Source organism: Bos grunniens, chromosome 24 (genome assembly GCF_055505025.1).
Source record: "Bos grunniens cultivar Pamir isolate PY7600 chromosome 24, Bosgru_T2T1.0, whole genome shotgun sequence".
Taxonomy (NCBI): Eukaryota; Metazoa; Chordata; class Mammalia; order Artiodactyla; family Bovidae; genus Bos; species Bos grunniens.
The window spans coordinates 58,224,443-58,367,886 of record NC_141188.1 but is presented as its reverse complement, the minus strand read 5'-3'; the positions used below and the strand labels follow the sequence as shown (position 1 = coordinate 58,367,886).

At 46.5% G+C, this 143,444-nt stretch overlaps 2 protein-coding genes and 1 non-coding gene across 7 annotated transcripts in view; 1 reads left to right on the top strand and 2 right to left on the bottom strand.

The window, feature by feature from the left end:
- Positions 1-35,652: 35,652 nt before the first annotated feature.
- Positions 35,653-93,425, bottom strand: ONECUT2 (one cut homeobox 2). 5 transcript variants are annotated; one of them, XR_015153561.1, is made up of 3 exons: positions 91,447-93,417; positions 45,392-47,854; positions 35,653-40,405 (listed from the first exon to the last, which is right to left on the bottom strand). XR_015153561.1 is itself a non-coding variant. In XM_086372462.1 (2 exons), exons 1-2 carry the CDS (start codon positions 92,699-92,701, stop codon positions 47,571-47,573), a joined length of 1,539 nt encoding a protein of 512 aa, XP_086228588.1. In that variant the 5' UTR covers positions 92,702-93,417; the 3' UTR covers positions 35,653-47,570. The 5 variants fall into 5 exon arrangements, 2 of the variants coding, with proteins under 2 accessions (XP_086228588.1, XP_086228589.1); XR_015153562.1 differs by having other exon boundaries at positions 45,568-47,854; XR_015153563.1 differs by lacking the exon at positions 35,653-40,405 and adding an exon at positions 84,575-84,655 and having other exon boundaries at positions 47,722-47,854; positions 91,447-93,425.
- A 15,389-nt stretch (positions 93,426-108,814) lies between these two features.
- On the top strand, positions 108,815-108,921 carry LOC147346338 (U6 spliceosomal RNA). Its single transcript, XR_015154196.1, has one exon. It is a non-coding gene; the product is annotated as a U6 spliceosomal RNA (small nuclear RNA).
- Positions 108,922-142,374: 33,453 nt separating this feature from the next.
- The window catches only part of ST8SIA3 (ST8 alpha-N-acetyl-neuraminide alpha-2,8-sialyltransferase 3), an 18,339-nt gene continuing 17,269 nt past the window's right edge, over positions 142,375-143,444 (bottom strand). The window contains exon 4 of the mRNA XM_086372461.1: positions 142,375-143,444. This exon is cut by the window's right edge and continues 9,275 nt beyond it. The gene's annotated coding sequence lies outside the window, so the exon portion shown is untranslated.

Genomic DNA, 143,444 nt, shown 5'->3' with positions numbered 1-143,444 from the left:
CAAGGTTTGTGTCTGATGATTGGGACTATTCTTTTTTTAATTGTGTTTATTAAATATTAAATAGGTACTAAAAATAATTGTAAGACAGAACTTCCTGACTCTTGTGCTCAGGCAGGTTTCTCAGTGGTCTGGCTGCCTACTGGCCCTGCCGCCCTTGGGATGGACAGAGGTGACCTACACTGGCCTGACTTCCCAGGACATTCATCTCTGGCCATCAGAACAGCACTGTTCCAGGATTCTTTAAACTGCCTACATTTGGGGCAGATGGTCCTTCTGATTTATAGATGAGAAGAGTAGGAACAGGGAATGATGATTCAATCCATCAGCCCTACCTGCTGGTTTGCCGGTCCCAGATCCATCTTAGAAGGACATCCAGTTCCTTTCATCTTATAACCCCAGGGTTCCTTGTGAATAAACCCGCAATCTGTGCCATGGATCATAATTTATGTAAAAGTGTGTTCCTAAATATCTCTATGGAGGTGGGTTTTGTAAATCTAATTACATTTAACATGTATTTGAAAGGTAAAAGAAAATAAAGGAAACCATCGACGAAGTAAAGAATCTTTCTCTAACACACTCGAGCCTTGGCTAATTTGTAAATCTAGATTTTGGACTCAGGCTAGAACATGTCTGGGGTCTGTTGCCAAGTTTTACTGGGAAAGAAACTGGCCCTCATTAGGCAAAAATGGATGGAATAATAGTACCAAAAAACCCATCATTAGAAGCTTTGTAATGGTAAAGGGCTTGAGGAGGGCGGGTTGGAGTCTGGACTGGGAGGTGGTGTGAATTTACCAGATGGCCTTTCAGCTCCCAGCCCTCCCATGAGAATGGAGATTTCAGTTTGACAGGACCAGGTTGTTGGCCTTAGAAGCCTAAGTAACTAATCTGGCTTCATGAGAAGGACTAGGATGCTGCAGACAGATGGGATCTGGATCCACATCCCCTAAAAAGGCACACAACTCTTCTGAGAGGAAATCTTTATTCTGTCTCATTCTCCAGGGCTACTGTAGCAATGTACCTCAAACTCCGTGGCATGAAAAGCCCAGAAATTTATTCTGTCCCGGTTTGGAAAGCAAGTCCAAAATGAAGGTGTTTGCAGAGCTGTTTTCCCTCTGAAGGCTCTAGGGAAAGCCCTTCCTTGCCTTTTCCAGCTTCTGGGAGCACCAGGCATTCCTCACTTGGGGAGGCCTCACTGCGATCTCTGCCTCCACTTTCCCACAGCTTCTCCTCTGCGTCTGCATCTTCTCTTCCATCTCTGAGAAGGAGGTGTGTCATTGGATTGAGAGCCCAGCAGGATAATCCGGGGTAATCTCAATTTAAGATCCTTAATTATATCTGCAGAGACCCTTTTTCCAAAATAGATCACATCCCAGGTTCTGCGGTTTAAGCCATATACATGTTTTAGGAGGATACCTTTCAACCCCCTGCTTCCCTGGTGGCTCAGATGGTAAAGAATCCGCCTGCAATGCGGGAGACCCAGGTTTGATCCCTGGCTTGGGAAGATCCCCTGAAGAAGGGAAAGGCTACCCACTCTAGGACTCTGGGCTGGAGAATCCCATGGACAGAGGAGCCTGGCAGGCTACAGTCCATGGGGTCGCAGAGGCGGACATGACTCGGCAACTTTGACTTTACTTTCACTTTCAACCCCCTGCACCTGCTCGGCTTGCCTTTCCCCGAAACCACTCCCACTCATGCCTGAGGATCTGAGATGCTGCCATCTGCTTATAAGGCAGCATGGTAGGGTCAGAGCATAGAAATGCAGTCTCAGGACTGGGGTGGGTGGTTACGAGCATGACCAGGAACCCAGCCCTGGCTCCCCATGTATCAGATATGAGACCTGAGTAATCAAACCTCTCAAAACGCTGCCTCCTCACCTCTCAGATGAGAGTAATACCTACCAGCTGCCTGTTGCAGAGATGAACTGAGATGACACATAAAACACAAATGCTCTGGACCAGACTGACCACTCACCACGGTAACCATTATTATGGGCGGGGTTGGAGAAACCTGAGCTTCCATCCTGCCTGGTCCCAGCTAGCCACGCAACCTCTGGTGGTCCTGCCCTGAGTGTCTACGAAGCAGATAAAGATGGGGTGCTCTGACCAAGTGAAGCCCAGCCTTTTCCAGTTACAGCAGCCTTGAACCCTCAACCCAGCAGAAACTGCCCCACCAGAGCACTCCAGGGCTTTGGTAACTCTCAATTTTGACCAGCTTTAGTAGAGTTCCTATATAATCTTAAACTAGGCTTCTAAAAGAGCATGGAAAATTTGGCGGCCCATTAAAAAAAATAATGTTTGATGCTCAGTTATCCTTTGGAAAATGGTTTGAGTGGGCTGTACTTCACTTTCCCTGAGAAGGAAACAGCTCATGGGATTCCTGAGTTAAAGAATAGGATTAGAGGACTTCCCAGGTCATCCAGTGGTTAAGAGTTCGCCTGCCAATGCAGGGGACACAGTTCAGTCCCTGGTCTGGAAGATCCCACATGCATGGGGCGACTAAGCCCTGAAAACTGAGCACCTAGAGCCTGTGCTCCGCAGCAAGAGAAGCCACCACAGTGAGAAGCCTGCGTGCTCAGAGAGGAGCCCCCGCTCTCCACAACTAGAGAAAGCGTGTACGGAGCAGCAAAGACCCAACACAGCCAAAGATAAATAAATAAATTTACTTTTCAAAAAGAGTAGGGTTAGAGAGCCAGCTCTTTAGTCCATCCTCCTATGTTGGGGTAAGATTGTCCAGGAACAGAGGAATTATGACAGTTTTGAGGTTGTCCTGGGCCCTGGACAGAGCCTGTGCTCAGCAGGCCCTTGGGAGGCACAAATGCGATTGCAAATTTACAGATGAAGAAATCCAAGCTCAGAGAGATGAGGTAGCCTGGGCAAGGTCACACAGCGCTGGTCTTCCAACTCACAGGCCAGGACTCTTTCTTTCTAGGGTTCTTATTCCATCTGAAATTGCTTTTGGGGACTGCTCTGGTGGTCCAGATGCCAAAGCCTTTGACTGTGTGGATCACAATAACCTGTGGAAAATTCTGAAAGAGATGGGAATACCAGAACACCTGACCTGCCTCTTGAGAAATCTGTATGCAGATCAGGAAGCAACAGCTAGAACTGGACGTGGAACAGACTGGTTCCAAATAGGAAAAGGAGTATGTCAAGGCTGTATATTGTCACCGTGTTTATTAAACTTATATGAAGAGTACATCATGAGAAACACTGGACTGGAAGAAACACAAGCTGGAATCAAGATTGCTGGGAGAAATAGCAATAACCTCAGATATGTAGATGACACCACCCTTATGGCAGAAAGTGAAGAGGAACTAAAAAGCCTCTTGATGAAGGTGAAAGAGGAGAGTGAAAAAGTAGGCTTACAGCTCAACATTCAGAAAACGAAGATCATGGCATCTGGTCCCATCACTTCATGGGAAATAGATGGGGAAACAGTGGAAACAGTGTCAGACTTTATTTTTCTGGGCTCCAAAATCACTGCAGATGGTGACTACAGCCATGAAATTAAAAGACGCATACTCCTTGGAAGGAAAGTTATGTCCAACCTAGATAGCATATTCAAAAGCAGAGACATTACTTTGCCAACAAAGGTCCGTCTGGTCAAGGCTATTGTTTTTCCTGTGGTCATGTATGGATGTGAGAATTGGACTGTGAAGAAGGCTGAGTGCCGAAGAATTGATGCTTTTGAACTGTGATGTTGGAGAAGACTCTTGAGAGTCCCTTGGACTGCAAGGAGATCCAACCAGTCCATTCTGAAGGAGATCAGCCCTGGGATTTCTTTGGAGGGAATGATGCTGAAGCTGAAACTCCAGTACTTTGGCCACCTCATGTGAAGAGTTGACTCATTGGAAAAGACTCTGATACTGGGAGGGATTGGGGGCAGGAGGAGAAGGGGACGACAGAGGATGAGATGGCTGGATGGCATCACTGACTCGATGGATGTGAGTCTGAGTGAACTCCGGGAGTTGGTGATGGACAGGGAGGCCTGGCGTGCTGCGATTCATGGCGTTGCGAAGAGTCGGACACGACTGAGCAACTGAACTGAACTAACTGAACTGGAGGTCCAGAGGGCTTCCCAGGTGGCACAGTGGTAAAGAACCCACCTGCCAATGCAGGAGACACAAGAGACACGAGTTCAACCCCTGGGTTGGGAAGATCCCCTGGAACAGGAGATGGCAACCCCCTCCAGTATTCTTGCCTGAAAAATCCTGGAGACAGAGGAACCTGGTGGGCTACAGTCCATGGTGTCATAGAGAGTCAGACACAACTGAGCGACTGAGCACACACATACTGGTGGTCCAGAGACTAAGACGCGCTTATCCCAATGCAGGGGGCCAGGTTCAATCCCTGGTCGGGGAACTAGATCCCACACGCTGCAACCAAGACCTGGCACAGCCAAACAATTAAGAAAAAAAAAGAAATTGCTTTTGGGTCCAATTGTTCAGAACACATTTTTATTCAATACAATTGTGCTCCTGTTCAGATATAATTAAAAACATAGTCACACCTCCCGGGGCATTGACTGTTGGATGAGAAGTTGAAAGAGAAGGAGGAGACTGGATGAGATACAGTGGAGAGGAAATTTCTTCCAAATGGAGAGTATGCAATGAGGACCTACATGATCCTATATAATGTTTCTGTGTCACTACAGAGGAGAACATGTGTTCTATTTGCAAACCGAATCTTCATTTAAAAGGATAAGGCACATCTATTGCCCCCACCCCACGGTCTGGCCTCCCAACAGAACTTTTACTGGGCAACGTGCTCAAGATCTGTTTTGCAGCACCAGTGTCTGCTCTGGCTATGCTAGATACACATACTTAGATGTTTATTTTTTTAAAGAAATTAAGCTTCTTTGGTAATGAATGATGGGAGCAACTCCTATTCAGCTCCTGAACTATTCGAATTGTATTTCTCATCGGTTCAGAAATTAGTCTGACCTTTGCCCGGGGGCATGTGTACCAGGTATTAAGGGCTGATGAGGGACAATCTGTGGTATGGGAGGTGACATCTGTTCGGCAGAACACGACCTGCTTTGCGGGGCAGCCTCTCACCTATCTGACAAGTCCTCGTCGTCTTGTGGGCTGTCTGCTTCACTGCCTCTCAGCCGTCTCTGAGGGTGGTTCTAGTGGCCGAGGAGAAAACCCTTGGCCTCTGATGGGCCTCACACATCTGTCCATGGTGGGCTTTGCCACTGGGCAAACCATCAGAAAGGGAAATGCTTGATTTTCAAGTGGCGGACGAGTACTGACCAGCGTGTGTGTGTGTGTGTGTGCACATGTGCATGCATCTGATGGGGGCAGGAGGAGGGGAGGTAACCAATTTCTAAATGACATCTTGCAAATCCACGCATTCTGGGCCCGTCGTAAACTCCTTTTTTTGCTCTTCTCAAGCTTTGATTTATGTGTTCGGATCAGGGGATTTGTGTCCCTTCTTGTGATTCTAAGTTTGGATTTAGCAAGACGCCCCCGTGAAAATGTCCGGTGATTTGCACGCTCTGGGCTGATTGAGTTGCATTCTTCAGATGACCATTTTTAGATGGATTGTCTCTGTGGGCCTGTGTCCTTTTGTTTTCTGGGGTTCAGAGGTTACATCAAAAACCTCCCTGCCTGCTGCCTGATGTGACCTTTGAACTGCGAAGGGCACAAGATCACAAGGCCATAAAATCAGGCACAGACACGAAAGGTGCCATGCCAAGCGTCCTGCGAGAACGTGGAGTTTGGGGCCAGACCCCACGATTCCGGGTGGAGCCGTACGGAGACCGCAAAAGGGCAGGGGGCACCGCACATCTGAATCTCAGTCCAAAGCCAGGAAGGATGAGAGCGCCCTGGGGGATGGACATTATGCAAATTGCTGGAAATGTCAGCTGCATCTTTCTCAGCCATTTCTGGAAGGACAGCCCCAAGAGCATGCACCGGGCTCCGTCTGCAGCCTGCTGGGTGTGAGATGTTATTTTTTTAACTGTGTCACCTTAGTCAGGGTTCACTTTTCTGTGTGACTGCCCTGGGCAGCAGGAAGGGGACAGGAAGCTATCAGGAGAGGGTCTCTATGCTGGCACTCAGTGTTCATAGTCTTAGGAAGGACCTCGAAGTGAGGCTGAAATCTGAGAACCGCAGCCTGCCCGGAGTGGAAGGAAGAAGTCTATATTAGCTGTTGGTTTTTTTGTTGTTGTTGTGTCTTTTTTTAAAGGGGAAGAAGCATTGGCTCAGTGTCCAACCTTCCCAGGAGTCTGTCATTATGAAGGGGAAAAAATCCATTTGGAATAATGATAAAGGTCTCCATGTGGCTGGCTAGCATTTCAGGGCAAACCAAAACAAACATGCAAGGGAAATGCAGTGCAGCCCTTCATGGGCCCAGATGGAGAGGGAGGGCTCAGGTTCCCTGACATCAAATAAATTATCCAGATATTCTAAAACCATAAATGGGCTGCTGATACTGATTTCTGCCGAGCTTTCCAAGGTCTTTCAAAAACGCACGTGAGGAGTGCTTCCACTCTGGAGTGGTGTAAGGAAATGGAGCAGAGCAGAAGGAAGGACCTGAGTGCAGCCTGGTTTAAAGCTGACAGCTGCAGATAAGCTGCTGTAGCGGGGAAGCCTGTAAACAGGGTCAGAAGGTGGGGCTGCCTTTAGAGAGAGGTCACAGTCCACTCCGGGTTGTACAGAGGGGAACACTGAGCCCCATGACCAGGGGGACCCTGAGACATCAGTTCCCAGATGTTCCCAGAGGTTGCTCTCACACCCAAACCCAGTGGAAGAAAAGGATTGGTTTTTTAAAAACTTTTTATTTTGTATTGGGGTATAGCCGATTAACAATGTTGTGATAGTTTCAGGTGGACAGCAAAGGACTCAGCTGTACACGTACATGCCTCCATTCTCCCCCAGAACCTCCTCCCCATCCAGGCTGCCACATAACGCTGAGCAGAGTTCCACGTGCTATGCAGTAGGTGTCTGTTGGTTACCCATGTTAAACACAGCCGTGTGTGCCTGTCCATCCCCAACTCCCTATCTCAGGAAAAGGACATCTTTAAAGGCACAGAATGGACATGAGTCTGAGCAAACTCCGGGAGATGGTGATGGACAGGGAAGCTTGGCATGCTGCAGTCCATGGGGTCTCAGAGAGTCGGCCACGACTGAGCGACTGACGAGCAATAACAAAGGAGCAGAAATGAGTGGAAATCTGAGCTCCCCCCAGCCTCGGGGGCGCAGAAAGGGACTCTCCTGGCCTGAAACTCTGCATGGGGGCTGTGGGTTTGAAGGCGGCAGAGGGCCAGGCAGACATTTGAGAATTTTAGACTAAATACTTGCGAGTCAGCTGCAGCTGAGGGAGGAGGGGCCCAGGAAGGGAGACGAGGAGGAGGATAGGGGGCCTGGGGGCCGCCAGGGGGCACCGGAGGGGCTCAGAGGGGAGACGGCTGAAGCTAGGGCAGCGGGTTCTTCTCAAGCTGGACAGGGACTTGCTGTGGGCACAGAACACAGGAAGGACGTTTTCTCTGGAACAACAAGGTGTTACACTTACTGCAGGGCCTGGGTGTTTAGGGATTAGCTCCTGGGCAGAGCCCAGCCACTGGACCAAAAACTCTCATCTGTCTCTGTCCCTTAGAGCAGCTGTTCTGAGATGACTGTGTTTGGGGTATTTGATGCCCCAAGGCTTTTCCGGTGACTCAGTGGTAAAGAGTTCACCTGCCAATGCGGGAGATGCAGGTTCAATCTCCGAGTTGGGAAGATTTCCCTGGAGAAGGAAATGGCAACCCCCTCCAGTATTCTTGCCTGGGAAATCCCACGGACAGAGGCGCCTGGTGGGCTCCTCTGACAGCCCAAGGGGTCGCAAAAGAGTCGGACACAACTTAGGGACTAAACCACAACCACCAACGATGCTTAGGTGTCTTTGAAGGGTGGTGTCTGCCCAGGGATGAGACCAGATCTCCTGACATGGGGTCTATGGGAGGTTCCCTGTGCTTTCTTGGATTTAGACCAGGGGCAGTTCAAGTGCCCGAGTGTCCCTGTTTGCCTGAGACAGAAAGAAGTCACCCTGGCGGGGAGGGGGATCAACCCCAAGGCTGTCGGAGGGGAATGAAGGGAGGACGATTTCCCCTGAGGAGAGCGACGGGAGGCGGGTGGGGAGACTCGGGGAACAGTCTCCTCTTCCACCACGCGGCGGGGAAGGTGCTCCTTCAAGTTCCCGCACAGCTGGTCACCGTGGTCTGGGAGCTTTGCCGTGCGTGGCCTGCCTTCTCCACTGTTTGAAGCCCACCTTTCCTCAAAAGACCCGGTTAAACTGCCCCACCTGCCGGAAGTCTTCCTGGACCAGCCAGCCCATAGTGATCGTTCATTTCCGATCACGTGGGGCACCGTTCATTCAACGTGCATCGTGCTTGGATTCCTACCATCAGTTAAATAGACCGCATGCGGGCACAGGTATATCTGTGTGTGTTTATCTACTTTGACATTTAAGCTCCTTCTGCGACCTAATTAAAGGCTCCTCCAGAGCAGGACATTCATCTTTCCTCTCATTCACCCTGCTCTCTAAAAATACTTCTTGGTTAATTGACATGTTGACATCTTAGGTGCACCATACATCTTCCTTGGATGGACAGTCGTTTTATTAGAAGCTCAGCAAGAGAGCAGTGACTAGAAGCCCTCTCTAGCTTCCCCACTGCAGTGCTCCACGAGCCGGGGGATGTGAGGAGCAGTACAGTCCCATGGCATTCCCACACAGTGGAGCTCTCGGAGGGTCTGTAGGAGCGTTTTGATGGGGGTACAGGGTGAATCAGACTGTAAATGGGGGCTCTGACACCTGGCCCCACTCTCAGGGATTCTGATGTAAGTGATCTGAGTTGGGACTGACCTTGTTACATTTCTCACAAGTTCCCCAAAGGACTCTCATGTGCAGTTGGGGTTGGGTATTGCCGGTTTGTATGGGGAAGGAAGACTGTCTCCTCAGTCCTGTGTATGTTTACCTGTTATAGTTTGTACCCACACAGGTCTGCTGTCTCTGAGTCATAATTTCGAGCTGGTAGAAAAGGACATTTGACTGGCTCAGCTTGGTGATTGGGGTCCACCTTGGTCCAGTTAGCCACGATGAGGGTGGCACTGGTCGTGATAACGTCATGAATCACCAGCCAGGCTCCTGCTGCTCCTTTCAATTCAGTCTGTTTCCCGAGAGTTTGAGGTTGTGAGCTGGGCAGACACCCCCAGAGATGACTGGTACACCCTGTGCCATCGTGGAATTGAGCTTCCCTGCAGTTATTTTGAGGTCTGAGAGCTCTTCAAGGGTAGAGCCTGTCATTTTGGGAAGTCCAGTGTCCTGATCATCTTTTTTCTTTTCTATATAGTATGATGCTTTGACATCTTGGGACCTTGCAGATTGGGAAAAACTGCCCCTCCCGTGTTCATTCCTAGAGCTAGCGAATAATGGTCTGCAAGCCCACCCTGGATGTGCAAACCACCAACCCCAAGTTCATGCACCCCACCCGCTTGCTTTCATCAGGCTCTGCTGCAAATCGGGGACATTCTCCTCCTGTCCAAATCACCCCAAGGCTGGGTACCAGAGAACAGGGGACCGCCTTTGTAGCCCAAAGCCTGGGGAAGCTCTGCAGACTGTCTAATGCCAAGCTTCCTCAACCTCACCCATCCCTCCCCGTGAAAACCGTCAATAAGATGTTGGTCCTTGCTTGCCCCTCACTCCTGCCTCCTGACTGACCCCAGTGCTTCTCCGTGAGGCCTGTACCCCGTGGCACGGTGCACCCTCCTCCTGGGAGCTGTAAGTATCAAGCCATCTTTTCGTTTTCATGTTTGCGTTCAGCCGTATAACACCCGTGCAGAGCCTCGTACGGAGCATGTTTAGCTTCCAGAAAGTTCCTGTGTCCTCTGTGTGCCTTCAAAGTCACCACCCGCCCACCCACCCCTATTCTGACCTCTGTAAGTTTTAGATGTTCTTGAACCTCATATAAATGGACCTCTTTTTGCATCTGGCATTTTAAAAAACTTTTATTTAATTGCAGGATAATTGCAATATTGTGTTGGTTTCTGCCATACATCTTGAATGAGCCATAGGCATACACATGTCCCCTCCGTCTTGAGCCTACCCCTCCACCTCCCGCCCCATCCCACCCCTCTATGTTGTCGTGGAGCCCCCGTTTGAGTTCCCTGAGTCATACAGCAAACTCCCTTTTATCTATTTTACATGTTAGTGTGTGTTTCCATGCGACTCTCTCCATTTATCTCCCCCTCTCCTTCCTATCCACCACCCCCACGTGTCCATAAAAGTCTGTTCTCTAAGTCTCCATCCCCCATTGCTGCTCTGCAAGTAGGTTCATCAGTACGATCTTTCCAGGTTCCATATACACGCGTTAATATATGCTATTTGTTTTTGCATCTGGCTTCTTGTACTCATCATTATTCTCCGAGGTTCATCCATGTCATTGCATGGGTTTTCAGCTTTTTCTCTTTTTACGAGGGAATCTATCTGGCTGATGAAGGTCGGGAACTGTCTTTGCAGCAGCAGCCATCTCCTGATCTGCTGGCTTCACTGAACCTGAATTCAAACCAAAATTCTTGGTACATTTTTAGACACCGCTGGCACCTGGCAGAGTGCCTGTCGCACAGAAAGTGACTGATAAATATTTGTTGAATGGTTTGACTTGGACGGATGGCATGGATGGGCGAGCAGACCCTTGAGAATTTAGCGGGCGCATGGTGTTTGGTGCCCTGTCCAGGCCTGGGTGAGGATGCCTGCGCCCCTTCTCTTGTGTTCCTTCCACTGTCATAAGAGCCAGAGGTGATTATAGAGGAAGAACAGAGTGGAGGGACCAAGGGACTGCTCCAAAAACAGCAATCAGACTGAAGACTCGGAGCAGAAGGAAAGGTTCAAGTTTAGCATCCGTGATCTGGTGGCAGATCTTCTTGGTGTTTGCGAGCAGAAATGATGAATCAACATGTTCAGACATCTATATCACCATGCCGGGCCCTCTGTCCCCTTCTCCTTACATTCCTTCTGCAGAATACAAGACGCTTGGCACCAGAGAACTGGTTTCCCTTCCGGTCAAAGCTAAGGGAAACTGACAAACTCAAGCCTGCTTCATTAAAGCCCTCGGTGAGTTACAGAAAGTGGAGGCCAGTTGTGAATGGAGGACGGTTAATGAGCCCTGGGCCTCCAGTGATGGACGGATGGATGGAAATGAATGTTAATCTACTCTCACTTGCTCCCATAATGTCATTGTGAACAACTGTGAGCATTACCCAGAAACCAACCTGGAGCCAGAACAGTAATAATGGGAGGCGGGGTTGCCGAGGAGAATGGTTAACTGGGTTTCAGGATCCTCACAGTCAGTCCCACCACAAGTTCATTTAAATGCTCCGTTTAGCTCTTGAATTAAAAAACAAGACAGGCTAAAACTTTAATCAATCCAATTCAGCTGCCACACTGAGGCACGAGCAGAGAAGAAGACGAAGGTCACAGAAGTCTGGGAGAGAGGATTTGACAGTCTGTGAGATGAATGGGGTGGTGCCACATGGCCTTTGAGATGAAAAGGAGGCCCAGGTGGGCACTTCATTTAGAGCAGCAGTGCCAGTCTGTCGATAGCTGGGGCCTGATTCCTGATCCTTGTTTTTCCAGAGCTTGCGTGTGTTTCACCTGCCCAAGTAGAAAAATCAGTAAGAAGCTGCTGAAAAAAACAAAACTCCTCTTTCATCACATTCACCTAATCAAGAGGCTTATTTATGTCAGTTAGCAACCAATTTCCAGGGAAGGTTAATTCATATTTTGATGTTGCTGGTACTTCTTCACATAATCTGACTGCTTTAGTCTATACTCCCGAACTCAGGGCTTCCCAGGTGGCTCAGTGGTGAAGAATCTGCCTGCCGATGCAGGAGACTCAGGTTTGATCCCCAAGTTGGGAAGATCCCCTGGAGGAGGAAATAGCAACCCATTCCAATATTCTTGCCTGGAAAATCACATGGACAGAGGAGCCTGGTGGGCTACAGTCCATAGGGTTGCAGAGTTGGACATAGACTGAGCGACTGAGCACACACACACCTATTTGTTTGTTTAGTGTCTCTATCCCCTTGCTAGGACGTCAGCTCCATGAAAGCAAGGCTCTGTCTATTTGCATCCACAGTGCTCAAAGCAGTGCCTTCCTGAACGGATGGGTGAATCCGTACCCTCCCCACTGCTTGGCACATGTGGGGACCCTCCCCACTGCGCGGCACACGTGGGGAACTGGCCTTCAAGCTGCCCCTCAGGGCTTCTGTCACAGACCTCTGCCCTTCGGGACCCACCAGTTAAGCCCTCTCTTCCTTCTACACTTCTCAGCTCCCTCAGCCCAGAGAAACTTTATCTAGCCCGGGGCAGAGCTGTCTGACTCTGACTGATCACCTATTCTTCCAAATCTATTATTTATGCCTCCACCGTAGGCCCTGAGTCCTTCAGGCCTGAGGCTTCTCAGGCTCAAAAGCCAGGCTTTGAAACCCAGAAAGCTTTCTTCCTCCCCCTTAAAACTCCAGTCTCTGCTGTGAGCTTCCAAAAGCCTCTTTTGTAAAACAGAAGTGAAAGCTTGATTCCTGTTACTGCATTTTGCAATGCCATCACTTTTCTAACGCAGGACCTGTGAATGTCCCTGTGGCTGCATGCATCAGAGGGCAGGCCAAAGGGTAGGGAATGTGCTAGGGCTGGAAGAACCAAATTTTATCTGCCACGTACTCTAGGGTAGAGGAACTCCCTCAACGTGTTAAGACTGTAAAGGACTTCAGTAACATCCATGTTTCTCATGGGTGCGAAGGAATTAACAACATAACTGAAAACATTAAAATCCAGTGCCGCTAAGGCTATGGGAAACACGAAACATTGCTGATGCTGCACTCTTTTGCACCAGGATTTCTAGAGAGCCATTTGATAATAGTGTAACAAACAAGAGCTATGAAATAATTAAAACCCTGTTGATGAGTTGGTAGGGCCCCTGGTCATCCCAACTGGGGGATGGGGAAATATACTGGGGAAATATACTCAATGAGTATAAACCAGAAGGAACAAATGAAACAGCATACTTTGTTCAAAGATAATCATGGCATTATAGCAACAATAAAAACACCCAAGACAGGAGCAGGGTTAATCAGACTATGACCTGTTAAGATGATGGGATAGGACTTCCTTGGCGGTCCAGTGGTCAGGACTCCACACTTCCACTGGAGAGTCATGGGTTCGATTCCTGGTTGGGGAACTAAGATCCCACATGCCTGTGGGTTGCGGCCAAATTTTTTTTTTTTAATGTAGAAAGATGATGGAATAGTTAGCTATGTCTTCGGGGTCAGAGTAGGATAACTGCTCTAACACACAGAATTTTATTTCTTGCCCATGTCACAATCCAAAAGGGGTTGGCTGGGGGAGGTTCTCAGCTCCACTCAGTCATTCAGGGACCCAGGTTCCTGCCATTCTGTGGCTCCACCGCTTCCTCTCTGCATCACACAGGTGGATTCGGGAACAAGGGTGACAGGATGGCAGGGGTAAGTTCATGAACAGGAACCGGAGGCAACCTTACTTCGATCCACATTCGCGTGGCCAGAAGTCAATCCACTGTGCTTAATTGCATGGAAGCCTGGGGAACGTATCACTATCTGCCCAGGCTGGAAGGGCGACGGGGTTCGGCAAACACAGCAGTGACTGCCACATCTTAGAAACGATGTACATATTGACTATACTGATGTGGGGATTTAAATATTAAATAATGTTCAACAGGAAAAGCAGAACCCAGAAGTGCCAATGAGGACTAATGACTAGTAACTATATAATTAGGACTTTGCAGAGCCACCGACCTTTAAGTGATTTTACTTTTTTATTTGAAAATTTTGGCCATGCCTCACAGCTTGTGGGATCTCAGTTCTCTTACCAGGGATCGAGCCCCGGCCGTCAGCAGTGAAAAGTGCGCAGAGTCCTAACCCCTGAGCCACCAGGAAATTCCCAGAAGTGATTTTAGGGTATTGTGAGCTTTTTAGCTGTTAAGAGTCCTTTTCCTCATCTGTGAAATGAAGAAGTGTGATAAGGCAGAAGGAATAGGGGATGTGGAAATGTGTGACTGGAAGTTGAGTTCCATTATGTGTGTGTGCTAATAAAGTTGCTTTAGTCGTGTCCGACTCTTTGTGACCCCGTGGACTGTAGCCCACCAGGCTTCTCTGTCCATGGGATTTCCAAGGCAAGAATATTGGAGTGGGTTGCCGTTCCCTTCTTCAGGGAATCCTCCTGACCCATGTTCTGAACCTGAGTCTCTTGCATTGCGGGCTGATTCTTTACCCCTGAGCCACCAGGGGTGTCCTGAGTCCTTCTTTAAAGAGGAATTACCACGTCAGAGAACATGATTATTTTCAAGGTTCTTGATACACATGGCCAAGCTGCCTTTCAGAAAGGTCATATAATTTTTATTTCTCTCAATTCACCTCTGTAGCACCTGGTACTATCAATCTTTCCATATTTTACTAATTTGATAAGCAAGAAGCTGTATTTGGTGATTCTTTATTTTTTTGATTACTTTTTCTGGCTGAATAGCTTATCTTCTGTGTATTAGGTGGACTTGTGTATTTTCTCTTTTGTAAATTGTCTATAACTTTTACCCATTTTTCCATTTATTTTCCTTATCAATTTGTAGATTTCTTATATAGTAAGGGTAGTAGCCTTTGCCTGTCATGTACGTGGCTAATATTTTTCCAATTTATTGTTTGCTTTTAATTTTTTAAAACTAGACCTCCAGATCTTCATGTGGTATAATCTGTTAGTCTGTTCCTGTGTGGTTTCCCACACTGTTTGATGTTTGGAGAGTTCTTCCAATCAGGGACCAGATATTTACCCATATTTTTTTTATAGCTTTTTACAATTGTGGAAGTAATATAATTTTTTAACACATCTTCAATTGGTTTTATGAAAGGAATATTTAGATGTTTCCTGCCACCAAGAAAGCCAATTTTTCTAAAAATCACTTTTGAATAATTTATTCCTTTTTCACTGATTAGTAACACCTCCTTTATTAGCCACGAGGCTCTTATCAAATTGCACATTTCAGAATCCGTAAAGTGGAAATAATAATCCATTACTCAGCACCCAGAGTTGTCATGAAAATAGAATAAGATAAATCTGTGTGACATGGTTTCTCAAATTCTGAAACATTCCGCAAATGCTTCAGTGGCTAATAAAACTTAAAGAGAAAGGAAAGAGAACATAGATGCTAAAGTGTTTACCATTTTCCTAAAGAAGACACATGTGATGACATCCGGTCAACTGTTGATTACTTTGGGTTTGAACCACCATGAGCGTTACAGGCCTTTTATACCTTTCTTTTTCATAATTATGTCTCTCGTTACTTGTAATCCCATTTCGCAAAGTTAGGAGAGAAGAAAAGATGGACTGTTTTCCAGCCAAGTCTATGAAGATGGGAAGGACATTTTGGGGAGCGGGAGGTTACAAGAAAAATGAACAGAAATGACATTTAGGCATTGTTTAGAGATGTCCGTTTATTGTTATCCTTATTCCCCAGGCCTCCAGATGAGCCCTGGCTGGATTCAACAGTTCAGTCAACCGAACAAGGGTTCGTTGAGTTCTGCCGTGAGCACTGCCCTGGGTCTTGGTGAGAAAGACAATGAAATGGAATGGACTATTGTGTGCTGAAGCAGAGAGGATTGTAACCCATGAAAAAGCCAATCACCTGAAGTCATACATGGCCAAGGGCCAAAGAGATCACAGAAGAGCCAGTGACTCGTGAGCGCCCTTGGTGATGGGGAACAGAAAAAAAAAACCAAAAACCAAAAAACGAACAACAACCAATAAATATAAATATATGCCTCTTGGTGTGTGTGAACAGTTCAGAAGAGAGGAGGAAATGACAGCAGTAGGCCAGTTCGGAATACAAACAAAGACGACTTGAAAGCAAGCTTAGGTCTGATCCCTTGTGGAGTCGACCTCAGTGAAATTCTTCCTCGGATGGAGAAGAGGGGTCGGGGGAGACTGGTGCTGGTGTGAAGGGTGTGATGGTCGGATAGGCTTGTCCTTCCCTAGGAAGCTATTTCCCGTAGGAGAAACTTAGGAATGGCAGACTTCCCTGTGGTCCCGGGGTTAAGACTCTGCTCCCAATGCAGGGGGCTGGGGCTGGCGGCCTACATGCCCCAGCTAAGACTGGGAGCAGTCAAATAAATAAATATTAAAAATAAAGAAACTTACGGATGGGAATGGGTTTGAGAGGAGAAGGTTGAGGGAAGAAAAAAGAGTAACAGAGAAATAGTTGAATGTTTTAGTGGCATTTTATTTCATTGTACAGACTATTAGACGAAAGTGGTTTTCTGAAGATTTCCTCCTCCAAGTACTGAGTCAGCTGGGGGCTGGTATGCTCCTGATAAACCTGACCTGTGATTTTTGCTGGAACTGTGTCTCTCCGGGTTTTGACAGCGCCTGATGAATGAAAGAAGACTTGCACTCTTACAGTTCTGTGGATCTGACCGTGTCCATCCCCGTCATGCAGATCCCAGGGTTCTGGTGCTCACAGCCTTCCCGCATTCCCGACTTTTCTCCTCCTATTTTCAAAACAAGAAGTCATACTGTTCCATATGCAGAAAGCTGCATGTCTCAACAGGGGACTATTAAGTGGGTTTTTTTTTTTTTTTCCATGGAGGACAATGGTGCAAGATCTGACATCCATTCCACACGGCCTTGGGTAATTTTTTTCTGTCATCTTTAAGGATGATGCACAACGTGTGAATACGGCCCACAACTGAGGCCTAATTATGATTCTCCAGCGAGCGTGCTGCATTTTCGAGGAAGTCTTAAACGAGCACTTAAGCGGTAATGCCTCTGCGTACACCACTGTGGATCTGGAGGGGCGCTCTGACTCCTGCACCAGGAGCAGACGGCTCCCACGCTGCTCCCACAAGCGCTTTTATCACCAAGTTACGAGACCATTACGGTCTACGGTTGTCTTTTACCGCCTTTGCTTTTTTTTTATCCTGTTGTCAGACATGAGGAGAGTGATGTGTAATAGGATCCAAAATGCTCTTGTTTGTTTTAATCCGCTGTTTTAATATATTATGGGCTTCCTGCCATTACCCTCCTCCGGCCAGGCCCTGGGGCCCCTTGGAGACAGAGGGAGCCTGCAGTGTGCCAGGCACTTTGGGGCAAAATGTGGGCACGCGTACTGCTGCCGGGTGGGGACTCAGGTCACCAGGAAGGGGGACAGCCTGAAAACTGGGCAAAGGGAGATGTCCCCCCACCGAGAGGTCTCTCACAAGCTGTGAGTTCCAGCAGGTGCTGGTACAGATTTGGGGTCCAAAGCCTTCCTGGGCTTGAAGTTCAGGTCACTGTCCCAAGACCCAGGTTAGCAATGTTAAAGAAGCCCGTCTCCAGGAAGTGCTTCACAATGAGGCTTCGTGTTGGGGAGAAGTCACATGTGACCGTCACACACGAGCCTGAGCACCTCTAGAGTCTTGCTCCGCCACTAACTGGGGAAGCCCCTTTCCCACTTAGGCTCACTTGGGCCCTCATCTCTAAACGGAGGGTGTGAGTCTAAGTGACCACAGGTCCTTTCACAGTTCCCAGCCTCCTGTAGGCCCCCGTCATCTCCCTAGCCTTCCCAGGGGATTAACGAGTATCTGCTACATAGGTTGTGGTTCCTCCCCCGCAGGAGAAACTGCTGGCTTGGGAAGGTCAGTGGCCAGTGAACCAGGGGAGGTCATGACCACAGCTAGCTTCTGTTGCCTTTGGGGGTGATACCTGGGGTCATTCTGGAAAGTCCTCTGGGAGAGAGGGCAGAGCCTGGGCCAGTCTGCCTGCCCTGCTGAACACTGGCAGGGAGGCTGATCAGCTCTGTTGGCCTTTAGCTGCAGAGCAGCAGGCCCTTAAAATGAGACACGTGCCTTAAACTCTTCATTGGATCAGCCAACAAAATTTGAGTGACTATGTGTCGATACATTAGCTCTTCTCCTCCTTATATGGCCCCATGAGAAATGCAGGAAGAGTGTTTATGCCCTCCTTACAGCTGAGGCTGAGAAGTGTCAGGAAATCATCACCAGAACTGAGAGTGGCTACGTCGAGACTAGAATCCATGTCACCTCACCATTAGGCCAGCGTTTCCCCTGTACTGTAGACGACAAAGCACAGGCAAACCCTCAATTCCAAATCACTCATTTGTTAGGGGAGAAAGGGAGGGAAAGGGTTGGGAGCATCTCTGTACATCCTTAAAAATGTTTCAACTTAGGATCTTGGAGAGGAAAATTGGACTCTGTTTAAACTTCCATGGAGACATATCACTAGTTAACAACATAAAAAAAAAAAAGACTATGCCTTGGCCAATAGAAGTTCTACCATGAAAATCAAGTTTCAAAGTCAAACACGTGTTTGTTAGTTTATGGGGAACAATGGCTTTAGGAGAGGAGAAATACTTTCTTTGAAGATAAGTGGTCTTTTGGTTTAGATGGCAGCTGAACGCAAAATCCTAGTGAAGTGTGAGAGTGACAGTCACTCAGTCGTGTCCGACTCTTTGCAACCCCACGGACCATACAGGCCATGGAATTCCCCAGGTCTGAATAAGCAGTGAGTGGGGTCTTCTCAACCCAGGGATCGAACCCAGGTCTTACTGCACTGCAGGCAGACTCTCTACCAGCTGAGCCACAAGGGAAGCCCAGGGAAGTGACAGTGAAGAATAAATCTCTCAGAGCAAGAAAGGAAGTGGGGAGGGGCTCCACAGCCCAGAGATTCTAAACACTGTAAGAGATTCTGTTAATGAGCCCAAGCAGAGCTATCTACAGGGAGGAAGTCAGCTGTCTGGAGAAGGCTGGGCTCCTCCTGTGAGTGCTGGTAAAACTCTTTTAAACTTTTGGCATTAGGGAAGGGGTCTAAGGAGGTGCCAGCTCTCAAGAACTGAGATCCCCATCAGCCACCACTACTGCCCTGATTCAGGCAGGAGGTCAGATGATGTGTAGGAACGCACATCTTCCCAGAGAAAGCCCATCGTGGCTTCTTATGCTAGTCAACTGAGCATTTCATTCATAAGCACGAATGGGCAGTCCAAGATCAGCAGACAACAAACAAGCATTACACAGGTAATGCTTGTTTTAGAAGACTAACATAAAACCCAAAGGAAAAAGGGCACACCAATTTCTGAGCAGGAAAGAGAAAAAAAAGACTCATGTCTTGAGGTAAAGTAATATATCACAAAATAAGGAGGCAGTCACACCCCTGCACTGCCCAGAGCCAGTTGTCACATGGCTGTTGAGATCATGAGATGTAGCTGGCCCAGACTGAGATGTGCTGCAAGTATAAAATAGACACTAGATTCCAAAGATTCAGCGTGAGAAAAATAACGGGCAGGATCTAAACAATGACATGTGAAACACTGACTACATGCTGAAGTTCTATTTTGGATATATTGGATTAAGTGAAAATAGACCGTCAAATTAATTTCACCGTTTCTTTTTACTTCTAAGTGTCTGCTAGAAAAATTTTACATTACACGTATGACTCACGTTATATTTCTCTTGAGAAATGGAGAGGGAAAGAGAGAAAGAGGGAGGGGTTACTAATAAAAGAATAAGCATATCACAGGCACAAGACTTCTTGTCAAAACACTGGAGGACATAAATGATGGTCTTTAAATTTCTGAGGGGGGAAAATCTTAAGTTTAATATAAGAATATTATAGATCTATCAATTAAATATGAAGGTAAAAGAAACACTTTTCCAGCTATGCGGGATTCAGAATGAAACCAGAATCTTTATCTCCTAAGCAACCTTTGTTTTTTTTCAATGCTGAATCACATGTGGGGTGTTTTTTCCCCAACCAGGGATCAAATCCATGCCCCCTGTGTTGGCAGGACAGAGTCTTAATCACTGGACCATCAGGAAAGTCCCAATCAACCTTTCTTTTAAAAATTTGTATTTGAGAGTGTCCTCTATCAAAAGTTGAAGAAGGAAATGGCAACCCACTCCAGTATTCTTGCCTGAGATGTCCCATGGATAGAAGAGCCTGGCCAACTACAGTCCATTGGATTGCAAAGAGTCGGACACGACTGAGCGACTAAGCGTGCGTGCACGCTATCGAGAGAAACAGCTCCCTGTCCAGGAAACAGAGGTGGAAACCAGGTGTGAAACAGGAGGGATGATACCTCTACCGCAGCAGCAAAGGCCCAGTGCAAAGCACCAGGCCAAAAGAGCCTAAAAGGAATTCCTCTTAGAAAGAGGATTAACAGGCAGGACAATTAACAAGCTCAGAGCTCTTAACCCAGTGGGGAAGAAGACAAGTTCTTTTTCCCCTCTCAACAAGAAAACAGTCTGAGAAATAAGAAATGCCAAGAAAACAATTGAAAAATTAGAGAAGAAAGTTTTGATTTAAATACAAAATGAGCAAAACTGTGTGTGGCCTGATTACTGGATGGAATATAGGAGAGTTCATTTGACTTTAACCTTGGGGACTTCCTCCTTTGAGAGAGTCAGCGACAAATCATGGTATTTTCAGTGCATGTAATCACACTGCTGCTGCTGCTGCTAAGTCACTTCAGTCGTGTCCGACTGTGCAACCCCATAGATGGCAGCCCACCAGGCTCCCCCGTCCCTGGGATTCTCTAGGCAAGAACACTAGAGTGGGTTGCCATTTCCTTCTCCAATGCGTGAAAGTGAAGTTGCTCAGTTGTGTCCGACTCTTAGCGACCCCATGGACTGCAGCCTACCAGGCTCCTCCGTCCATGGGATTTTCCAGGCAAGAGTACTGGAGTGGGGTGCCATCGCCTTCTCCTCTAATCACACTACTTCTGTACTAATAGTTAAATGATCATATGGCTCAGAGGTTAAAGCGTCTGCCTCCAATGCAGGAGACCCAGGTTCAATCCCTGGGTTGGAAATGGCACCCCACTCCAGTACTATTGCCTGGAGAATCCCATGGACAGAGGAGCCTGGTAGGCTGCAGTCTATGGGGTCACAAAGAGTCGGACACGACTGAGTGACTTCACTTTCACATAATTATAGTTAGATGGTTGCTAGTTTCAGTTTTTATGATCAAAACATAAGACCTAATTTTAGCTGTAGGACAGAGTGTGCATGTAATACAAGACGTTGTAAAGGTGACGCTCCAGCTGGCAGAAGTCAAGAGCAGGAGGCGAGAAGGGTTGAGTGTAGGGGTGCAACTCATCTCATTTTACTTTGGGATGAGACGAGAGATAGTATATAAAGAAGACAGAACCAAAAAGAACAAAGCAAGATTATGCACATGACTTCAACGTATAACGGAACTAATAGAAAACCACACACGTGAATATAACTAGTAACACTCAGAGATGTGAGCTGAATTCCTTCTCCATCAGATAATGGAAATGACTCTATTTCTACTGCTAGTAAATTAAGAAACTGAGATCTAAGCATGTTATTTAGAATTCATGGTGGTAATGTGGAGAACTGAAAACGAAAGCTTAAAAGGGGTTTCCTCTGATGCATTGGGTAGGGGAGGTGATACGTAGTTTTTATTTAATAACAGCACAGTAAATAGCCTGTTTGAATTCTGAAACTGTGCATACATTTTAAAATGTTTTTGAAAATATACTTATAAAAATTGATGTTAATAGGCATATAGGAAGCCCTAATTACAGAGTCATTCTTCCCTGCTGGTGACATTTGCTAGCTTCGGTCTTTAGCTAATGATGCATCTCCTTGTCCTTTGGGGGGTCGCTACTCTGCGGCTGAGTTCCTGTTCTCTGTGTTGACACACTCCATCATTCTAAATCAACGTGTGCACTTAACGGTGCTATTTAAGCCTTAATAAATATTGTATCAACATTGGCAGGAGATGGTATGAAGAGAGATGGGAGCTTGTCAGACGGGGATTTTTCTCATCAGGGCCACTGTGCATTTATCTGTCAGAGATACACACAAATAGGAAACACATTTGCACTGAGACTTCCAAAACTGGATGAGAAATGTAAGTGAACTTAAACATTTCCTTGGGAATAGGAGAAAAGTCAAGGGCTTTCTGGACTGCTCAGGGCTCATCTCCTGACCCCAGGTAAACCTGTCTTAATCTGTTTCTTTCATTTGGTTTGCAGCCCCAGTACGTTCTCAGCCAAGTGGTCACCCAGAGACCACAGTGTCCGGGTGCTTCTCAGAGCCTTCCCACAGGAAGTAAAGCCCCCGCCCTCCCCTCCAGCTGACTCCAGGACTTGCCCTCGCCTGGGAATGTTTCCTCCACCAGAAGCCAGCTTTCCTTAGCTCCAACCTGGGCTCAGGGCCCTTCTTCCCAACGGAGCTCTGCTCACCCCGGCTCTCTGCTTGTCAATTCTCTGCTGAGGCATGGGCTAGCATGTGGCTAGCTCCTGACCTTACTTCTCTTGCCTTGTCGAGTGGCTCCTGACTCCTCTTCCCTCGGGCTGGACCCTTTCCATTTTCATTGTATCCCACTTTGTGAAGACAAGAGGCCGGTGATGCAAAAATGAGTAAGACTCAGCCCTGCTTCTAAGCAACTCACTGGGCAGTGGGGGAAACAGAGAATCCAAGGTGGGTGGGTCTCAGGCTGGTAGTCTCAGGACTACAGGGACCTCTAATCCAGACACGAGTCTTTAAAGGTAAGCAGGAGTCCATCAGACAAAAAAAGGATGTTCCAGAAAGAGGGAAGAGAGAGCAACGGGGGAAAAAGTAGACAGAGCTTTTAGGTATTAGTACTTGTGACTAGCAATTTAGGGTTAGGCTTTAAAGTGGGAGGCTGGATGGTAATGCTACCTGACCAGGGTCTTTTGGCCTGATGCACAACAAGCCCAAACGCTGAGGTTTGCAGCAAAGAGAAGGCTTAACTCGCAAGATAGCTGAGCAAAGAGATGGAAAAACAAGCCTTAAGTCTGCCTCCCCAGGGCAAGGGGCTGGGGTTATTTATAGGAAAATGAATAAAGCAACAGAGGGGTCTGAGGCATGGGGAAGGTGGAGAAAGGCGATTGGGAAAAGGGGTGATAATTATTGTTCTGCACAGGTGTAACGAAGCTACAGACCTCCGCACCTTCTGAAGGTCACCAAGGGGACACCCGTGCATGTCCAGTTGAAGGATCAGTGGTCCTAACCTATCTCTACCAGCCTAGCTCCAACTAGACACAGCTGACTCCAAGTGCCAGAAAATAACTCTTATTTGTTAAGGCTATTTGTGTCTTGGAGGATACGCAAGTCTTAAAATGACCTTGATTAGTGAAGGCAGATGACATCGATATCCACATTTTCAGTAACAATTAACAGGTGGGGCTGGAGATGTGGGCCAGTTTCACATGGAGAAAAGCCATGAGAGTCACGCTAAAGATTTTGGATTTTATCCTAGAACACGGAGAAGACCACTGAAATTGTTTAAGGAAGGGACAAAATCAGATTCACGGTTTAGAAACAGTGAGCTGGCTGTGGTGTAGAGGATGAGCTGGAGGGAAGACAATCTTGGAGGCAAGATTAGTCAAGACCCTTTTTAAAGATCCAATAATGAAATGAGGGATGTGAGGCACTGAATCAGGGCAGTGAAGTCAGTAACTGTGGCCATGATATGTAATTAGATATATTTCTACAAAGCCCAGGAAAAAGTTGGGGCTGTAAATAAAGTTTTCATCAGCATATGGGTGAGATCAGTCAGGAAGACGATTTAGAGAAGATAGAACACCAGGGGCTTTTCATGGTTGGTCTGAGGAAGAGGAGCACTGGGAAAGAGACTGAGCCGGAGTGGTCAGAGGGGCAGGACGATGGTGTTTGGGGAGCCAAAGAAGAGTGTTTCTAAAAGGAAGGAGTGGTTAGCGGTGCTACGTGTTGCATAAAGGAACTGTCAGATGCAAATTGAAAGGGTCCACTGGGCTTACAAAGCAGGAAGGCCTTAGATTTCTTGACGAAGCGTTTCTTCAGGAGGGTGGCCCAGATGGACATCAGATCACGAAGGGTTAAGGACTGAATGCGTCTTGAAGCAACAGTGATGGTGAGAGTCAAGTATTGTTTCAATGTCTTGCTGTGTAGAGAAGGAGAGGAAGAGGGTGATCATTAGAAGGAGATACAGGGTAGACAGTTGGATTTAAAATTTTTCATTTAGTTGGTAGGAAAGGAGATTAGAGAGAGACATGTCGAGAACAAAGCAAAAAACAGGGGCCAGTTGATAGAGGCAGGAGCCAGTTGATAGAGGCAGGAGCCAGACAAGGAAGGAGTGATGTCTAAACCTCAAGGGGGTGGTTTAGGCTTAGACAGGATGGGTAGCTCTTTCCTGAGATGAATTAGTAGAATGTGAGAAGGGAGGCTGGCAACTGGTTGAGAGAGTTCTTAGAGCTATGGGTGAAATTGAGAGTGAGGGTAGGTGGGGGAGTACAGCAAGCTGGAGAGGAGTGAAAACCATTTGTAAAACCTGGGCCACAGTGCAGGCCGTGGAGCCGACCCAAAGATAGAGGAGGAGAGGGCTACTGATTTTGGAAACCCTGTATGTGTGGTGGTACCAGATTCACTGGGATTTTCTCCTTCGGCCGAAGTGTGGAGTCGAGGCAGCAGAGTAGGGTAACTCTCAGGCTGGGCTGTTTCATGGTATGTGGAATGCAAGCCAGCAGAGGTGAAGGAATTGAAGGGCTTGGCAACAGCATCGCTAGAGCTTGTTCAGCGCTCTAGACTGGATAAGAAAGGAAATCAAGATGGCAAGAGCCTAATTAACTGACAGAACAGAGCAGGTTGAGAAAATCTCCTCTGAGAATAGATATAATAGATATTATTTGTGATAATGGTTTCAAGTCATTCCTAGTCAAATCTGCTGAAGGTGTGTGATCAAATAGGAAGCTGTAAGATTAAAAACAACCATAAAAACCAAGCTCGCATGTGGAAGTAGAGAAGCTGGGTTTTCTTTTGTGATCATTAAACTGGCATTGGAATGAGCCCTACAGAAGCTCCAAACATACATGAGCCACGGGAGTGCTTTTGGTATGGGAGGCTTGTCCCTCAAGTTAGATATGTACATGCGCTATTGCGATTTAGAATAAATATATTTGTCTTCATCCCGTTTCTAGCAAAGCTCCTAAATCCTTTGAAATGTCCTAAGTGATGAGAGCTTGAAGGTGTCTCTTAGGTTAATTAGGTGACTTTTGGAAGGCTCCTGAGATCAGGGGTTAGTAGTCAGGAGAACCACACGACTGAGTGCCTTGAGCACAGCAAAGTCCTGAGAATCAACCCTGTGACCAGAGAACTGGAGCTTCCAGCCCCACTGCCAGACCTTCTGGGAGAGGACAGAGGCTGGAGACTGAGTTCAGTCACCAATGGTCAGTGACATAATCAATCACACTCATGTGATGAAGCCTCCTTTATCACCCCAAAGGAAAGTGTTCTGAGAGCTTCCTGGCTGGTGAACACGTGGAGATTCTGGGAGAGGGGTGGCTTAGAGACGGCATGGGAGCTCTGCACCCCTTTCCCATCCCTTGCCCTGTGCATCTCGTCCATCTGCCTGTTTCTGAGTCCAGTAAGGAAACCGTTTCTCTGAGTTCTGTGAGCCCCTCTGGCAAATTAATCAAACCTAAGGAGGGGGTCTTGGAAACCTGAAATCAATATCTGGTTGATAAGCAGAGGTGTCTGAAGTGGGGGTGAGGGGCAGTTTTATAGGGCTGAGCCCTTCACCTGTGGAATCCGATGCCAGGAGTGGTGGTAGTGTCTGCCTTGTGTTCACTGAAGGATGAACAGCTGGTGCCTGACGACTGCTTGCTCCTTGGATATGTGGGGAACACCCACATCAGAATTTAGGTGTAGAACCCCATTCACACATCTAGAGTAGTTGTTTAAACACACTCACGTTACTTTACACTGTTATTTAAGCATGTTAGGTATGCACCTTGACCCTCAACTGGATTATGAGCTCCTGAAGGAATGTGGATTATTCTATATTTTTTGTGTGCTTTTGGTTGCTTAATGTAGATGCTGGACCCCAAAGAAAGTGCTCCTAATTGCGAAAGGAATTCGAAGGAAACGTATTGTCTTCAGAATAGACAGCAAAGGCTGGATGGTCTGAACTCTTACCGACATAGAAGCCCTGGGAGTGGGCTTCTCTGATACTCAGCTGTTGAGAATCATTGAAATTCAGCTGCAGTGCTGGCACATTCGAAAGAGGCCTCATCAAAATGCAAAGTTTGTGCTGTCTCCAGTGACTTCAGCCAAGTCAAAATAAGGCTAGAGGGGAAAATAAACTTTTTTTTCCCCCTAAAACTTCACACAAGGAGAAAGCAAAAAGTTTCTCAAGCTTCTGAGAAATGACTAGTATTTCCAAAATGGGGTTTGATTAGGAATGTGAGAGACCAAAGTGGTAGAAAGTTAATGAGGCAAGTGGGAAGCGCGGGTTACCTTCCTCGGGCTTGGAGGGAGCGATAGAAATGCAAATTTAAAGCCCAGGCTGGGTAGAAACACCTAGAGGCCGAATCAATTTTACTGTTGGAGGACGACTGCCTTTTCTATAGGTTGAAAGCAGAGAGGTAGCTTGCTTTCAACATTCTTGAGAAATGACAAGTAAATGGATTGAAAATCATTGCTTTTGCCAACCCACCCTTTCCTGTTCTGGATACAGTTTTGCAAGCCCAAGTGCTAATGAGCTTATGTTGGTATCTGGCCTAGGAAGTAGGAGAGGCAGAAATCTAGGGCTGGTGGAGAGCAGGCCAGGGCGGGGGTGTTGGGCATGGGGGGGAGTCTGGGGGGAGCCTGAAACCACAAGAGGAAGGGCATCAAAGGAAAACCTCATCTGCTCCCGAGCTCTGCTGAAGCCTGCTCTGCACACTCACTGTGCACACGTGTGCGCTATCGATCTGATGACTGCCTTTTTTTTTTTCCTATCGTGTTGAGGATTAAAGCATATTTAGGGAATGCTGTATGGAATTGCTGAGACTGGAACTTTCCTGGCAATTCTGGGATTGTCGTCTCTGTTAATAGATAACTTTTCACGAAGATAGGGCTGCTCCTCCCGAGACTGAATGTGGGAAGGCCTGAGGGGAGAAGGGAGGCAGGTTTGCAGCTCTGCGCCACTGCGGGTGGCCTCTAGGCGCTCAGTCTAGAGCTGCGCTGAGCTGGAGATTCTGAAAAGATGGGGAACTGGAGGCAGGGAGTAGGGAATAGGAAAGGGATCCCACTCCTTACGTGTGGGCTGCATGCCTTCTAAAGTGGATGGCAATCTAAAGTGATTGCCTTCTAAAGTGGATGGCATGGAAAGGAGGAAAAAGAGTACTTTTTTAGTGGAGAAAGCTGACCAACATGACCTCAGCCGGGTGGTCAAGGTCAGCCTCAACCACAGTAAGTCACGTTGATGCTGTAAGCCCTTGATCGGGTGTGATGAGAACGGCACGTTGATACTGTAAGTCCTTGATCGGGTGTGATGAGAACGGCACTTTACCTTTGCGGTCTTCCTCCCCTAAACCCGTGACGTCAGTCTAATCATTAGAAAAATGTCAGATGAAACCCAGTAGAGGGGTAGTCTACAAAACACCTGACCAGTCCTCAAAACGGTCCAGATCAGATCCAGCAATTCTACTTGTGGATATTTATCTGAAACAAAGAAAGACTTTAATCTGAAAAGACATCTGCACTCCCATGTTCACTGCAGCACTATCTGTAATAGCCAAGCTATGGAAAAACCTAAGTGTCCACTAATGGGTGAATGAATCAAGAAAGTGTGTGTGTAGAAAGAAAGAAAGAAAGTGAAGTCGCTTAGGCGTGTCCCACTCTTTGCGACCCCGTGGACTCTAGCCCACCAGGTTCCTCTGTCCATGGGATTCTTCAGGCAAGAATACTGGAGTGGGTTGCCATTTCCTTCTCCAGGGGATCTTTCCAACCCAGGGATCCAAGCTGGGTCTCCCGCATTGCAGGCAGATATTTTAACCTCTGAGCCACCAGGGAAGCCCCATATAAATAATATATAAAATGGAATATTATTCAGCTATGAAGAAGAAGGGAAACTAGCCATTCACCACATGGATGGAGCTTGATGGCATTATTCTAAGTGAAATAAGTCAAACAGAGAAAGACAAATACCATATGGTCTCACTTGTATGTAGAAGCTAAAAAAAAGTAAACAAACAAACTGAGCTCATAGATACAGAGAAGAAACTGGTGGTTACCAGAGGCAGCGGGCTGGTAGCACTGGGAGGGGGGGTGCCAAATGGGTGAAAGGAGTCAAAAAACTTTCACCTATAAAGTGAATAAGTCACGGGGATATAATATACAGCAAGGTGACTATAGGTAATAACCCAGCATTGCATATTTGAAAGTTGCTGAGAGTAAATCTTAAAAATTCTGCTCACAAGAAAAATACTTCTGTAACTTTGTACTGCCGTGGAAGTTATCTGGATTTAGTGTGGTGCTTACTGTGCAACATACACAAATATCGAATCATTATATTGTGTACCTGAAACTAATTTAATGTCATATGTCAATGATGCCTCAATTTTTTTAAAAATGGAAAAATGGTCAAGTTCATAAAAAATAAGGAAACTCTGAGAAAGTAAGGGGCCTCAGAAGACATGAGGCCTAAATGTAACATGGAATTCTGAAGCAGGGCAAGGATATTAGGTAAAAACTAAGGAAATCTGAATGAAATACGGACTTTAATAATGTGGCATTATTGGTTCATTAATTGTAAAAATGATTCATACTAATGTAAAATGTTGATAGTGGTGGAAACTGGCTACTGGGTATACGGGAACTTCTCAGTACTATCTTCACAATTTTTCTGTAAATCTAAAACTTCTAAAAATTAAAATTTATTAAAAAAATGAATGTCTACATGAAAAGATGCTCAACATCATTAATCATCTGTTTGTTAGTCATTAGGGAAATGCAGATCAAAACCAGGATGAGATCTGCCTTCATACTCACTAGCATGGCTAAAATAAAAAAAAAAATAGTGAGTGTTGATGAGGATAGAGAGAAGTTGGAACCCTTTCACAGTATTGGTAGAAAGTATCAAATGAGGCAGCTGTCAAGAAAATTCATGGGGAAAGGACAGTCTTTTCAACAGATGGTGCTGAGAAAACATAGAATACGTGAAGAAGGAAGCTGGTCTACCTTCCACCATATCCAAAACTTAGAGTAGATCAAAAACCCACACAGAAGAGCGAAAATCATTAAACACTTCGCAGAAAACCTAAGCATCCAATCTTCATGACCTTGAACGAGGGAATGGTTCCTTAGACATGACAGCAAAACCCAGCCCAGCAAGAGGAGGATGCTGTCACCCAGGAAAAGCGAGGGTGCACTGGGCCCCGTGGCTGAGCAGGAGGCCACACTGTCTCTCACTGTCTCCAGACCCACCCCCCCGATGCAAGTGGCTCAGGAAGAGCAACACCCTCATCCCAGGGCTGCAGGCACCGGCCCAGAGGTCGGGGACTCCCTGTTTGGGGTACATCTGTCCCAGAGCCTGGTACCTACCCAGGGCCGTACTTAACCCAAAGCACACATCGTGCACTTTTGGGCTTCAGGCACATGTGTGTGAGAACAGCTCACATTTTCCATATCACACGCTAGAAAGGCAAGGAAGTGGCCAAGTGTGGCTTCACCCTGAGCAGTGTGGCTAGGTTGGTCTGGAAGGGGCAGCTGCTTCTCTGGGGGCGGGGAGACAAGCTGCAACTTTGGTCTGGCAGGCCTTGGGCCGGCCTTCCTCAGCCCAGTGAGGACAAGGACCCGGGGCCTCTTGCCTTCCACCCTGCCCCGCCCTGTGGGTGGAGGCGGGCCACCCACCCAAGCCGAGCCAAAGTCTGAGTGGGACCACATTCCTCACCTCCTTTTCTCTCTGCTGGACCTGTAGTAGCTGAGCAAGTCTTACCAGGTCACAATAGCTCAGTCTCTTGTAAAAAAAACACCTGTTTTAGACAACAGCTGGGTCTTGGAGACGCCCTCCTTTCCTTCCTCCTCCCCCAGGTGAGTGTCTGGCATTTTCATGGGTAGAGAGAGTAACGGGGCCCATAAGTAGGTGTCCTGGTGGGGTGAGGGGAGAGAGGGTGGGCAGAAGTGAGAGGGTAGTGTGGACACACAGACACTGCCAGCCGTCAAGGAGCTAGTGGGGAGCCGCGGGACACACAGGGAGCTCGGCTCCATGGGCGGGGTTGACCTTGAGGAGCAGGAGGGGGCTCCAGCGGGAGGGGACACGTGTGTACACATAGCTGATTCACGCTGTGGTGTGGCAGAGAGTAACACAACGCTGTAAGCAGTTATGCTCCAACAACAGCAAAATAAATACAAATAAGTCGTCGTTGTAGGTTCGGTCCCCTGGGAGGCAGACTCGGACACCAAGATCACATGCAGGTTTATTGGGACTTGCTTTTGGGAGCAACCCCTGTGAATGCGGAGGAAACCAGGACTGAACAGAGAGTAACGCTGGTGGGCAGTCTGGGGGATAAGTTCAACCCAGCAGGATTATATTAGGAAGCCCCTTTGGTCACAATCCAAGCCAGTTCATGTTCTCCAACTCGGCTCTACCCAAACCACAGATTAAAAATGTTCATGTTTAATTTTTGTGTCTTATTTCGTAATTAGTTCTAAGCTTGAAGGAGAAGGCAAGAGAGTTATTTATTAGTCTCCTGAAGATGCTGAAGATGAAGGTAATAATGACAATAAGAGTGATGATGATATCAAGGACCACGTAAGTCTCAAATGAGGTTACTCAAAAATAATCCTGTTAGGAGATGTGTTTGTAGCCACTGGTTTGTACCAACAACCTGCTACTTTCTTTGTGGTTTCAGTTCTGCAGCTCTTAGTGTCCTTTAAAAATTCATTTTTGTGGGCACTTTGAGTACCCACAGCCAACAGTGAGATCTTACCTGCACTTCCGTAGGCTTCTCTGTGGTCTGGGAAGTCCCAAATCATTTCTTGTCATCTCCATGGAGTTCCACACGAGTGTCCTAGATGGAGTTCCCAAGAGCAGAATGGAGACTTGGAGCTGTGAGCAACTTCTCAGTCATAACAAAACGAGTGTTCAGCTGTGAACACACCTGGTGGAGATGCTAGAAGGACCTTTGAACTGCTGGTCTTCACTTCCACCCATCTCTGCTGCTTAATGAACAGGACTTCCTATTGAAAGAACCCAGGCGTAGGAGCCCCAGGCTGTGATTACTCAACTCCGCAGTTAACCCAAGGAAACTCTGCAGGTATAAGAGCTCAGCCCTGGAGTCAGGCTGCCTCGTGAGTGACCCACAGCAAGTTACCTAATCTCTCAATACCTGTTCCTTCATCTGTAACGTGGAGATAATTATAGTACCTGCCTTATAAGGCAGTTGGGAGAACAAGATGAGATAAATGGTGTCAAATGTTTTGCACAATATCTCATACATGGTAACTATCCATCTGTGTGAGTTGTTATTATTAGGTGAGTATGAAACTGTTTGCACTTAATTATTCCATGAGAAGAATAATACCTGTACTACCGGTTGCAGGAAAAATAAGATGAATAAATAAAGGAATAGAAAAGTAATTTTTATTTTGTTTACCTTTTTGGCTGCACTGTATGGCATGTGGGATCTTAGTTCTCTGATTAGGGATTGAACCTGTACCCCTTGCAGTTAAGAAGCATGGATATTTAACCACTGGACCAAGTCCCCAGAAGTAGTTTTTAAATGCCAGTGTAAAGTATGTATCTTTATTTATGTGGAAATTAACATATACTCTCCAATCTTTCCTAACATAGGATGTGAATAAGGGCTGAACTGTTGTCATAATGACCCTGGCTTACCGTAGCAGGCTGAGCACGGAGAATGTGGTGTAGTGCATGTGCTCAAGCTTCAGTCTGGGCGCAGTAAGCTGCCCTCATCAAGGGTGTGCAGGAACATGCTTCCTAAAGGGTCTTAATCCCGGGCAGCCACTGCTCACATCTGTGCTTCAGCCATCCATATCTCAGTCCGTGCCAGGCTCTGCTAATTAGCACACTGAATGCCAGAAGTAACATCTTAATGGTGAAAATTGTAGCCTATCAACTATTGTGAGAAATGTGACCAATGAACTTTGGTGACTGGTAAGATTAAAGGTATTAAGATAGATAGGTTGGAGAACCCCTCCTGTCTTCCCTTGCCTTCACAGAATGTAAGAATCCACAAAATTTCTCACTTGGAACCTGGGGGAATGCAAGGGACATCTGATTCCTAAAGGAACCTATGTTCCATTTCTGGTTTAGGAGGCTCATATGGAATCTGATGCTCATATGGAATCTGTATAAGGATAAAGTTAGGATGAGTTACCGCTAAAGTTTTTTTTTTTTTTTAATCTCTGTGGGTTAAGAATAAGGTCATCTTTACAGGGGCATCCCTAACCCTTTGTAACCCATGGCAGGGATGACAGATCTGGTGATGATAAAACCTGCCTTGCATTCTTTAAGAGGTAAGAAGTTGCTGTCTTACGAAGCAGAACAACTTGACTGTTCTTTATGAAACCACAACGGGAGGCAGCAGGGAGAAGGACACTCAGACCTTCCCACGAAAAGAGAAAGAGGCCAGCTAAGACATGGTCAGTGAATGAAAGCAGTTTATTTGACATTAATTGCAGAATTTACAGCACTACCATTTAATGATAGGAATAAAAATAGAAAGAATCCAGTGTAAGTAATGTTGCAGACAAAACACCAGGGTGGGAAATGAGCAGAACTGAAAATGCAATTAACATTCAATCAAATCTTCCAAAGGACTGGGAGCTTATCAAGGGGTGAGCAGCCCGGAGCGTGGTGTGCTTCTCGTCCTCACCAGCATTTCAGGGCAGCCACCAAACATCCACCCTGTTGACCATCCCTGGAAAATCTTTCAGCACCGTCGGCCTTAACAGGTCCGAGATGGGGCAAAATCTGGATGATAGTATGCTTTGTCAGTATAGCTGAGGGTTAAAAGGAAATAATGTGAATTAACTAGTGTGTGTGATTTTTTTTTTTTCAAAACAGAAAGGAATGCAGATTTTAGGAGTGTGTTTTCCTGATTTTAGGTAGGAGAGGTGAGGTCTCCTACCTAAAATAAAAGAGGTCACTTTTACTTTGACCGGAAGTAAAAGTTTAAAGTTTTCCTCCATGATTTTCTTGGAGATAATAGCTGTAAAAGCAAGGAACCCGAGCAAGAGGTATGTATGTGACTCTCTGATCCCTTCTCTTAGAATCTGGGTGGAGACCTAGCAAAGGTACCTGGATTTCTAAAGGGCTGGGTTTCTGGAAAAGCTGACCAAGAAGCCCCATGACTAAGCATGGGCTCTGATGGTAAAGCCATTTGTCTGTGACTTAATGAGTCTTTTCTTCCCCTTTTAAAACTTTAAATAGAGCTGGGACAAATTCTTCTCTCTGTCCTTCCCCTTCCTTCTCTCATTTTAGTCACTTTCAAAATCATACAGCAACCAACAGCTTGGAAAGAAGGATTCAAGACCCACAGGCCAGCCTGTGAAATTAAAAGGCATTTTTAATATCCAAATTTAACACCTCTGAGGTCATCAGGGCCCAAAGGGAGAAAAGAGCCCTAACTGATTTGATCCCGAGAAGAAAAACCGATGGAAGACATTGGAACGTGTTCTCACTCACTTCGGTGGAAGGACAGTTTCTCTAGTAAGAAGTCATGGACCAAGTAAGAATCTTCAGCACCTGTGCCAGTAAAATATTAATTTGGGTAGAAATATTAGAATAAGAAGGGTGAAAAAAAGGCCAGGCTTTTTCTTTGCAGTCCGGGGAAACACCTTCTTGAAGAAAAGCAAAGGATGAAGAAGGAAACCAATGGGGATGCTCGTCAATTCCAAACCATCTTTACGAAGTTCTTTGGCATCTGAGACCAGAGGAGACTCAATGGCTCTCGGACTGAGTGAGTGAAAACAAGAGTTGGTGATTGGAGGTGTGGGTTGGAAGAGGAGCCAACACCAAGATTAAGTCTGTATCCTCTCAGTTCCTGCCTGCCAAACGCAGACGTTCTTTATCATTTTCTCAGTGGGAAGTTATCTTCTTGTTTCTGGAATTCCAATTTGCCAGGTATCTTATAATCTCTTGTGGGTTTTCCAAGTGGCACCAGTGGTAAAGAACCTGCCTGCCAACGCAGGAGATGTAAGAGACGTGGGTTCGATCCCTGGGTGGGGAAGATCCCCTGGAGAAGGAAATGGCAACCCACTCCAGTGTTCTTGCCTGGAGAACCTCATGGACTGAGAAGCCTGGTGGGCTACAGTCCATAGGGTCACAAAGAGTAGGACATGACTGAAGTGAATTAACATGTACATTATAACCGTTCACGGTATGAAGTTTGCTGGCCCCATTTAGACTTGTGTAACACAAAAAGACATAGTAAAGAAGGGAAATAATATTCTAGCTTCAAGGAAGTATCTGATAATGGTATGACTACCTGTTCAACAGCTGGATGGTCTTTGAAGAGTTAACTCTGATGTCCAGGTAGCAGGTTTCCTGTCATAATCTGAAAAAATTTTTGCTACTTAATAATCAGATTCTTTAGCTAAATGCCAAATTGGATCAAAGCAAGGGAGATGGAAGCTTCCCAGGTGGCACCAGTGGTAAAGAATCCGCCTGCCAAGGCAGGAGACTTAAGAGATGTGGGTTTGATCCCTGGGCTGGGAAGATCCCCTGGAGGAGGGCATGGCAACCCACTCCAGTATCCTTGCCTGGAGAATCCCATGGACAGGGAAGCCTGGCGGGCTATAGTCCACAGGGTCGCACAGAGTTGGATGCAAGTGAAGCGACTTAGCACGCATTGCATGCACGCGTGCAAGGGAGACGGGGGAAGCCCCCACATTGTATAGACTTTTGAAGAGGACTTTCAAACAGAGATTAAAGTAGGCATCAATGGGCCATGTTTTTGGTTGGCTCCATAGCTGTGGTTCAGCCTGTCCTCTAAGAAAAACCAGTAACACGGGCAACGTGCATGGTCCCCCGAGAGAGGGGCCAGGCAGAGAGGCACCGACATCTCCTTTCCCCTCGTCTATTTTCCAGATCAAAGAACTGGGGATAGCCAAAATATAAACTGGAAACAAAACAACAGGAAAACCCATTCATACCTCTCTTTGTTCTCCAAATAATTGTTTGTAAAATCTACAGATGGATTCACTAAACCAGGGTGCAGAGGAAGGGTGACGTGGGGGGCTCTGACTTAAATGAGCCCCACTGCAGTGTGGGACCCGGACCCCTGCAGCACAGTGAGGGCGCAGGTCAAGCCAACCAGATGGGCCACCCACAACCCTGGCTGGCGGAGCCCCGCCTGAGGACAGGTGAGTGTCCGGTGGGCGACCGAGGATTCAGGATGGCTATTTTGACGTCCTGGCCTTTCCTGTAAGAACTGGGGTCTGCCTTCATGCCAGCATGTGCTTAAGGCCAAGGGATGTCAGAGAACTGTTGGGGTCCAGAGAGTGAGGTTAGAAAGTTTGGACCCAGCTCTCTTCAAAGCTGATAGTTATGCAGATCTTGAGGAAATGGCAACCCACTCCAGTGCGCTGGCCTGGAGAATTCCATGGACAGAGGAGCCTGGCGGGCTGCAGTCCACAGGGTTGCAAAGAGGTGGACACGACTGAGCAACGAACACTCTCACATTCACGTGCCCTAGAGCCAAACTCTACCTTCCAGCCCATGACCTTCCTTTCCCAGGCCAGGCCCACATGTCCCCAAGAGAGCAGAAGGGAAACCCAGGCCCAGGTGAGGCACTTCCATAGTTCTGTGTCTCCAAGGAAAAGGACATCCACTGGCACAAGCATTGAGTAAAAACCCTTTAATAACAAAATAACATTCACGATGTAGCTACTTCAGTTGTCTGGAAAACTCAGCTTACACTTGATTCAACATATCACTTTCCACAAAGTTTTTTTTTTTTTAAAAAAAAGGACATAAAATGGCATAACAAAATATACCTCGAGTTTCATAAGACAAGTCTTCTTGGCAAATCCTAGTTAATAAGCCAGACCCATGCGTCTCTCATAATAAAAACTGTTGGGCACACTCATGTCTCAGACACTCCTCTGTTTACTTTGGATTAAAATACATTTGAATTTTGTAGATTCTACAACACCTGCTTCGAGAGGATTCGTGTGTGGGTTTGTGAGGGTGAGGAGAACTTGACTGAAACATCCATTTGGTTTTACGGCGGAAGAACATAGAAAGCTTTCTGGAAGATTAAACACGATTACAATCATAAATGGTCAACAAAAATCGACTTAAAATTCTTGTATCCATTCCTGTCTTTGGCAGATTAATAAGGGAAGAAATCAAGACTATCTATTACAAAGCTTTCATTATCACAATCTACTTTATAAGGCCAAATAAAATGTTTCTTGGCATTATTAATGAAAGCGCATTTTCAGTATATTCTCATGGATGGTCATATCAATGTGCTACCGTGGGTGATTTCCAACATTTTGCAGAGCGGGCTGCGGCCTTCCCACTGCTGTTTCCTAAGCTGCACTCCTATGCAAAACAAAGTGTGCTTGGCAACTGATTTGGTTTTATGTCAAGCATGTTGACTGAGGGAATAGGTATGAAACTTGAGAATGGGCCTCGGGACCCAAAATAAGAAAGAACGAGTTTGCCCAATCCACTGCAAGTGAAAATACTTTTTGAGATATATAGGGGCCTCAGATAATTAGGGAGTTTATACAAAGAAGGTTTTACTAAACTAGGTTTCAAAACTTCTTATACCCGCTTTAGGATAGATGCAACATTTTTGGGCAGAAAAGAGTAAGCTAGAACCATCTCTCACTCTAGGGAGGAAAATCCATGATATGGGTGCACAGGTGAAGCTTTTAGGAATGGCCATCTATCTTTGCCCCCCAAAAACTGGAACAGCTGGTGGCGTTGTCCAGGAAAAGGGACAGAGAACCCAGAGAACAATGAATGATACTGACGCCATCTGAACTGCCCTGACAGAATTCAGTCTTCTTCTAGGAAATCGAGCACGAAGTGGCCATCTCCAAGCAAAGACCCAGGAGAGGCGAGTCCTGGGTCAATCTGCATCTCCATACAGGTGGCCAGTTATGTCTGAGGTCAGGAGCAGAAAGTCAAAAGGACTCTCTTGTGGGAACTTAAGATGCAGAGCTGTTTTTCAGTGCTCGTTTCCAAGCTCCTCTCGCATGGCGTGAGATAATGGGTTATGAGAATCTGGGGGATGCGAGGTGGCGAGCTCAGACTCGGAACGACCCTTCTCCTCGCACGTGAACTCGATTGAGTCTGACTCGGTTTGAAATCCCAACAGAGGTCAAGGTATTTTCGAGGTGAGACAGCTCCCAATAAAACCAATATTACCACTGTCTGAGGCTGAACTGTGTACATTTTCACAGTTTAATGTATACACAACCGTTCCACAACCGCTAATGAACAATTTGGCGCCCATGCATACATAAAGTCCATTGAACCAAAGGGGAAGATCTAGTTCAAAATGAAAAACGTTGCTATTTAAGACCACAATGCATCACACTGCTAAATTTTTAGCCTCATGCATAAAATTATAGCACTGATTGGCAGTTGCTAATTATAATACTACACTGTTAACACAGAACAATTAATTGTTCAGACCAAGTAGCACAAATGTAGAAAATAATAAATTTTTTTTTTCAACAGAGCAAATGAACACAGATTGTTTCTTCAGCAAAATATGAAACTGTAAACTTTGGGCTCATTCTGCAACTTTCCCCAATCCAGAATAAATAAAATTCAAAGGGGGGGGGTGAAAACCATACATTTTTTTTAAGCTCACCTTTTCGTCTATTACAAAAGCACAACCTAAAACGTATAAAGCTTTTTTTTTTTTCTTTTTTCTTTTTTTAAATCACAGTTACCAAAAGAAACAGTGAATAATTTATTACATACGCTATAATAACATTACTCTAAACACTATTATCTATGAGGTATATCTGAGAAAATTCGGTAAGGAATTGCGCGGTCTGCATTGCCAACATGCCCAGGTTCATATTAAAGCTTTGGAACCGTGAAGAACTAGAAAAGGGAGAAGAACAGGGGAGGCAGAGGAGAGACAGAGAAAGAACCTTTGGTATTAGTACAAATCTCGTTGTTTGCAGGGTTGCATTGCAAAGCACCACAGTACAATAAGCCCACCAATTTACTGTATGGAGGCCCAGTGGAAGCTGAGGTATTCACAGGAAGGATTAAAAAAAAGCACAGAGAAGTCCAGACTGGCTAAATCGTTGCTTTGGTTCAAGCAAGGCACTCGTCCCGTGGTTACATCACACTTTGCAAGTGAAGCATGAGGCTGAGGGGGGAATTGCTGAGGAAGGGTCTGCCAACCGGGGCTGTTTTCTGTGTTCAGGCTGCCATCCGTCTCCCTGCACTCCCTCTTCTAGGGGCTTTGTGGTCAGAAGGCTGGGGAAGGCGGTGTGGGCTTACAGAGTATTTCGCTGCTCAACCACCAGATCGTCTTGGTCTGGGAGAACACCTGTCTCCCGGGTATTCGGAGAATGCTACTTCAATAGGAATTTGGGAAGAAAACCAAAGCAATTTGCTATCTGAAAGTCAGGCCTTACACCTTTGCCTGGTATGGGGGGACAGATGGTGCTTGGAGCCTGTTTGGACCGGAAAGAAGATTCACATGGGTCAGTACGCTGTTTGGAAACTACAGGAAGGGATAACTGAGTGTTATCTTCAAATCTGTCAGTCTAGCTTCTAATTTCCTCTACTAGCTATACTCACATCCATGCGTGGATTGGAGGAATTGACTGGTCTTTTCCCTCCTTAGCTTCTTTGTGTAAATGGTCATTTAAAAAGCTGAAAGAGAACTACGTTAGTTGAAATGCAAAATACTAGTATCCAATAAACAACCAGACTGGAGGCTTATCTTCACATATGTCTGAAACTCATTTGGTCAACAGTTGAGAATGATTTCACCTTGCTCATGTACAAATCACTCTGGCGACTGAATCTTAGTGGTGAATTAATCAGTTAATGGACTCAAAAGAAACTTAAGACCAATTCACTTCATGAGTAAGAAGGGAAAAGAGAAGTAACTTTAAGCACTTGTTTCCTAAACTGGCAAATTGATTCCTCTGAAATTTTGTGGTCATCTTTTTTTCCTAATGAGTAATGTTTCAGCATCCGATGATACATGGCTTAAACTTCTCTCATAAGTACAGAGGTGCCCTCGAAACGATGTATTGTGTCAAGAGGAAAAGGGAAAAGCTGAACAGCTTAAATGTCACACGTATAAATGGTGATCGAATTCCCCTGACAAATACTGACAAATGCAAATTTTATGCATTTTTTATTTTTATGCAAATAAAAATATGCATAACAATTCAACTCAGCAGACCAAGAATGAATTTTCTCTTCTCACTGAATCAGAAGCTTGTCTCTACAACACTCTGGAGGCAGGAGGTTCAACAGTGATCTCAATGGAACAGCGTGTACTTCCAGGGCAAAAACCCCTCTGTGAGCTCTAATAGATGAAGGCTAACCACATTTACAAGCAACTGATCTCATGTGACTTTATGTTGAGATTCTAGCTAGACAGATACCAAAATACCTGTTCCTATTTCTACCGGGTAAAAATGTCCATGACAAGCTCCAAGCCCTCCTCCTCTTGCCAACGTGTGGCCCGTCTCAGGCAGAGGCGCTCGAGGCGTGAACACAGTAGTGACCCAGAGGCTTGACTGGGCTTTGCCTCTGGGTCAGTTACTTGCGTCGGGTAACTATTTCACTCCTCTGGGCCTCCAGGGGCTGGACTAAAAACTTCTTAAGGTCCCTTCCAGCTCTACCGTCCAATGATTAGGATTCTTATTATTGGAAATCTCAACTGTGGCAGCTCCAAAGCAGGGCACAGAAGTCGTGGCTGGGACCGAAGGCCACTTTCAACCAGGCTTCTTCATCAATCTGGAATTTCAGGACCCAGTGATGGCAACATCTGAACACGCATCCTGAACACGTGGGCGGGACAGCGAACGCATGAAGAAAAACACAGAAAACATCCCTTTCCCGATCAGCAGCCACTGTCGCATAGATTAACTATTTCTTTGGGGTATCTGAGCTGTGGCCATACATGCCATACGTCAGAGAGAAGAGTTAAAATTATAAAAGAGCACAAGCAAAATGCAGACCGCACAGAGAAAGAAATCTTTGGTATCTTTGGTGTCATCAACACGATTAAAATTACAAATGGAAAAAGTCAGTGAGGTAGCCTTCTTTGGTTCTCACTAGAAATAGAAAGTTTTTCCTTTTTTTTTTTTCTTTTTTCTGCTTTTTTTTTTTTCCTTTTTTGTTTGTTGTTTTACACACACACAGAGTTCATTCTTGGAAGCAGCTAGTGTAAGGGTTTCTTTTTGCTGTTCTGATTTTTTTTTTTTTTAATTTATTATTCCAGTTTCTGTACAGAAGCCCCGAAATCCAGGCTGGTGAAGCAGGGTCTCAGCATGCGTTTTCTGAATGCACAGGTTCGGGTTGAATAGTCATTGCTTGTCCACAAACTTTGCTCTGTTGTCCGTCTGACAGCAAACAAACTGCAGTGCTTTCTGTTGTTTTAAATAAAAAATATAAACTATATCGTGCACCTTTTGCAGATGCTGAATAAGTTAAATAAATAAGTTACAATATGAAGGCTCTGAGGGCCCCAATAATTAAAAGGTGAAGTTCGCTTGGTACCAGGTGGGGCTGCGAACTTAAATAATTTAATCACTGTTACTTAAACTATTTTCAAAGTTAATTCAAGAAAGAAAAATACCTCAATTGTTTTTTTTGTAACCTGTATTTCTTCCCTGTCTGTAACAGAATTTCTCTGCTTTATAAAGCAGACCTTCAAGGGGATTCTAAAAGGGATTGCGCATCTCTGATGCACCGTTGGTTTAGGTTCTGATAAATAAGCACAAAGAGTAAAATCAGAGTAAGGAAAGATTAAGTAATTATCAAAATCCTATACATTCAGTGTGCTAAAAACTAATTTAAATAAATTAATTACATTAATGGTACTTAGCTTGTTGGGTTATAACCCAAAGAGATAACGGGAAAAAAAAGGTTTCTTTGTCTTCATTTTTCAATGGACAAAACGTATAGCCTCGTTCCACAGTCTAAATGAAAATAAAGCAGAAAATTATAACCTCTGAACTTTCTCACATTCAAAAAGACCATTTAAATGTGACAAGCATGAAAAAAAAATCACCATGTCCCTCCCTCTAGCTGACACAGCCCCCCCACGACCACATCACCATTTTCTCAACCCTGGAAACCAGAGCCCACTTTTTTCTTTATTAGTTCGTACTTTGCTACTTTTTCCTTCCTTTTCCTTTTTTCTGGGGGTGTGTGTTCTTTTTTCAGGTCTTTGGATTTAGCTTTAGTTAATGAAAGATCCAGAATAAAGCTATTCAACCGAAGTCATCAAGCACGTGTGTCATTCTTACACAGATGATTAAATAAAATGCAAGGTTTCTTGAAAGCTGAGTTTACCTTGGATGTGACCAAATGAGTGGAATTCCAAGTGTAGGGAATGAAGATGCTGGAATGTTCCCCCCTCACCCCGCATTTTGGTTTTCAATGTTACAATAAATAATAAAAACAGTGTACACTGTAGAAGTACCACATATATGTCAAACGACCATTGAAAACGTATTTATTGTGACAGGGACAGTATGTCTGGATGTACGGAGGTGTCTGTGCAGTGTGAACACTCACAGGCCATGGGTGTTGCTATAAGATGCCTTTGAGAATACATGGTGAAAGAGGCATCTAAATCTGTATACACTCAAGCTGAAGACGGTACAAGGATTAGGCAAATGTGTCTACCAAGGTTTATGCGGTGGGAAATATCTCTGCTAAGGCTGGAGCAGAGTGGAAGACTTCTGTGGAATGAACAGATCTGTAGCCATGTGTGTTTTTCCTCCATTAAAAGGGAATGAACTGGTTAATTCCAGGCAACTAAACTCAACACCAGTAAGGAAAGCTTAGGCTCCAGCTTTCACTTGCCTCTGGCTGTCAGAGCCTTTTTGGTATCTGAGAACAGGAAGACTTCCGGTCCCCGTGGGGTTCACGGAACAGCCCATCAGCCTCAACTGTAAGTTCAGGGCCTACCTAAGGGAGGCTCTATGTCATTTTAATACATTAAAAAAATTTTATAACCAATTCTGAGACTTTCTAAAACAAATAAACCAACCCTCCCTCCCCTTGGCCCTTGGAAAGAAAAAAAAATCATAGGTAGAAAATAGGCATTGGGACAGCTATATTTAAAGCCAACGTCATTAACTAGGTAAGATTTATACAGTGAACTCGGTACACTTGCTTCTTTTAGTAAGGATTTTGTGGCCTTATTTGAAAACTAGAATCTGCTGTTGCTGTAGAGGCGACTTGGTCTTTGCTAAATGTATAAAAGCTCTCCAATCTTACAAGTAAACATCAGAACGTTATAGGCAAACCAACTGTATCCCTTTTCTGTCTACCACGTTTCACTTGCTCTTACTGTAGGCTAACTAGTCTGAACCAAAAGGCATTGGCAGCAGCAACAAAAAAAAATCAGCTCTGATTGGTTAGGAATCATGACAGTTACTGTCACAGTACTTGGGTTTGGGCTTTGGGGTCAACCTTGCTTGACCACATGGATCATCTTTTTCTCTACTTTTTAATATACTCCATTATTCTTCAATAAGACTGGAACCCAGCCTGCTCTTTTTCTATTTTTAAGAAATTCCTACTTCTACTATACAACCTCCTGAAAATCAGAGTTCACCACAAAGGTATATTGTCACGATGCTTCAGGAACAGCAATCAACGGACATGTCTATAATTCTACCAGCACTTTCAAAACTGGGAAAGCATTCCCCTGCACCCAGGTGGCAGTCATATCTTTCAAAAAGCTGTTTAACTTTAATATATCAGCATGAATAGGTGGACACCCAGCATAAAGAAAAATGGCTGACCATCTAAAAGGCATTTATGTTTGGCTCTGAAATACATTGTCTGACTTAACAAAAATGTGCGTGTGTGTGTGTATCAGATTTACTCCTAATTTTGATTTTATTTTAGCTAGAGATGAAAATAAGCTTGAATTTCCAGAGCCCTCAGGAAAAGAGACCCTGCAGAGGTGATTTCTCCCAAGTGTCAGGGCACCTGCCTTATTCCCACCTGTACTGCTAAGTGTTACAACCTACATGCTACTTTACATTTTGGAAAGGCCTTTAAATATTGTGGATGAGTTTTTATTGTTGTTGCTGTTTTCTTTTTTTTTTTTTTTAAGAAATATATTGGCTCTTTTTAAAATAAAAGTTTCCTGGAATGAAAGAACTACATCCTCAGAACAAAAATCACATTGAAAACAAAAACGGAGGCAAAGAAATAAAGAATTTTCCAGCCAATAGCTTTTGGATTTCCATTGTCTCAAGAATGTGAATTTGGTTTGGAACTGTCCCTTCACTCTGCCCTGCCCTTTTCATTGCTAATGCCTGGAATTTTTCTTGGATTGAGGAAATGGATCCTAAACTATAACTAAGTCCAAAGAGTTTTTTTTTCTAAAATTGGTAACCTAAGTTTTTAAATGCTTGAGGAAAGACATAGTGGGTCAAATTCCATTATAATTCAGTTTGCAGGGTTTTTTCTTCTTTCTTTCACATTTTTAACAAATTGAAATTCTGTAGGACTTAACTTTTCAATACACAAATATATAGACACACACATGTATTTATATATGTACGTAAATAATTTTTCAAAAGCAAGCACTTCTCTCTGGTATGGCATTATTTGCTATGAGACATTTATCAAAACCCCGGAGGGAAGTTCTTGCCTTTTTTTTACATTAAGATATCTCCCTGTGGTCCCCAGGAACACTGAGGGTATATGTGTCTACACTTGGTTGGACCAGGGTTGAAATCTCAGGCCACGAAGGCAGCCTCTTTCAGTGTAGACATCTTCAGAGGACACCAGAGACCCAAATGCTGAGACTGGCATGCCAAAGAATCACTAACCAAACCAAGCAGGCTTCGCTCCTCAGCCCAGTCTCGAGAAGAACAAGCATTTCCATTGGCCATGAGTCACAAAGATTCATTAAGAAATGCCCAAGTTGAAATTTGCTTTTATCAACCCAATAGGAGCACTCCCCTGCTGAAATATGCTCTTTTCTTGGTCATTTGACAAAGGAGACATGGAGAATGAGCAAGAGACAAAGCAACACAGGGCAAAGTCAAGGAACATCCCCGGGTAGGATGATTATAAAAGCCACGGAAAGTTACTTTCTTTTCGTGGCTCCAGGCTGCTGCCTCTGCAAAGGGAGACTGATGTGGAGGGGCAAGGGGCTGGCACCACAGACAACAGGTCTTCCAAGCAAGAATCGGGGATCCTCCCTACTCCTTGCCTTGTGTTTGCTCTCCAGGACTGAGACACCCCTACCCCCAACACCACTGCCTCACCCCAGTGCCAGCCGTGGCTGCACACGGGCTTGTCTAAACAAATCGGTCATTACCACCCTGAGGAAACCTGGTGAACCCACTGCAGCAGGAGCTGGACTTCTGCAAGAAGTCCCTTCGGTGGATCTACTCATTGAGGGGCATCTCGAACACCCCGATGGGACAGGGCTCCTGAAGAAGACGTGTCTGGGCTGGCCTCATCTCTGTAACTGGTGGGAACGGACCACTGAGCTTCCCCAGCAGTTAGAGAAGACGAATACCCACCTCCCTGGCCATGGTGGATGGACGTCACTCACCACCCTGATCATGGCTGAGACAGAGAACAGAGATGACTCGAAATACAAATAACACTCATTTGTCCCATGGACCCATTTATCAACACGTTAAAACGTTGAAATGCTTGAACTTGACTTTCAACCTTTCCCAGGAATTTTCACAGAAATCAGAATACTCTAAATCATCCACACTCTGGGATGGCATGAGAAATGAGCAAAGCTCTGAACTGAGTACTTAAGTGATGAAGCACTTGACAAAAACAAGACGTGAATTTGAACAGCAATAACTTTGGGTTATCACCAATGTCAAGTTGAATCTATATATGTATTCATATATTATATATATCTCTTTCTTTAGAAATGCAACTTTACAGCTGATTTTTTAAAAAGCTAATAGAAAAGTAGAAACTGACAATCATTTTTACATGTCTCCCCCCACCCCCAAATGAAGCCCTGTTAGGATGTAGCAATCACATGAAGATGAGGCTTGTCAATTCCTCTACAAATTCTTTGGTTCTGTGGCTCGGGAGAGGATGCGTCCCCAAGACCCCTACTCCTGACCCTCACTCTCCTTCCCTCCCTTGATGATGAGACTCTGAACACAGAAGGAACCAAGAGTAAGGGAGGGTTAAGCAAAGAACATTCAAGTGACAGTAAGATTCCCCACGCTCTGCTGAGCAGAGAGAACTGCTCAGTACCCCCAACATCTTAAAGTGGAGTTCCATGGAATCTTCTGAGAGATTCCATGTTGGGTAGAAAGCCATAAAACAAAATGATAGGCAAACAATAAAATCAAATAAATGACCCTTTCCTCTCGTTGCTCAGAAACAAAATTGATTACCTTTACACACAGATCAATGGCGCTATTAGTATTTAAGCCAGGCAAGAGGGGATAATGAACTGAAGCAAAGGTGTGAGAAATCCTCATCTTTGGTATTGTAGCTGTTGAGGTTTCTGTTGCTCTGTTCCGTGTTCTTTTGAAAAACTGCATAGGCACAAATTAAAGACAATCTTCACCTTTAAGATTACCGCGTGAGTCGTCGGATGGAGCAGCAGCCACGGAGGCTCTTCCTTATTTCTCTTCTTGTCTCAAACCCTTTTTAAAAATCTGCTTCCAAAAAATGTCCCAAGAGGTCCGTTCGAACACAGTGTGTCTCGATGTTTTTTGTTTCTGTTTTTTTTTTTCCTTTCTGGCGTGCTTCCATCTTGGTGGTGGTGGATTTTCATGGATGTCCGTTTTTCTTTATTCATTTCAATGGGACAGTTTTGTTTGTTGCAGAAGTAGGTGCAGAAAAAGTTTCTTTGGTTTCGATTAAGTAATTCATAAAAAAAGTCAGTCTCAAGTGTCTGTAAAGCATCATTGCAGCGTTTGGCTTGCTTTGAACACCCCTGTGGTGCCCACCTGGGGCCATTCACTGGTAAATATGCACATGGTGACTGTCGCAATCTCCTGGGGTCCTGTGGGCCCTCCTCCACTTGCTGTGGGAAGGTGACAGCCAAGAACCGGAAAGCCACTTGCTCAGTGGCTTGGCTAACATCCTTGGCGTAGCCGGTCCAGTTGGCCCAGGGATGAGCCAAATGCGAGCGCTGAAAGCCATTTGGAGTTGCACAGGTTTTCTGACTTCTAAAAGTAATCACAGTATTTTTTTCAGGCTAGAAAATGGCAAGTAATAAATGTCTTTGGTTCGCAGTATTCTGCTTCTTTGGTGTGCTGTGTTTTTCTCCAGATTTATCCAGCTGTTCTGCTAGGATGATTCAATAATGAAAGAGATTCAGGACTAGATGATGTTATGAGCAACATGTTCGGTGGTTTGAATTCTTTTTTCCCCTTGCTAGGAAACACTGAAAACATCCCTGTTGATGGGGTGGACAAGGGAACAACCCAAATCTGAAAGCGTGAGGCTGTATTATGTGGTGGTCATAATGCACAATAGGAGGAACCAGGTGATGGATAACCAAGAAGGATACATTTATGATCTAAAAAAATCTAGATCTTTTAAAATGCTGCATTTGCTCCATATACCATAACAGTTAAATTGGCCTCCTGAGTGTGCGTTTTCATTACGTACAAACAGAATTTGTAGCAAACTGCAAAATGTGCTTGAAGCCATATTCCCAATGATTCCCTCTTGACTTCCCAATTGGTGTCTTGAAAATCCAGATGCAGTGAATCCAGAACCTTCCTCACTTGTCTATTTATCTTCGTTGTGCTTGATACTTGGCGCTCAAGTGAACTGACTTGGTTTGTTTTATTTTTTGATGGATCCAAGACCATGTGAGATTTCCAGGAGGTAAGGAAAAGAAACCTGTAAACTGGATCAACTTAAAGCTTTCTAAACCATTCAATGAAAACGATGCCTGAGTTGGGAAAAAACAGGTTCTTGGATTTTTTTGTTTGTTTGTTTTTAAACTTCCATATTTAAAACTTGTGCTCAGTAATTGTCATTCGGATGGTTTTTTATGTTATGGCTGTGAATGTTGGTGAACTACGGTTTGATGAAGCTAAGCACTTGGAAAGCAAATGAGGTCATTCTTGTTGCTAGATTCTTCTCTTACTGTAGCATCTTGGGAACTCAAACTCAAGAGTCCTTATACAAGCCAGAGTCCTACTATTAACTCATGGGAATGCTGACTGCAAGAGGCTGACAGAACCCAAACTGGGATGCTGACATTCTAAGCAATCCTGATTGGCTGACCCTACGCTGGAATTGACTTGCTGTAGGACGGCCCCATTTGGGTTCCTGGGGTGCTTAGCACGCTCGCTCAGAGGACAATGTCCGGTTCAAAGAGATTAGTTTTCAGCTTGCATGTGGATTCCATAGCCATTAAAAACAAACGAACAAAAAAGAACACCTGGCCTATGATTACAGCTAGAATAGAAAAGTTTCAAGAGAATTGTGCTTTCAAATCACCAGTGAAGGGCCCCAGCTAAGAATCCGGTGTCTCTTTCCTCTGCGTTTTCTTTGGGTATCGGTTGTCCTCGTCGGGAGGCGACTTGTGCCCAGCTGAGAGTCCTTCCGTCACGCTTTGGTGCAAGTGCCGGAGGTGGATGAGGCGCCGCCGCTCAGGTCGTCCTGCCACTTCTCCAGGCTGCGGCGCCGGGCGTTCATGAAGAAGTTGCTGACGGTCGTGAGCTCCAGACCCAGCTGCTGGGAAATGGTGATCTGCATCTCTTTGGACGGGCGCTTGTTCTCCTTGAAGATGGCGAAGAGCGTTCGGCGTTGGAGGTCGGTGAACACCAGGCGGGATTTCTTCTGGGAATTGTTCCTGTCCTTGCTGGGCTCTTGCTCTTTGCGTTTGCACGCTGGAAGGGGGAGAGAAAGAGCAGAGAGTCAGGGTGAGGCTGAGACCCGGCCCTCCCCCCGAGCTGATGCACCAAGGAACAGGGGCAGACTCGCAGAGGGGATGTAGACCGTTAAACTTTATTCTGCGAATTGCCTGGCTGTCAGTAACCAGCCTTCCCAGTTCATCTCTGCGTGATGGAGGGCATCCGTTAGTGGGGGGACGGAGAGAGGAGAAAAGAACAGAGCTGTTCTACACACTCGGGTTTTTGAACCAAACGCCTGTTGCTTTCTCTTTCACCCCTGACCCCCCACCCCCACCCCCTTAAAACTCTTCATCTGTGAAATCAGGTATTCTGAAGAAAAGGACCCCTTCCCCTGGGGGAAGCCTGGTTACCCAGTTCCTCTTTCACAGTCTCCCTCTAGAACTGCTGAGAGCTGAGCCACAACGACTTTCTGGAGTCAAAACTTAAAAGTGGTGTCATTTCTCGAAATCAAACCTTCAACCCACATGACTCAAAAAGTTGTGAACAGAATGAAAGGAGTGATGGCATCATCCCAACCCCAAATCCCCTTCCTCTAGACTTTAGAAAAAATTAAAAAAAAAAAAAAAAAACAACATAAAATCAAACAGGGAGGGGAAGTCCATGAAAAAGTTGGTTTAACCAGTTGTAATTTGGCTGGTCTGATGTGAAGCCAGTACATGAAGACCAGGGCTGAGGTTGGCAGAAGAACCCACATTTACAGAGGATCAGATTAGAGCCCTAGATATGTGAATAAGTAGATGGAGAGTGTCTGATTCAGTAGCTAGGTCTCCACACCTGGGCTGCCAGCACACTTTAATATGTGTTGCTGCCTCGCCTTACCCTACACGTTCCTGGAAGGTGGGCATCAGGTCTGTGTGATGCTCCCGACTGGCTCTTTTTGGAACCGCGGATATAACTGAATGCCTGGGATACTGAGGACAAGTGGTGTCTTGACTCTTTCAGGAATGTGCACATTTCACAGACAGAGTGGGTCCCAGAAAAGTAACCTCTAAGGGCTAGTACAGTGCATACAAGTCACAGATTTAAACACGAGAACACGCGCTAAAATCACTGAACAGAAACCTCAGCTCATCCAAGGTTTTTGTGTAGCCTCAAGAGCCGACTCATTGGAAAAGACTGATGCTGGGAAAGATTGACGGCAAAAGCTGAAGAGGGTGGCAGAGGATGAGATGGTTAGATTAGACAGCATCACCAACTCAACGGACGTGAGTCTGAGCAAACTCTGGGAGAAAGTGAAGAACAGGGAAGCTTGGCGTGCTGCAGTCCATCGGGTCGCAAAGAGTCAGACACAACTTAGTCTGTCTGAACAACAACAGACACAGCTAATCCAGGAAAGGCAAGGAGGGAGCAGAAGTCTAGCTTTGAACATCCTTCCCTGAATCAACTCCTACTGGACATTCTGGCCCCAGCTGAGCTCTCCTTGTACTCTTCTGACGTTCCCCCAAGGCGAGCTGTCTGGAGTACTGTCTGGAAGCCTTTTCAGACTTCTCAAAGCCCTGATTTGTGAGTCTTGCTTCTGAGCTTTGGGTCAGGCCATTCTTCTCTCTGCATTCTGCAAGGAGAATGAGCTGTAGTGGGGCTGCTGTGGTGTGAGTATCAGGGGAACATCCTTCAAACGGCGGGGTCTTAGGATTTAACCTGAGGACCAACACTCACAGAAAAGATATTCTGGAAGCTGAACTCCCCCCGACCCAACTGGCCAGCCTCCCTGTCAGATGCCATCAGCCATAAAGGGATCACTCCTAAAACAAGTAAGAAGCTGTGAAAAAGGGCAGGGGCAGGAGAGCCCTCCGTAAAACTGCTGGGCGACGTCAGCTCTACTAAACCCTCTCCTCCTGACTTTTCCTTCTCTTACTTCCACAGGTAATCGTGTTACCTTTGAGAATTAAACATAACACACATATGAAAGTGAAAGGCGCTCAGTTGTGACTCTTTGTGACTCCATGGATACACAGTCCATGGAATTCTCCAGGCCAAAATCCTGGAGTGGGTAGCCTTTCCCTTCTCCAGAGGATATTCCCCACCCAGAGATGGAACTCAGCTCTCCTGCATTGCAGGTGGATTCTTTACTAGCTGAGCCACCAGGAAAGCCCACATATACACACCTATAAGAAACAATTTGTTTCATTCCAAACCCCGATCTCTTGGAAAGCTTGGATTCTCTCAGATAAAGGGGACTTGCCCTGCAATGGGAACTCAGAAAGGGCTGAAACAGCTTACAGTTACTCTTCTCCCATAGGAACTTCCCAGTCAAGATTTCTTCTTTGATTATCCCTGGGAGGTCACACTTTTGCTGGGTTTTGGATATTTACTTTAACTGCGTTGGTAAACTTTCTGTAGTGCAATCCTCAAAACCGTGCTTCTCAAGTTCAGAGTGGGGACTTCCCTGGTGGTCCAGTGGTTAAGAACCCACCTGCCAATGCAGGGGACGTGGGTTCGATCCCTGGTCCGGAAGTTTCCATATGCTACAAGTCAACTAAGCCTGTGTGCCACAGCTACTGAAGCCCACACGCCCTAGAGCCTGTGCTCCACACCAAGAGACGCCGCCTCAGTGAGAAGCCTGCACGTCGCAACTAGAGAAAGCCTGCCTGCAGCAATGAAGACCCAGCGCAGCCTAAATACATAGATACTAAAAAAACAAAGCTTAATCGCTCAGGGATTATCTGGAAAGCTTGTTCAAACGCAGGATCTGAGGCGGTCAACATGGGTGGGGCCCAACAGTCTGCATTTCTAATGAGCTCCCAGGTGATGCGGCTGGTCCATGTCCTGCTCCTGTTTGACCACGTCCAGTCTTGATGCACGAACCTAACATTCCAGGTTCCTGTGCAATATTGTTCTTTACATTGGCCTTGACTTTCACCATCAGACACACCTCCACGACGTCACTTCCGCTTTGTCCCTGCCACTTCCTTCTCTCTGGAGCTGTGAGGAGTTGCCCTCCGCTCTTCCCCAGCAGCACACTGGACACCTGCCAACCCTAGGGGCTCCCTTTCCAGTGTTGTGTCTTTTTGCTTTTTCACACTGCTCATGGGGTTCTCGCGGCAAGAATACTGGAGTGGTTGGCATTCCCTCCTCCAGGGGACCACGTTCTGTCAGAACTCCCCACCGTGACCCGTCCATGTTGGCTGGCCCTACACGGTATGGCTCATAGCTTCACTGAGTCACACAAACCACTTCACCACGACAAGGCTGTGACCCATGAAGGGGAACAAGGATCTGTCTGGCTCCCAGAGTCTCAGAGGAGCACCCTGATGGAATGAAATGTTCGGGAACCCAACACCTGGATTCTAATCTGGGCTCCTTTAACTCCAAGACTTGGCATCTCGGTAAATGACATAACCTCCCAGTGCCCGTCTTCCTCATCAGCATAATGGAAGGAAGATGCTCACCTCTGTAGAGGCTTCCATGAGGCAAAGTGTGCGCATGCCACCTCCCCTCTGGCTGGATTACCCCAGGAATCCCAAGGTAGGTAAGTGGAAGAATTATTCTTACTTTAAAATGAAATAAGTGGAGACCTGAGGGTGTAAGTGACTGAGCTAAGGTCACATTCCAGGCTGGCTGCAGGCCCAGGGCAGGCGTCCAGCCCTTGGGTCTCCCCATCTTCGTCCTCTACAGAGATGGCACTCACGCCCCTGGCCCCTTAAATAGAATCTATCTGCAGGGCAGCCCCGGGGGTCTGTCCCCAGAAATCCTGACTCTCACTATGTGGGGTAGGGTTCTGGAATCTGAGCTTTCACAAACCTCTGAGGGTGCTTCTGAGACATGAGAGCCTGTGTGCTTGACCCCACAGCCAATTCAGGTTCCCGGATTGCTGTTCTCACCCCAGCCTCCCGGGACACAGGTGCCAAGCCCACATTTGGAAGATTCTGAGTAAACAGTGATGTGGGGAAACCGCCTGATAATAAGATCTGGCCACATAGATTCTGCCAACATCGGCTGAGACCCTCAGTCAATTCATTCTCTTTGGGTTAATCACACAGTCCTCAGCCTTCATACCAGTATTGATTATTCTTCAGATAATGCTTTATTGGTGCCTTAAAAAAACCCATTAAGAAACTGAAGTGTAGTTAATTTACAATGTTGTGCCAGTTTTAGGTATACAGAAAAGTGATTCAGTTACACACACACACACACACACATATTCTTTTTCAGATTTGTCCATTATAGGCTATTACAAGATATTGGATCTAGTTCCCTATGCTGTCCAGTAGGTCCCTGTTCTTTATTTTATATAAAGCAGTGTGTATATGTTAATCCCAAACTCCTAACTTAACTCTCCTTCCCCTTTCCCTGTTAACCCCTTTGGTAACCATAAGTTTGCTTTCTGTGTCTGTGAATGTATTTTTGTTTGTACATAAGTTCACCTGTATCGATTTTTAGATTCCACATATAAGTAACATCAAATATTTCTCTTTCTCTGACTGACTTCACTTAATATGATAATCTCTAGGACCACCCCATGTTGCTGCAAATGACATTGTTTCGTTCTTTTTTATGGCTGAGTAGCATTCCACTGTGTGTGTAAATGCACATTATGTGTGGCACACGTACACACACACACACGTGCATCTCACATCTTTATCCATTAATCAGCTGATGGACGTTTGCATTGTCTCCACGTCTCGGCTATGGTAAGCAGTGTTGCTGTGAGCACTGGAGGTGCATCTATCTTTTCAAATTACAGTTCCTCTGGGTATATGCCCAGGCGTGGGATTGCACGGTCACATGGTAACTCTATTTTTAGTTTTTTAAGGAACCTCTATACTGTTCTCCATCACAGATGCACTAATTTACACCCCCACCAACAGTGTGGTAGGGTTCCCTTTTTCCCACGCCCGCTCTAGCATTTACTACTTGTATTAACAGACTTTCTAATGGTGGTCATTCTGACTGGTGTGGGGTGTATTTGTGCTTTTAAGAGGGTACTTAGGCAGTGCTGATGCTGGTCCAAGTTGGCCTGTCAGGTTATATTTGAAGATATATCCATATACGAGTTAAGAGACAAAATGTTAAAAGTTTAACGTTCAGCAGCCTGCAGAGAAAGAACAGATCAACACATCCTGTATATTCCTTCCCAAGAGCTTCCCAAAGCCAACAGATCTGATACCAACGAATGCAAAGCTGCAGCTTGTGGTTTGACAATGCACGGCAAGTCCAAAAGCCCAAAAGAATGAGGCAGCAAATACGTAACGTGCCCAAAGTCCGGACACTTGGCAGCTGCCACCCCATGATTCCTACAAAAGCAGTTGGTCAGGAGCTGAAGGAAGGTACAAAAAGAGGGCAAACATCTGCTATGCGAGTCTAAGAAAAAGCAGACAGATCAAACGACATCTGGGGGTTCGCATGAAGGCAGGAACCTCAGAATTTCTCAGACAAGATGTACAGTCAGCTATGCCCAGGGGCACAGTCAAGAGTGTCAACGGTTTTGGTGTGAGAACATTGCATGCTACAGTCAAATACCCATCTCACAACAGCTCGGGAAATGCCAAGTAGCTCCCGACAGCCCAGGAACATGTGCTGGAAACCCAACAGACGGTGCTCATCAGCCGTGTGGATGAGCTGAGCTCCTCCCACTCGAGGTAAGCTCTGCTCCCAGAGGATGGGAGGTTAGCCCGGACTCCTGCCGGCGCTGGGGTCTGCTTCTTCTCCTCCCTCTTCCAGGAGAGAAGGGAGGGCGTGCCACGGGGCCGTGTGTGTGTGTGTGTGTGTGTGTGTGTGTGTGTGTGTGTGTGTGTGTGTATTGCCGGATGGGAGGAGGGAGTCATTCCCCAGCCATTCCCCATCTTCCTTCCTCTCTTGGGAAGTGGTCCCCAAGTGGGCCATGGAAGTCAGAGCTCACGTCTACGGCAAAGACAGGAGAAGTCATTTGCGTGCAACGAGGCTGTCTACTGGGGCTACAGAGCTTTTCCTCCCCTTCTGGGGCAGGAACAGTATCAGCTCAGATGGATAACACTACCTGTCTTTTGTGGCCCACGACCTGGGACCAGCAGATTACAGAGATGGAGGCATCTGTGTTCAACAACAGAGGTGACAGCTACTGCCTAAGACAAGTGGACAAAAGTTTCAGACCACCGGGCTCGCAGGGTGAAATAAGAAGAGGGGAAGCGCTGGTTTGAGGCTGAAGCCCTCTAAGATCCCTGAGATGCCCATTCACCTGTTGGCTGGTGGCCACCCTTCAGAGGGGCAGAACCTGACAAAGAAAGTTCATTTCCAAGCCCGTGCCACTTCCCTGGAGCGGATCTTCCTACACCAGGAGCGAGAGAACTTCCACCACTGGCCCTTTCTCCCTGCGTCCCCCCAACGGGGCCAGGCCACTCCTGGGTATCCTCAGGGGCTCAGCTGTCCTCCGGCAGCCAGGGCAGCTGGCCACAGCGCCGTCCAACATTTGCACATGGGCAGCCAGGCACGTGGCAAGGCTGTACAGCCAGAAGTCATTCCCATCAGGAGCGGATTCAAAGGGAGGCGGGACAGGGTGAGGGACAGCATCAGAGACTCGACAAAACATGCAGGAGGCGCGACAAGTGAGACGCGTCACCATGGGCTTGCCTTTCATGCACAGCCGGGTAGGGCACTCCCCCCAACCCCCACCCCGCCGGCCACAAAGGGCAGAGACCATGTCGTTCCTCTGACGGAAAAGGCTCATTCTCACCCATCACTGATCTTCCTTGCTGGGACAGAGGTCTCTGGTATTTGCATGCCGTGAGTGAGAAAGTTCAGTGACTTTAGGGCACATGATGTGAGGAGCCGACTCATTTGAAAAGACCCGATGCCGGGAAAGACTGAGGGTGGGAGGAGAAGGGGACGACAGAAGGTGAGGCGGTTGGATGGCATCACCGACTCAACGGACGTGGGTTTGAGCAAGCTCCGGGAGCTGGTGATGGAGAGGGAAGCCTGGTGGGCTGCAGTCCACGGGGTCGCAAAGAGTCGGACATGACCTAGCACCTGAATGACAAAATGAACGTCGGGGCTGACACGTAGGCCTGGAAGCCCCTTTCCCGCGGCTCTGAGTCCCGAGGGGCCAGCAGCGGCTCTGCTCTGCCAGTTCTGCTCGCTTTGGAGCTGAGACCACCCCACTCCCCAACCCGCCCCACGCCACGGGGATTCTGCCCCAAGAATGCAGGTCCCTGCTGAGAAAAAGCGCGGGACAGCCTCCCGTCTGTTTCTGGGGAACCCATCCCACGATCCGCTGCAGAATCATGAGCACCAGAAGGGTCCCGTGGACTCCGGCCTAATTGCCCCTGTTGGCAGAAAGGAAAGTGTTTCACGGAAATGAATAACAGGCCTACGACTTGAAACAAAAAGACGCTGTAGGTTTGCTTTTCTGGAGGCCACAGACACGGGGAGAAGGCTGAAACGGCCGCGGTCAGGGCAGGCCCAGCCCCGCCTGAGTCCGGAGCTCTGCCGGTCCCAGCAGGGTGGCTGGGGCATGGCCACTGCGCCTCCTTCCCCCTCCCGGGGACTGGACCGAAACAACTGCCGTCTGTCCGTCCTCCTGACGATGTGCCTTCCGCCCGTCCTCCTGACGATGTGCCTTCCGCCTTCCTCTCCCTCTGCCTGGTGCTGTCTTACGTTATCTTCCCAAATGCAAACGCGATCTTTCTCCCTGACTTCTCAAGGGGTCCGAAGAATTAAGGACATTGTCAGCCATTCCCTCCAAGCTGTTACCACACACAGCCCTTTCCTCCTCTCGAGTCCCGTGGTGGGCAGGTGCCTCTTTTGGGGGATACTTACCCTACCTGCCCTAGTGGGAAATGGAATCGGGATGTCTCTTCCCTTCCAGTCTAGAAGCTTCAGTCTTGTTAACCCTTTGGACCACCTCGCAGGGGTCAGGAACTGTCTGCTGGCGAAGGCGGTCTGAGCAGGCACCACACGGGAGTTAGTGGGGTCACTGTGGGTACCATGCGGTCTCTGGGGTCCGGAAACATCAGCCTCCCAAAGCTTGTGCTCTTAGCTCACATCTTTTAGATTTTTTATTTTTTTCTCTTTTTTTAAAATTAATTTTTATTAGAGTTGTTTTAAATGTTGTGTTTCTGCTGTACAGCCAAGTGAATCAACCATATATATATATATATATATATATATATATATATATATATATATACACGAATGTGTGTGTGTGTGTGTGTGTGTGCGCGTGCGTGCACACGTCCAAAAAATCCCCTCCCTTTTGGACTTCCTCCCCATTCAGTCATTACAGAGACTGAGCGGAGCACCCTGAGCTGTAAGGCTTGTTCTCATTAGTTATCTGTTTTATACCTAGTATCTAAGGGCTTTCCTGATGGCTCAGTGGGTTAAGAATCCACCTGCAATGCAGGAGACATAGGAGATGCAGGTTTGATCCCTGAGTCGGGAAGATCCCCTGGAGGAGGAAATGGCAACCCACTCCAGTATTCTTGTCTGAAAAATCCCATGGACTGAGGAGGCTGGTGGGCTATAGTCCAAGGGTTGCAATGCGTGTGTGTATATATGTGTGTGTGTGTGTGTGTGTATACGTGTGTGTGTGTCCAAAAAATCCCATTTTGGACTTCCTTCCCATTCAGCCACCACAGAGACCGAGTAGAGCTCCCTGAGATGTAAGGCTTGTTCTCATTAGTTATCTGTTTGATGCGTAGTATCTACAGTGTGGATACGTCAATCCCAATCTCCCAATTCTCCACTCCCCTTTTAAACTCCCATCTTTCCTGCTTCCTCTCCGCATGCTGGCTTCTTCTCGTGAGCTTTCTGGCCCATCCCAGTCCTCCAGGAACCCAGCAGCCCTTTCCAGCTTGGCCTCCCCTCCTGCCCCGTGCCCCCTCCTCCAGGCTGCACTCCCCTCTTCCCTCACTGCCCAGCATCATCTCCCATGTCAACCAGCTGGCCTGGGAGTCCTGCGGAGGTAGACCTTTCCTTCCAACCCTCTTCCCTGGAAACACACAAAACACACAAAACAAAGAGAGGTCCTTGCAGAGGCCTGGGGTGGGAGGGGTGGTGGTGACGGGGCCATGCCTCCACAAAGCAGAGGAACTGTGGCCCCACCGGCATAGCATGATGCCTGGAGACGCTCAAGGATGGTCAGTGGAGAGCCACCCCTTGCCCCGCACAGTACCCAGAAGACACACTGGCCTCAGATGCAGGCAGAGGAGACTCCTTCTTGGTGTGGTTTCTGCCCCCGGCTGGCTGATGCTGAAGGCAGCCTGCCTCAGCTTAATCAGGTCAGTGGCAGGCTTAACCCCTGCCAGACTGACTGCATCCCTTTCCCCTGGGAAGAGGGCCACTGAAATCCTGCTTCAAAGTCATCCTGCGCAACAGCCCCGGTACAAACAAGAAACAGCTCTGAGGGCAGGTGTGGCGAGGAGGGAGCAGGGCAACTGCAGCTTCTAGGAAGCAGGGGCAGGCCCCGGGGGAAGCAAGGCAGCCCAGCAGCTGGACCAAGGCAGGCAAACTGCGAAACTGGCCCCCCTTCTTCCCTGCCACCATCCCGGCCTCCTGCCGCCACTCTGCAGGGCCTCCCCGCACGAGATGGAGGCGCTCTGCTCTTTCTGGATCCAGGCTGGTCTGGCGATTTGCTCTGGCCAGCAGAAGGGACAGCCTACACCTACAGAAGCCGGGTGACTTGTTCATGCTCCCAGAGCGCTGGATGTCACGTGACAAGCCCAGGCCAGCCTGGGTCCGCCCACCCCAGCCACCGACTGTAGCGGACCCAGCAGAGACCACCCAAGCATGGCCTTGAACAGGAGAACTGCCCAGCTGACCCATGGACTCCTGAGCAGAAATAAACGTCCATGGCTGTATGCCACCGGTTCTGTGGTTCTGTGGCAGGTGGCATCCCTGTGGCTACACAGAGCTGATAAGGAAGCAAAGAACAACTGTCGCCTTCCTGCCCAGGCTGTGAGTGAATGCAGGGTGAAAAAAAACCTCGGCCTGAAGTCCAAGACCTGGTCGCCAATTTTACGTTGGCCACTTATCAGCTGCATGACCTGGAGCCTCCGTTTCCTCATCTGTAAAATGGGGATGGATACTAGTGCAAACCCTTCAGACATCAAGGGGTAGTTCAATGCTTGGTGCACAGTTGGCAGTCCGTAAATATCCTTCCTTGCTTCACAGCTGCTGCTGCTGCTGCTGCTAAGTCGCTTCAGTCATGTCCGACTCTGTGCGACCCCAGAGATGGCAGCCCACCAGGCTCCCCCATCCCTGGGATTCTCCAGGCAAGAATACTGGAGTGGGTTGCCATTTCCTTCTCTAATGAGTGGAAGTGAAAAGTGAAAGTGAAGTCACTCAGTCGTGTTTGACTCCTAGCGACTCCATGGACTGCAGCCTACCAGGCTCCTCCGTCCATGGGATTTGCCAGGTAAGAGTACTGGAGTGGGTTGCCATTGCCTTCTCTCCTTGCTTCACAGAGAAAGAAGAAAAAAGGGTGGGGCGGGGTAAGAAAGTGAAGTTAAGAATTTAGAGGCTGAAATGATTTGCCAAGACTTGATCAATTGTAGATGAACTGTCCAGAGGTCTTATGGCAAATAAAAAGTTAAAGAGTTTTGTCTTCCTGGTGGAAGTTGCCTCGGAGCCAGCTCCCAGACTCCTAGGAAAGGTAAGACTGTGACGTGTTTTTACATACGTGTCCAGGATCCTGATAGGTTTGGGACCCCTGGTGTTTCCTAGCATCACTAATTTATGTCCAAATACATTCTACACGTGATGGGTATTGTGAGCCCCTGATAAATAACACAGTCGCGCTCTATTCTCCCCGCATTCAGTAAATACTTGCCCTGAACAGTTCAATGTGATCTTGCCGGGGCACTGGGTGGGGGTGGGGCCGGAAGCCATCAGGGTGTGCATTTGACATTTGACCCCCCAGGATACGGGTTTGAAAATAGTGCCCAAGGAAGATGTCTCCAGCTTTCATCTGGAGAGCGTGAAGCCGCTCTCCTCCAAGGGCTTGTGCAGAGAGGGGGCCTAATTGTCTCCAGCAAGGAGGGCACACACACAGGGGCTGTCAACCGAGGTGATCGACTGGGTGATGCAGAAGTCCATTACAGAGGAAGGTCATGTCTGTACCTCCAGCCTCATTCCGAGAAACCTACGGGGTTTTGAGGTCAGAGCAAGAGAAATCAACTCCCTTACTTCTCTGTGTTGCTGTCAGGATGGGAGGAGGGATGGTTGTCCAGGAAGGCCCCTGTTCCTCAGGAGTTAATCTGCACGCTCAAGAGCTTTTGAAATAATAACAGCATGCCTTGCATTCAAATAAGGAAGCAAGAATAGAAGAGTTACGCACTCTGATAGTACATATTTAATGATCGGGAAGTCGTAATGCTGAGAAATCGTAGCAATGCGGGCTCCTCCAGCCAACGGGACAGGTCCTGGCACATGGCTACAGGAACCAGCAGAGGTGGGGTGTGACGCCCAGGCCCGGCTCAGGGTGGCCCAGCGCTGATCAGTCCCTGGGGAGGCGGGAGGGCTTGATGCAGGGGAAGGGACTGCCAAAGACAAGATCTCTTCATCATTTATCTTGTGCTAAGATTTGGAAATTATAAATACTTTGCAGTTCAATGCTTTGCAGTTTTCCCTGCTTCTCTGTGACTCCGAACCTTATCATCAAAGGCCACCTTGGTCTAGATGACCATAGAGCAAGTAGGGTAAACTTGACCCCCAAGAGCTAAATTCCAACTCCTCTCTCATTTCTCCAAACGTCCCTGGCCAGAGTCAGGGGGAAACTTAAACCCGGCTTTGTCTCCGGGCTGGGAGCTGACTTTCCTCACAGACTGGCTGCCCATCCACATGGGCAGCAGACCCAGGGGCACCCAGGCCAGTGTCCACTTCGGTGGCCAAGGGCAGAGAAAGGGGGGTTGCGCTTCCCAAACCGACTTGGGGTCATTCTTGGTCGCTGGGGTTTTATCCCTCCTTTTGCTCCCTTCTAACTGGCCTTCCTTGGTGAGAAAAACTCCTAAACCATTTGACACATCATCCTCAGCAGCCAAGGCACTCTGAACCAAACACCACGTGCCAGGGAGCAAGCTGCTGCCTGGCTTATTATCTGAGCAAATATTACTGGCAGGAGATGCTGGAGCAGGAGGGAGAGAGGAGAGAGAAAAGAGACGAAGGAGGGAAAGGGGGGGGGGAACCACGTGTGTGTGAACACGCACCCTTCATTCTAAAGACCCTGGAAGGGGTCTGGCCCCAAGTGCAGAGAAGCCAGGAGCCCTGGGAAGCCTAGCGTTGCCTGGAATGTTTGAACCCCACCTGGGGCTTCACCTATGACCTGGGCACATCTCTGCCTACCTGGGAGTCCCGCGGTGCCCGCTTTCTCCCGTCTGGAAAACATGGGTGATAAGTGAGAACTCGCTGTGCTTCCCCTAACCCCGCCCCTGCCTTTACCCGGGCTGGGGGATAAGCGGGATACGTGGATAGGTTTACTCGCTCAGTCGTGTCCAACTCTTGGACCTTGTGGACTCTAGCTCGCCAGGCTCCTCTGTCCATGGGGATTCTCCAGGCAAGAATACTGGAGTGGGATGCCGTTTCCTCCTCCAGGGGATCTTCCCGACCCAGGCATCGAACCTGGGTCTCCTGCATTGCAGGCAGACTCTTTACCAACTCATTCACCAAGGAAACTGGTATAAGCGGTTGGTGGTGACAAGTAACAGAGCACCTCCCCCAGGTCTATTCACTGTCGCATGAGTGGCAACAAGCCAGCCACCACCCGGAGCTCCCGCGCCTCGAAGGCCTCCTCGGAGGGCGACAGGCTTGATCTCCTCTGCCTGTTTGCCCTGCAACACAAAGTCACTGGAGGGGACTCAGCCAGTGGGGTCCTGGGCTGCCTGACCACTTGCTCAGAGAGAGGCCCGCAAGGCCCCAGAGGCGGGTCTCCAGAGGGGGGGTCTCCAGAGGGCGGATCCCCAGAGGGGGGTCTCCAGAGGGCAGGTCCCCAGAGGGCGGGTCTCAGAGGGGGGTCCCCAGAGGGCGGGTCTCAGAGGGGGGTCCCCAGAGGGGGGTCTCCAGAGGGCAGGTCCCCAGAGGGCGGGTCTCAGAGGGGGGTCCCCAGAGGGGGTCTCCAGAGGGGGCACCAGGTCTCTGCATCGTGCTGCCTGCTCTTCCCATGGTCCCTCCAGGTACATTCTGCCCGAGGGTGTGGCTCAGCTGCCCAGTGCGGACGTGCCTTCTCCTCCCCTGCTCCCCTTTCAGCAGAAACTCTGGAGGAAAACAGGGAGCCCCAAGGAACAGGCTTCGAACAGCAGAGGTTCCAGGTCAGCTGGTAAGACCACTGAGTCCTAGACTGGCAGGGCGTTAGAGACCACTTGGTCCTCTCCTTTACTTTAGAGAGATCCAACCAGTCCATCCTAAGGAAACCGATCCTCAATATTCATTGGAAGGACTGATGCTGAAGCTCCAATTCTTTGGCCACCTGATGCGAAGAGCTGATTCATCGGAAAAGACCCTAATGCTGGGAAAGACTGAAGGCAAAAGGAGAAGAGGGCAGCAGAAGATGAGACGGTTAGATGACATCACTGATGCAATGGACGTGAGTTTGAGCAAGCTCTGGGAGATGGTGAAGGACAGAGAAGCCTGGCGTGCTGCAGTCCATGGGGTCGCAAAGAATCGGGCATGACTGAGTGACTGAATTACAAAGGAGTCTGGGGCTCTCGGGGCTCTTAGAGGTGTCATGATTTGCCTAACATTGGCCACAGGAGTCAATGACTGAGACCTGAAAACCCAGATTACCTCACTGCTAACTCAGTGGGGTGTTTTTTGTTTGTTTTTTTTTTTAGTTTTTAACTGACTTTTGCTGTACTGGGGTTATTGCTGTGCAGACTTTTCTCTAGTTGCGGCGAGCTGCGGCTGCTCTCCAGTTGCGATACACGGGCTTCTCTCTGCCGTGGCTTCCTTGCAGCAGACCATGGGCTCTGGGCTTGAGAGCACAGGCTCAGTAGTTGTGACGCACGGGCTTAGTTGCTCTGAGGCTTGTGGGATCTTCCCAGACCAGGGATTGAACCTGCATCTCTTGCACTGGCAGGCGGATTCTTCACCCCTGAGCCACCAGGGAAGCCCCTCAGTGAGCTTTTTATTCTTTCCTTGGCTATTAGAATAAATCTTTAGGGGGCACTCAGCTTTTGGAATCATGATTTCTGGTCATCTATTCTGCCTACGAAGAAGCCTGGCAAAGAGAGATCTTTAGAACTGCTGCAGGCTGCGCTCCTGCAAGCTATCCAGGACGTCGTGAGTTGCTGAAACAAATATTTAATTCTGGACAGAACGCTTCCCTAAAAGTTGGTAGAAGAATCCAGTACAGCCTCGCCTAACTTCCCACTAAAATCATCTTAAAGACCGATTAATAGAATAAAACATAGAACTCACCAAACTGAACACCAAGACTGCCATCAACTTGCAATGGGGGACATTTATGAGGAATTTTCACCTAAACACAAGGCTGATGGAACTGGGTAGGAAAAATAACACCTGAGTCCTCCAGCTGTTCAGGAACTCAAATTAAGCAGCGATCAGTCAACATGATGGGTGATGCCTTTTGAAACAGCCAGAGTGCTATCCACTCCCTTTTACTAATAGCTACTAGAGTTGAGAACTGCAATTCTCAGAAAACACCCAGGAAAAAAAATGAGGGTGGGTGGGTAGAAGAGGGGCATCAGTGGTGGCAGAGCAAACCCCAGGAGGTACAGTTTGCCAAGGGTGCTCCAGGTGAGAATAAGGACGAGAGGACGATCGGGCTCATGGCATACCAGGGTCTGGGGGTTCCTCAGATGGCAAAGAACCTGCCTGCCAATGCAGGAGACGTGGGTTTGATCCCTGGGACAGGAAGATTCCCTGGAGAAGGAAATGGTAACCCACTCCAGTATTCTGGCTTGGAGAATTCCATGGACAGAGGAGTCTGGTGGACTACAGTCCATAGGGTCACACAAGGTTGGACACGACTTAGTGACTCAACAACAATGACATATGGGGAACTGATGCACACACATCATTTGAGCAGCTTGTCAGCAGCCTAGGAATGGACACAGGTGATGAATCTATGTCAGTCCAGCAGAGCCAGATTACAAGAAAGCTAGTTAAATGGTAGGAGCTGCGTTAGGTGTATTAATTGGCAATTTACTGTAGGTCTACAAGGTTGAGCACACCAACATCCAGGAAAGAGGCTGGGAGGAAAACACACACCCTTTCTTAATTCCATCAGGCCTGACTGGGTCTTCTTCCTTTGAGAATGAATAAATAGGACAAAAAGAAAGAGATGGAAAATATTGGAAAACAGAAAAACAGAAGCTACCTGGAATCAGAGAAAACTCATCTGAAAATATCTTATAGAAGCTTAAAAGAACATTTTAGAGAATTATTTGGTATTTCAAGATGATGCAAAAGAGAGCTGGATTCTCTGAACCAGGATCAGAAAATAATTAAGAAGAAAATGAGACAGAACTCTATAAATAGTAGTATGTAAAAAAAAAAGTTAAGGAAAGAGGTGAGAAAGAAACTCTTGAAAGAAAATGAGAAATACATAGCATTGGAGGAAATGAAGAGCCAAACAGATGCCACACTTGTTAGGTTAGAATTTATGCAGTTCAGGCGGTCTTTCCTGCAGGGAAGCATTTTCAGTTATATGATGACTCAAAACGTGTATCTGTATACACTTTTTGACAGTTTGAAAAAAACTTTTAATTTTGTACTGGGCACAGCCGATCAACAATGTGTACTCTTTATGAAGGGAAACTGAAGACATACTTGGAATATGATCAAAATTAAAAGCTCGAGAACATGACATTTTGCTAAAAAGGACTGGCCAACAGGTCTGCGTGAATATAAATAGTCCTTCATGCAACCCCAACATCGAAAGGAGTATCATTACGTCAACAAACAGCACCTTTTTGGAAAGATTTTATGAATGAATCTTCAGGAACATAGAAGGGTCAATACCTCCTTTTACAGAAAGATTTCAATGATATTTAAAAAGAAATAATTCCATTATTAATGGTTTTCATCATTATGTAAATAGCAGAGTTTGACAAAAGGAAATTCCTCTAAAAAATTACCTTCCTCTAAAAAGTTATCTCCCTCTTGCAGAATTTAACGCAGATTCATAAGTGCAGTTAAAGGGGGTTGAATATATGTCAAATGATGAAAACCAAAACCAAATAACCATGCCTTTAAAAAAACCTAGAAGGAATATTTCAAAGTGTTAAGTTTCAGGTGAGGTCTGAAAGCACCAGTAAGATTCAGTATTAACACTGGAAAAGTAGCCAGTGCGATTAAATGAGAAAAAAACAAGGGGAATTTAGAAAGGAACGACGCTAGTATAATTGATAAAATAACAGAAGTCAGCATAAACTGAGTGCTCATGACTTGACAAGTGTTTTTGAAGTTGCATGAACTCAATTTTTAAGATCAACCTATGAGGTGGTTTACAATTAATTATCCTGAGTCACAGAGGATTAGGTAAATTATTTAAGGTTACACAGAAAAGTAATAGAGGTGGGATTCAAACTCGGGTAGTCAGATTCCAGACTCCTTGTCCCGAACAGCTACCCTATATTGCTTCTCTCGGCAGAAAGAGAACACTCATAATGATAAGTTAATATGATTTTTTTAACCTACAAAACATAAGAGCCTCAACACCCAAATTATTAGAACCAATAAGAAAGTTGAGTAAGGTGGTCAATTTTCAGATGAACATACAAACATCAATATGGATTATACATCCATAAAAAATCCAAGATAATACACTGGTAAACTACTAGAATTAATATGAGAATTTAGCAAGGCTCCTAGACTCAATATCCACAGACAAAAATCAACTGTATTTCTACAAAACACAACAAACAGAAAATGAAAAAGACACCATTTACAGTAGGATTAAAACATCAAGTACATAGAAATAAATCTAACAATAAGTATGCAAGAGTTTAGCAAAGAAAATGATATACTCTGTTAGAGAAATTAAAGCGTACTATAAATGAATTGTAAGACTCAATACTGTAAAAAATGTAATTCTCTCCATATTGATCTATAGATCCAACCAAATTTTTAGTAAAAATCTTAGCAGATTTCTCTTGTTCCCTTCCTGTCTTCTTTCTTTCCTTTCAGCTTTTTGGATTTAACAAGCTGATTCTAAAATCTAGGGGAGGATACAAAAAAATCAAAGAACAGTCAAGCTATTCTTGATGAAGAATAAGAATAGATGGGAGGACTTGCTATATTAACTATCAAGACCTCTAATAAGACTCTAATGGTGCAATAGCGGGAAAGGATATACAACGAGACCAGCGTAACAGCACAGAAAGCCTACAAACAGATCCACATCCGTACGGCTGTGCTGTGCTTAGTCCCTCAGTCACATCTGACTCTTTTCGACCACATGGACTGTAGCCCGCCAGGCTCTTCTGTTCATGGGGATTCTCCAGGCAACAATACTGGAGTGGGTAGCCATGCCTTCCTCCAGGGGATCTTCCCAACCCAGGGGTTGAACCCAGGTCTCCTGCATTGCAGGCAGGTTCATTACTATCTAAGCCACCAGGGAAGCCCACGAATACTAGAGTGGGTAGCCTATCCTTTCTCCAGGGGATCTTCCTGACCCGGGAATTGAACCAGGATCTCCTGCATTGCAGGCAGATTCTTCACCCGCTGAGCTACCAGGGAAGCCCCACATACACATGACACGGGATTTAATAAGACGGGCACTGCAGAACATGAGGAAAGGTGGTCTTTCTAATAATGGAGCTCGGGTAACTAGACAGGCATGGGGGCAGGGCTTGATTCCTGATCCCCTGCTTTATGTCATGCACACACAAAAAAGTTCTGTAGGAATCACAGAACTCAGTGTAAATGGCAAAACGATAAAGTTTTATAAAATAATATAGGGTAATATCTTAATAATCTCAAGAAAGATTTCTTAAACAAGACTTAAAAAATACTATAGCAAGGGAAAAAGACTGATGTATTACAGCACATTAAAATTGAGAGCTTCTGTATAATAAACGCCACAAATAAGAGAGGAAATAGACAGACACAGAGAGGGAGGGAGGGAGACAGCGTGCAAGGAGAGCCATGGATATTTTCAGCGCATGTGACTGACAAAAGGCCTGAATCCAGAATATATAGATATTAAGTCTTTTGGAAATCAACCAGAAAAAGGCAAACAGGAAAACAGGCAGAGACCTGAACCAGCACTTCACAGAAGAAGAAATCCAGATTTCCAACAATTATATAAAAATGTACTCAAAATGACTAGCAATCCAGGAATTATACACATAAAACACCCTTATATATCTACAAAATGGCTTAAATGAAAACCTCTCAATCTCAACTACTGGCAAGGAACATAGGAACACTCCCAGACCGCTGGTGGCAGTGTAAATTTATGTAACAGGTTAGAAAACTGTCTGGCAGGATCTGCCCATGTGCTCTGATGTGGAAATTCTGCTCCTAGAGAGACCACCTTGTTGCGGATGCTGTCACAGGCTGGCCTGTCCCCCGCTGGGTTTTTGAGGCTGCCATCCAAGGGACATGAGGACACGCAAACTTTTAATGAAAAAACGTGAGCAGCAGAGGTCTGAGAGTGAACCAGGCTCCCAGAGTCTAGCCCATGCTCAGCCACATAGCTGTTAAAACGGAGGAAAATCTTGTTTTTGTTATTACTTCCCAACTACGAGTTCTTTGGGTAGATTTCTCTGAGCACTCTCCTATCTCAGATTCCAGGACAGGCTCACAGAGATGCTCACCTCCCACCGGGAGCTCCGCCCCTCTGCTGCGCTGGACCCCTTCCAGAGGACCCGACCTCGGTGCATCCACAGGGCGGGGGCGAGGGTGCAGCTGCAGCCAGACCCCATCAGAGCCCGCCGGAGACGCGCCTGTGGATCAGAACTAATGGCATTAGGCGATCGCTCAGGGAATAGAGCTGCAATTACCCCTTGGATGCTTTCTCCAAGATGACCACATGCAGAACACCAAGAGGGGAGAGAGTAATGAATCACCCAGCGAATTAACTGGAAGCCGCTCTAATTAGTGTTATAATTTTTCATGAAAACACTAATGAATATGAAATAATGTGGCCATGAAACCGCTAGGACAATTAATGCTTCGGAGTAATTTGGGGTCAGGGAAGGATTCTACAGACTGTTTAAATAGACTTGCATGTTGAGAACTCAGTGGAAGCCCCTGGCTTCAAAATCTTCTATTAGCAGGTAAGTTTGTTACCTCAGGAAAAGCAAAGTGTCTGTGGGTTTTCTTCCTTCCTTTCTTTCTTTTTTTCATGTTAAGGCTCCTGGCTTTGGGAATAAAGATGATGCCATGAAGAGGACCTCTTCAGGATCAGGGGAACAAGAGAAAAAGGCAAGATTCGGCCATACCGAAACCAGAAAAGAAGAAACAGTACTTGGCACTTTTAGCCTCAGCGCTACCTGGATGTTGGAGAAAACAGCTTTCTGAAATGACTCCCAAACCTGCGATCATGAAGACAAGCCGAGCCTCGGTGGTGGAGCTGCAATTTTTATACGTACAATTGTACAATTCTAGCAAATGCAGAGTTTGTGCTCAACATGTACCACACTTACAGAATGGACCTTATCCCAAAATCAGTCAGTAAGGATGCCAATCAGAACGTACTGCATGCATAGCAGATTCCTGGGTTCTAAGCCCACACTTAGCAAAATGCTTATAATTGTTAAGAGTCTTAAAAGGACCTGGGGGTGGGGGAGAGAGGGAGTGTGGCAGGGTAACACTGCTGCGTGTCTGACCAGCTTGCAAGGGGAGCACCCAAAGACCAGTGTGGTGTCTGGCCATCTCTCTCATCACAGTTCCACCAGTGAAACTGACATACATTCTGCCCCTGTGAAACAGGTGATGATCCTGGGTGTGCAGGCAGTGCTAAATACTACAGCGTCTCATTTAACCAGCACACCAACTACCAAGTCAGCACCAACCTTGTCCCCATTCTACAGGGAAAGCAACTGAGGTTCCTCAAGGTTAATGACTTGAGTGAGCTCACACAGCTAGCTAAATGGTATAGCTGGCACTGGATCTGTCTAGCCCCAAAGCTCATGCTCTCAGTGACGACACCAAGCAACACTCCTGATATGTAAACACGATGGAAGAGTCGGTGACTCAGGCCAAACCTCCTGCTAATGTACAGAGAAGTTACCAAGGTAATATTAATCAACTAATAATAATGATGATGACAGCAACTGTATTAGCAAGCATTCACAATGGATCAGCAGTTTTAAGTATCTATATGCCTGAGCTAATTTAAGGCTCACAATAATCTTCTGATACACTCACTATTATTTGAGGCACAGAGACTGCTATAGGCTGAATGCTTGTGTTCCCCACCCCCACTGCCCAAATTCATTTGTTGAAATTCTAACCTCCAAAGCTGATGGTAGCAGTAGGTGGGGTCTCTGGGAGGTGCTTACGTCATGAGAGTGGGGCCCTTATGAACAGAACTCAGTTCAGTTCAGTCGCTCAGTCGTGTCCGACTCTTTGCGACCCCATGAATCGCAGCACGCCAGGCCTCCCTGTCCATCACCAACTCCCGGAGTTCACTCAGACTCACGTCCGTCGAGTCAGAATTAATGCCCTTCTAAAAGAGGCTCCACAGAGCTCCCTAACCCCTTCCCCCAGGTGAGGATACCATTAAGTCTGCAAGCTTGAAGACAGCCCTCACTAGACCGTGCTGGCATACTGATCTTCCAGCCTCCAGAACCATGAGCAATACATTTCTACTTCTGATACGCTATGCAGTCTGTGGCATTTTGGTACTGTGGACTAAGAGATAAACAAGATAAACTCTGAAAGCTTTGACGATTCTAATGAATTCTGAAATGTTTAAAGGTTAATTAACAATGCAACAAAAAGTACATCTTTGGAGCTGTTTTATTTTATTTTTTATACTAAAGCAGTGCCTATGGAATGTGAACGGCATGGTCGTGTCAGGGAGAGCCAGGATAAAAGATGACAAGGGTCTGTTTTTCTTGTATTCGGTGGTAGAGGGTGGAGTTGAGAGGTAAGGACTTTCTCCTGGGTTCTGCGTCCAAAGATGAAACACTGGGAATCATGCCTCATCCACTGGACGCATCCTCAGACAGTTCACCCTGTTTGTTTTCAAACGCCATCTGGAATTCTATCCACCTCTGTTGTGCAAACAAGACTTTTGTATGCCCTGGCTTCCCTCGTAGCTCAGCTGGTAAAAAATCCGCCTGCAATGCAGAAGACCCCAGTTCAATCCCTGGGTTGGGAAGATCCCTTGGAGAAGGGATAGACTACCCACTCCAGGATTCTTGGGCTTCCCTGATGGCTCAGATAGTAAAGAATCTGCCTGCAGTGTGGGAGACCTGGGTTCGAGGAGGATCCCAGGAGGGACCCCTCATACCTGGAGAAGGGTATGACAAGCCAGTCCAGTATTCTTGCCTGGAGAATCCCCATGGACAGAGGAGCCCGGCGAGCTACAGTCTAAAGAGCTGGACACAACTGAGTGACGAAGCACACACTCGTGCCCTAAAGGAGGAAAGCAGCCTAGGCTGGACTGTGAGCTTGTGAACAGGAGTACCAGAATTCCAGCTCATCCATGAAAGGAGTTACAGATTTTGTTCACAATGCTCAGAATCTGAATAAATCAGCCTAGCAAAAACCACAGACACGAAAACACAAGGACTTTTTGGAATGACAGGGTGAGCAAGTTCAGTAACCAGAGACGGCCTGTTATGAATAACAGGAGACTACATTTGCCTACAGGGTGTCATTTCTTCACCTCCACGGAAAGTAGAAGCACCGGGTATTGATTCATAGGATGCCATTTCATATGCACGCAGAACAAATCCAGCTAAACAAAGTTATCTGCCCAATGGAACTCGAAAATATTTCTCAATTGAATTTTAAACAGACCTCGATGTGAAGGAAATTTAATTAGGTGAGTAATATAGAACACAATGAAATGTCCATCAAAATTGCTTCCAAAGGTTTAAAATGTTTTCCTTTTCAGACAATGTAGTTAGAGCTGCTGAGATATCTGTGTTAGTAGCGTGTCTTGAAAAGTGGGCCTGGGAAATCAATGTGATCACCTCTCTGAATTACGTATGCACAAATGAGAGCAACTGAGACCCATATAAATCAGCTCAAGGAGCCCACTGTGCACCAGACCATTAGGGGACAGGCAGGGAAGAAGGAAAATGCAAATAAACACATTATCTGAGGCATACTCACTAATGGAAGGCATCTCTTAACACCCTCATTAAGGACCAAGGCAAAACCTGTCAAGTATTTTTAACACTGCTTCTGATTTTAAAAAATAAAAGCACACCAGAGGTAGAATCTCAGGTTAAAAAAAAAACAAAACCCAAAACAAAACAAACAAAAAAAAACCGTCAACAAGCCTCAGACATTGTGAGAGTCACAAATGAGTAAATCTCTAGATCTTTCTGATATCACCTCCAAACAGCCCCTATATTCATTGGCAAAATGAATCAAGGGCTTTCATTCTTTGGATTTTGTCCACTCAGAATAATGAACCTCTCGATTGGATGGCTTAACTTCTGTAGGCATTAGCTTTGGACTTGGTTCCTCAGATGTTTGGTGATTATTTCAGTGGGAAAAAAAACAGAAAAATTTAAAATGAAATCTTATAAAATACATGGAGAGCCCCATATGGTCATCTAGTGAGCCTGGAAGGGACGCCCTGCTAGGATGGCAGAGGTGACCCTAGGGATCCCCAGGATTTGCTGAGTGCCAACTATGTGTTAGGCACCGTGCCACACTCAAGGAAAGAGGAAGGAGAGGGATGCTTGGGTCCTGCCTGCTTCTATCCAGAGGGCAGGTCAGGCACAGCTATAGACAGACTTGAACATGGCTTCTAACAAGCTAGGCATAGCTTGCTATTTGTATGAAAGTTTGCTACTTTTTAATGTCTTTAACAGCCGCACTGGGTCTTTGCCACTGCCAGCGGACTTTCTCCAGGTGCAGAGAACAGGGGGCTACTCCACCTGGGGGCACGGGCTTCTCCTCGCTGTGGCTTCTCCTGTGGAGCACAGGATCTAGGTGTGCTCCTGGGCTCCGCAGATGTGGCTCAAGACCTAGCTGCCCCACAGCATGCGGGACTGCCCGGACCAAGGATCGAACCTGTGTCCCCTGCACCAGAAGGCAGATCCGTAACTGCTGGAACACCAGCAAAGCCCAATAACTGGTTTTGAAATATTTCCACATTTATTTTCCATTTGTTGTCCTTATCCCAACCATGGAAATGGCATACTCCAAGAATGGTAGTGAGCTAAAATATGTGGTAAGAGGTAGATGGCAACACACACACACACACACACACACACACCCCCCAAACCGCTCAAACTCCAACCCACACTTTCCTGAACCCAGGCACCCTGCTGTGACATCGTCTAGTGTCCCCTGCTCTGTCTGTAGGCTCAGTCACGTGACCTGCTTTTCCCCAGGGAATGTCACGGGGTGTGTCATTGCTGTGCCTTCCTCTTCGCCATTGCTGGGAGAATCCACCCAGGGTACACCAGAGGTCCCCGGAGGGGAAACATGGAGCAGAGCCAGTCACACATACACATGATCAAGCCAGCCAAACCACAGCTGCAAACCCAGCCGGGATCAGCCTAGGTCAGCTGAGCCCTACAGATATGTGAGGAAAAAAATGCTTAGTGCTTTTTTTAAATTCATTTTTTTATTGGAGTACAGTTGATCTATAATGTGTTTATTTCTGCTGTGCAGCAAAGTGGATCAGTTATACATAGACACAGATCCACTCTTTTTTAGATTCTCTTCGCATGTAGGTCATTACAGAGTACTGAGTTCCCTGTGCTACACTGTAGATTCTTATTAGTTATCTATTTTATACGCAGTAATGTGTATGTTAATCTCAATCTTCCAATTTACTCCTCCTCTCCCAAATATCATATGATATTGCTTATACATGGAATCTGAAAGAAAAAAGGTACAAATGAATCTACATACAAAACCGCAATAGAGTCACAGGTGTAGAAAACAAACTCATGGTTACCCAGGGGAAAGGCAGGGACGGAAAATGTTTATTGTTCAACGCCGCGAGTTTCGGGGTGGTTTGTTAGTTACTATTATGGCAATGGGTAACTGACACGTAGCACATTATAGATGTTCAATAAAATATGGACTTTATTTCTTTTCTCTCCTTCGCCCCAACATCCAAGGCCATCTTGTCCCTTAGGTCATCGTTCTAGGCAAGGGTTTCTGTGGAAAGTCCTGAAGACAGCTGATCAGCCTGCTACCTGACAAGTGGTTGTCCAGGCCGTGGTACCCCAACTAGAGGAGAGGACAGCCTCTGACTCAGGGCTCAAGGTGCTTCAGAGAGGCCTCAGAGCTGCCTCCTGCTCTGCCCAACCCCACCTGTCTCTGCCTCCGTGTCAGTGGAAAGCTGGTTTGTCCACCCAAAGCACACAAATGACGGTCACTTAGGCCAACTGCTTATCAAGCATATCTAATCACCACGCACCACTGACTGTGGCTCAGACCATGAACTCCTTATTGCCAAATTCAGACTTAAATTGAAGAAAGTAGGGAAAACCACTAGACCATTCAGGTATGACCTAAATCAAATCCCTTATGTTTATACAGTGGAAGTGAGAAATAGATTTAAGGGACTAGATCTGATAGATTGCCTGATGAACTATGGATGGAGGTTCTTGACATTGTACAGGGGACAGGGATCAAGTCCATCCCCATAGAAAAGAAATGCAAAAAAGCAAAATGGCTGTCTGGGGAGGCCTTACAAATAGCTGTGAAAAGAAGAGAAGTGAAAAACAAAGGAGAAAAGGAAAGACATAAGCATCTGAATGCAGAGTTCCAAAGAATAGCAAGGAGAGATAAGAAAGCCTTCCTCAGCGATCAATGCAAAGAAATAGAGGAAAACAACAGAATGGGAAAGACTAGAGATCTCTTCAAGAATATTAGAGATTCCAAGGGAACATTTCGTGCAAAGATGGGCTCAATAAAGGACAGAAATGATATGGACCTAACAGAAGCAGATGATATTAAGAAGAGGTGGCAAGAATACACAGAAGAACTGTACAAAAAAAGATCTTCATGACCCAGATAATCACGATGGTGTGATCACTCACCTAGAGCCAGACATCCTGGAATGTGAAGTCAAGTGGGCCTTAGAAAGCATCACTACGAACAAAGCTAGTGGAGGTGATGGAATTGCAGTTGAGCTATTTCAAATCCTGAAAGATGATGCTGTGAAAGTGCTGCACTCAATATGCCAGCAAATTTGGAAAACTCAGCAGTGGCCACAGGACTGGAAAAGGTCAGTTTTCATTCCAATCCCAAAGAAAGGCAATGCCAAAGAATGCTCAAACTACCGCACAATTGCACTCATCTCACATGCTAGTAAAGTTATGCTCAAAATTCTCCAAGCCAGGCTTCAGCAATACGTGAACTGTGAACTTCCAGATGTTCAAGCGGGTTTTAGAAAAGGCAGAGGAACCAGAGATCAAATTGCCAACATCCACTGGATCATGGAAAAAGCAAGAGAGTTCCAGAAAAACATCTATTTCTGCTTTATTGACTATGCCAAAGCCTTTGGCTGTGTGGATCACAATAAACTGTGGAAAATTCTGAAAGAGATGGGAATACCAGACCACCTGATCTGCCTCTTGAGAAATTTGTATGCAGGTCAGGAAGCAACAGTTAGAACTGGACATGGAACAACAGACTGGTTCCAAATAGGAAAAGGAGTATGTCAAGGCTGTATATTGTCAACCTGCTTATTTAACTTATATGCAGAGTACATCATGAGAAATGCTGGGCTGGAAGAAGCACAAGCTGGAATCAAGATTGCAGGGAGAAATCTCAATAACCTCAGATATGCAGATGACACCACCCTTATGGCAGAAAGTGAAGAGGAACTCAAAAGCCTCTTGATGAAAGTGAAAGAGGAGAGTGAAAAAGTTGGCTTAAAGCTCAACATTCAGAAAACAAAGTTCATGGCATCTGGTCCCATCACTTCATGGGAAATAGATGGGAAAACAGTGGAAACAGTGTCAGACTTTATTTTTTTGGGCTCCAAAATCACTGCAGATGGTGACTGAAGCCATGAAGTTAAAAGATGCTTACTCCTTGGAAGGAAAGTTATGACCAACCTAGATAGCATATTGAAAAGCAGAGACATTACTTTGCCAACAAAGGTCCATCTAGTCAAGGCAATGGTTTTTCCAGTGGTCATGTATGGATGTGAGAGTTGGACTGTGAAGAAAGCTGAGCACCAAAGAATTGATGCTTTTGAACTGTGGTGTTGGAGATGACTCTTGCAAGTCCCTTGGACTGCAAGGAGATCCAACTAGTCCATTCTAAAGGAGATCAGTCCTGGGTGTTCATTTGAAGAACTGATGCTGAAGCTGAAATTCCAGTACTTTGGCCACCTCATGCGAGGAGTTGACTCACTGGAAAAGACTCTGATGCTGGGAGGGATTGGGGGCAGGAGGAGAAGGGGACGACAGAGGATGAGATGGCTGGATGGCATCACCGACTTGATGGACATAAGTTTGAGTGAACTCCAGGAGATGGTGATGGACAGGGAGGCCTGGCGTGCTGCGATTCATGGGGTAGCAAAGAGTTGGACACGACTGAGCGACTGAACTGAACTGAACTGGATCACCATGCAGCACAGCAATGCATTCAATCAAAGGCATAAAACAAAGGTCGGGAATGTTTTAAACCTTCTGCTCACATATGCATAGTTTTCATAGTTTGTTACTCGTGTAATATGAACATCAAAATGTAACTGCAAAAGGAAAAAAATATCTCCAGGCAACATATAGTTTCCACAGAAGATACACAGCAAATTACCTTAGTTTCAGTTTATCACCAAAGTTGACACAATGTAATCACTCGATTCTGTAGGGATATTACAGAGAGAAGTGAGGATTTATCCACTCAAATCTTAAAATTCCAGTAAAATCAAGGTGAAAAAAAGCTAGTTTTTCCCTCATGCATAATTACTTAGTTCAGTATTGTGATGGTAGAACCATATATATCCCTGAATACCTCTGAACAACTAGGTTTCAAAGATCTCAGGTAACTTTATGTACTTCTCTGCCAAAGATCAGGAAATGAGAAAGAAAAAGGATAAACTTATAAAAGTGCTGATCCCTAGCTTTTTTTCCTTTTTAAAATCACCACCTTTCTTAGCCTGTGCCAGGCCTCAGTTGCGGCATGCAGGACCTTTAGCGGCCCCGTGGGAACTCTCAGTGCAGCTTGTTCCCCTAGTTCCCCGACCAGGGACTGAATCCCGCTCCCTGCGTGGGAAGCGTGGGATTGCCCAGTCTCCGGACCACTGGGCAAGTCCCTGGCTTTTTTCTTTACAGGTAAATTTAAGTCAATAACAATCTAAGAATTTACAGTATATTAAGTAATGGCCATTTAAACGCAAACTTGGCCTACAGATAACCAAAATGACTTGGAAGAGGAAAATAGTCCTCCTGATTTGCTGATGTGTTTGCAGGCTCAAATATTCTCAAATGGGTAACATTTTCAGCTTTGTGTGGAAGCAGAACCACCTTTGTTATTTACAAGACATCGTGAGCACTGTTTCCTCTACACAGGAATCTATTTTTAATTATGTAAGCAAGTATTTCAAGGATTAAAATATTAACAAAATAGAATACTCCTTTTCAAAGAGCAGAGGCTAGAAAAGAATGCCGGATATAAGCAGACATACAAAACCAATTTCCCCCACCCTCCAACTGAGTGACGGAAATTAGGAGAATCCATTAAAATAGGCAGGAATGCATCAAAATGACTCATTTGAAAAGAAATGACTACTGTGTGTTCCGCCATGGGCCAGCACCTGTGGGAGACACGGGCGTATGGCTTCTCCCCTCCAGAGCCATAGGGAAGGGATACAGAGAGATATAGAGAGTGTTGTAAGACTCCAGCTAAGAAGCTGCTTCGTAGTTTGGAAGAGATGACTACAACCAGAGTTGAGCAAACGGAAAAAAAACAATGGGCTGGAGTTTGTTGTGAACGTTCGGAGTTGGAGGACCCGAGGTGGCCAGGAAGGATGGGGAGGGTCTGGAGAGGAACAGATGAGATGTGACACCCCAGGAAGGAGGAAGAGAGGGTGCGGAGACACGGATGCGGTGAAGAGGGCAGTGTGTGGGCAGGGCGGCAAGAACCACCTGTTCAGCAGGTTCCCTTGGCAGACTCGTCCACCGTAACACGGGTCCCTGTATAGTGCTTAGCGATCAGTACTGCACATCCCTCCCCTCGGTGGCGATAGTCTAAAACTTTCTATAGGATTTAACCCCACTTTAAGATTCCCTTTAAAACTCATACACACCTATAGTAACTGAGCTCAGGAGGAAATGTCATTAATGAGAACTTGATACCATGAAACATGAAATACTGCTTCCAAACAATGTACCAATACTGATGATTCTTTTTCAAATGCCATCTACTAACTTGGGAGGGTAAAATGGGCAGAAACAGCATCATATAAAGGCATTCATTAATTTATTCACAGGTGTTTACTAGCTGCCTGTCATATGCTATATCCAATCTTCGGTCTCGTAGAACTTACAGTCTGTGGGGGGGAGGCCAGTGACAAGTAAGCAGGTCATACCTATCTGTGTTCTATGTGAAACGGGAGGGGTGGTCCAAGAAGATCTCAATTTAGGAGACCAGAGGAAACTTCCTAGAGGCAAGGACGTTTAAGCCGCCAAGATGTGAAGTTGAGTTGAGTTAGTTGAGTGAGGGAAGAAGTGTTCTAGGCTAAAGGAATGGCCTGGCGTGTCTGGGGCACAGAGTGAATGGGTGCGTTGAAGGGAGATGAGACTGGAGGTGGGCAGGGGTCAGTCTGTCTGGAATCAGTCTATCTGGAATCAGGACCAGTCTATCTGGTCCTGGAATCTGGACCTTCACCAATGGGCAAAGGGAGCTAACAAAGAGTCTTAAACAGCGGTGTACTGTGGTCAGATGTGGGTTCCAGAAAAACCACTCTGGCTTAAGGCTGGAAAATGGACAGGATAAGGTTAAGTCTGGAGGTGAAGAGACCAGCTTAGAGGTTGTTGAAATCGGTGATGCCTCCAACAGTGACTGACGCTGAAGCTCCAATATTTCAGCCACCTGATGTGAAGAGCCGCCTTGCTGGAAAAGACGCTGATGCTGGGAATGATTAAGGGCAGGAGGAGAAGCAGGTGGCAGAGGATGAGATGTTTAGATGGCATCACTGACTCAATGGACATGAATCTGAACAAACTCTGGGAGATAGTGAAGAACAGGGAAGGCTGACGTGCTGCAGTCCACGGGTCTCAAAGAGTCAGACCTAACTCAGCGACTGAATAACCACCACCAAGGGCAGTAGTGGAGGGGATGGGGGCAGATATTTAGGAGGTATGATCCACGTGGCCAGTATGGCTAACTTGGGGGAAAAGGAAAGAATTTTGAGTTAACTTCCTGGTTCCTGGCTTGAGATTCTGTGTACAAGATGATGCTACTGAGAGAGAGAGACTCATATTTGGTGATGAGGGGCAGGGGTTAAGAAAAATGAGTTTACTTTGAGATAGACTGAGTTTGAGGACACTCAGGCAAAGATGTCCAGATGCAAAAGGAAATAGAGACCTGCAACTCAGAGGAGATATCAGGGCTGGAAAGAGACCTAGAAGTCCTCAGCAAAGAGAGAAGACAACCTGATGGATGCCCTCTTCCGGGGTGAGTATGTTGAGTGAAAATAAAATAGCCTAGGCCTGAATGATGGGCAGAGTCCACAAAGGAGGCTGAGAAGGAGCCAGAGCTCCAAAAAGGAAAGTAAAAGAGTACAGTGTTTCAGAAGTCAAGGGCAGAGTGGTCAGGAGACTGTCACAGGCCACGGAGAGGCCAAGGGAAGAACTGAGAAGTAGACACTAGGTTTAGCTACAAAGACCTCAACAGCGACGCCGGTAAGAGTGGGCTTAGTAAACAGGAGTGGCCAGAACAAGACAGTGAAGGGCAGACTGAAGGGCAAGTCAGAAGCACACGCTGAGCTATAGCAGCTCTTCCCAGAAGTGAAGGGAGGGAAGAGCCCGAGTTAGAACAGGGGTCAGAGGAGCATTAAAAAAAAAAGATAAGCAAGTTTGGAACATAAAAATTCGGATGGGAAAAAGCTAATGAGGTGGGGGGCAGGGAGGAAGGAGAGGGTGGGATGCAGGAAGACAGTAACATGGAAACCCATAGGACCATACGCAGAATAGACAGGCTGCTGCGTGACTCGGGAGCTCCAACGGGCTCTGTAACAGCCCAGAGGGGCCGGGTGGGGAGGGAGGCGGGGGAGGGGCAAGAGGGAGCGGACACAGGTGAGCCTGTGGCTGATTCATGCTGATGTGTGGCAGAAACCAATACTGTGCCAATTATCCTTCAATTAAAGGTGAATAAATAAAGTTAATGAGGAAGAGGTTCTATGCACAGGAAGGGATCGGGTCCTGAGAAGACAAGAGAGGCAGGGGCCCAGAATGAGGGGAAGGAATGGGTTTTCTTGTTTTCCTCTTCACTTTTTAAATTATGAAACTATGACAACACATTCACAGGAGACTTAGAAGAGACAGGAAAAAGTTACATATAGTTCCAATATATGTTCCAATTATTTTTTAAGTAGATAATATTAAGATTTTTAGTTGGAAGTTTCAATATCAAACTCTCAAAAACTAATAGAATCAATATACAGAGAAGTAGAAGGATATTGTATACCTGAGAAGCACTATGAATCAGAGGAAGTGGTTTTTTTTCCTTTTGTCTTTTTAAAAAATATTTATTTTTAATTGATTGATGATTGGTTTACAATATTGGTTTGATTTCCATCATGCATCAACATGAATTAACCCCAGGTGTACATACGTCCCCTCCCCGCTGAACCTCCCTCCCACCTCCCACCTCCTGCCCATTCCCACCTTCTAGGCTACTCCAGAGGCCCTGTGTGAGCTCCCCGAGTCACACAGCATGTTCCCACTGGTGTCTGTTTACACAGGCTGGTGCACACGCATCCCCGATGCTCTCGCCATGGGTCTCACCCTCCCTCTTCCTCCCCCTCTGTGTCCGTAAGTCTCTTCTCCGTGTCTATGTCGCCACAGCTGCCGTGTGAATACACCCATCAGTACCGTCCTTCCAGAGTCCATATACGTGTGCTAGTATACGCTATTTATTTTTCTCTGACTCACTTCAGTCTGTGTAATAGGCTCTAGGTTCATCCACCTCATTACAGTGGACTCACATGTGTTCCTTTTTATGGCTGAGTAGTGAGAAATCCAGAGAAGGCGACGGCACCCACCCCAGTGCTCCTGCCTGGAGAATCCCAGGGACGGAGGAGCCTGGTGGGCTGCAGTCCACGGGGTCGCTAAGAGTCGGACATGACTGAGCGACTTCACTTTCACTTTTTAGTTTCATGCATTGGAGAAGGAAATGGCACCCCACCCCAGTGCTCCTGCCTGGAGAATCCCATGGACGGAGGAGCCTGGTGGGCTGCAGTCCACGGGGTCGCTAAGAGTCGGACATGACTGAGCAACTTCACTTTCACTTTTTAGTTTCATGCATTGGAGAAGGCAATGGCACCCCACTCCAGTGCTCCTGCCTGGAGAATCCCATGGACGGAGGAGCCTGGTGGGCTGCAGTCCACGGGGTCACTACAAGTGGGACATGACTGAGCGACTTCACTTTCACTTTTTAGTTTCATGCATTGGAGAAGGAAATGGCAACCCACTCTAGTATTCTTGCCTGGAGAATCCCAGGGACGGGGGAGCCTGGTGGGCTGCCGTCTATGGGGTCGCACAGAGTCGGACACGACTGAAGTGACTTAGCAGCAGCAGCAGCAGTGAGAAATTGGCTTTCAAAAGGAAGAATGTCTCTTCCTTTTCAGAAGAATGGAAATAAAAAGGGGATCAGAAGGGTTAAACATCAAGAGTGGACTAAAGAATTCACTTTCATGCCTTGAACATGAACTGATATAAACTCTGATATATGTTAGGAGGCATCTGAATCCAAGATTTTTTTAAAAAATCCTTTAGATTTGTGTATCTATCACTCTTTCAGAAAAGCAAAAAGTTCTTTTACTTTTTTTTTAAAGTATTTGGAGTCAAAGAAGACTACAGGAGAGGTCTTGTTTACACTGCAGTCTTATCAAAATAGAATATCTTTTAAAAACCACACTGAGTTCACTAGAAAGGAAATGCATTTAGTATAAGCCGGGGTGGAGTGGACAGACTTATTTTAATAAGATGCAGTGATGCATATAAAACAGACTAAAAAAAATGACTTTCCTTACTGTCAAATCCACGTTTTACTGGAAAAGGTTTTGGTAGTGTAACCCAGCAACTACTAGGAAACGCAGGTCTGCAGATTTGAGGACCACATGACGTGAAGAAACTGCTTTAATCATTGTTTATCAAATAGATTTACAACCAGCTCTTAGATCTAATTCAAATGTGTTCCTGCTCATTTACAGAGCAAAATTTCAGACGCAGAAAATGATTTTTTTCCCAACGCTGAGACTGAATGCTCTACCAGGTTTGTTTTGCTTGGGGTGGATTTTCTTCCCTTCATCCAAGTCACTTGGAATTTAAAGATGAATTGTCACAGAGAAGAAAATCTCATTTATCATACCCCTGAGTTTCTTTTAAAGGGGATACACTTGTCTGTTCCTATGCACCACCTTCCTGAGAACCACTTTAGCAATATATTAGGCTTGAACTCAAGTTCCCTGATATGCAGCAAAAGTTTTACATTTTCATTAGCTTTGGGAAGTCAAGGGCCATTTTACTAGAACTCTAAAGAGATGGGGTCGTGCCTAATCACAGACCAAAAGGACCCACCTGCCTCCTTTCTCTGGACTAAAAGATGCAAATAAAGTGGAGCAACTGACTGAAAACGGCCAGAGGCAGGGGTCAAAGCCTAACGTCAGCTCTCACCGTGGCCAGGGCCATGAGGACGGAAGTGGTGGAGAGGTCCCTCTTAAAGACTGCCCCATCAAGGAATAATCTCAAGAACTCCAACCTGCCTCACTGGAGGCAGTCAGGCAACATGACTGCTGACATGATGTGAAAATCTTGGTTAATATAATGAAAACTGTGTTTGCAAAAATCACGTGGTGGGGGAAATCCTTTTTTGTGCACTTGTGTTTGGGGCAACCAGACGATAAGCCTTGAAAGGAAACTCTAAATCTGAAATACCATGTTGAGAATAGCAGTCAGTGCCTGCAGAAGCCAGTTCAATTCTCCCCCAACACACAGAGGTAACGCTCTTCCTCTCCGAAAGGAAGGCATCCTTCAGCATCTCTGATCCTCACGCCATCATCTCTCTCCCTTTATTACCCTGACCTCACACAGAGAACCGAAGCCGCAGGCTAGAGAGGACAATCGGAGGCCTTGTTCAGACTCGGGCTCCCAGATCAGAGAGCTGGAGCTGCTGATCAGGGAGGGCCCCACCCGGACCTAACCCTGCAGAGGATCCGTGCCCCTTCTCTGGGCTGAGATGTAAGTTTGCTCTGCTCAGCGCACGCTGCTCTTGGGGCGCTCCGTGGCGCTGTTCGTGGTGCTGAAGTCTGAGCCTGGGGCGGGCAGGCGGCAACCCACCCACCGGCGCTCCGCTGTCAGGGCAGGGGCGGCGGGCCGGATCAAGGGGCGGCGAGCCTGGAAACAGCTGCTGCCCACAGAGCCTCAGCCAGCACCCCAATCTGGTTCCAGGTGTAGCTCGGTGGCTTACTTCTTTGCAACTGCAAAATGGCTGGTTCACTTCTTCTCTTCCCAGGGGATTTTCGAGAGCCCACCTTCTGGCTCATTGACCTGGCATGTCTTTCCTGATGCCCTCTCTGCACACACTGATTCTCTCTCACCCACCTCTCCCCGGTACAATATTTTGCCTTTGCAGAGCACGTTATAGTTGGCACAGTGCTCACTGGCACCATCAACTGAGCCATTTCTCTTACACACATAACATTCCTCTTCTCTCCCAAGAAGAGGGGCAGAGAAAGCAAATATATATATTTGCTTTCTCTGCCCCTCTTCTCCTCCCAAGCACTTTCCAACTAAGCAGGAGACTGTTAATTCAATGTGCAGGGTGGGCGAATCATCTTACCCATCACAGCAAAACTGACAATTTCTCCTTAGCAACTTATTAGAACAGGCAGAGGTTAGAGTTCCAAGGGACCAGGAAAAAGCCCTCTAAGAAATTCCTAGGAAAATATGGGTAGTGGTCGGGAGGGTGGGGAATGGAGACACAGATACTAGGAACAAAGTGAAGCAAAGAGTGTGGCCCTTTGGGGCGCAAGGCTTACTGCAGTTAGGAGACTCCCAGCAGGTGGCGCTCTAGCTCAAGGTGCTCTTGGTAGAAGCCTTGACTGTGCTCCTGGCTCCACCTCAAACCTTCTTTCTGTTAACAACCCCCTCCCCCGCCCAGGTTTGGAGCTCTGTCTTCTTGATTCAAGCACTTATCCAGACTATATTCCTGCTAAAAAGCACCGTTTGCACAATTCTATTTACTGTAACACACAATGAGGAAGGGAACATAAATAAGAGGTCAAGGGAGGATTTTTTTCCTTCCGTGTGTGTTTGATGGGTCTCAGATCAAAACTGTGTAATCATCAGTAACATGATTCAGCAATTGGGAAATGCAAACAAGTTGTGCAAGTGCTTGTTCTGGGCAGGGCCCTGGAGGAGCCCACAGGGCTGGACCGAGCTTGAAGAGGGCCATGCCAGCAAGGACACCTCCTCCCTCCCACCAGGGCAGAGCTGGCTGTGCCTACAGCCTGACTGGCGTGACCTTTGGCTTTTGCGACACACACGCGGCTGGGCCGGGGTTAATGGCACTTTGCAGGGAGCTCCAATTGAGTAAACAAAAAATGCCTTGCCCTGTTCTAATGGAGCGCATTATTCTGAGGCCTGAGCCTTCATCCAGGCCGCTGCAGCTGCTCTGCAGGTCAGTGCTACCAATAAAGCAATTAGCCAATGAGAAAACTCTTCTTCCCTAAGGGGGACTTGGGGGGGCTTTGTTGCCATTGCTGTGCTTTTGCTTTGGGTTTTTAAACAAGCAATCCAAGTTGATCTGAGCCTCTTACATCAGACTCCAGGATGAAGACAGTGAAACTGTGTGTTTGCCGAGTGTGATATTTTAAGGAACTGGTCTCTTGTTCAACACAGGCTGGAGAGCTCACAGCTTCCTGTTCAATTAACCTGAACCATAGCTGAACTCTGCCCTTTGAACTCACTCAGCAGATAAATACATTAGCTCACCTAAGGAATCATTAATATTTTCCAATCACATAAAACAAACATGAATGTCTGAACTCAACCCAATAGAGAGCCAATTATGTATACCGCATAGCACATGTTGGAAAAAAAATCACAAATGGATGTTATTTACAGAACAAAAAGGGTCAAGGAAGAAATAAAACAGATCATGCCCACAGTTCTGGAAACAAAGGGGACTTTCATTTTCATCTCTGTAAACATGAGGGGTACCAAGCAATACTTAAGCAATTCCTGTTCCATCTACACTGCTCTAGAAGAAAAAGTGGTTCCTTACTCCTGGTCTGGTTTCTACCCCCTTCCATCAGAAGGCTCCAAGCCCTCTCTTCGAAAGTGACTTCAGTGCTCATGCTCAGATACAGAGTCCAAAACATTGCATATCTGGGGACAAATTTTATTCCCAATCTGCTACAAATGAACCAAAAGAATTTCTGTGAAAGTTTTACTGCCTTTAAGGGAACCAGTTTTAATGAAGCAAGCTAGCTTCTTGATTGAAATAATTTCACAGTAGGAAGTGATGTTCCCATGATGTTAGTCTAGCACCTAAACAGATTTTGTTTTGGGGGGAGAGAGGAGGGGAGGGGAGGGGAGGGGAGAGAAGGGAAGGGAGAGGGAGAGGAGACGCGTTAAATGCATCTATTTTGTTCTTATCCCTGCGTGTCATCTCAGAAGAATGAGTAAAGCATCCCCAACCGAGTCATTATGTGTTTCAGTTTGATTCAGTTTCACTTCCCACCATTCTGCCTCGTGACTCCTCCCCTCCCACCCCCTTTCCATTTCTGTTTGGCTTGGAGTGTGGGCTTAATGCCCAGCTAGCCTAGATGAGGACACTTAAAGGAATATCACAAGCGCGAAGGGTAAATCTATTGAACGAGGGTCTTTAACTATGTGGTTTCCTTAAAGGGAAAGGTTGGATCAATAGGATCAATATGAAAGGTTTCCCTGGCCCTGCATAAAAGGGTAAGGGCTTCTCTTTTCACTGGTTTAACTTTACTCTCTGACAAATGCAAATCAATGGATCTGTGTTTACAACAGATTCCCTAACAGACCCAACTTGGGTACAGCCCAGAGCCTCGCTCTGGGGGGTGGGGCATCCGGGCTTGTTCTGGGGGATGCTCCAGGCCCTGGAGGCGGGGTGGGCTTGCTGCCCACTGGGATCCTGCGGCTACTGCCCGTGGTCTCTCCAAAGAAAACAGACAGAAATGGAGCAATGGAGCACCCGATTCTTCCAAAGATGCCTCAACGCAAACACAAAGCCGAAATTCCTAGGAGCCCATCAACCTACTATTAACTGGTCGTACCAATACAGATCTGGCAGGTTGACTACACAGAAGAAGCTGGAGTGGGATACTTACAATTGCAGCAGCCCATATATTTCAGTTTCTAGAATGTTCCTTCCATCCTTTCTCAGGTGGTAACTGGCTCTCGTAGCTATTACAAGGCAAACCACCGAAAAACTATGGGTTCTCTTCCCCGTCAATTTTACCTTTCCCTTTAAAAATGTGATGCTTTCCGGAGATGACATGACTTCAAGTCAATGCCGGTTACAGAGAAATTATTTTTCTTCCTGCAGGAGAAAGTATATGTATATTTGATTACGCGAGCCAAAGTCCAATGCTGATTAAATTATGTTGGAGGTGTGCTTCCAACCCAAACAAAGTCTGCTTTCTACAGAAGAGTAATGGATCTTCAGATGGTGAGAGGGGCACCAAGGTGGAACACAGCGCCTCCCCTCCCTCTGGGACAGTTTGCGTGGGACGGCTTTCCTAACAAATGTCCACAGCTCTGAGGAATCCTCCCCACACCGAGACTAGCCCTGTCTGCACAGCCCACGCTGGGCCCATCCACGCCCTGCTGTGCATCCGATGGGCTCAGTCACCCAATCGGGCCCCTGCCCCTCCTCCCCTGCCTGCATCCATTTCTCAGAGCCTTAGCCTGGAGATCTGGGGATCATAGAGCTTTCCCCAAAGGCACTGACGTGCATTAGGGGGATGGACGGGGTGCTGGGGGGTCCCCAGCCCACGTGTACAGGCTCCATACCTGACAGCATGAAGATCCTTCTTGGAATCCCTCATAACAGCCTCCCCCCACCAGGAAAAGCAATTTTCCCAGGTCAGGAAAAGCTGGGGCCTCTGAGCAGGCCGGGGGTGAGGACAGTCCAGGGTCTGTAGATGAAGGTTCAGGCCCCAGGCTCCTCACCATTCACCCTTCTCCCCAGGGCCCTTTATCCAGACGGTAATCGCTATTTATTCCCTCCTCGGTTCCCTTCCTCTGGCAGGAACCCAGAAATGGAATCTCTCTGCTTTTCCTCTGAGGTTTCCATTCCTCCAGGGACGCCCGACACGACGCCACTTCTCCTCCAGACAGTTTCTGCCAACACCAGCCTCCGCAACAGTGAGAACCCTGCAACCCCCTTCCCCTGATCTTTCCTTAGAAGAACAGGTTCTAAAGCCCAGAAAACTAAGGCTCACCCTAAAGCGAGGTTGTGGAATGGAGGCAGAGGCAGCCTCGTTTTCCCCTCTAGGTTCCGGCCTGGAGCTCCAGGAGGTAAACCCTGCCCTGGGCCCCCTGCGATGTCTGGGCAGACCCGTGTCTCTAGGGAGAAGTGGGCCCACTCTCCTCCTGGAGACACAGAGCACCTGGGGGGCTCCGTGTCCCTTCGTTCCACCCTCACCATTCCCCAGGAATCCAGCCCTGTTTGAGGATTCTAGGAGTGGATTGAAGATTCTAGGATGGGGGTGACGAGAGATGAAGAGTCCACTCTCCAAAAGCCTGCTCACCTCTCCAAACCGAGGGCCCTTCCCCTGGGGCTTATGGGGAGGGGCCAGAGGCCAGCCTCACCAGGGGGAACCACTAACCCTAACCCTTTTCGGTTTCTGTATCCAATCACCTGAAGTGATTCACATCCATTTTCAGAAGAGGGGCTAGGCATCAAGGAACCGTTTGAAAGCCCTCTTCTTTAAGGAAACCCATTGGTGGGAAGATGACCCCGTCTCTGGGGAGAACAGAAAGAAAGAACTGCTTCCCCTTGGCCGACCCTCAAGGCAGAAAAATACCAGATTTGTTTTTGTCCTCTCTCCTTTCCTTGCTCCTTCTTCTCATCTCGTTCTTGGAGAAGGAAGGAAAACACTCCTTTCTTCCAGGCTGAAACTTTCTCTTGAAGGGAAAGCTTTCGTTTTTCTCAAATTGGAGAACTTACAATTAAAAAAAAAACCTGAGCGATTTAGTTCTGATCTCACCTGCACCACTGCCCCAACTTTCTCTTTCTTTCCTTCACCCACCTTGGTGTTCCTTCTGGAAAAGTCAACCACTGGGCCAAGACGGGAAAGGTTGGCAGAGTGGAAGTCTCCCTGAGGAACAGCTTTGAAGTTCTTTCTGTTTCCCCATCAAGGTAGACGGCTCAGAGAAAACTTTCCTACCAGGGGGCCAGGCCTGAGTCCGGGGTCCCAGAAGGAAAGCTCGCCCCAGTCTCCGGGAGACTGGCAGTCCCCCGGGGCTGTTTTTTCTCATCATCCTGCCCCCAGCCAGGGAAGAAACAAGATTCTTCCCTCGTTGACCCAATTAGCCCAGAGCAGAGCAGACAATACCGAGGGCTGACGCCTAGGCCACTGTCACTGCGGCCTCGTTTAATTGTCCAAATAATGCGTCGGTGGGAAAGTGTGCGACTGGGAACATTTAACTCGAACGTTCTTCCCTAAGGAAGACAAATCAGGATGGGGGCGGATCAGGAAGCTGCGAGGTTGGCAGGCAGCTTTAGAGACCTCGTTTCTAACGTTCAGCTCGGAGTATCCCGTGTAACGAGGGGTGACCAGATTTCCCGGGTGGTTTCGACGGAGGAGAGAAGTTGCCTGGGCCCTGCTGGATCCGATGCGGGCTGCGCGGGGCGGAGGCGAAGGCCCCCGAAGCGCGGGACGGGGAGGCCTCGCGTCCCGTGCGAGCCCTTCGGGGACACCCGCAGCCCGGGGAGCGCGGGGACGGGGCCAGAGGCCGGCAGCCCGGCGACAGACGAGACCAAGGGTAGGAAGCGCTGGCTGGGGCAGCCGCCAGACCCGAGAGCCCGAATGGAGCTGGCGAGGCGGCGCGGCGGGAGCGCCGGGGAGCCAGGCCGCTGGTGTGCGCTCTGCTGGGAAGAGGGCGCCCGTCGGGTTTACTGGAAACGCGCCGGATCGGATTCCGGATCAATGAAATCTGGGTCCACACGTTTACGTTCTCGTTGCCAGCATTAATGCTCTTTTAATCTTCTAAACATTATCAGCATCGATCTCCCTCCATATACACATTTGTTTGAGAAAAGTGACATACCCGCACGGCGCAAAGCCTGGAAGGAAAATAAAGGCGCCGCCTCTGGCATCCAGGGCGCGCGGCGGCGGCGCGCGTGGGTTCACTGCTCTCCGCCGCTCCCGCCCACCCCAAAGCAAATTAGGAAGGTGTTCTCGAGGCCACCGGGGACTTGACCAAGATAGGATGGCAGCGAGCTTTCCAATTATTCACCCGGCCAGCCGGCACAAGAGAACACCGTATGTGGCGTACCGACAAGGGAGGCAAAACCGTCAGGAAAAACGCGCTGGGACCGACTGGGAGTCAGCGAGGGAGGGGGAAGGTCTCTGCGAATGGGTCCCTGTCCCCACCCCGAGGCTCACCCCTAGGCTCAGCGTGGCCTCAGGAAGACCCCTCGGTCGGCCCACTGGCCCGCTGCGGGAGACATTCCGGTGGGTTGGGTGAGGGCTCTCCACTGGAACAGAGTTGGCTCCAGATCGGCCGCCTGGAGCGGGCTAGGTGCCTGTCTGACGTGGGGACGGGAGACAGGATCCCTGCCGGCCGCCTTGGGAGTCCAGCTCACAGGAGGCCAACCGGCTGGGAGAGTCGTCTGGGGGCTCTGCTGTGTCTCTCGCTCTGTCTTCCAGCTGTCGGAGGAAACCAACTCCCGCCATGGGGACCTCGATTTTCCTCCAGGAGGTGCCCCTCCACTGTCTTGCTTGCGTTCTCTCCGTATCTCCTGGTTCGTGTTTGTGCTTGGTTCAGAGGCCTCTTAGGCTCAAAGCCAGAGAGAGTTTGTGCTGGAAGCCCCTGGGGAGTTGGTCCCCGCGTTCTTAAATCTCTTCCTCGGTTAATAAAAACTGCCCTGCAGGAGTCAACCCTGGACACCGCCGAGGAGGCCCAACCTGGTGTGGTCCCAAACAGTTTCCACTGTGGCCACCCTTTATGAAAGGAGTCCTGCACTTGGAACCCCTTTCTCTGAAATCTAACCTGAGTTTCCCCGACATCTTCTCCCTTCCCCTTTAAAATACTACCTGGGGCTGTGGATCCAATACCCCAGTGGTGGGAAAGGAGGAGAGCCAGGCCCCCTTCTGCTGTGATGGGGTGCACTCCACCTCCGGAAGAGGGGGCCAGCGCTGGCCCGAACCAGACATCTTAATTCTTAATTCAGGGTTCCCTCAAACCCCTGTCTGCTTAGGCCTCTGGCAAGACCCAAAATGAGAACGAGAAAGGGAAATTAAGAAGAGACAGAGAAGTTAAGAGGACATAGAGCAATTAAGACGAGACTGAGAGAGACTTGGTCTTTGTGAGATGGGGGCCGGGCGCTCTCTGCCAGATTCCAGCACCGGGGTCTGCAGAGTTGCCCTGTGGAGTCACCCGGTTTGCTGAAAGCCCCCGGAGCCCTCCGCCGCCCTGTGAGTCCACTGCAAGAGTGGGATCGATACTCCTGGTAGAGAAGGCCTCGGAGTTTCTTTTCCATTCGCTCCCATTCGCTAGCGCTCCTAAGCACGTAATACCTACTTACCAGGCCCAGCTTCTGCGTCAGTGTCTGAAGAGACTGATCTACTGACCCCAAGCTGAAAAGACTCCTGTGTAATAATAACCACTCGACACACTTGTAGTTGCTGATAAAATGGCCAGATAAAAAGGCTAAAGCTCTTGTCCCTTTTCAACTCGGGGTAATAAAACAGACACGCATTTGAATGCTTGAGCAAAGTGGGGTCCCTGGCAGGAGATTTCCACTTGCCGAAGGAGGCTCTTGGTCTCCCACTGAGGGGGCTTTCTGGCTCCTGCTCAGAAAAGCCCCCAGGACTGGCCCCAGGACTCTTTGGCGTTGGGTGATGGGACTGCTGTCTCCCACAGGTGCCACACTCTCCCTAACCCCCTGATGCTGTTGCAAAAAGGCTTGAAACCGGCTGACCAGCAAAGTGTTTCTTTCTACCTCACTTTCAGACAGATGTGGGCGGAAGGCTTGCTTTTTTTTTTTTTTTTTTAAAAAAAGCTCTGTCCTTTTCGGGACAGGCATGAGGGGGCGGCAGTGCTCTGAAATGAGCCGGAGTAGATCGCTGTCACCCCGTCTTCACCCTACCCTGGCCTCCCTTCCCCGAGACCCACCGCCAAGTTTCTTCTGCTGCCTGTGCCCAGGAAGCCCGTCCTCGCTAGAACTCTCAGAGAGGGACTAAAGGCATGTTCGGGGGCCTAAGACAAAGGGGGACCACACCGTTTGGAATTGTCAGTAGGCTTCCAGTCCATTTTTCACGGATACTCTTTATTTCCTGCTTAATCTTTTCAAGGGGCCAAGAGCAATCAGAGAAAACGGTAGGAGAGGATGAAGAGTAAGCTAGGGGAAAGATAAAGTAGGTTTCGAGTTCCATGCAGAACTATTTGGAGTTCACCGACTTGGGGAAGCTCTGGGGGTGGTGGACCTAGTTTTCATGACCTTTTCGGATCGACACTGAGGGCGGTTACGGACTAAAGACTGGAATTCTCCAACAAGCGAAGGCGGACGGCGGCTGTCAGAGTGGAAACGCCCCCTCCCCATCGCCTGTCACATCCCCCAACCCTGTCCAGCGTCGGTAGAGTGCACCCCATAAGCCAGACTCATTGGTGCGAGGAAAGCCCCAGGGAGCCGGAGAGGAAGCTTGTGCTCTAGCTCCGGAAGCCCGTTGTATGCGGCTCGGAACTTCGGGCTCCCCGCTCCTGTATGTAAATCACCGCCACCGCGAATTGTCCCTCAGACAATCTGACTATCGGGAGAGGTGTCTCAGTCCAAAAGAAGCCGCCCAATCCCGGCCTGCAGTCGGGAGCCGTGCGTCCCCCCCGGAGGGGCGCCTGGACACTTCGCCCCTCCTGACCTGTGGCAGGGTCCCCGGGGGCGCAGCGCACCCGCCACGCATACCGCGCCGGGGCACAAAAGCGCGCACCCGGGTGCCAGCCGCAGCCCGGGCTGCGCCTTTCTCTTGGCTCCCGCCGCCCACACGGGAGGTTTCTGCGCTCCTAGAACAATAGAGGGCTGTACCTCGCGGCTCGGCCGCTAGAGGAGGCACAAAGAGCCCAAGCCGGCTCCAGAACAATGTAACCGGCGCGCCGACCCGTCCCCTCCTGCCGGCCGCCGGCCCTCCCCGTCGCCGAGCCCGGCGCTCCATCCGCGTCCGCTTAATGCAAAGGCGAAGCCAGGAGCCCAGCGCCCAAGAGGCGTTAACTAACCTGCATCTTAATTTCTCAGCACCCTCTTCCGCGAGCTCCCAGCCTCGTCCCCGGGGTCCAGCCACACCTCAGCACATCGCGGCCAACGCTGGGAGCCGGGCAAAGGGCGGCCGGCCAGTAAGGCAGGACGCTTCCCGCTCCGAGTTTCCTCTCTCCTATCCTCCCTGAGCAGTGAATGTGGCAGCCCCAACCTCACTGTGCGCAGGGACACGGGCGCTGGCCCCAGCCCGCTCTTTCCATCACAAAGTCCCCGCGCCAATGTCAAGGCCGGAGACCGGCTCCGGAAGCGTGGTTGTATCCCGGCCCCCCCGGTTCTCCGCGTAGGCAAGGCTGTGCTTCCTGTCAGTGACCGAATAAGTTTGCCCAACACGGTGGGGAGAAAGACAGCAGAGAGAGCTCTTCCCCCTCTAAAGCCCACTACCTCTCGCCACCAATTGCCTCTATATAGGGAGACCGGGCAGCTGGGAGAAGTGAAATGTATTGTCTGAACAAGAGTACAAGTGCACAGGGTTCTGAATAAAGGCAACCCCGCCGTCCCCGGGAGTCTGGGAAAGACAGGGCTCCTAGTGGACACCGCACACCCTCCTCGTGCCTCCCACAACTGGAGAAGGTCCGAAAGAGAGGGCAGAGTTGTTGGCACGGTGAGCAGAGTGCGAACAAAACTGGGACGCGGGTCGCTCAAGAAGCTCGGGAGACAGGGAGGTGAGAAGGGAGAGAAAGAGCAAGGGAGAACAGAGAAAAGAGGAGAGAAAGAGTAAAAGGAGAAGGACTGAAGTAGAGAACAAATGGCAAGCGTGGAGGAAGAGGGGCAGGGGACCCGGAGGGGAGGCTCAGTGCCCGCACCCGGGGCCAGGGCAGCCGGCAGCCCGACTCCAGACGACCCTCTGGGCTTACCTGCCAGGCGTAAGGCGGACATGCGCTGGAACTCGGGCTCCTGCAGCCACTTCCACATCCTGCGGAAGGTCTCCCTGCCAGATTTGAGTTTACTCCACGGTTTGGGGTTCCGGAGCAGGTCGGAGAGAGTCCCCTGAGACCGGCACAACACCCTCTGCGCGAAGATCGCCTGTGGGATGCTGTAGCGCTTCAGCTCGGCGGTGATGCGCTGGGCCACCTCTTTGGTGTTGATCTCCTCCAGTTGGCCGGAGGTGGCCACCTGCGACCCCGAAGACGACGAGGGTGGCCTCTCGCGGCTGGGCGCCAGCACGGGCCCGTGGGACTGAGCGTGGCCCGGGTGGTGCAGGCCGTTGAGGTGCGACATCATGGCCGCGGGCGGGGTGCCCAGGCCGCGGGACAGGTGCTGGTCGCCGCGGGTCAGCATGGCAGTGTGGTGCGCGTCGAAGTTGGGGCTGAGCATCTTGTCCGGGCCCGGGGGCCCGTAGTTGGGCAGGCTCTGCTGCGCGTTGTGGAGGCCGCCCAGCCCGTTGCCCAGCGGTGTGGCGGCCAGCGGGGACAGGCTCTGGCCCATGCCCGGCATCTCCTTGTAGGGGCTGTAGAGGTTGTTCATGGTCGGGAGCCCGCGCTCGTCGCGCAGGAGCGTGAAGCTGCCGCTGACGTTGCCCGAGAGGCGCTGCTGGTGGTGGTGGTGGTGGTGGTGGTGGTGCGGGTGGTGGTGCGGGTGCGGGTGGTGGAACTTGTCCGACACGGTGGAGATAGGCGGCAGCGGCTGCAGCGGCGTCAGCGTGGTGTAGGTGTTGCTCATGCCCATGCCGGGCGGGGACGAGTCGCAGGACATGCTCATGGCGTGGTGGAGCGGGATGGACAGCTCGGGCCGGTAGTCGCCGCCGTCCAGGATCGAGGCCATGCTAGTGACCATGGCCGAGCGCGACGCTGCCGCCGCCGCGGCCGCGGCCGCCGTACCCAGCTCCTGGTGCGCCGTTGGCGGCGGCGGCGGGGGCGGCGGCGGCGGGCCCCGCAGCGAGCCGGCGGCGCCGCGGCCCGCGTGGTGGGGGCTGGGGCTGGCCAGCAGCTCCGGCTCATGGCCCGGGCCTCCGCCGCCGCCCCCGCCGCCCCCGCCGCCGCCGCCCCCGCCACTGCCGCCGCCGGCCGGCCCGTGCAAAGTGCCCAGACTTTCCATTGTCAGCTCTGGGTTCATGGCGCAGCCTTCTAGGTCTTTGGTGAGGCATCGATAGGCGGTGTAGGCAGCCTTCATTCAGTCCATCGGGGCCCGGGAGCGGCGGCGGCGGCGGCGGGGGCGGCCGGCGGGCTGGCGAGGCGCGCGTGGCGGAGCTCAGCTGCGGGCGGCGACGGAGGGCGCGGGAGAGCGTGTGTGTGTGTGTGTGTGTGTGTGTGTGTGTGTGAGCAGGGAGAGCGCGCGTGCGGGTGTGCGCCCCGGGCTGCGGGCGGGCGCGCCCGGGGCGGGGGCGGGCGAGGCACGCGTGCGGGAGGCGGGTAGGCGCGGGAGGGTCACCGGGCCCCGCCGCGCGGGCCGGCGCGCTGCCTCGCCATGTCCGAGCCCGCTCCGGCGCCGCCGTCCTCCGTCTGTGCGAACGGGAGCTGTCCAGAAGGGCTCTGCCGCTCGCCGGGGCGGCCAACCTAACCCGCCCGGGCCCGGGGCGGGGCAGCGTCCGATGGGCGTCGCGGGAAGCCACTCGGCGGCCGCGGCTTCCCCGGGAGGGGCGGGCCTCCTGCGCGCCGCCACCAATGGCTGCGGAGGGGGCGGGGCCGCGCGGTTCAGGTTTGGCTGACGGCTCTGTGCCTCTTTTTTTTTTCCTCCTTGGCCGCTGAAACCAAACGTCAAGGGGAGGGACGGAGGGGAGGGGAGGGTGGTGCGGAGACAGAGGCGAGAGTGCGGGCGAGGGGGAGAAATCACGGTGGAGATGCCGCTCTATGTCTCTTCCGAGCTGCCATGACCCGGTCTAAAGGGCTTTGCTTCACCCCTAAGCTTTTCTCGAGGCTAGTAAGCCAACTGCGTACGGCTGTTAAACGCAAACTCACATCTCCTAACAAGCCGCTACCCGAGGGTCACTAGCTGGGAGCCAGTAATGCAGCTTTTTAAAAAACGCAGTTGCCAATGTATTGTAATGCACGGTAAATCCCCGAGACTGGGGAGTGCATAGTCTACGGGGCGAAGGAAACAACCAGCGCTCTCGCCACCCCCGAGCGGGCCGCTGTGATGCATGCAAAGTTAACACGATCACATCATTTAATTACCCGGCGAGCCCATAAATCTCTTAGTTATGAGCCTTCAGAAGGGCCCTGCTAGATTGCAAAACAAAACTGGAACACCAGGAGCTGCGGTTTCAAGGTGACCATATGCTGGCTGCAGGAGCGAGTTGGAAAGGAGTGGGTGGGGAGTGGGGGTGGAGAGGCTGGGGGTGGGGGCCGTGTACAGTAGGCTTGTTGCTGGTGCCTGTAGCCAGCAAACTTCGGGGTGCAGGGAGTGTGTAAACCGTCCGGGAGATTACCGATCTTTACACACACACACACACACACACACACACACACACACACACACGTCCCTCAAATCCTAGGAGAGGGACGCCCGGGGTTACGGCTGTGGGTAGAAGACCTAGAGCCCAGATCTGCATATCCAAGCCTTGTTTTTGAAAAGAACAGAGCCCTGGTCAGTTCCAGAACGCTCGCAAGTCGCAGCTTTGAAACGTGCACCTTCACGTACCCAGGATTTCCGTTGTTGACTAACCTCAGGTCGGCGACTGGGAGTGGAGCGCGCGTAGAGAGAAGGGGCAGATTTCTGCGGCCCGGGGTTGGGGTGGAGGGCTGGTGGAAGGCCGAGAGCCGCTCGGCACGGAAAGCCTTAAAAGTAACTGCTTCTTCCAAAGCAGGTTGCGCTCTGTTTGCCTCCGAAGATTCAAGCTAGCTGAGGTTGCGCAGATGCTGCCTTTGTTTAAAGAGACAGTAATTAAGGACAGGGTGGACATAAGTTTGAGAAGCGTGACCTATTTTCTTTTGATCAGCTGTCAAAAGAAGAGCAGGGGGTCTCCTTAAGACAGCCCCCTCCAACCACTTCCAGCTGTTAGAGAAAACTTGATAAGAAAACAAGGACACACAGTCTGGAGTACTGTATGCCTTCCTGGCGCTAGAGAAAGGTTTTATTCATTTGGAAAACAGTTCTTAGTCTCAGTCAGCTTTTATGGCTGCCCTCCTCTCTAGATACAGAGCCAAAAAAAGAAAAAAAAAATCCTCCCCCCATCATCCTGTCACATGAATGTACGGTGACATTATTTGCAGATCAACTTTATTGAGTTCTGGTTCAAATCTTGCCAATTAGTCTTTCAGATAGCCTCTTCTCTGTGCTATCAAAGCCTGGGCAAGAAAGTGGATGATCCCCTGATTTGCTAGATATACTTTTCTTAGCTGCTCAAATTTTTAATGTCACAGCCCTAGGCAGGTAGCATCCCTCACTTTTCTGTTTCTCTGACTTTTCTCTCTCTCTCACCATCTCCTACCATCTCTCTTCCCACTCTCCACCTTATAGATGGTGACTGGACAATTGGGGATAACTTGAAAGTTAAATGTTTGAAATACACATCGAGTTGAACAAAAGTACACAAGAGTGCAATCTCCGGTTGGCCCAAGAGTGTTCAGGGACTCAAAGAGGGCAGGAGAGGAATCCAAGTGCCCTAGTACTAAAGGCGGCCTCCCCTCTGTCCTGGCTTCAGGCTCGAGGAGTGGCCCGTGACCCCAGGCTGGGACTTCGGTAGGCACTGTCGCCGTTTCAGAAACCTCCGCATATAAACTGCCATTTAAATAAAATTTCAAAATGATAAACTCATTTACCAGGCTACCAGGATAAATCTGCTCCTGGGTATTGCATCTCCATGTGCCTGGAAGCAGTCACGTGCTGGGGAGCTGAAAGGTGAGTTGCATATTCTGGCCTCTTCCTCACTCTCCCCTCCCTCCCCCACCCCTTCCCTCGATCAATATTGGCGATCTCAGGGAAATCATGAAATCGTATTGGCTTCTTTGTGTATAATTTCATTGGGCTAGATTAAAGCAGATTTTTCACATTGTTTTTCTGATAGTGGTTTGACATTTTTGTATTTCAACCCCCAACCCATTGAAAAGAAAAATTAATGTGCGTGTTTAGTCAGCACCCTAATTTTTTTTTCTGAATTACGTTTGCATGTTTTCCTCCTTTCTTTTTAAACAGGAAAAATATTTAGTATCTACTCGAAGATAATTTTAAGAACATCAGTACTAATATTGAATACAATTTTCAAATATGTTTTGAAATAGCTTTGATTTTTTTCCCTCTACAGTTCGAGAAAATAAAAAGGAGGAGTTGCTTTCTGACCACCTCTTGAATAGCACATACGCTCTAACCTTCAGAAGTTCTGAGACTCAGAATTATTTTTTTTATTTTCAAGTTATACTCTTGTTCCCCTCGACCGTATAGCAATGCGACAGCAGAAATGCTACTTCCTGACTATTAAAATTACCAGTCATTATATCAGGAGCAGACTATCCATTACTCAGGATACCCCCATTTACAGCACCGACTTTCTTCAAGACCACACACTTAAATGGGTCAAAAGAACCCTGTAAATAAAACACATTGACAACAAATGTAAGCTATTGTACTTCAAAAGAAAAAAACAAACAAACTGAATTTGAGTTAGCAAGTGCACGAAAAGACTGGAAAATTTTACTGTTGGAGTTTTCATATGTGTTTTCATATTAAAAAAAATTTTTTTAAGCATCTGAGGAGAGAGTGTGAACATTGAATTAAAACAGAGAACTTATAAATTATTCACACACACACACACACACACACACACAATAAACAGACCACAAGTAAACCCAACCTGGATAACGGGCCCAACAGCTCTGTTTTTCACTAAACAACAGTAACCACAGCCCAAACCCCGGGGTAGAGGGGGGCAGCGGCTTATTTTCATCTCAACGTTCAAAATCCTGAAGAAGGTTTTGTGTTGGGGAGAAGGCATTTGTGCTACAACTAGGTTTATCAGAGCAATACAAAAAGACATAATGGTGGGTTGATTTGGACTATTTTATTTTTGTCCTTCCCCAAACCATCTGGCGTGTGAGTGTAGGGGTATTGATCAGGATCTGTGCACTGCAGACCCCATGCCAATCCATAGCGTTTCTGGCAATCAGCATCGCCCATGAATTGCAGCTGTCTGTGCAGCTCCCGAACAGAAATCTTCAAAAAAGTCCCCCCCTTATCAAACACATCATCCGTTCAGGGGTAAGTCAATACCATTTCTTTGTCATTCCGTGAGCAGGGATTATGTAGGAGAAAGTTTTTGTTGTCAGTTGTAGCTGCTGCTGCGCCCTTTTTTTCCTTCTTTTTTTTTAAAGGAAAGAGAGCAATTTTCTAGCCATTGAATGGTAATGGTTTTCCAGAAAGGCCTCAAGCGTTTGTAGGAATCGGGAGACAAATGCTGTTTCAATATTGTGGGGGAATTTTCAAAGGAGGGGGAAATTCTTCTGTTGCTATACACAATACTAGTGATAATAGAGGGTTCCTTTTAATGACGTTGGATTTTCTCGGAGCCCCTGGTGATGAAGACGCCGCAAGTCTGTGATTACCCTTGCAGATGGAAGGTGGGTGCTAGTGGCGGAAAGGGCGTCTTCGGAATCGTAACTGTTTGATATCTCCATTACCTCCAGTTTTCTTCTGCCTGAAAGCTCGGGCTGGTTGGTTGGGCACAGGGAGAGGAAAACCAAAACCCGAGCCTAGCTCACTAACTCCCTCCGGCCACTCAGCTCAGAAATTCACTGATCCTTCTCAGATTCCAGGTGAATCTAGGAAAGTTGTTTTTAAAAGTTTTCTATTAATAGGTGGTAAGGCCGAACCGGTCCTTTTTTTTTTTTTTTTTTTTTTGTCCGTTTCTGGCGCTGTGTGGGTGTTGTTAATTTCGGGAAAAAACCCTACCGAGTTAGTTACAAGAGCTGGTGGGGGACTGCCCTGAACTTTCAGGTGGACAAAGGACACTGCACCAGGTCGGGGGAGAGCGGGGAGTTTGTTAGTTATTCCCACCCTCAACTAGCCTCTTAGGGAAAGAAAAACGAGGCTCCTGGAGCCCTCCCTGCCGGGAGAACTGTTCTCTCGGAGCCCCAAGCCCGTCGTCTGGATTCGAAGGTGCGGAGTAGGGCCGCCGGCGCAACCCAGCGGCAAGTCGGAGCCTGGGCGAAACCCACCTAGCCTCAGTAGTCCGGGAGCGGGAAGTGGGCGGGCTTGGGGGAGGGGAGGGGGTGGCGGGGACCCCGTCTCAGGGAACTTCGGCACGTGCTCTGGGGCGGCCAGTCTGGAGAGGCAGCGTCAGCCGGAACGCTGAGCTTAGCAGCAAAGCTTCTTGCCCTTCCGCCTGCCTAATTTCAAAGAAAGCCCGGGACTAGGTCTGCCTATCTTTATCGCACCCCTCCACCCCGTCAGGTGGGGAGCCTGAAGGACAGACAACACACACACACACACACACACACACACACACACACACGGATACACAGAGACCCACACAGGTTTTTGTCTTTCGTCCTCCCTGCCCTCTCTGGGTTCCCTGGCCCTCTCGCTGGGGGAGAACTTCGTCGAGGGTGGGTCCCCCCGGCCTCCGATCTGGATCCTAGGTGACTGTAGCCAGGGCTGGGTACTAGGACCGCAGTCCCTGCCTGGGCACAGTCCTTCCTTCGGGGTTCACAACAGAACCTCGAGTGGAGCCCCACCTCCTCTTTCCGATTCTGGTTGCGAGGCTCCTACCACTTCGGAAGCTGGTGGGAGAAATAATCTGACGCTTGGGGGAAATAAAGAAGTGAAGGAGAATTTGAAGTCTCGAACCTGCAAAGATCAGAGAAGGCTTATTTTATTTATTTAGTTAGTTAGCTGGAGGAGTAGGGGCGGGGGGTGGGGGGGAGCCTGACTCTTATAACCTCGTAGCATTTCCCCCCTAGAAGAACGTTGAGCTTTAAGAGAGCAACTTTTTAGCCTGAAAACCGCGTCGACGAATTTTCTTCTCACCGGCCTTAAGTTCCTCTCCCGTGCTTTCTCTCCCCGTAAAGCCCTGAAGTCGGTTTTAAGCCGTGTGGAGCTGCGATCGCATTTTCTTTTTACAGCGGATTTCCCAAAGTACAATCCAAGTATACCTCAAGTTCTCCTCTCCTCCAGTCGTCAGCCCGCAAAAAGAAAAATTGGCGTGAGGTCCTTTTGTTCAGGTCAACTTGTGCGTGAAATCTTTTTGTTGTTCTTTGAAAAGGAAGGCAAAAGTTGCAGTTGATTTTTAAAAGGACTCTGAAAGTGGAGCTGTTTTCAAGTTGTTCTGAGACACCAAGCACGGGCGTCGCTTTTATTTATTACTTTCTTAAAAAGATCATTTATTTGCTCTGGACATAACCCTTTTTGATTGCTGTTTTCAATATTGTTTAGACATTAACACAAATATCCAGCACTTCTTCTCTCTTTGAAAATGGGAGCGTTTAAAAATCTTTTTATATAATTTAGATCGTCTAGCTACCACTGATTTAAAAAAAAAATACAGAATTTTAAAAAAAGAGTTGGTCGGATTAAAAGGGTAATATTTCTGTTGGAAAACTAAAAACCAACTGAGGGGTTTAAAATATTCACACGAATCATACCGTTTCTTTTTAAAAAATCACATGATACATATATATTTTTAGATTCCTGGGACATCAACCTCCAAGGATATTAAATTGCCAAGTGAGTCTGAGCTGATCTTTCAAGGTAATACTATCAAAACTAGAATAGAAAACACACTCGAGATTATTTCAGGAGCATTTAATTTTGGGAAAATTGCTTCGATGGCACTTTTGAGACATTCTGAATTGTTTCGCTTCCAAAACGTGTCAGAAAACAGCAAACTCTGACCGACTGCAGGGTTCCGGGGCGGCCGTGGGCGTTCGAGGAACGGGCCACGGTCCCCAAGGGCCACTGCCTCCAGCGCCGGGCCGGGCCTGGCCGGGCACAGGTGGTTCGGCTGCTTCTGAAAGACGCCGGGCGCCGAGGGCATTCTGCCGCCGGGCCTGGCAGAGCGATGCCCGCAGCGCACCTGACTCGGGGCAGAGAGACCTGTTGGCCACGGGGAAGCCGCGTTTGCGCGGAGCGGCGTCGGGGCGGCGGGCGCGGGTTGGTCGCCCGCGGCGGACCGCGCCCTCGAGCTGCCCGGGTTCTGCCCTCCCGGCCCGGGGCCTGCGCCCAGCCGCAGCTCGGGAGGCGGAGGAAGCCAGCCAGGATTGATGTCTAAATCAATGCCGTTTCTAGGCGCTTCTCTCTGCTCCTCTCCGTCTTTCTCAAAGGCAGAGCGCCTCCCCAGAGTGGATTTCCTCTCCCTGCGCAAAGTCAAGGAGAGGCGAGTGTCCTCAGGAAACCGAGATCGCTGCCCTGCGCGGGGCCTCGGAGAGGTGGGGGGGAATAAGCGCCAACAGGGGCCTGGGAGCCCCCCGTGCGTCCTCGTCCTCTTTTTCCCCCAGGTCGCCCGCCACCCCATCAATTCCTACTTCCTTAGCCCACCTCGGAGGGCTCGGCCCCGGCTCGGGCCGCTCTCGTGGCGGTGGTAGCCGGCGAGGCCTGACCCCGTGCGCCCTCGTAGGTCCCAGCCAGGCCCCCAAGTTGACGAGACCCGGGAGGGGAGTCCTTAGTCTCCGATGCCAAGCCCTGCCCGGCTAAGGCCGGCCTGGCCGCTTCGGATTTAATTCTTCACCGACGAATTAGGCAGCTGCAATTGTCGCGGAAAATCAGCGGCCACTATTGATCCCCGGGACGAGCAGGGGATGGGGAAAGCCTGGGGGCGCGGGCGGACAGAGGGCGGGGCGGGGTGGGGGATCGGCTCCGGCCCTCGGGTGCCCTAGATCGGGCGTCCTGGTCGGGTGCCCGAGCACGCGGCCGGGTCAGGCCTCCGTCCGAGACGGGCTCCTCTTCTCGAGCGAAGCCCGGCGGGGCCCGGGTGGGCGTGCGCTAGGCCGCCCGGCCTGCTCCAGCCCGCTGCGGGCCTGCCCTGCGGAGGAGAAGGAGGGGGACTGAAGACAAAAGGCAGGACCGAGGACGGATGCTCTCTCAAGGTCTGCGGGGGACGCCTGGGCCGGGGCGGGGAGCGGTACCCGCTGCCTCCCAACCCCGGGTGGGCTCCCTCGGTCAGGAGGCTGAGGGGAGGCCCGGGGGCGCCTCCGGCCCCCGCACGCCCGGCTCCAGGCGCCCCCTCCGCCCGGCCCCGGCTCCCCGCACAGGCTGCTTCCTGAGGGACAGGGCAGGCCTCGGCCGCTGGACAGGGGGGACTTCCCTCCGCCACCGCCGGAGCAACAAGTCCTCAAGGCAGAGGGCCCCCGAGGGCAGGCGGTGGAGGTCAGTTTCCTCTGCTTTGTCTCAAACAAACTTGAGAAGGGTGTGTCCTCAGAAAAAAGGAGCTGACCCAGTTATGTGGACAATGCATGCTAAAGAAGCCGTTTTGGTTCTAATTGATGCAGAAAGGTGGAAAGGTGGGATGTCTGAAGACAGTGTGTAGAAAAGCACCCTCGCCCCTTTATATATGGGAAATGCACCGGCAGCCAGAGTAGTCCTCTGACGTCTACATTTCACGTTTTGCTACTTTGGACATCTTAAAGCCACGTGGGTTTCCCTTACCTTTGAGATTACTTTTTTATAGGACGTTTATGGGAATCACATATTATACAGAAAGTGTGTAAGCTATATAGAGCAGAAGTATCAAAGGTATCAAGCTCCTCATTTACTTTGTTTCATTTTTCTCTTTCTTTCCCAAACTGCCTTCTTTTGTTGGAGGGGATGTGTGCTTCAGACTTTATCCTGGAAAGAGTTGAGCACTGGCTCCCTGGAGATCAGATATAGAGTCAAAAAGGGCCTTCTCACTACATTGCCTGCTCCATAATCCATGGGCTGAGTATAGGTCACTGAACACAAAGTGGCCTTTCCTCTCTTGCTTACTGAGATGGTTTAATGGATTTTATAATGGTTTTGCAACTATCAGACTGGGGAAATCTGGTTTGGGGGCATTGTGTTCATATCAACCAACCAAAGGCAATGCATTATGTCAAATTCTTTACCTTATCAATATAAACTGGTGACAACATAATGGAATTTCTTAGGATAATTTTGAAAGATCAGGTTTTGTTTTGAAACACCTGTTTTGAAACACCAGGTTCCAAACATGGTTTGTAATTTTCATTGTGGAAAAATCCTGAAAATTCTCCATTTAGTTGATCTTGGGCTTGGTGAAAGTTCTGAAAACCCTTTTAAGCAGCAATATTCTATATATGTCTGCTACAAAACAATGATGTTTGATCCCATTGCAGTTTTTAGCATGTCTTGCTCCCTCTTTTTTTTTTTTTTAAGTAGAAGACTTGTTGGGAAGGCAGTGAATTAGAGTGAATTTAAACCTCCAGTAAAACAGAGATGGGGGTGAGTGGAAACATTTTTAGGAGTTTACCAACACACTAAGGTTGCTTAGATTCATACATATGAATAAGGCAAGGATTTTGTGTTCTGGGAGGACAGTTTTGCTTTGCAGATGCTGTTCCCAGTGAACTGTGTTCATCCCCTTGAACTTGGAGAATGTCAGCTCATATCTGAAATTTCAGTTGCCATTTTTATACTTCTTTTTTAAAGCTACTTGCATATCTGAGTTTTGGGATTATTTTTACTTCCTTTTTTCCCTCATACTTTAGTTTTCCTCCCCCAGCTTTTAATCTAAACTTCTCTTTTTTAAGAATTATTACTTAATTAAATTGCCCATTACGTAAGTGATACACTCATCATGGTAATTAATACTGTATCATGACATACTTGGGGAAATAATGACTAACCCTAGTTTAGTTAAAAAAATTTTTTTTTTTTTTTACTTCACTCTTTCATCAACAAGAACTTGCCTTTTTAAGATATTGTAACTTAAATATTGGGACATAAATGGGGGATAACTTTGTAATGATGAACTTCATATTCCAAACGCTTTCAAGATTCTCTTTTTCAAAAATGAATTTTCTTGTAGTTCTAATTCCAAGTGATGTAATTCAGTGAATGGGTTCTGGGTTTTTTGGTTCCTATCTGTGACTAATTTACAGACCAGGAAAGTCAGAAGAAACAGAAAACAGAGAACGAGAGAATAGAAACTGTCAGAATTTAGTGATTCATGAGACCAAAATTGCTTCAGAATTATGTCATTTTTTAGAATTTATTACACATTTCAGATTGAGGGAATTTTTTTTTTCTGAAGGGACTTTTAAATTTTATGTGAAAAAATTGCTTAAGCCCTGTTTTCTCAAAGTGGAACCATAGTGATATTTACTATATCATCAAAGTGTCCTGAAGGGAGAAATGTGGGGACAGTTTCAAGGGTCATGTTTAACCTTAGGTTTGTTACACAATGTGAGCAAACAGCAGCAACCCTGAATATTTTGTATTCTTGGTATTCTGAAAACAATTGGGTGTCAATCAAATAAGCATATTAAACCAGGGTCACTTACCTTGTAAATGAACGTCTGGGTGGACTCATTTTAAAAGTGAGTAATCCCTTGGAAAACCAATCGATCATAATTATGTATATATATATTATCTGTATGCTTAAAATATTGATTTCTGTATGCTGGGGTTACATGCAGTAGTGAGTGGAGTTGGGGTAGGGTAGGTGGAGTGAAGTGGGCAGCGGAAAAAGTTACATCTATAGGAGTCTATTGATCCATGACAGGGTAAAATTTTTTCCCTTGGTGTACTCTCCCTAGGACACTTTAGATCATACCAACCTTTAACAGGGTGTTTGTAAACTTTCTGGGTGATATCCACAGTGCGAAATGGATTTTTATGTTACAACCCTAGCACATACGTATGTATGTACATTTCAGGAAGGAATGGCATGTTTTTAAAGTGCCCTTTTGTAGACCAACTTGTCTTGGAAATTCTAAAACTAAAGTTTTAGAACCCTGTCTGATTGTTCTGTGTTATCTTCTTCCCGGTATAGCCTCTGTTTTTCTTGCTGCTCATTTAGTACTTGTTTTCTCGTTTGGTATTATTTGTGTATGAGGTTCACTGGCTGTTTTAGATAGTAAGCACATGAGGATGCCTTCCAGGAGGGAAGTGTCTCGTAGTACGACACAGGGCTCTTGATCCTACCTTGTTCATTATTTTTTTGAAGTCTTTACTGAAGGTTAGAAGATCTGCTCATCAAATCTGTAGGTGACAGAGAGCTAGCAGTCATATCTAATATACTGAAAGACAAAATCAAGATTCAAAGTGAAATATGAATGTTGGAATGAAAACCAGTATCGTTTAATCAAACACAGACTGATATAAAATCCCTTTATTGAGGCTGAAAATAGAAATCAAAAGATATTCCTGGATTGCCACAACAATGCATGTGCAAAAATAGAGGTGTTAGTTTACTCTAAGTGCAAAATGATATAAACATATTATGCTCCATAAGTAGCTAATGTAATTTTGGGCTGAACTAATAGAAATGTGGTATATAGCTTACAAAGAAGGTAGCAGTTTCCCTGTACTCTGGGCTAGAGGCTTGTCTCGCTCTACCTACCTCATTTTAATACAGATATTGACAAGTTAAAGATTACCGTGGGCTCTCAGGGTGTGAGGGAAGAGGAAACCATGCTTTATGGGGAAGAGTTCGAGCAAATGTTTAGGCTGGAGAAGAGGTGAATGGTATGATTGCCACTTCAAATATTTGCCTAGCTGTCATGCGGCAGAGTTGGGGGAGAGTAGTTTTTGCTGATCCCCAGGGCAGAGTTGGGACCAAAGGGTAAAAGTGTCAGGGGAGTTGACTTTGATTCTAATAATTAAGGTTGCTTGAGAGTACAGCAAGTTACTGCATGAAAAGTGAATTGTTTATCCACATGAGTACTCGGCAAAGGCTGAGTGACCATCTGGCTAGGATGCTATAGTACGGATCAGCTGAATTAGGCATCAGGTTGAAATAAGTGATCTTTCTGGTTGAATTTGAGAATTTTCTCAATTATTTTAAAATATTGTGAAAGTGATTTTACATGTAGATGAATTTAAGAGATAGATTTAATATTCAAGCTTGTAGGAACTTCAAATGGACATGGTAGAGCATTTTCTGTCTAGAAGCTCTGTGAAAACAATCTCTTATTTATAGAAAACACAACCTCGTTATTTCTTTTTTCTTTAAGCTTTTTATTTTGTACTGCAGTATAGCTGGTTAGCCATATTGTGATGGTTTCAGGTGAGCATCAAAGGGACTCAGCCGTATATATGTACACGTGTTCATTCTCCACGAACTCCCCTCCCATCCAGGTTGCCACGTGACATTGAGCAGAGTTCCTGCACGACACAGTAGGTCTTTGTTGATGAAAATGGATTCATTATTTCTTGTCTGCATTTTTTAAATCCAAAAAAAGCTCTGAAAATCAAGTTTTTCGAATCTCATGTTGAAACTGCCTTAACTGAACGGAGGTGAGATATCTCGGTCTTTATCCCACTTGGAATGAACGTTCATACATATCTCTGCAGAAATAGTAGTGTGTTTAATTACCAGGTGCTTTTCCAGACCCTGTTGGGGGTATGCAGTATATGCTTTTTTGCTGCTAACACCTTTCAAGTATGTGAAAAAATGTTCAATTCTAAGCCATCTATTTCCAAATGATTTCCTTAAAGGATTGTTATTACTTACCTTATAATTAGATAGTTCTTGTTTTTTCAGAGTTGCTTGAACCCATTGGTCAGAAATCTAAACAATAAGCCACTTTACTAACGTAGGCTAGAATGATTCTCGGAACAATTATTGAGTCCCTAAACCTTGTCACAGAAGGAAATTGCTTTACAAGCCAAATTTATCCTAGATAATGAAATGGTAAGTTGCTCTGCCATTTCCATATTTATTTTATGAAGAGGTTAGTGGCAAAAATGGTCTGTGTCAAAGGTCTCCTCCGAAGCATATTTGATATTACTTAAGACGGGCAGCGGGTGACGGTATCACACTTTGCTGGCCTGGGAGGAGGATTTAGTGGGATCCGTTAATTAATGGCTTTCATTTTACAAATCATTTCTGTTGCTATTACTCATCCTGTAGACATTTATGGAACACCTACTCCAGGCTGGCCCTTGGCTGGGCAAGACGAATGAGATGGAAGTAGTATCCTTAACACGCTCACATAGTAATTCCATCCTCAAAACAACCTGTCGGATAGGCAAGGCAGATATTATTGTTCCCATTAAAGATGGAAAAGTGGAGTCTCCAGGGAGTTAAGTGACTCTCTTAGGGTCACACATCCAGTAAGTGGTAGAACAGGACTTGAATCCAAGGCTGTAATTTAGAATCTACGTATTTTTCCATCGTATTACCGTATATTAAGGACCTGTTGTTCACCATACAAGGTGTATCTTCTCATCCAGACTTTATCTTCGGCTTTCCTTTTAGCTGGCTGCTCAGAATTTGTAGCCACTTTTTATGTGTGGAGAAGGCATTGTGAAATGAATTTTATGGGAGATTGGTCTCCAATTTCTTCTTTTTAATATTTATTAAAATTAAAAAATGTTTTATTTGGCTGCACTGGGTCTTAGTTGCGGCGTGTGAAATCTTTAATTGTGGCATGCGAACTCTTGGTTGCAGCACGTGGGCTCTATTTCCCTTGACGGGATCAAACCTGGGCCCCCTGCCTGCCTTGGGAGTGTGGAGTCTTAGCCACTGGACTACCAGGCAAGTCCCTCTAATTCCTTCTCATGAAAGCCCGAATGCCCAGACTCTCCCTATTCTTCCCCCAGCAGTCCCCTGGCAGTTGGGGCTCAGGAACATCAACCAAACTCAGTCAATAAGATACGCATTCCTCAAAGTAAGACACCGAAGAACAGAGGCTGGGACAGCCTAGAATTCACGCTGGTGAAGCTGGTGCGTTCTGTCCAGCAGCGTCAACTGGTTCTTTGGCTATGATTCCTTTTTCTAAACGTCCCTGATTTCAGACCATTTTCTGGACCTGGTTCTCATCCCTTTGGGTCTGTTCTGTGAGCCATCTGATTTCCTTTCACTTCATTTGTTTGCAAAAGTTAGCCAGCGTCAGTTTCTGTGGTTTTCAAGATAGGACTTTAGAGAACCGTCTTACAGACTACGTAGTGGGAATTGGTCAGATTTTAGACGTATTTTGAAGAGAAACCCGACAGAACGTGTTGAGGCATTGGACGTGGAATGTGAAAGAAAGAAAGGAGTCAAGCACGCCTTCAAAGTTTTCGTTCTGAATAATTGAAAGAATAAAGCTACCATCAAGTCCGGTTCTCTATTACTGCAAATCTCCTCCCCCACCCAAGTGGTGAATTAAAACAACAACCTTTTTTTAAAAAAATATCTCTGTTGAACTGGGCCTCTCGCAGCATAATGGCTGGGTTTTGAGAGGGAGCAGTCCCTGAGGGTGAACGTTCCAGGAGAAGAACCTGGAAGAAACTGCCGGGTCTTTATGACCTAGTCTCAAAACTCACATCGTGTCACTTCCTCCATCGTCTATGCCTAGAGTTATTCATGGACTCATTCATAGAGGAAGGGACGCTGGAGCAACAAAGAATCTGCAGCCGTGTTTTGAAACGTTTATCAAAGAATTCTAAGAAAGGTGGGGAAGATGAGGAGAGGAACAAGGTGAGGGGGCTTATCATGTGTTTAGACACGTTAAGTAGGTGTCTGTTAGGATTCAAGAAGGGATAGTGGGTAGGCAATTGGGTTATGAGTCAGGTGTTCAGGTGAGAAGTTGAGGCTAAAGATAAAAATTTAGGAGTTGTCTGTGTGTACTTGGTATGTAAAGGTTTTGAAGTCAAAGAGCGCCATACCTCCAGCTTTATTGTATTTGCTCGAAATTGCTTTGGCCATTTGGGGTCTTTCATGGTTCTAAATGAATTTTAGGATTGTTTTTTGTATTTCAATAAAAGTGCCATTGATATTTTGATAGGAACTGTGTTGAATCCACAGATCACTTTGGAAAGTGTTGACATTTTAACAGTATTAATTCTTCCAGTGCATGAACATGAGATGTCCTTCCAATTTATTTGTGTCTTTTTCCTTTTGTCATTGTTTTGTTGTTTTCAGTCTACAGGTGTTTCTGTTCTTTTGTTAAGCTTATTCCTAAGCTTTTTCTTATTTTGGATGCTACTATAAGTGGAATTATTTTCATTTCTTTTTCAGGTAGGTTGTTGTTAGTATATAGAAACACAGTTTTTTATATGTTGATTTTACATCTTGTAGCTTTACTGAATTGGCTTATTCCGTAGTTTTTGTAGAGTCTTTACAGTTTCTACATATGGCATCATGTCATCTTTAAACAGGGGTAATTCCACTTCTTTCTTTCTGATTTGAGTGGCTTTTATTTCTTTTTGTTGGACTAGTTTCTCTTGCTAGGACTTCCAGTACTGTGTTGAAAAGGAGAGGTAAGAGTGGGCATCCTTGCCTTGTTCTGGATCTTAGAAGGAAATCTTTTGGTTTTTCATTGTTGAGCATGATGTTTGCTGTGGGCTTTTATTGTATTAAAGTAAGTTTCTTCTATACTTAATTTGTTGAGAGTTTTTTTAAAATTGAAGGATAATTGCTTTACAGAATTTTGTTTTCTGTCAAACCCCTTGTTGAGAGTTTTTAATTGTGAAAAGATGTAAATATCGGGAAATGGTTTTTATGATCCATTGTGATGATTCATGTGATTTTAATCCTTTATCCTGTTAATACGGTATAATGTTGATTGATTTGTATGTATTGAATCATTCTTGTATCACAAAGATACATTTTACTTAGTCATGGTGAATGATATATGCTGTTGTAATGAGTTTGTGGTATTTTTTTGTTTTTTGAGGATCTTTGTATCTGTGTTCAGGAGGGCACTGATCTGTAGTTTTTTTCTCTTGCGATATCTTTTTCTGGCTTTGGTTTCAGACTAACTTCATAGAATTAGTTTGAAACTGTTTATTCTAATTTCAGGAAGCATTTAAGGAAGGTTGGTGTTCTTTATAAATGTTTGGTAAAATTCACCCACGAAGTCATCTGATGCTGGTCTGTTCCTACGTTGGAAGTTTTAAAACCATTCCTTTGGTTTTTTTCATTCGTTATTGGTATGTGCAGAGTCTCTGTTTCTCCTTGACCCAATCTTGGTAGGTTGTGTCTAGACTGTCCAGTTTTTTGGCATAGAATTGTATGTGTTTAGGTTGTCCAATTTATTGGCATATGATTGTTCATAATAGTCTTTTATGAGCCTCTTTATTTCTGTGAGATTAGTTGTAATGTCTCCTCTTTTATTTCTGATTTTATTTATTTGTGTCTTTTCTCTTTTTTTTACCCCCTAGCCTAGTGAAGGGTTTGTTGATTTTATTTTATTTTTCAAAAATTAACTCTTAGTGCTCGCTTCGGCAGCACATATACTAAAATTGGAACGATACAGAGAAGATTAGCATGGCCCCTGCGCAAGGATGACACGCGAATTCGTGAAGCGTTCCATATTTTTATCAATACAGTATACTAACGCATATATATGGAATTTAGAAAGATGGTAATAATAACCCGGTGTACGAGACAGCAAAAGAGACACTGATGTATAGAACAGTCTTATGGACTCTGTGGGAGAGGGAGAGGGTGGGAAGATTTGGGAGAATGACATTGAAACATGTAAAATATCATGTAAGAAACGAGTTGCCAGTCCAGGTTCGATGCACGATACTGGATGCTTGGGGCTAGTGCACTGGGACGACCCAGAGGGATGGTATGGGGAGGGAGGAGGGAGGAGGGTTCAGGATGGGGAACACATGTATACCTGTGGCGGATTCATTTTGATATTTGGCAAAACTAATACAATTATGTGAAGTTTAAAAATAAAATAAAATTTAAAAAAAATCAACTCTTAGTGTTATCAATTAAAAAAAATGTTTATCTGTTCTCTAGCATTTATTTATGCCCTAATATTTGTTAGTTCCTTAGTTATCCATTCTTGGAAATGTTCCTTCTTTCTGCTAATTTTGGGCTTAGTTTCTTCCCTGAGGTGTAAATTGAGATTGTTTATTTGAGATCTTTCTTGTTTTTCAGTGCAAGTATTTATTGCTATCAACTGTACCTTCTGTACTGTTTTTTCTGCATCTCATTAGTTTTGGTATGTTGTATTTTTATTTTCATTTGCCTTGAGATATTTTCTAATTTGATTTCTTCTTAAACCCAATAGCTTTTTAAAAGAATGTGTTGTTTAATTTCCATGTGCTTGTTAATTTTTCCAGTTTCATTGCATTGTAACTGGAAAAGACACTTGGAATTCTCTCAGTATTCTCAAATTTGTTAAGGTTTGTTTCGTGCCCTAACATATGGTATGTTCTGGACAGTGTGTTTCTGTGAAAGAATGAAGGCTAGAAATGTCCTATTTTGCCATCTTGCTGATCTTTTAGAAAAGAAACTGCAGACTTTTCCCCAGAGTGACTGTACAGCTTTGTTTCCCACCAGCAATGTATTGAGTGAGTGAGTTTCTATACATCTTTACCAGCTTAAGTATTGTAAATATTCGTGTAGTGATGTTTCATTATGGTTTTAATTTGGATTTCCTTAGTGGCTAGTGATGTAGAAGATCTTTTCATGTGCTTACGTGCCATCGGTATACACATCAATGAAATGTCTGTTCATATATTTTGCCCATTTTCCAATTGGATTATCTTTTACTGTTGAGTTTTGAGAATTCTTTTTATATCCTAGATAGTTGTTCTTTGTCAGATAGGTGGTTAGTAAATATTTTCTCAGTCTGGACCTTGCCTCTTCACTCTGGTAAGTAGGACCTTTCACAGAGCAAATACAAATTTGGTAAAGTCCAATTTATAAATGTTTCTTTTTGTGTACCATACTTTTGATTTCAAGGCTAAGAATGCTTTGCCTAGCCCTAGATCAGTTGTCTCATATTTAATTTTTCTGAAGTTTTGTAGTTTTACGTCTAACATTTAAGTCCAAGATCCATTTATGTTAATTTTTGCAAATGAGTGAGGGTTAGAGCAAAGTTCTTTTTCTTTTTGTTTATTTGCCTGTGTACACCCAATTAGTTCAGCTTCATTCATTGAAAAGACTATTTTTCCTCCACTGAATTACATTTACGCCTTTGTAAAAAATCAGTTGGGCATAGATATGTGGGTCTGCTTCTGAGTTCTCTATTCTAGTTCATTGAGTTATGTGTCTGTCTCTCCACTGATACTACATAGTCTCAGTTACTGTAACTATATAATAAGTCTGGAAATCAGATAGGCTAATTCCTTCTCCTTTGTCTTTCTTTTTAAAACTATTTTAGATATTTTCATTCTTTTGTCTTTCCATATACATTTTAGGATAATTTTATCTATCTCTATAAGAAATCTTGATGGGATTTTGATAGAAATTGTGTTAGACCTGTGTTAAACCTTGATCCAAAGGAATTAGAAAAAGAATGATAAAGCCTGGAGTCAGCAAAAGGAAGAAAATAATAAAGATCAGAAAGGAAATAAAGAGATTACCCAAAAGAAAATATCAGTGAATCCAAGAGCTGTTTTCTTTGTTAAAGGATGAGCAAAATTGACAAACCTTTAGCCAGGCTTATTAAGAAAAAGAGAGGGAGGACCTAAATATAAAAACTAAGAAATGGAAGAGGATAAATTACAACTGATATCACAGAGGTACAAGAAATCATGAAAATTAGTTATATGCTAACAAATTGGACAACTTAGAAGAAATGGATAAACTTCCAGAAACATACAATCTTCCAAGACTGACTCAAGAAGAAATGGGTAATCTGAATAGATTGATCACTAGTAGTTAAATTTAATCAGCAATAAAAAAATTCCCAGCAAACATTACTCCAAGATTGTATGTATTGGACATTTTCATAAGAGAATTCTACCACAATTATAAAGCAGAGCTAATACCTATCTTTCTCAAGCTATTAAAAAATCTGAAGAGGAGAGACCACTCCCAAATTCTTTCTATGAGGTCACCATTACTTTGATGCCAAAACCAAAGACACTATGAAGAGAAATGTTTTTTACAAGCCAAAATCTCTAATGAATACAGATGCAAAAATGGTCAACAAAATGTTAGCAAGTGAAATTCAACCATATATAAAAAGGATCATACCATGATAAAGAGTGGTTTATTCTAAGAATGCAAGATTCTTTCATTATCGGCAAATCAATGTGGTACACCATGTTAACAAAATGAAGGATAAAAATCACATGATCATCTCAAAAGATACAGGAAAAGCGTTTGACAAAATTCAACATCCATTCATGGTAAAAACTCTTACCAAGTTGTTCCACAGCAAATATATCTCAACATAATAAAGGCCATTTATGACACACCCACAGCAAACATATTTTATATGAAAAGCTGAAAAGATTTTCTCTAAAATCAGGAAGAAGACAAGGATGCCCAGTCTTGCCACTTCTATTTAACACTGTTTTTGGAAGTCCTAGCCAAAGTGAACCAACAGGAGAAAGAAAAGGGAATTAGAAGGGAAGAAAATTAGAAGGGAAGAAATAGAAATAAATTAGAAGGGAAGAAATAGAATTATCACTATTCTCAGATGACATGATCCTGAAGATAGAAAACCCAAAAGTCGCCACCAAAAAACTATTAGCACTAGCAAAGGAATTCAGTAATTAATTAATTACTGAAGATTAATACACAGAAATCTGTTTCTTTCCCATAAACTTATAAACCACCAGCAAGAGAAAGCAAGAAAATGACCCTGTTCTAAATTGTTTCACAAAGAGTGAAACACCCAAGAATAAACTTAACAAGGAAGTGAAAGAGATGTCCTATGAAAACTATGAAATACTGATAAGGGAAATTGAAGGTGATACAAAGAAATGGATAGATATCACATGTTCATGGTTTGGAAGAATTAGTATTGTCAAAAATTCCTATCAACCAAAGCAGTGTACATATTGAATGCAATCCTTATCAAGATACCCATGACATTTTTCACATAACTAGAACTTGACTGAGAGACAGCGTGAGCATGAGAACAAATAACCCTAAGATTTATATGGAACCACAGATGACCCCAAATAGCAAAAACAATCTTGAGAAAAAAGGACGAAGTTTGGAGCAACCACACTTTCTGGCTTCGGACTATACTGCAGAGCTATGGTCATCAAAACAGTATTGTACTGAAACAAAAACGGACACACAGATCAATGGGACAGAATAGAGAGCCTGGAAGCAGACCCGTGCACATATGCTCCACTGCTACATGATTTCCCTGGTAGCTTAGTGGTGAAGAATCCACAATCCGCCTGCAGTGCAGGAGGCAGAGGAGATGCAGGTCTGATCCCGGGGTCAGGAAGATCCCCTGGAGGAGGAAATGGCAACCCACTCCAGTATTCTTGCCTGGGAAATCCAATGGACAGAGGAGCCTGGTGGGCTACAGTCCATGAAAAGAGTCGGACGTGACTGAGCATGCACGCATACACTGAAAGACAAAGAGGGCACGAATATACAGTCGGGAAAAGACAGCTTCTTCAATAAGTGGTGCTGGGAAAACTGGACAGCTAGATATGAAAGAATGAAATTAAAACATTTTCTTATACCATACAAAAATAAACAAAATGGATCAAAGACCTAAATGTAAGCCCAGAAACTATAACACTCCTAAGAGAGAACATAGGCAGAACACTTTTGGACATAGTTTAGGGATATTACTTTTGGATCAGTCTCCTCAGTTAAAGGAAACAAAAGCAAAAATAAACAAATGGGACCTACTTAAAAGCTTTGCAGAGCAGAGAAACCACTGACAAAACAAAAAGACAGCTCCTGAGTGGGAGGAAATATTTGCAAACGACATATCCAATAAGGGTTAAAATGCAAAGTATATGAACAGCTCATACACTGAAATATCAGAAAATTAAAACCCTTAAGCAAAACAATTTGAATGGACAGAAGACCCAAGTAGACATTTTTTTTCCCCCAAAGAAGACATCTAGATGGCCAATAAGCACATGAAAAGATGCTCAGCATTGTTGCTGATTATCAGGGGAATGCAAGTCAGAATCATAAGGATTACAAGTAGATATCCCTTCATGCCTGTTAGGATGGCTATCATCAAATAATCTACAAATAACAAAAGTTGGTGAGGATGTGGAGAAAAGGGAGCCCTAATACAATGCTGATGGGAATGTAAACTGGTGTGGCCGTTATGTAGAGTAGTATCGAAGTTCCTCAAGAAACTAAAACTGTCTCCCGGAGTTTGAGCAAACTCCGGGAGACAGTGAAGGACAGGGCAGCCTGTGGCCCAGTGGTTTCGAGTTTGCCTTCCAGTGGAGGGAAGGCAGGCTCGATCCCTGGTCAGGGAGCTGGGAAGCAGTGTTGCAGTGTATTCAATGGAGACTTTAAAAAAAATGGTCCACCTCAAAAAAATCTTAAAAAAATTAAAAATAGAACTACCATAGTGAAGTGAAGTTCCTCAGTCGTGTCCGATTCTTTGCGACCCCATGGACTGTAGCCTACCAGGCTTCTCTGTCCATGGGATTTTCCAGACAAGAGTATTGGAGTGGATTGCCATTCCTTTAAGACCCAGTAATTCCACTCCTCTGTGTGTGTGTATATGTGTGTGTGTGTGTGTATATATATATATATATATATGGAGAGTAACCCTTATTCAAAAAGATATATGCATCCTCATGTTCATAGAAGCCTTATTTAAAATAGCCAAGATATGGAAGCAACCTAAGAGTCCATCAGAAGATCAGTGAGTAAAGAAGAAGTGGTGAACATATACGTTGAAATATTCCTCAGCCATTAAAACAGAATGAATTTTGCCATTTGCAACAACATGGATGGGCCTGGAGGGTATTGTGCTTAGTGAAATAAGTGAAAGAAAGGTAAACAGTGTGTGTTAATCACATATATGTGGAATCTAAATAAAATGGTGAATATAACAAAACAGAAGCAGACTCACAGAAAACAAACTAGCAGTTACCAGTGGGAAGAGGGATGGGGGAGGCAGAAGATAGGGGTAGGGGACTCAGAGATGCAAGCTACTTAATGTATAAAACAAATAAGCTGTAAGTATATATTGTGCAGGTTTCCCAGGTGGCTCAGTGATAAAGAATCTGCCTGCCAGTGCAGGAAATGCAGTTTCCATCCCTGGGTCAGGAAGATCCCCTGGAGGAGGAAATGGAAACCCACTGCAGTATTCTTCAGAGAAAGCTGGTGGCTACAGTCCAGAGGGTCAAAAAGAATCAGACGTGGCTGAGCGACTCAGCACAGCACAGCAGCATATATTGTACAGCACAGGGAATCGTTGATAATAACTTTAAATGAAATATAATCTATAAAAATATTGAATCACTATGGTGTACACCTGAAGCTAATATAATATTTTAAACCAACCACGCTTTAATTAAAAAATAGGTATCCATCTCAAGATAGTGCAGAAAGACAGGAAATTGTCAAATAAAGGGGAAGGACTAAAACAATACCGGAAGAAATCATTGAGATAGATTTCAAGCTTCACATTCTAGAATATTGGCTACACCAATATATACCTATGTGGGGGCAAGTTTACATTTATTTCTTCAATCAGAAAAATGAAGTCAAGTTATAGCAGTTTGATGGACAGTATAGAAAGACTCTGGCTTAGACTTTTGCATGCCTGGGTTGTAACCAAAGTTCTGCCATTAAACCCCATTAAACCTCTTCATACCTCATTTGTATCTTTTTGTCAAATAGGATTATAATCAAGTTATTTCATATGATTTTATATCTTGCTGTGTTGGAATAAATATAAGACTAGGTAGAGATTTGAGCCTAGAATTATAGGTTCTGGCCCTGCCCCTTTTACCAACTTTATGCCATGAAGTCACTTATCCTCAGTGTCTGTTTTCATGTACAAAATAAGAGAGTTATACTTCCTCCTAGCTTTCTGCATTAGGAAGGAAAATTTTATTATCCCCATCTTACATATGAAGTATGTAGGTTTCAGAAAATCCTAAAGGAAATTAACCCTGAATATTCTTTGGAAGACTTGATGCTGAAGCTGAAGTTCCAATACTTTGGCCAAGAGCCGACTCATTGGAAAAACCCTGATGCTGGAAAAGACTGAAGGCAAAAGTAGAAGGGGGCAGCAGAGGATGAGCTGGTGAGATAGCATCACCAACTCACTGTTCGTGCGAGGACAGAGGAGCCTGGCGTGCTGCAGTCCATGGGGTCACAAAGAGGCAGACGTGACTTAGCAGCTGAAGAACAGCAACGGCAGGTTACAGAAAATCTAAGTCGGTGGTCTAAGGGCTCACGGCTTATTGATCAGGGACAAGACTAGGAATAGTCAATATCTAAACACTTTTAGTTTTTAATATTTATTTATTTGGCTGAGGTGGGTCTGAGTTGCATCATGTAGAATCTAGTTCCCTGACCAGGGATCGAACCTGGGCCCCCCTCTTTGGGAGCTGAGGGTCTTAGCCAGAGAAGTCCCTAAACATTTTAAAATTAATGCAGAATATACTTGACAGAAAAGTGACCATCAACATGGTATGATATGAAGGACTGATGGTTGCTGAACCTTTTGCTCACAATTACTCTCTTCTTGGCTCACCAGGGCATCTGAAATTTCCATCTCTCTTCATTTGTTTAGGTTCAGCCACCAGAGACCTTGTGGGAAAGCGATGCCACACTGAAAAGGCATATATAACCCACCGCCGAGACTGATGCTGAAGCTCCGATAAAGGCTCTGATACGAAGAGCAGACTCAATGGAAAAGACCCCGATGCTGGGAAAGATTGAGGGCAGGAGGCAACGGAGGATGAGACAGTTGGATGGCATCGTGGTCACAATGGACGTGAGTTTGAGCAAACTCCGGGAGACAGTGAAGGACAGGGCAGCCTCACGTGCTGCAGTTCATGGGTTGCAAGAGTCGGACACGACCGAGTGACTGAACAACAACACCACCCGAGACTTTAGCACCGGTACTTCAGTTGCATTGTTCCCCCGCGGAGGGAATGGAGCCTGCCAAGGGCGCTTTCAGGTTCCAAACAAAAGCCAAGTTAAGGCATCACTGCTGGAATCTATGGAAGTCCGTGTCCCAAATGGAGTGGACTTTACAAGTCTTTCAGTGTGATATCAATGTAGTTCATTAATGTGAAGAAACAACATTTTATAATGGGAATGATTTTTAAAATTCTGTGGTATATTTCCTCTGTGAAATGGAAACCTGTTAATCAAACGCCAAATGCAGCTCAGTGTGTTGGGGAGTTCTCACAGAACTATTAGAGTTGTTTCCATGATGCCCAGTGGCTCTGCATGCCTTGGGCTCAGTCCCGTGGAGGGGAGCCAGTGCTGAGCAGAGTGCCTGGCCTGGCCTCTGGGGTGGTCATTTACAGTGGGTGCAGGGGGAGGGGACATTCCAAGTGTCACAAAGGGGGATGGGTTCTAGAAAATAATATTCATTAGGAAGGCACGCAGAGGGCTTCTCAGGTGGCGCTAATGGTAAGGAACCCACCTGCCAATGCAGGAGACGTAGGAGTCGTGGGCTCCATCCCTGGGTTGGGCGATCCCCTGGGGGAGGAGAAGGCAGCCCACTCCATATTCTTACCTGGAGAATTCCGTGGACAGAGTAGCCTGGCAGGCTACAGTCCATGGGGTCACAAAGAGGCAAACACGACTGAAGCGACTGAGCACGTACACACGTGAGCTAAGTCAGGACAGGGAAGAAGGCATATTTAGGAGACAAGATTTGTGATGGTCCTAGCGCGAGAAGGCTAATTCAGAGTGGGGGTACAAATAGATAAAGAGAAGGAGAGGAGGGGTGAAGGCGAAAGTTAGCCTTACTCACAGGAAGGGAATACAGAGTTTAGGGCTGTTTAAAGGTGAGATTAAATGAAATGGATTGGATTGATGGAGTTGGATTGATCATCCTGTTCTGGCATTATGTTTGAATGTTTTTTGAATTCTGATCTGTGTATTTCCTCATAATACATATGCCAGTATTGAAGTGGTTCAGTGACCCAGGGATCTGAGTTCACAGAGTCACTTTAAGGAGACAGAGAGATGGGTTTCTAACCTTGCAACTATTAGGCTGCGTTCAGGTCCCACTTAAGAATATTACCCGGATTTAAGATAATCCTCAGAGGATTTTGTTTCCATTAAAAATCTGGAGCACAGGATAGATGTAATCCTTGATCCTTCATTTAATAAAATGTAAGGGGAAATGGGTGCACATACACTAGGACCCTGAGATAGCAGATGATTAGAAAAAACTTGATTGGAATATATTCAGACCAATAAAAATACATTTGAAATCTTTGGGTGACTTTTCATATGGATCAGAGAAATGTAGTTTCCCCTCTCCTTTTGTACTCTAATCCAGAAAAAAAATCTCTTTGCCAGAGTATTACAGAAGCATTTATGCTTGCCAATATCCGTAGGGTGCCAAGGCCTGGTATTACTGATTCTTGAAAATCAGGGAGAAGATTTTAAGCATCTGCCCAGTAGCAAAACACTGCACTAGATGTTTTGAAGTTAAATGATGTTAAGGAGATATGGCCAAACCTCTGAAAAAATGTAAAACATCCCCTATTGAATATATTGTGCTGCTTTCAAAATTGGTGGTGTTTTTGTACCGTGTTGCAGTTTCAAAGTAATTTCGTAGGCTTCTTTTCATTTGATACTAGTCATATGTGGAGCGTTTACTGCGTTCCAGGTATCATAAAATATCACCTCGTTTAGTCTTTCCAAGAAGCCTCATTCTAAGAATTAGGCAGGTACTGTTATCTTTACAGAGAAGGTCCTCATGGCAGTTCTGACGGTAGTCCAAACAAGCTTTTAACATAGTTTAGGAGACAGGCTCACTGAAGGTTAAATGACTTCCATAAGGCTATATGACCTGATGACCTAGTCTTCTTAACCCTTTCTCATAGACTGCAATGATACCAGCATGTGAACTTTCTGACATTAAATGTCTTTAACGTAGTATCTTTATACCAACCCTTGGTTTTTATCTTTATATCTAAGGCCAACATTTTATGTTGAGAGAAGCAGGATACTATGCCATGGATTTATTCAACAACTTATGCAGCCTCATAGATTAGACTGAGACATGGAGGGAGAATTACCCCCCCAGATTTTAAGAGGGCAGGTATATTTGATTAAGTGGAGAACTTTGTTAAGGAGATGGACCCATGGTAAGAAACTTCTCCTGTTACCTGTTCCAGTGCAGTCTTGTTTGGGCTGTGTGATGATGTGTGTGAGCATGGCTATCTTACATTGGGTACTTGGAAATAAACTTTGAGACAGATTTTCATGCAGAAAGTTTGCTCCAAATGTATTCAGGAGAGATATCTATAAGGTCGTGGGGAAGACTGGACTGGGCTGAGGGAGGCACTGACCTGTATTTCTGTGGCTTCGGGACCCCAGCTGATGTTACAGGGAGCTCTGGAGCTCAGATGACCCTCTCGCATTGTCCCATATTGAGGCGTGGGGACCGGACCTTTGTTCTCCTTCATGAGCCAGTCACTGGCCATAGGTGGTCCCCTCAGAGGAGCCGAGATCCTGGATCCGGCAGATCCCAGCGGTAGAGGGCAGTTCCCGGGGGGAGCTCAGCTGTGAGTCACCAGCATCCAGTCTTCTTAGCAGCTGGGCTGTGAGTGTGTCCACCCTGAAGAGGGGACATGGGTGGAGTGCCCTAGTGTGCACTACATCCGTGCTGTGCCACTCAAATCCACTTTTTGTTGTTGTCCAGTTGCTCAGTCATGTCTGACTCTTTGTGACCCCATGGACTACAGCACACCAGGCTTCCTGTCCTTCTCTGTCTCCCGGAGTTTGCGCACATTCATGTCCATTGAGTCAGTGAGCTATCTAACCATCTCATCCTGTGCCGCCCCGTTCTCCTTTTGTCTTTCGTCTTTTCCCAGCATCTGTCTTTTCCAGTGAGTTGGCTTTTTGCATCAGGTAGCCAAAGTTTTGGAGCTTCAGCTTCAGTCTTTTCAGTGAATGTTCAGTGTTAATTTCCTTTAGAAGTGACTGATTTGATCTTCTTGCAGGGGACTCTTAAGAATCTTCTCCAGCACCACACATTGAAAGCTTTAGTTCTTTAGTGCTCAGCCTTCTTTATGGTCCAGCTGTCACATCTGTACACGACTATTGGAAAAACCATAGCTTTGACTATATGGACCTTCGTTGGCAAAGTGATGTCTCTGCTTTTCAATACATTGTGCTGTGCTTAGTTGCTCAGTCGTGTCCGACTCTTTGTGACCCTGTGGACTGTAGCCCGCCAGGCTCCTCTGTCCATGGGATTCTCCAGGCAAGAACACTGGAGTGGGTTGCCATGCCCTCCTCCAGGGGATCTTCCCAACCCAGGGATCGAACCCAGGTCTCCTGCATTGCAGGTGGATTCATTGCTGTCTGAGCCACCAGGGAAGCCCAATACACTGCCTAGTTTTGTCAAATCCACTGGATTTTTATAATAAATCTCCCCTATCTGGGAACATTTTTTTTTAAATCAGATTTTGATTGGTCTTATTTCCTGGGAACGTACAAATGAGGCTTAGTAGGAAATACTATGGCTCTTGCAGCCATAGTTGATCTCAAGGCTGTAACTAATACTTGTATGATCCTTCTCTACCGTTCATTCTCGGTTTCTCTCAATTCTGGCTAACCCCTCTGCTGGGCTAAGTGGCTTACCTCTCAGAGGGTCCTGAACTCCTGGTTATTCCTGTGCCCTTCTTGGGGTATGGCTGCTGGTCTTATCCATCTAGCAGGCTTAAATGGTAAGCCTGAGGCCATCACCTGATTGCCAGACACACTCTTTACTTATGTATAGAGCAGAAGTAAAGCTCCCCCTGTGGGCAGGGTTAATTATTCTAGCCCATGTGGCTGATTTTGCTGGTCTCTTGGCATGAGGACCCCCAAGTCGTTGGGTGGCAACTGGAGCCTAAAATTCAAAGAGACTCCTACTGTGTGCCCAGGAAGTCGTTTCCCTTCTTTGAGAGTTAGGACCTAGAGACCCTCAGAACCTAAGCTTGTGTGGATCGCAAGTGAGTTCCTGGAGGCAGGGGCGGTAGATAGTTCCACCTCTTGGTTTTGGGACCCATGCATTCTACCTCAAGGGGTCACAGGACCACGTTGTCAGTCATTAAGAGTGTATATCGAGTCCTAGAGGATCCTGCCACCCTCACAGAATACCGTCTCTGGGACGGCCCCTTGTGTCACCAAAGAGACGTTCCACTGCTGGTTCACAGCAGACTTTTCAGTGAAGTGGTGTGTAATCACAGTTCCCGTGGCCGTATGCTCCCTGCCACAGCACCTCTGCTGTGAGGTGGGCCCCTTGGTCTGAGGTAGTGTTTTGTGGAACCCTGTGTTGGTGGATCAGACACTCTTGTGGGTCTTTGATGATACTGTAATGTCTTACGGAAAACCCGCACGAACTTTGTGGCACACCTGATGGTTGACTTGCCCCTTGGAGGCTGGCTGGTCTCTTTGCAGGATGGTGCCACGTGTTGGCTGTCTGGTGATACTCAATGCTAGCACTGGGTAAGTGGGAGCCTGGGCTGTTGGTTTCATGCTTAGGTTTCAGCTCTGCCAACGTGGCTTCTGTGTTTCATGCACTGTCCCAGGCCTGGGGTGACTGATGACAGATGGGTCAGTTCACTCTGTCCCGCTGGCTGTGTAATGTCTGCTCCCAGAGATGCTCTCTGGTGAGAATTAACACGTGATACAAAAGTCTTCAGCGTTTGTGCCCTGTCCCCTACATCATCCGAATGCCTCTTCCCAAACCTGTTTCTCCCCAGGCCTCCAGATTGTCTCTTGCTAGCCCCCTGACTTGGAGAAGGCAATGGCACCCCACTCCAGTACTCTCGCCTGGAAAACCCCATGGATGGAAGAGCCTGGTAGGCTGCAGTCCGTGGGGTCGTGAAGAGTCAGACACGACTGAGCGACTTCACTTTCACTTTTCACTTTCATGCATTGGAGAAGGAAATGGTAACACACTCCAGTGTTCTTGCCTGGAGAATCCCAGGGACGGGGGAGCCTGGTGGGCTGCCATTTATGGGGTTGCACAGAGTCAGACACGACTGAAGTGACTTAGCAGCAGCAGCCCCCTGACTAACCAGCTAGGCCGCTGGCCATGAGTTCATGGAGATTCTAGCCCCTGACCCCTTGTCTTTCTGTACAAAGTGGAAGACTGGTGTGTCACTTGAAGCTCTGCCCTCGGAGAAGACTGCTGTCATCTGGGCCTCCAGAGTGGGCTGTATACAGCAACATCACTGGGCCTGGAGGCTCCCCAGGCGGCCTCAGGAGAGAAGCTAGCGCAGCAGCCCTGGAGGGTGAGTGGGTTTGTGCCGCTCGCTCACGCAGCCTCTGAACATGCTCGTGCCTCGTCCCTGTGGGACCACTTCCATCTTTTAACAATTCTTTTCTTTTGGTCTCCAAAAGATGTGATGGTACCTTGCCCTCTGGGAAAGCTCAGAGACGTAATAAATTCTGTATTTCCTGGACTAAGGCTTAAGTAATAGCTTGTGAGAAAGAAAGGCTGGTATCAGTTGCCCATAGTTCAGCAGCATCTCGGGAATTTGGCCACACACTAGAAAGAGAATTTCAGAGAGAGTCAAAATACCTCCAGTGTCTAAACTGATAGGGCTCGCCAAGGCTGAATTATGAAGGAGGCAAAATTTTTTTTCTTTTTCCTTTTTATACAGTTCTTTACTTGAATGTTTTCATAGTAAAAATTGGAAAGTGTCTCCGTTCAAAAGACTTAGATACTAGCTCCAAAGCTTTTCAGCTATGTGACCTCAGGCAAATTATTTAACCTGTCTGAGACTCAACTTGCTAGCTAAACACTGGCAGTCAGTCAGTTCAGTTGCTCAGTCGTGTCCAACTCTTTTCAACCCCATGGACTGCAGCACAGCAGGCCTCCCTGTCCATCACCAACTCCCAGAGCTTACTCAAACTCATGTCCATTGAGTCGGTGATGCCATCCAGTCATCTCTCATAGGGAGAGAGGATTAAATGAGATATTCTTGGGGCTTCCCCGGTGGTCCAGCAGTTAAGGCTCCATATTTCCACTGCAGGGGGCCCAGGTTCGTTCCCTGGTTGGAGAACTAAATATTCCATATGCCTTAAGGTATGGTCAAAAAGTAAAAAAATAAAAATAAAAAAAATGAAAAAGAAAAATCATGCTTAGCATATAGAATATAGCATTTAAATGAATACCGAGTAAACGATTGCAGAAATGACCGCTATTTTGAGCTGGTAAGTGTGGAGTGCCCAGTGCAGAACTTGTGGAGGAAAGGTAAAGGGGATGAAGAAAAGGATCAAGAAGAGCTGAATGAAAGTGAAAGTGTTAGTCGCTCAGTTGTGTCTGACTCTTTTGACCCACGGACTGTAGCCCGCCAGGCTCCTCTGTCCATGGGATTCTCCAGGCAAGAATACTGGGGCCAGTTGCCATTTCCTTCTCCAGGGGATCTTCCCGACCCAGAGATCGAACCCACGGTTTCCTGCACTGCAGGTAGATTCTTTACTGTCTGTGCCACCAGAGAAGCTGAAGTTGGCTCAAATGTCAGACTCTGCAAGCTGGGAGGCAGCAGGTACTGCGAATGTTCAGGAGCTTGGAACCATCTAGAATCGTCCCCCTAAAATCACTGAGAAATTACAGGGAGACCTGGAGGCAGAGGGTGTGAGATTGGTGGGCAAGACCATTTTAAGGGGTGAGACTGGTGACATATTTATATTCCTTGAAGCTCCTCTCTTCCCAAAGTCTGTCCTGTGTTTGATGTCCCACCACCTAGGCTTGGTGGGCCTGGTGTCCAGCCCTTCCGCTGCTCAAGCGCCCCTCCTCCTCACTCCCCCTCCCCTGCACCTTTCCTGCACCTTTCTTTCCGTTTGGATCACTGCTCAGCATAATCCTTCTGATTCTATCTCCTCCATTCATTCTTCTGGGCTGAGGCCCCCTCACGCGCGCCAAATAGGCCCCCAGTGAGCACAGGATGGGTGTCTGCTTACCTCATTTACGTGTCTCTCAGTTCTAGAGAGTTTCTGGAGAGTGGCCATCATGGTGCCCACCCCCCCCCCCTCGAGATAGTTCTAACTCAGTGTATATTTGTTGAATAATTATCACTTGTCTATTTAGACCTTCCGGTAAATTAAGAGGGAAGTCTGTGAGCAGAGAGTCCTGATTCCTTCTCAGCGTGTCTTTGGAGACACATGCTCCTTCCCTGAGTCTCATAAACCGAGAGCACTGGATATGACCTCTGAGGTCCTTCTCAGTAAGGAAAGTGCACAATGCTGTGGAACAGGAAGCAGTGGTCACGACCACATCTTTGCGTGGCGGGCTTCTCGTCATTCAGGTCGGCTTGTCACTCAACATGTGACCTTAGCTTTCAGTTGAATTTATTTATTTTTTAATATGTATTTATTTGATTGCCTCTGGTCTTGTTTGCAGCACCATGGGATCATCATTGCAGCACAGAGACTCTCTAGTTGAGGCGTGCGGGCTCAATTGCTTGGCAGCCTATGGGATCTTAGTTCCCCTGCCAGGGATCAAATCCATGTCCACTGCGCTGCAAGGTGGATTCTTAACCGCTGGACCACCGGGGCAGTCCCAGCTTTAACTTCAGATCGTGATACATGCAAGGAAGAAATTGCCTTCGTCCCTTTTTTCCCCTCCCATCCTTCTTTCTCTCCAGTGTTTGTCTGTTGGTTTATTGTCTGTCTCTTCTCACTGCAGTATGAGCTGCAGGAAGTCAGTTTTATTCACGGCTGTGTCCCCAGCATCTGTAACAGTGTGGAGCAGGTGCCCTGGAAGTATTAGTTCAAGGAATGAATGCGGTCCACAAACTGGGTTTATATTTGGACTGTTCGTAGCCAGGCTTCTCACGGCTAGAAGAGTTTGTCCCAGATTGCACCTACAACTACACGTAGGTTGGCTCCGTAAATGGGCTTCCTCATTGCCAGCAAGTCCTCGGGTGAGAAGTGCCACCGCAGCTTGAGCTGCTTAAGCCTGATGTTTGCCATGTTGTTCTTTTTAACTTTATGTTGTTCAGTGGCTTCCCACTGCCCTAGCTCCAGGAACCATATGCGTCAGTGGCTGCAGCCCTGTGAGAGAGTCTGAGGATTTGTTTCAATTTAGGAATTATTTGGACCAGTCTCCTCTCCCTTTCAAAACAAGTCTGGAACCATAATTTAGAGAGCCCCGTTGATACTTTTCCTCTCCTGCTGGTTGGTTCATTACACTGTCTGGTTTAATGGCACCCCACTCCAGTACTCTTGCCTGGAAAATCCCATGGACGGAGAAGCCTGGTGAGCTGCAGTCCATGGGGTCGCTAGGAGTCGGACACAACTGAGCGACTTCACTTTCACTTTTCACTTTCATGCATTGGAGAAGGAAATGGCAACCCACTCCAGTGTTCTTGCCTGGAGAATCCCAGGGATGGGGGAGCCTGGTGGGCTGCCATCTCTGGGGTCGCACAGAGTCGGACATGACTGAAGCAACTTAGCAGTAGTAGCAGCATAGACTGTCAGCTCATACATATGTTGCTGTTGCTGCTGCTGCAGCACTTCAGTCGTGTCCGACTCTGTGAGACCCCATAGACGGCAGCCCACCAGGCTCCCCCGTCCCTGGGATTCTCCAGGTAAGAACACTGGAGTGGGTTGCCATTTCCTTCTCCAATGCATGAAAGTGAAAAGTGAAAGTGAAGTCGCTCAGTCGTGTCAGACTCTTAACAACCCAATGGACTGAAGCCTACCAGGCTCCTCCGCCCATGGGATTTTCCAGGCAAAAGAATACTGGAGCTCATACATATAGTGCTTCCTTATTTTCAAAGAAAATAGTATTCACCATTGAGGGTGGCTGCAGCTCATCCTCTGCTGAGATTCTGGAAATAAAGCAGCTCTGCAGAGCAATGCTTCCCTGGTTGGCTCAACGATATAGAATCTGCCTGCCAATGCAGGAGGCGTGGGAGATGCAGCTTTGATTTATGGGTGGGGAAGATCCTGTGGAGAAGGAAATTGCTACCCACTCCAGTATTCTTGTCTGGAGAATTTCATGGACAGAGGAGCCTGGTAAGCTACAGTCCATGGGATCGCAAAGAGTTGGACGTGCCTGAGCAACCCTGCACACACACACACATTAACTCAACACAGACCACTGACATCAAAGGGTGTGACTTTCTTCCCTCTACTGTGCAGTACCCGGAACAGCACCTGATGCACTGGGGATTCTTCACTGAGTGAATGAGTGAGTGTTGACCAAGCTTGGTTTTATTACCTTATGATTTCCGTTTTGCTGCCCTCTTTTCCTCTCTACTCCAGAACGGTGTGCCTGCTTAACTCTCCTCTCTGACAGTGGTGCTCCCCATGGGTCTGTGACACTCTTAACTCTCTGATCTGTCTCTCACCTTGCACATTCAGCTCCCCACCCATCAAGACCTTCTGGTCACGTTCTTCCTCTTTTTAGGACCTTTGCCAGGAAGTTGGCAAAATAACCCGTGCCTCAGTGTTTATGGTGCTCACTCTGCACTTACCTTCTGGAAGAACTGCTTTTACATGAAGCCGTTATCTCTGATAGCATTTGTTTCAGGGACAGTTGCAGTTAGGTAGACGAGCTAGACTTTAGGTGGAGCAGCTAGAATCTGTGTGTCCCCCACAGGGACAGGAGCAGAGACCAGTCGCAAGGCAGCAACAGCAACTTTGTGCTGAAAACTCTGAGCTCAGCCTCACTGAAGGTGCAGACATCACATGGAGTAAGTTCAGTCTAGATAGGCATCCTGGAAGAGGTGTCTCCTTGGCTAATTCATACAAGGAATTGAGCATTCGAATTCATGGGGAAATCAGCGTAGGCTGGTCTCGGACCTGGTTTGCTTAGGGATCAAATGCACTGATGAATGGCAAAGCAGCTGCCTTTTCTCTCTCCTCCCTTTTCCCTTCGAAGTCTGACTTAAAGGAAGCGGGGAGGGGTCCTTTCCCTCTCTGTCTCTCTTTTGGCCGGTGCCGAAGTAGGAAACCCCATCTTGCTTTCATTTTCTTCCTCCTCCTCCCCTCAGACCAGAGATGCCCATCATGCACTTTGTGGTTCTCACTTAACGAATGTTAATGAGATGGCATCATAATCACCGGATTTTATAAACATCCCATCCGCAAATTGGACCACAAAACCCAAATGAGCCAGCTGAGCATCTGTATTCCACCAGCCTGTGTTTTCCCCACAGCCTTAAGCGAAGGATGTAAAACAAGCTCTTGCTTTGAAGCGGTTCGGGCCCACGGGTGTGAGGTGCTGACGACAACTGCTGCTTTGCCTGGCCCTCACTCAAGTGGCTTCTTGGGCGCGAGCCTTTCACACAGGCCCGGGTGATGTAAGGGATTTAGGCGTGATCAATTATACCCTTTTCAAGTTAACGCTAGAAAAATGAGAAATTGATTTTTTTGACGACACAATATTTTAGGAACTCAGGATATAAAAATGGGATTTGACCTCTCTTATCAAGTCAGCTATCATCATGCTGATTACAGTCTACAATTATGCCATATTTTGTAAGTCACGGCCTAGCGCCATCGGCTTGTCGGACTTGTTCAGGGAGAGAGCAGAGCCGTGATGAAGCGTCCAGCTGTGCCTGCTTTGTGGCTCGAAGGGGAGAACTTGGAGGATCTGTCTGGTTCAGCAAAACTGCTGGACGAGCATCATCGGACTCGGGCATCAGAATCTGACAGTCCTGCTTAATCTCTCTGCAGAGATCTAATAAGCAAAAACTGTATTGAATGATTTTTCTGGTGCTTCCTGTTTTACTGGATATACCTTATTTTTACCCAGTATGCTACTATTACTATGCCCAAATTATGATCAAACAGTAAGCGACCAGATGGTGTATATTGCAGACAGACTTGCTAATAGGTTAACAGCATTTTGAAGGGAGGGCTAAGCTTTACTCACTTTTGTATCCTGAGCACCTGGCATGATGCTTGGCCAATAGAAGGGACTTAATTCCTGTTCACTGAATATTTGTAAATAATGTTCTAACCACAGAACTATCTGAAGACTGGTCCCCAGGCTTCTCCATTGCAGTAACATAAAAGAAATCCAGTTCTTAAAAATTTGCCACTAAGAGGATTTCCCTGGTAGTCCAGTGGCTAAGAATCTGCCTTGCAGGGGACATGGGTTCAATCCTGGTTGGTGGAACTAAGATCCCACAAGCCTCGGAGCAACTAAGCCAGCAGGCCGCGACTAGAGTCTGTGAGCCGTAATGAAAGATTTGGCATGACGCTTTGGAAATCCTGTATGCTGCAACTAGGAGGAGAAAGAGGTGAAGTCACTCAGTCATGTCTGACTCTTTTCTACCCCGTGGATTGTAGCCCAGCAGGCTCCTCTGTCCATGGGAGTCTCCAGGCACGAATAATGGAGTGGGTTGCCATTTCATTCTTCAGAGGATCTTCCCAACCCAAGGATCAAACCTGGGTCTCCTGCATTGCAGGCAGACTCCTTACTGGCTGAGCCATGAGGGAAGTCCACAACTGAGACTTCATGCAACCGAATTAAAAAAAAAAAAATTACCAGTAAAAACGGTGCTCACTTTGGGGAAGTGACTATTTGCAAGGTGATTAAATATTTGAATAACCTGGTAAATAAAACAAAAGAAATATAATGGGAGGAGAACATGAAAAATTTTGTTAAAACACCACCACCACCACCAAAAAAAAAAAAACCCAACCACCATACCTGTTCATATTTGGGAACATCAATGACTGTAACTTTATGAACTATTTATTCCCAGACACTGAGCCTCTTTTTAATACCATTTATTTGATCACTGATTTAAAATATCATTGTAATTACATACTGAATTCTTGGATGCTTTCAGAATTTCTATTCTGGAGCAGAATATATTGATTTTTTTTTTTTCTGTCTACCCATTCACTAATATTACACTTTTAACTATGGTAGCTTTCTATACATTTTAATATCTACCAAAGCTAGTCATTCATTACTAATTGTTTTCTGAGAATTTTTTGGTTGTTTTTGCATAAATAGTCTCTGGGCTGAATTTAATAGTCACTTTGTCAAGTTAAATTGTTTTTTGCTTGCTCTTTGCCTTCTATTCCCAAAATCTGATTGGAACTTTTATTAGAACTGCTATGTTATATTTACTTACTGATTTGTGAGAGAACTGACTAGTTTATGATGTTATATCTCTCAATTTGTATCTTTCCCACTACGGAGACAATGATAGAGAGTGTTGCACAGAAACAGCCAGACTAAAAACCAGTGCATGTGAATTCTGTTTTCTGCCAAGTTGTAACTGCGTATCTCTTTGTGCTGCAGTTTCGACATTTCAGATGTGGAAAAGCATAAATGCCTTTACATATCTGGGGTTTTAATACTTCTGGGGTTTTTAATGATTTATTCATTGTTTGATAGAATATAGGTGTTGTGCTGTGCTAAGTCACTTCAGTCGTGTCCAGCTCTTTCTGACCCTGTGAACTGCAGCCCACCAGGCTCCTCTGTCCATGGACTTTTCCAGGCAGGAACACTGGAGCTGGTTGCCATTCCCTTCTCCAGGGGATCTTCCCAACCCAGGGGTCACACCCGTATCTCTTGTGTCTCCTGCGTTGGCAGGCAGATTCTTCACCGGGGCGTCACCTGGGAAGCAGGAAGTTCAGACTGTCTGGTGGTTAAGTGCATAGACTTCGTCAGCATGACCTTTGGAGGTTAGTAACCGCCTGAGAGTGTGGAGGAGAAAATGAGATAATGTTTTCCCCTGTACCTTGTTCTGTAAATTCCGGGAAGTTAGGGTTTCAGGTTCTGCGTGGTGCCTCTGCACTTCTTAACCTTTTTTGAGCTGTTAGATCTCTTTGGCAATCTAGTGAAGCCGGTAGACCATGTCTCATAATTTAAAATGCAATAGTTGTGTTGCATGTAACCAAAAAGAGTGAAAACAAAAATTTTGACCTAATAATATATTTTCTTAAATTAATGCGTTAAATGAGATCTAATGAATTAAAGTGGTGGCTTTAATACCCATTTATTTCAAAATAGTGAAGAACATATGATATTTTAAGATATCTGCTTCAATTTAATGTAATAAAGTATCTGACATTTGTTCTGGCAACTGAGTCATAGATATCGCTAATATCACTGATTTGTTGCCTACTTTCACAGTTGAAAGCAATTGTTAATTTCAGTTACAGGTTGATCAAAATAAGGACATAATTTGTTTTGTATCCAGATTCAGAGACCTCTTGAATTCTATTTAGGGAGAACAACTGTTTCCCAGGACTCAGGATTTCTTAGTGCTAAAATTGGGCATAGTCCTGCAAACTGGGACAGTTGGGCACTTGGACCCAAGGTTAGCCTCTGGGAGCTCCACAGTAAGATGTACATTTCATTGTTAAAGGCAAGATATGACCCCACTATTACTTTTTAGATAGCGTCACTGACTCAATGGACATGAATCTGAGCAAATTATGGGAGATAGTGATGGACAGGGGAGGCTGGCGTGTTGCAGTCCATGGGATCAGAAAGAGTCAGACATGACTGAGCACACACATACTGACCCCTCAGGGCTCTTTACTTTAGAAGAAAAGCATTAACAACCATGACGGAATATTCTGGCTGGGGTGGGACAGGCCAACCACAGAGGAGTAGACACTCCTACATGAGGCTATTGTTGTTCAGTTGCTAAGTCAGGTCCAACTCTTTGCGACCCAATGGACTGTAGCACATCAGGCTTCCCTGTCCTTCTCTACCTCCCGGAGTTTGCTCAGATTCATGTCCATTGAGTCAATGACGCCATCCAACCATCGCATCCTTTGTCCCCTTCTTCTCCTGCCTTCAATCTTTCCCAGCATCAGGGTCTTTTCCAGTGAGTCAGTTCTTCATTTCAGGTGGTCAGACTATTGGAACTTCAGCATCAGTCCTTCCAATGAATATTCAAGGTTGATTTCCTTTAGGATTTACTGGTTTGATCTCCCCGCTGTCCAACAGACTCTGAACAGTCTTCTCCAGCGCCATAAAACCATTCAATGCCACCGTACACTGAGCTACCCTGTCTTCCTATGTCTGAAACTGAATAAAGCATTTTCTGTTGACAGAAATGATACTGCCAAGGAGACAGAGCTAGCAGCTGCAGGAACTTTTACAATTATGACTCTAAGGAGAGCCACAGGTAAGTCTGAACAGTCGTGCAACTAACGAACACCAAGTACCTCTTGTAAAAGAGAGCAAAGGACACTAAGCAGGATGGGATGTGGTCCCTGCCGCAAAGAGCGAACAGTGGTTGGGTTGCTGCTGCTGCTGCTAAGTCACGTCAGTCGTGTCCAACTCTGTGCGACCCGATAGACAGCAGCCCACCAGGCTCCCCCGTCCCTGGGATTCTCCAGGCAAGAACACTGGAGTGGGTTACCATTTCCTTCTCCAATGCATGAAAGTGAAAAGTAAAAGTGAAGTTGCTCAGTTGTGTCAGACTCCTAGCGACCCCATGGACTGCAGCTCACCAGGCTCCTCCGTCCATGGGATTTTCCAGGCAAGAGTAATGGAGTGGGGTGCCATTGCCTTCTCCCCGAGCATAAAATACAAAGCTGGATGAGCTAAAGGTCAAAGAAGTAGCAAATACAAGGAAGGCAGTCCATGGTGGGGATTTGAGGGCAGAGTAGCAGGGAGAGCAGTCTCATGTCAGGACGGAGATGGGAGTGGGAAGGCACGACTGTGGGAGCAGGACCCGTGCCCAGGCACCAGGAGTGTAACCCGGAACCATCTCTCTACGCAAACATCTGCTGGTGATGGCTCTTTTTGAAAGTTTAAAGTATGATATTAATCTATGTTACATTTTCAGTGTGTCTGCCCTCTGATGCCCTCTCGAAGCACCTACTGTCTTACTTAGGTTTCTCTTACCTTGGGTATGGGGTATCTCTTCATGGCTACTCCAGCAAAGTGCAGCCGCTGCTCCTTACCTTGGATGTGGTCGCTCCTCCTGACCTTGAATGTGGAGTAGCTCCTCTCGGCCCTCCTGCACCCTCGCAGCTGCCGCTCCTTGGACATGGGCTTGCTCCTCTTGGCTGCTGTCCCTGACCTCAGACGTGGGGTAGCTCGTCTCAGCCACCACCCCTAATCTTGGACCACAGCCTTGTCTAACTCAATGAAACTAAGCCATGCCTAGTGGGGACACTCAAGACCGACAGGTCACGGTGGAGAGGTCTGACAGAATGTGGCCCACTGGAGAAGGGAATGGCAAACCACTTCAGTATTCTTGCCTTGAGAACCCTATGAACAGTATGAAAAGGCAAAATGATAGGATACTGAAAGAGGAACTCCCCAGGTCAGTAGGTGCCGAATATGCTACTGGAGATCAGTGGAGAAATAACTCCAGAAAGAATGAAGGGATGGAGCCAAAGCAAAAACAATACCCAGTTTTGGATGTGACTGGTGAGGGAAGCAAGGTCCAATGCTGTAAAGAGCAATATTGCATAGGAACCTGGAATGTCAGGTCCATGAATCAAGGCAAATTGGAAGTGGTCAAACAGGAGATGGCAAGAGTGAACGTCAACATTCTAGGAATCAGTGAACTGAAATGGACTGGAATGGGTGAATTTAACTCAGATGACCATTATATCTACTACTGCGGGCAGGAATCCCTTAGAAGAAATGGAGTAGCCATCATGGTCAACAAAAGAGTCTGAAATGCAGTACTTGGATGCAATCTCAAAAATGACAGAATGATCTCAGTTTGTTTCCAAGGCAAACCATTCAATATCACGGTAATTCAAGCCTATGCCCCAACCAGTAAGGCTGAAGGAGCTGAAGTTGAATGGTTCTATGAAGACCTACAAGACCTTTTAGAACTAACACCCAAAAAAGATGTCCTCCTTTTCATTATAGGGGACTGGAATGCAGAAGTAGGAAGTCAAGAAACACCTGGAGTAACAGGCAAATTTGGCCTTGGAGTATGGAATGAAGCAGGGCAAAGGCTAATAGAGTTTTGCCAAGAGAACACACTGACCATAGCAAACACCCTCTTCCAACAACACAAAAGAAGACTCTACACATGGACATCACCAGATGGTCAACACCGAAATCAGATTGATTATATTCTTTGCAGCCAAAGATGGAGAAGCTCTATACAGTCAGCAAAAACAAGACTGGGAGCTGACTGTGGCTCAGATCATGAACTCCTTATTACCAAATTCAGACTTAAATTGAAGAAAGTAGGGGCAACCACTAGACCATTCAGGTATGACCTAAATCAAATCCCTTATGATTATACAGTGGAAGTGAGAAATAGATTTAAGGGCCTAGATCTGATAGATAGAGTGCCTGATGAACTATGGAATGAGGTTCGTGACATTGTACAGGAGACAGGGATCAAGACCATCCCCATGGAAAAGAAATGCAAAAAAGCAAAATGGCTGTCTGGGGAGGCCTTACAAATAGCTGTGAAAAGAAGAGAAGTGAAAAACAAAGGAGAAAAGGAAAGATATAAGCATCTGAATGCAGAGTTCCAAAGAATAGCAAGGAGAGATAAGAAAGCCTTCTTCAGCGATCAACGCAAAGAAATAGAGGAAAACAACAGAATGGGAAAGACTAGAGATCTCTTCAAGAAAATTAGAGATACCAAGGGAACATTTCACACAAAGATGGGCTTGATAAAGGACAGAAATGGTATGGACCTAACAGAAGCATAAGATATTAAGAAGAGGTGGCAAGAATACATAGAAGAACTGTACAAAAAAAGATCTTCACGACCCAGATAATCACGATGGTGTGATCACTCACCTAGAGCCAGACATCCTGGAATGTGAAGTCAAGTAGGCCTTAGAAAGCATCACTACAAACAAAGCTAGTGGAGGTGATGGAATTGCAGTTGAGCTATTTCAAATCCTGAAAGATGATGCTGTGAAAGTGCTGCACTCAATATGCCAGCAAATTTGGAAAACTCAGCAGTGGCCACAGGACTGGAAAAGGTCAGTTTCCATTCCAATCCCAAAGAAAGGCAATGCCAAAGAATGCTCAAACTATTGCACAATTGCACTCATCTCACATGCTAGTAAAGTCAGGCTCAAAATTCTCCAAGCCAGGCTTCAGCAATATGTGAACCGTGAACTTCCAGATGTTCAAGCTGGTTTTAGAAAAGGCAGAGGAACCAGAGATCAAATTGCCAACATCTGCTGGATCATGGAAAAAGCAAGAGAGTTCCAGAAAAACATCTATTTCTGCTTTATTGACTATGCCAAAGCCTTTGACTGTGTGGGATCACAATAAACTGTGGAAAATTCTGAAAGAGATGGGAATACCAGACCACCTGATCTGCCTCTTGAGAAACCTGTATGCAGGTCAGGAAGCAACAGTTAGAACTGGACACAGAACAACAGACTGGTTCCAAATAGGAAAAGGAGTATGTCAAGGCTGTATATTGTCACCCTGCTTATTTAACTTATATGCAGAGTACATCATGAGAAATGCTGGGCTGGAAGAATCACAAGCTGGAATCAAGATTGCAGGGAGAAATCTCAATAACCTCAGATATGCAGATGACACCACCCTTATGGCAGAAAGTGAAGAGGAACTCAAAAGCCTCTTGATGAAAGTGAAAGAGGAGAGTGAAAAAGTTGACTTAAAGCTCAACATTCAGAAAACGAAGATCATGGCATCTGGTCCCATCACTTCATGGGAAATAGATGGGGAAACAGTGGAAACAGTGTCAGACTTTACTTTTTTGGGCTCCAAAATCACTGCAGATGGTGATTGCAGCCATGAAATTAAAAGACACTTACTCCTTGGAAGGAAAGTTATGACCAACCTAGATAGCATATTGAAAAGCAGAGACATTACTTTGCCAACAAAGGTTGATCTAGTCAAGGCTATGGTTTTTCCAGTGGTCATGTATGGATGTGAGAGTTGGACTGTGAAGAAAGCTGAGTGCCGAAGAATTGATGCTTTTGAACTGTGGTGTTGGAGAAGACTCTTCAGAGTCCCTTGGACTGCAAGGAGATCCAACCAGTCAATCCTAAAGGAGATCAGTCCTGGGTGTTCATTGGAAGGACTGATGTTGAGGCTGAAACTCCAGTACTTTTGCCACCTCATGTGAAGTGTTGACTCATTGGAAAAGACTCTGATGTTGGGAGGGATTGGGGGCAGGAGGAGAAGGGGACAACAGAGGATGAGATGGCTGGATGGCATCACCGAGTCAATGGACATGAGTTTGAGTGAACTCCAGGAGATGGTGATGGACAGGGAGGCCTGGCGTGCTTCGATTCATGGGGTCGCAAAGAGTCGGACACGACTGAGCAACTGAACTGATGTTACATTTTGGACTCCCCTGGTGGCTCAGATGGTAAAGAATCTGCTTGCAATGCAGGAGACTTGAGTTAAATCTCTGGGTGGGAAAGATCCCTGGAGAAGGGAATGGGAACCCGCTCCAGTATTCTTGCCTGGAGAATCTCAGGGATAGAGGAACCTGGTGGGCCACAGTCCATGGGGTCTCAGATTCCGACACGACCTTCACTTCACTTCTTCAGGTTATATTTTGGTAACACATTAACCCCCAAATCTTAGTGGTGTAACAGCTTTGCTTGGCTCACTCAGATATCTCTAGGAATGCAAAAATCATAAATAGGTTTCCGAAGATGCTATTTTTCTATGAGGCAGCTGGGAATCTGCCCACCCCAGCTTCTTGCCTCTCTTCCCACAGCCACTTTCTTCCTCCCTAGAGGGACTAAGTCTGTTTTTCTTTTTTCATCACAGTGATATCTCCTATTTTATCTCTTGAGCTTCTCTGTGTGTCCCCAGCTGGCAGCAGAAATCCAGACTCCTAGTTCCAGCTCCTGGGGTTACCCTGATAATTCTCTACTTACGTGGGCTGGGTCTTGGGGTGCTGTGGGCTGGCCAAGTCGTGTTCCAAGGACCTGGCTTGAGGGGGACACCATCACAAGCCTGAGCTTATTGCCGTGTGCCCGTCTCAAGGGCAGTGCCCAGTTATAAAACAAGGTGGCATCCGGAGTTGGTGTTGCTGCATCCAGCCAGGGACAGATGAAGACACCAAGCTGGGAGCTGAGTGGGAAAGGGGCTCTGGGAAATTAAGATGGGAGGAAAGTCAGTGTAATTAGGTGGAAAGGAAAAGAGGAACGTCCCTGAAGCAGAATGCTGGACCATTCAAAGGGCTGCCAGACAGTTAACTACCCATAACAGGGGAACGGTCTAGGTATTCACCAAAAGAAACACTGGGAATCACAAAGGTTAAAGAGAATGACAAAGTTCTCTGGTTCCTTGACCCTGGTTGGTAGTCATGATTCTTTTCTTTCAACAGTATCCAGATCAACCCAGGGTTTCCCTGATGGCTCAGCGGTTAAAAGAATCCACCTGCAATGCAGGAGACACAAGAGATGCAGATTTGATTCTTGGGTCTGGAAGATCCCCCTGGAGAAGGAAATGGCAACCCACTCCAGTATTCTTGCCTAGAAAAAAATCTCATGGACAGAAGAACCTGGTGGGCTACATTCCAAAGGACCTCAAAGAGTCAGATAGGACTGAGCAACTGAGCATGCAGACCAACCGAACCCTCCTCCTTTATACCAAAGGCTCACTGAATTTACCTCTTTCATCATTCATTCTTTCTGCCCTCGTGTGTGGTGGATTCATCACATAGAAAATTCCCTTTCTTAGTTGGAACTGGATTTCAAGAGTGAGAATGGGCAGGTCACGTGGTGTTCCCTGTCAACAGTGGATCATTTCCTGGTCTAGGACGTCTTGGTGGAGGTGGAGGGATGTCCTCCATCTGGGAACCCTCAGCTGCTAACAGGAGAGACCATTTAGGCCCCCACATTTCATGTAATTTTGTCTCCTAAAAATAAGAGCTCCAAGTAGTCATTCTGGCCTTGACTTATTGGGATGACCAAAAAGTTCATTTGGGTGTAAGATGTTATGGGAAGGGTTTCCCTAGTGGCTCAGAGGGTAAAGTGTCGTGCCTGCAATGTGGGAGACCCAGGTTCGATCCCTGGGTCAGGGAGATCCCCTGGAGATGGAAATGGCAACCTGCTCCAGTATTCTTGCCTGGAGAATTCCATGGACGGAGGAGCTTGGCGGGCTACAGTCCATGGGGTTGTAAAGAGTCAGACACAGCTGAGCAATTAACACTTTCAACTTGTTATGGGAAAACCCAAATGAACTTTTTGGCCAACCCAATACTTTACTGCTGAAAACTTTCTTGTATACATTCCATTTTGAAGGATATCATACTTCAGACTGGACCAAACAAATCTCTGTGGCCCTTTCACTTCCTGATCTTTCTCTCCTTTAAGTCACTCAGTCACCCTCCTTAACTATCTTCTACACTTCATTAAGAATGGTTTCAGTGTGTTCCATTTCTGAGAAAGATATCTCCAACTAAATTTCCACCTTAGTTCCCAATAGGCTTTGCTTACTGATTAGGTCACGAAGGTTTCTGGAAGCTAAATTGGAAGTATTAGTATTTGTAACTACAGTTGCTGAGATCTATATCTATATATCTGTGAAGTCTGCTACAAGATGAGAATGAGTTTTAAATTGATCTTTAAGTGTTGAACAACCATGTCCACTGGAACGTTTTAGACATCTCTTCTGAACTTATCACTTCGTGTCATGGGTGGGTCAACTTTCACAGTTTCTCCAGACGTTTTTTCCCCCTTTCAGTGTGGGGCACGTACACCAGCCGGAAACCCACTTTCCGAGAGCAGTCTCCCAGGCGCTGAGCAGCGCTCTGGTGCGGGACATGAGCTCTTTGTACACTAGCAGCATTTTCAGAGGTTTTGATTTTGGTGGTGGTGTTTGATTTGTCCCTGAATCCACTGTTGGAAGCACATCCATTTATTGTCTAGATTCCAAAAAGCTCTGTAAAATATAACTTAAGGACGTGATTTGCACTGCTGAGTCAGGCTGTTGGGATTTTGCAGTTTGGGTTTGTTAACTCTGAAGGGGAATAATGGCTCGTGGAGCACAGCTGAGCCTGTGCCTCACTGAATGGGGTTCCATGGCTTCTTCTCTAGAGTCCTTGAATTCCTTGCTGGATGGGGTAATGTTGTAAATGGATGTAGTGGGTTGAATTGTGGCCCCTGAGAATATGTCCACTTGGAATGTGACTTTATTTGTAGTAAGGATCTTTGCAGATGTGATAAGGTGAGGATCTTGAGATGAGATCATCTTGAATTAAGGTGGGCTCCAAATTTCTTATAAGACAGGTCCGTATAAGACAAGAGAAGGGGGAAGATACAGACACACAGAGAAGGCCATGTGAAGATGGAGCCAGATTGGACTATGTAGCCGAAAGCCAAGGAATGCCAAGGGTTGCTGGCAGCCCCAGAAGCAAGGACAGAAACATCCAACGATTCTCTATCAGTACTTCCAGAAAGAATCAACCTTTCTGATAACTTGAATTCAGATTTCTGGCCTCCAGAACTGTTATAGCATAAATTTCTGTTACTTTAAGGGAGCAAGTTTCTGGTAATTTATCATGACAACCCTAGGAAACAAATACAATAAGGGTTGTCAAATGAAATATTTTACATATAGGAAGGAGTGTGTTATTTAAAGCAAGGATTGGCAAACCAAAGCCTGAAGGCCAATCTGGCTGCTGACTATTTTTTTAAATAAAGTTTTATTGAAACACATCTCTACTTGTTCATTTATGTATCATCTCTAGCTGTTTTTGCCCTACAATGGAGGATTGGGTAGTTGTGATAGAGACTAGGAGACCCGCAGTAATGAATATATTTACTCATTTTGGGGCATGCAAATACAGGTTTACTTAAGAGAGGGGATGATGATAGGGAATGGGGAATTCTGTAGTTATCCCTTAATAAATCTGCTTTGAAAGTCTGTATGTTCAAATTTTGAATTTGCTTAAAGTCACGTCTCTCTTATAGAAGTGGAGATAGTCAACCACCAATTCAAAACTTCAACCAAACAGCTGGTCTATAGGATTTACGAAGCCTTAAGGTAGATCATTTACCTCATCTTCCTCACTTTGACTTCTTGGACTTAATGTGAATTGAAGGCATAATTAGTAAGCAAAGACTCTGATGCTGGGAGGGATTGGGGGCAGGAGGAGAAGGGGACAACAGAGGATGAGATGGCTGGATGGCATCACTGACTCGATGGACGTGAGTCTGAGTGAACTCCGGGAGTTGGTAATGGACAGGGAGGCCTGGCGTGCTGCGATTCATGGGGTCACAAAGAGTCGGACACGACTGAGCGACTGAACTGAACTGAACTGAACCGAACATACTCTCAGAATAAGGGAATGAGCTATCTACCAGTATCATTATATTGAAGGCCCGTCTCTCCTAAATGGTCCTGGTGCTTAAGGACATGATTGGATGGGCTTCTTTTTGATATGTACAGTTCTCCCAGCTCCCAAACAAGAGATGTAGCAACTGAGTTAAGTAGCACACAACAGTAGCTTACTTACCTTAGCATAGTATACAAATAAGCATTGCTTCTCTGTTGAGGAATCATCCTGTTGAAGCATGCTTTCCACCTAAACTTGTGTGCCTTTTTAAAGCCTTTACAACTTTTCTGGTGAAATAAAGATTTATAAATTTGGTCATTGAACTTTTACTTGAACATTTCTGACCAGTTTTGAGAAAGACTTCTCTTAAAAAAATGAGTCATATCTCTTGAAAATCCGCTTAAAGGGATTTATACAGAGAAACAATCATCGATGTTCAAACATTCAAAGATGTTCAGCAAAGCACTATTTATAGCCAAGAACCCAAACTTAAATTTGAAACAATAATGGAGAATTAGTTAAATAAGATAGAGCTTCCATCCTGTGAGCTTATCAAAGAATATTTAATAACATGGAAGGCTTTCTTGATATATTTTTAAGTGGAGAAAAAGCAAAAGAACGCAACAGTATGCATGGTTAGGAACAAATACACACTCAGAAAAACAGGTGAAAGTTGTAGGTGGTTTTTACTATTTTGTTTATCTCTATTTTCTCATATTTTTTCAAAGAATATTTTTATAATAATAAAAAAGAGATAAAGGGAGCAGATTTTGCTTTCAAATATTTTCATTTAGATTTGAGAATTGTTGGTATAAAAATAACTTTGTTGTTTGGGTCCCAGAACATTTGATAAATTACTTAAAATGTGGCTTATGAGGACAATGCCATTTAGATAAGTCACTTTCACACCTAAGCCTCAGTTTCTTCATCTGGAAACCAGAGCATTGAATTCATTACATATCTAAGTTCCCAATCACCTGTGACATTCTGTGTGGTATGAGATAGTGTTCAGAGCAGCCTGTCCATCAAACTAACTTACTCACCAAAAACGCCCGACCGCTCAGTCGTGTCTGACTCTTTGCCACCTCATGGACTGTAGCCCGCCAGGATCCTCTGTCCATGGAGTTGTCCAGGCAAGAACACTGGAGTGGGTTGCCATTTCATCCTCCAGGGGATCTTCCCGACCCAGGGATCGAACCTGTGTCTTTTGCGCCTCCTTCACAGGCAAGCAGATTCTCTACCACTGAGCCACTGGGGAAGCCCACTCACTGAGAACAGTGCACTGCAAATGGGGTGCGTGTGTGTGTGCATGCCTGCTAAGTCACTTCATTCGTGTCTGTCTCTTGTGACCCCATGGGCTATAGCCTGCCAGGCTCCTCTGTCCATGGGATTCTCCAGGCAAGAATACTGGAGTGGGTTGCCATGCCCTACTGCAGGGGATCTTCCCCACCCAGGGATTGAACTCACATCTCTTATGTCTCCTGCATTGGCATGTGGGTTCTTTACTACTAGCGCCACCTGGGAAGCCCCCAAATAGGGTCTACCCCCAATTATTGAGGCTGGTACAGACCCTGTGGAAGGCACACTGGAGAAAGAGCCCAGACTCTTGCTTAGACTAAGAAAGTCAACTGCCTTACTGGCCTGGGAGAGTTGGGTCAAGTTGGCTCTTCTATGGGTGAGGTTTCTTTAATCTTCTTTGTTTTGGTCAAGTGGCGGCAATGCATTTTCTTAGGAAAAAAAATTTCTAATTTTAAAATTTAATTTGTACCTATTGGCCCCAGGCAAAGACAGCCTGCAATAAACTTGGTGTCGGTTTCATGTTTTGCTGAAGTTTCTGAAGGGTTTTGTTTTGTTTTAGAACAACTAAACCGCTTCTCTGTGAGAGGTGACGGGGGGCAATCATCAGCTTGTCAAGTTTGCTGGCCTCTAAAATTTGTATTGCTTTCACTTGAATATAACGGGGCCATCCTTTGCTCTGCTTGCCTGTCTTTCTCTGTCCTTCACCTGCATTCCGTCCTCCCCTGGAGCTGCACAGGGTAGAAGATATTCCCTTGTAGTGTGTTGACCTGTTTCCCCAGTAAGACTTTTAAGTTCCTTCCGGCTAGGCACTGTGGTTTCGCTCATTTTGTATCCTGTTCCTATCCCGCCCGGTGTCACACATAGGTGACCACAAGCGACTTTTGATTTGAATTTTAAAGTGTACTGTGGCCAGCCCTCTCTGATGCAGCCCTGTTTACCAAAGGTGGGCTCTTTCACCCTCCATTAGCTCTCGCTTTGCTTGAGATTACAATCAGGGGGCTGCGCTATGGTGCATTCATATGCTGGGACATTCTTTTTTTTACTCTTAAGTCTTTTGAATTTGTTACAATATTGCTTCTGTTTTATGTTTTGGTTTTTTTGGCCTCAAGGCAGGTGGGAGCTTAACTGCCCAACCAGGGATAGAACCCGCACCCCCTGCCCTGGGAAGGTGACGCCTTAACCACTGGATCGAGTCCCCGCGATCGTCTTAAAGTTGGAGCATGTGTATTGAGAGAAACAATTCTGAGGCTGTTTATTCCTTTAGTCAACAAGCATGTATTCATGGTGTTCGCTGAGGCAGCGGAGCAGAGGGACAACTTCTGGCATCTGTGACGTCGGCACGACGATGGGAAGGGAGAGGACAGGAGCAGAAGCGGGACACAGACTTGAGGGTCTGACCATGCATCCGTCTATCTGTCCATCAATCAAATACCAGCTGATGGCCTAACAAGTTCCTAGCGCTGGTTTGGGCACTGGGGGGCACAGTGTGATTAAAACAGGCATGCCTGTTTTGGAGAAGGCAGAGTTTACAATATAGTGGGCAACATAGAAAAACAGTGAATAAATAAATAGCTACTGTCTTTTCAAGTGAAGGATGAAAATCCTTCAAAAAAATAACTTAGGGAGTAGCATCAACATATATACACTTTACCATGTGTAGAACAGGTAGCTGGCGAGACGGCGCTCTGTGACTGGGAGCCCAGCCTGGCGGCCTGTGATGACCTTAAGGGGTGTGATGAGGGGAACCAGGGAGGCTCAGGAGAGAGCTGACACATGCATCATGGTGGCTGGCTCGCACTGCTGTACGGCAGAAACTAACACGACACCGTATAGCAATTTTCCTCCAATGGAAAAAAAAAAATTAAAAACAGCAAAGGGAAAGGGGATGGAGGCTGAGGGGGTTATTCAGGGCAGGTGGGCTACAGAGTGACCAGAATGGCCTGAAGATGCAAGGAAAAGAGCCCTGGGCTGAGAGTCAGTTTCTCGTTTCAATGCTGCCATTCACTCTGCAGCAGGAGTCAAGCTCTTACGCATCCTTCTCTCACCTGATTACTGATGAAATAAGCTGACGTATGTGACTGTACCCCTCAGGAGTAACATCATCGTTATTATTATTAATGTTAAGGCCTGTTGCATGATTTGCATTTAAAAGACCTGAGGAAAAATTGGGCATTGGGGGCTAGTTAGTATTAGCTACTAGTTCATGGTTGTAGACAACCAAGTAGTTAGTTTTAGCTACTAGTTCTTGGCTGTAGACAACAAAGCTCAACCTTTCTGGAGTCCTGCAAGTCCCCAAGAATTCCTTAAAATGCAGGGGATGAGATAAGGAGGATGCATTTAATCTGTTCATTGGATGTAGTGTGTTTGTGTGTGTGTGTGTGTTTGTGCGTGTGTGCCTGTGTGTCCCTGAATGGGACAAAGACAACCAGTAGTGCTTTCCAATGCACAACAAAAGTTTATTTAAAAACAACGCATTCAGTACTGTGTTTGGCACAGGAGGCAATGAGGCAGGCACATTCACACTTAACAGGTACATTTGGGGAGCTGTCGAAGCAGATCATTGCATTTTCTTCACAAACTACAGTCACAATATACACGCGATTACCTTTACAAAAGAAAGAAAAAAAAAAGTGATCATCCTTGTTCACCAAGAAGGCAGGAGGCTATTTACACATTCCTCAGTCCAGCATGCTGGCTTCAGTCCGATCTCTGCAGCCCTGTCCATCTGGCAGCTCGTTTCTAAGAGTGACTGAGGCTGCCGCTCGTAAGAGATATGAGTCTGAGTCCTAAAGGCTGAAGCTTCGTCCAGAGAGCAAGGGGTCTCCTCGTTTTCTGGAAAGGAGTAAAGCCTTCAAAGCCAGTCTCTCAGCAGGAAGTAGCTTTTCCACAACAAATGCATCCAGTGCGTGGGGGAGGGCTCCGTGGTTTTAACAAACTTAAGCATTTATTTTTCCTCATGCTTCTTCCTCATTTCTATCATAATTTACAATCACTGTTCTCCTACCTTTTGACCTTTTGGTTCCATCATTACTCTATAAAGAACTTTGTTCCTCACCCTACATTGTTATAACATTCCTTAAAATGATGCTAAAATGAGGCGGTGGAACCAAGTAGGTTAAACGAGAGAAGATATCATATACATTCTTTTGTCTTGATTTCTGATTCGTGCTTCCACAATAGATTGTCAACTTCCCATCTAAAGAATGGAGGCAGCATGGCGTCGTATAGTATAATAGAATCAGTGGTTGGGAAACCCAGACTCTAGTTCCAGTTAACAAGCTGGGAACATAAGTCATTCTCTGTTTCCTGAACCACAGTTGCCCCGTCTCCACGTTAAGGATATTCACCTAGAATCTAGACCTGAGTTAATGTCTAGATTTGTGAAGTTCTGCGGTGGACTTGCGTGACTGCCCTGCGTGAATAGGTGATGCCGCACTGGGCTGGTTCAGTGCTTTTGTTCTGAGTCCCGGGAGAATTTCAGTGCTAATTGCTGATGCTCCATATT

Bases quoted from the DNA above. Each gene is read 5' to 3' on its own strand.
- ONECUT2 (XM_086372462.1), bottom strand. From the start codon at position 92,701: ATGAAGGCTGCCTACACCGCCTATCGATGCCTCACCAAAGACCTAGAA. The intron at 47,855-91,446 runs GTAAGCCCAGAG...TCCCCCTTCCAG, and splicing joins GTCCGCCTTACGCCTGGCAG to CGTGCAAACGCAAAGAGCAA.